The sequence below is a fragment of the Atractosteus spatula genome, chromosome 13, assembly GCF_055471065.1.
Source record: "Atractosteus spatula isolate fAtrSpa1 chromosome 13, fAtrSpa1.hap1, whole genome shotgun sequence".
In the NCBI taxonomy this organism is placed as follows: domain Eukaryota; kingdom Metazoa; phylum Chordata; class Actinopteri; order Semionotiformes; family Lepisosteidae; genus Atractosteus; species Atractosteus spatula.
Window position 1 is genome coordinate 2,450,018 of NC_142718.1, and position 140,665 is coordinate 2,590,682.

The following is a 140,665-nucleotide window of genomic DNA, read 5'->3' on the forward strand; positions in this document are numbered from 1 at the left end:
ACTCGGAGCCACTTCAGGAGCATTAAGACGAAGGACGGAGGTAGGCAGCCTCTGCAGTTCCCGCGGCCCCTCTTCAGAATCAGAGTCCTCCACCGCGAACTCCATATTAGAGCCCGATTGGCAGTCTGCACAGAAGAGCACGCAGCAGCAGTCAGGTGCTGGGAACGTGGGAAGAGCACTCCAGCCAACAGCCCCCCGGCGGAGGTGAGAGGCTCCTTTGTGTTGCAGTGCACCGAGGAGAGGCGGGTAGAAGCCATGACAGAGGAAGAAAAGGCAGAGGGCGATTGTTGGTAAAAAGCTTTAAGGGCTCATCCCAGACTGGGACCCTGGCTGTGATCTCCGGGCTGTAGGGGCTCATCCTGGACTGGGACCCTGGCTGTGATCTCCAGGCTGTAGGGGCCCATCCTGGACTGGGACCCTGGCTGTGATCTCCAGGCTGTAGGGGCCCATCCTGGACTGGGACCCTGGCTGTGATCTCCAGGCTGTAGGGGCTCATCCTGGACTGGGACCCTGGCTGTGATCTCCGGGCTGTAGGGGCTCATTCTGGACTGGGACCCTGGCTGTGATCTCCGGGCTGTAGGGGCTCATCCTGGACTGGGACCCTGGCTGTGATCTCCGGGCTGTAGGGGCTCATCCTGGACTGGGACCCTGGCTATGATCTCCGGGCTGTAGGGGCTCATCCTGGACTGGGACCCTGGCTGTGATCTCCAGGCTGTAGGGGCTCATCCTGGACTGGGACCCTGGCTGTGATCTCCGGGCTGTAGGGGCTCATCCTGGACTGGGACCCTGGCTGTGATCGGGCTGTAGGGGCTCATCCTGGACTGGGACCCTGGCTGTGATCTCTGGGCTGTAGGGGCTCATCCTGGATCAAAAACCCAGGAACTTTGATTTTTCAGGCATTAAGAACCCAGATTTCAGCACACAAACTGCACTTTTTATATGAGATCATTCTTAAAACAAATCTCCGCCTACAGTAGCAGGAAGTCTCCTCCTGGCGTTTGATTCATTTCAAGCTTTACCATCTGTGGGTGACTCTTGCGAGTACGTCAGTGTCAGTTGCTGGAGATTTATGCTTCTGATCTAATGTTTGATTGCATCTGCATAGAGAGGTGTGAGAGATAAAGAACCGAGTCTGTCTGTTTACGTTTCTACTTAGTTGATCGAATCCGAGAACCCAAAAGCCTGCAGTTCATAAAAAAAAACCCTAAAAAGTTCCTAAAAAAAACTGCCGCTGGGGGGCGACCACGTGGGGGGCGGCCCTGGCGCGGACGTTCAAAGAGTGGTGGGGGTGGGGCTGTGTAGGAGCTGGAGGTTCAGGGTTCGATGATGTTTAGAAATGCATTCCTGTACCCCAGTGCTTGCTGCTTCCACAGAGTGTTTGTAAACACAGTGTACGGTCCCAGTTCTGGCCACCACATTCCCATTCAGGGCGGCACATCCCCCTGGCCGGAGACTCCGGCTGCGTCCCAGGGAATCGGACCCCGTGACTCAGCAGCGGCTGGAGCCCAGCGCCCGATCGCCGCGCCGCGGGCTGGAGGAGAGTTGAAAGGCAGGCGGATGGGGGGGGGCTCTTTGAAGGTGGGGGTCAGGGGGTTTTGAAGTCTCCGTCTCGCGGCTGGAGAGACGCTCCTGTCTGCCCGGCGGTGTGTCTCCTGGCTGAGGCGGAGGCAGGGGCGGTGTTTCTCCCACATGCCCCCAGGGAACGAGCAGCAGCCCGGAGGCTCCTATTTCATTATCTGCCCTGCCAGCTGGGTCTGCAGGCCATCTCGGTCTCAGCCAGTCAACCAACCAGTCAATTCACCAATCGATCCAATTAGCTTAGCTGACTTACAGACCATTTGCATGAAGTGTTGAGGTCAAGGAATGAGGTAGAAGTAAAAGGTGGTTCAAGCAGGGAGCTGCCTCGGGCTGCAAAGGAACAAGTTAAGGTTTATTCCAGGCTGGAAAGAGAAGAAAAGAAACGCGTTTGGGCTGCGTAGCCTTCTTCGGGCGTGAGGGCGAGAGGAAAGTCAGCAGCTGCTTAAGCACGAGAGAGCCAAAGCTGGGAGTGGAGAGGAGGCAGGGGCAGGAGAGAAGCAGAGTGGGCACTCAGGTGGGCACTCGGGTCATTAAAAGGTGCAACAGGTAAATTAATGACACAGTGAGACTAATGGGAGCAGTGAACTGACCGTGGATACAGGGCAGTAATGCACAAGCTCTGTAGACTTGCATGTGGTGTTTAGAGTGAGTCAGTGCCAGCACGTCGCCGGGAACAGGTTACAGATACCAGGGGTTTACACTTTTTGAATGAAATAGCAAACAGTAGTCTACTATGTGGAAGAACCTTTAAAAGGTTTCAAAGCAAACATTACTGTACACAAAGGGTGGTAGGGGTTTGGAACAAGCTGCCCAGTCATGTTGTTGGAGCCGCTACCCTGTCATCTTTCAGGACACAGCTGGAGGAGATCCTCCGGTCAGGACAGGAGGCGCTTCTTAACCCAAAGAGTGGTGGGAGTGTGGAACAAGCTGCCCGGCCATGTTGCTGGAGCCGATACCCTGGCTTCTTTCAAGACACATTTGGAGGAGATCCTCAGAGGAGCACAGCAACAAGGTGCTAAATACTAAATGAGCTGGGCGGGCTCCTCTTGCCTGTAAACCTGCTGTATGTTCTGGGTCTTTTAAAAACAATCTGACGTTGGCAGCCACAGGGGTTAACACGAAAGCAAGCAATATCGTAGTGATTAATTGTTAAAGCGCCAGTCTTCCCCGCTTAAGAATAATTAAGACACCTGCCACTGTCAGAAGGCGTCTCATCAGAGAAATCCAGCAGCGTTCCCACGAGTATCCTACTTGACTCCAGGAATCCTCTCCTGTTTCTACAGGCTCTTCACTGTGACTCTCTGGAGCTTTTGACAGGAACTAGTCGGCGATCCCTGTGATTTTTCAGGAGTACCATGTTGGTGTGTGGCTGTTTAATGTTTTTAAATTATTTTGTATTGTAGGCAAAACAGACATGAGGAACAGCAGAATGTGTGGCTTGCTTCACAACAGGATCCCCCTCCCTTTCAAGGGCAGCGGGCAGTCATGACCTCCCTTAGATCCCAGTTTAGCGAAGGGTATTCCTTTCTCTCTGGGGGGTTCCATGTTTTTCCATGAGTCATTATAGTGTGCAGTTTTGTCGTTGTGATTATTGTGCTATATACAGTACATATTACACCCATGTCTATGTCCTAGGGAAAGGCGTGTTGTTGAGTCAAAATAAATGACAACAACTATACATGGACTGGGGCTCCAGAGAACCAGGGTGGGGGACCCCCAATTTAGGGTGACCTGTAAGAATAACTGGACTGGGGCTCCACAGGAACAAAGTTGGAGACTCCTGATATAGGGTGACGTATAAGACTAACTGGTTTGAGGCTCCTTAGGACCGAGGTTGGGGACCCCCTGAGTTAGGGAGACCTGTTAGACTGGCTGGACTGGGGCTCCCCAGGACCAGGGTCAGAGATCCCTGGGGTACATGATATCTTGTAGCTACAGTACAGCTCACTGCTCTGGAGAGCCCCTGACTTTTCACTCCTGTTGAGCTCCAGGTGCCCGAACTCTCCTCAAGAACCTCTCCCACTTAAAGTAGGTGCTGAAGTTTCCTATAAAGCCTAAATGTAATTAAATCTGCCAGTGACAAAGTCTAACACACTTCATACCTGTTACACACACACCTGGACCCTGGGACCCTCATTTCATGGTCCCTGATCGCTATCCGTTTAGATCCGCTAACCCTTGTAAGAACGTACCCAAAGAAACTCCGAGTGGATGTGAGCCGAGGCAGGAAACGAAACGTATAAAGAGTAAGTTTTATTGCGATTTAAAATGCGTAGACACACTGTGCATCTCTCGCCAAATAGCATCTTAACCAGATATGATCTTGAAACAATGCTTCAGTACATTAACGACTTTACAGTAAATTCTCTTGTACAGCCTTATAATACAAATGGATCAGTACACACCAGTCTGATAATTACTCAGTGTTAGGCTTAGTGGGTTACAGTCCAAGGGCTATGCGGACTGTACATTAACAGTACGATACTGGCTCATGTCAAGAAGACACCGTTTCCTTGTTCTCTAGCTACTTACTACTAGTTATTAGTAAATGTTTAAATAAATTGAATTTTTATACACTAATTTGTTTTTTTTTAGGAAAAGTAGACAGATAATGAGAAAGGTAACTGCAGTGGAGAAGAGAGAGCAGACTCCCGGAGAGGTGGTGGGCTTGGTCCTCACAGGGGGGCTCCACGTGCCTGGTGGGGGGGGGGAGAAAGAAGGCTGACTCGCAGACACCGCCCCCTACTGGGTGGCTGACTGTCCCCAAGCCAGAAACAACATCCCTTGCTTTTCAGGTGGTGAGGCGACACAGCTTGTTTCCTCTCCTCACACAACGTTTATGGGGGTGAAGGGCCCCCCTCCCCCCTTTATATAGGGCAAGTGGTCTATTTTTGTAACGTATTCGTACTGGCTATGTCCAGGACAGGCCTTAAATCCAGTGCATTCCCTGCCTCTTGATTACCCCGGCAGCAGGCTGAGCTCCAGCCCTGTCGGAGATAATTAGTTTCCTTATCGACATTCTCCGCAGGCGTCGGCAGAATGTGGTGGCTGAGGTTCATTAAAACGGGCCTCAGAATGTAACCCACCTCGGTGATGGGTTTTTGTAGCCGATTTTTTTAAAAGAAAATGAATTGGTCATTAGTCCCCCCCCCCCCATCTAAGCGTTTTTCCTCTTTTCAGTCAGAGTTACAAAATTCCTGTCACTTCCCTCCTGTCGCTCTCTCAGCGGCACACAGCTGGTCCCTCTCTTTCGGCCTCTTGTCTGTGCCTCCTCCTCCTCCTCCTCCCGCGGTCTCGCCCTCTTCCAGGCTCCCCCTCTTTCTTTCTCCTCCTCTCTCCTCATCTGTCTCTCCCATCGCTCTCCCCCTGTCTCTCTCCATCTTTCTCCTCTCCCCCTGTCTCTCTCGTTCTTGTTTTCCCCGTCTCTCTCTCTCTCTCCGCTCCCCCACTCCTCCGGACTTTCACCTCTCTCATCTCTCTCCTCTCCCCCCATTTTTCTTCTCCTCTTGTCTCTCCTCTCTTCTTCCCCATCTCTCTCCTCTCTCTCCTTCCCCCGTCTATCTCTTCTCCCCCTGTCTCTCCTCTCTCTCTCTCCTTTCCCCGTCTATCTCCTCTCACCTGTCTCTCTCATTTCTCTTCTTCTCCCCCTGTCTCTCTCCTCTCTCCTTTCCCCCTCATCTCTCTCCTCTCTCCTTTCCCCCTCATCTCTCTCCTCTCTCCTTTCCCCCTCATCTCTCTCCTCTCTCTCCTCTCCCCCTCGTCTCTCTTCTCTCTCTCCTCTCCCCCTCGTCTCTCTCCTCTCTCTCCTCTCCCCCTCATCTCTCTCCTCTCTCCTCTCCCCCTCATCTCTCTCCTCTCTCCTCTCCCCCTCATCTCTCTCCTCTCTCTCCTCTCCCCCTCATCTCTCTCCTCTCTCCTTTCCCCCTCATCTCTCTCCTCTCTCCTCTCCCCCTCGTCTCTCTCCTCTCTCCTCTCCCCCTCGTCTCTCTCCTCTCTCTCCTCTCCCCCTCGTCTCTCTCCTCTCTCCTCTCCCCCTCGTCTCTCTCCTCTCTCCTCTCCCCCTCGTCTCTCTCCTCTCTCTCCTCTCCCCCTCGTCTCTCTCCTCTCTCCTCTCCCCCTCGTCTCTCTCCTCTCTCTCCTCTCCCCCTCGTCTCTCTCCTCTCTCCTCTCCCCCTCGTCTCTCTCCTCTCCCCCTCGTCTCTCTCCTCTCCCCCTTGTCTCTCTCCTCTCTCCTCTCCCCCTCATCTCTCTCGTCTCTCTCCTCTCTCCTCTCCCCCTCGTCTCTCTCCTCTCTCTCCTCTCCCCCTCGTCTCTCTCCTCTCTCCTCTCCCCCTCATCTCTCTCGTCTCTCTCCTCTCCCCCTCGTCTCTCTCCTCTCCCCCTCGTCTCTCTCCTCTCTCCTCTCCCCCTCGTCTCTCTCCTCTCTCTCCTCTCCCCCTCGTCTCTCTCCTCTCCCCTTCGTCTCTCTCCTCTCCCCCTCGTCTCTCGTCTCTCTCCTCTCCCCCTCGTCTCTCTCGTCTCTCTCCTCTCCCCCTCGTCTCTCTCCTCTCTCTCCTCTCCCCCTCGTCTCTCTCGTCTCTCTCCTCTCCCCCTCGTCTCTCTCCTCTCCCCCTCGTCTCTCTCCTCTCTCCTCTCCCCCTCGTCTCTCTCCTCTCTCCTCTCCCCCTCGTCTCTCCTCTCTCCCCCTCGTCTCTCTCCTCTCTCCTCTCCCCCTCGTCTCTCTCCTCTCCCCCTCGTCTCTCCTCTCTCCCCCTCGTCTCTCTCCTCTCTCCTCTCCCCCTCGTCTCTCTCCTCTCCCCCTCGTCTCTCTCCTCTCTCTCCTCTCCCCCTCGTCTCTCTCCTCTCTCCTCTCCCCCTCGTCTCTCTCCTCTCTCCTTTCCCCCTCGTCTCTCTCCTCTCTCCTCTCCCCCTCGTCTCTCTCCTCTCTCCTCTCCCCCTCGTCTCTCTCCTCTCCCCCTCGTCTCTCTCCTCTCTCCTCTCCCCCTCGTCTCTCTCCTCTCCCCCTCGTCTCTCTCCTCTCCCCCTTGTCTCTCTCCTCTCTCCTCCCCCTCATCTCTCTCGTCTCTCTCCTCTCTCCTCTCCCCCTCATCTCTCTCCTCTCTCCTCTCCCCCCTCCCCCTCGTCTCTCTCCTCTCTCCTCTCCCCCTCGTCTCTCTCCTCTCTCTCCTCTCCCCCTCGTCTCTCTCCTCTCTCCTCTCCCCCTCGTCTCTCTCCTCTCTCTCCTCTCCCCCTCGTCTCTCCCCCCTCCCCCTCGTCTCTCTCCTCTCTCCTCTCCCCCTCGTCTCTCTCCTCTCTCCTCTCCCCCTCGTCTCTCTCCTCTCTCTCCTCTCCCCCTCGTCTCTCTCCTCTCCCCCTCGTCTCTCTCCTCTCTCCCTCGTCTCTCTCCTCTCTCTCCTCTCCCCCTGTCTCTCTCCTCTCTCCTCTCCCCCTCGTCTCTCTCTTCTCTCCTCTCCCCCTCGTCTCTCTCCTCTCTCTCCTCTCCCCCTCGTCTCTCTCCTCTCTCTCCTCTCCCCCTCGTCTCTCTCCTCTCCCCCTGTCTCTCTCCTCTCTCCTCTCCCCCTCGTCTCTCTCCTCTCTCCTCTCCCCCTTGTCTCTCTCCTCTCTCTCCTCTCCCCCTCATCTCTCTCCTCTCTCCTCTCCCCCTCATCTCTCTCCTCTCTCCTCTCCCCCCTCCCCCTCGTCTCTCTCCTCTCCCCCCTCCCCCTCGTCTCTCTCCTCTCCCCCCTCCCCCTCGTCTCTCTCCTCTCTCCTCTCCCCCTCGTCTCTCTCCTCTCTCCTCTCCCCCTCGTCTCTCTCCTCTCTCTCCTCTCCCCCTCGTCTCTCTCCTCTCTCCTCTCCCCCTCGTCTCTCTCGTCTCTCTCCTCTCCCCCTCGTCTCTCTCCTCTCTCCTCTCCCCCTCGTCTCTCTCCTCTCCCCCTCGTCTCTCTCCTCTCTCCTCTCCCCCTCGTCTCTCTCTCCTCTCTCCTCTCCCCCTCGTCTCTCTCCTCTCTCTCCTCTCCCCCTCGTCTCTCTCCTCTCTCCTCTCCCCCTCGTCTCTCTCGTCTCTCCTCTCCCCCTCGTCTCTCTCCTCTCTCTCCTCTCCCCCTCATCTCTCTCCTCTCTCTCCTCTCTCTCCTCTCCCCTCTCTCTCCTCTCCCCCTCGTCTCTCTCTCCTCTCTCCTCTCCCCCTCGTCTCTCTCCTCTCTCTCCTCTCCCCCTCGTCTCTCCTCTCTCTCCTCTCCCCCTCGTCTCTCTCCTCTCTCCTCTCCCCCTCGTCTCTCCTCTCTCCTCTCCCCCTCGTCTCTCTCTCCTCTCTCCTCTCCCCCTCGTCTCTCTCCTCTCTCTCCTCTCCCCCTCGTCTCTCTCCTCTCTCTCCTCTCCCCCTCGTCTCTCTCCTCTCTCTCCTCTCCCCCTCTCTGGCCTGCTGCCCCTGGTCCCTCTTACCTTCAGAGCAGCATGCAGCCCCGTTTCTTGACCTTGGCGGGCTGGGGGCAGAGGACGGCCCGGATGGCCTCGTCGAACACGGTCTTCAGCCCTCGCTGCGTCAGGGCAGAACACTCGAGGTACTTCACCGCATCTGTGGGGCACAACAGCGTCACCGTCCAGCGCCTCCTGCTCACAGGACTGTTCCCTGCTCCGCTGGACTTGGTCTGACGTTCTTCTGCTTATAGGGCTCTCTCGGAATAGGATCACCACCCTCCCACCCCTCTAGCATCTGAAAGCCCCTTCTTCCTGACTGAGGGCCTGGACAGAGGAGACTCCCAGGGGACCTGATCCGAGTCTTCCGGATCTCCAAGGGCTGCCGTCAGCCCTGCCGACTTCTCCAGCAAGAATGAGGAAACACCCACCAAAAAGACACTAAAGGCCAGAACGACAGGAAGGTGCATTCAAAACCGAGGACGGTAGGACAGCTGTTGCACAAAGGGTGGTGGGAGTGGGGAACAAGCTGTGCGGCCATGTTGTCGAAGCCGGCGCCCCCAGCCTCTTTCAAGGGACAGCTGGACGAGATGAGTTTAGAGACATCGGTCAGTCTTTGGGGTTCGAAAGTGCAAGCCCAGCAGAACCCCCTGTGGCTGTAGGAAGAACGTGTAAACTCCACCCAGAAGGTGCCCCCGGCCAGACTTGAACCTAGGACCCCAAGAGCTCACGTGCCAGTGTCATGTGCTTTTGAGCATAAGAAAGTAAAAATGGAGAAAAAAATGATTTTTAAAACTATCTTCAAAACGCAAATACTGTGGCTCGCAATTGGTGGCTAGACATCTGTTCGTAATGCTGTAAAATTGATCAATTTAGGAGCTGGTTTCTAAAAAAATTGTTTATACAACATCCCTCAAGCCTGAGCATTAACTGGAAAATTAGAAATTAGTCACCACGCAGGTTTCAGCATCGGCCAATCAGTAAAGTTGCTGGTTCAGAGCTCAGATCAACTGTTATCTAATTAAATAAATCAAATTAGTATCAGTCTGTTTGCTGTAATGTCTAAACTATGAAAAGGCAATCGCTCTCTGCTGAGGGAAAAGCTTTTTTTTAAGATTTAGCCTGTCAGGGCTATTTACCTACGTGCAGACTTCCCAAACCGAGGTGCCACTCGCAGCCGCGGCGCCATCTGGTGGCGACACGAGTCATACACCGAGAGGCATGAAGAAAGATGGCGTCTTTAAAGCCCCTGTGTCAGCCACAGACTCAGGCAGTCCAGTGAATCCTACTCTCTCAGGTCCGTGAGAAAACCTGTGATCTTTCTGCGGGCCACATACACTCACTGAACAGGCCCCTGAAAGGGTTAAGACAGCACTGGTCCAAGTCTGAGTCCTGCTGGAGGTCAGGGGGTGAGAGTGATCGGTGAAGCAGCGGCACGAAACTCTGGGGGTGGGAGGGCAGTGGCGCCGCACCTCTGGGTACCACTAGGGGGCGACAGAACCCAAGGACAGGGCGTGAACGGAGCGGGCCAGTCGATCCTGAGCTGTATCCTGAGCGGCTCCGGCTAGCCGTCTTGCCCCAGGGCCCCCCTGTGGCCTCCCAGCCTCGCGGGAGCCCTGCAGCGTGACCGGGGCACTGCCCGGCGGGCGCGGTGGACCCCCTGTGTCTGACAGGCCCTGCCATTGCTCTGCAGCACAGTGCTTCCCAACGGAACCCCCCAGCTTCCCACAGTACTTCCCCATCCCAGCGGATCCTGAACGGAATCCCATCAAACTAGGCAGCGGAGGACAAGGTGCCTGATTTCACAGCTATGCGAGCCCCACGTCGCCCCCTCCTGGTCGCCCGACGCACCCACGGGAAGATGCCCACCTATCTCCTTGGCCAGGGCCAGGCCCTGGGGGTACGTGATGGGCGCCAGCTTCTTCTCCTTCAGCTTCTCGATAGTGTCCTTCTCATCCCTCAGATCCAGCTTGGTGCCCACCAGGATGATGGGGGTGGAAGGGCAGTGGTGCCGCACCTCCGGGTACCACTAGATGGCGACAGAACCCAAGGACAGGGTGTGAATGGAGCGGGCCAGTCGATCCTGAGCTGTGCCCTCGGCTCTCTCCCAGCCCCGGCTCTCAGAATTGGCCCCTTGTTATCGAACTCCCCATAAACCCCCCGCTGTTTCTTCTCACGCACGTCTGAGAGCAGAAGAAAGAAAAAATCGTTTAATTCCTCTTGGCCGTGCTGTTTCTGACTAGATTTGCAATTGTATGTTTTACAGCCTCTTTCAGTCAACTGGACATGGACGCGTCGTCCTGGAGATAAAGGAAAAAAGGACCGATCGAAGTGACTCTCTCAAAGCACCGAGCCGAGTCTTGTAATTTTCCATTGTACTGGTCTCTGTGACATGAATTGGCGATGCAATCTGTGCATTAGTAATTATCTGTGCAGGAAGGAAAGCTTTTTCTGGTATTGATGTACAATCTACTTGGCCAAGACCCCCATTTATGGCATCCCAAATTGCTGGTTGAAATGCCTCCAAAACAACTTGGGTCAAATGTATTTTCTCCCTATATTTCTCCCTGCTATATTATCTTTGCTGACTGCCCTATCTTTCTTACACCCGAAGAAGGCTCCACAGCTGAAACGTTGTGTTTTCTCTTTTCTCTTTTCAGTGTGGAATAAACCTATTACTTGTTCCTTTGCAGCCTACGCACGCTGACGCAGCTCCCCACCTGGACTACTAGAAATAATCATAATTCCTTACACTTATGGAGTGCTTTTCTGCCACAGTAATCTCTGCCATTACAGACTTTGAACCTTCCAACAAGTGCTGAATTGGTCCTTATAATTCCTTAATGAACCCAGGAGCTACTTTGATAATCAACCACAGGCCAGGAACCAGGCTCGGACCCACGATGCGCGTTTATTACAGCCCAGCCTGCACTGGGGTGAGCTCCATCAGCTGATGAGCTCCCGCTAGTTAAGTTAGTTAGTTAGTTAGTTAGTTAGGCACTATGGCAACCGGCAGAGGGGAAGTTACAAGAAAACGTCTTGTTTTTTAGTTAAAGCACCACGAGGAGACAAAAATGCCCTAATGCCAACAGTAATATGGCACAATTTTCCTATCCTATATTTAGCTCCCATTGTTTGAAATTTCAGCACCTAGCGATTCTCCCCTCAGAGCCTCATCTCATTAACGAGGGGCTGCACTGTCCCCAGCAGCACCGCGGCACACTTTCTGACAAACAGAGTGTCATCTATCCAGCCTTTTCTTCCCCCTATCAGCTCTTTCCCTTTGTCAGCGAGTTTAGCAAAGAAAGATTCTTTTATGCAAGGGGGGGGGGAAGCTGTCGGTGAAGTTCAGAAAACAGTTTTTTTCCCTCTAAATGCTGCAAGTGAGTCACTACACACACACACAGTCGGCTCGAGCAAGCTGGAGAAAACGTCTTACTTGTTTTTTGGGCCAAGGACCAAAATGCAAAGAAGGTCGATAGGTTGTGAGGGAGGGGGGAGGAGGGGGGGGGTAGTAATTAAGCTGTCAAGCTGTTAGACAAGAACCACAAACCCGAGTAGAGCAGGGCATGGAACAGACAACTGATGCTGTTGGACCAGAGGAGTGGTGCTGTTAGACCAGAGGAGTGGTGCTGTTGGACCAGAGGAGTGAAGCTGTTGGACCAGAGGAGTGGTGCTGTTAGAATAGAGGAATGATGCTGTTGGACCAGAGGAATGATGCTGTTGGACCAGAGGAGTGGAGCTGTTAGAATAGAGGAATGATGCTGTTGGACCAGAGGAGTGGTGCTGTTAGAATAGAGGAATGATGCTGTTGGACCAGAGGAGTGGAGCTGTTAGAATAGAGGAATGATGCTGTTGGACCAGAGGAGTGGTGCTGTTAGAATAGAGGAATGATGCTGTTGGACCAGAGGAATGATGCTGTTGGACCAGAGGAATGATGCTGTTGGACCAGAGGAGTGGTGCTGTTGGACCAGAGGAACAAAGCTCTGAGAACAGAGTAATGAAGCAGCTACAGCAGAGCAATGATCTAGTCTGTCACGAAGCTGCTGTTTCTGTTTTTGCAGAATGAAGTAATTTAGCGAAGACAGCGCTGCTGTTTGTCAGCTCTGTTGCTCTTGCAGAGGCTGAAACCAATGGCAACCGCGGCTCTGTTTGGCCACAAGTGCATCTCAACGCGCGATTTCTTTTTCACAACAAAACACGTCTCTGTCCTTTCTTAGCACATGCTGAGGAGGAAGGCCAACGTCAGTCAGAACAAAGACCGGACAGCCTTGAGGACGGACGGACCTTGGGCTCGCCACGGAGCCTTCACACGCACGCACGCACGCACGCTCGCTCACTCACACTACGCCCCGTACCGCTGCGCTGCTCCCGTCTTGATCATCGCTGACCTTCACAAATGCCCGTTTCTTTACAAGAAAAAGCCACACTGCCTGGAGGGCCAATTCAGTTTGACTCTCAGTCTTTCTTCCCGCGTTGATGTACGCATTCCCGGGAGCACGCTGAGCTCTTGCGGCCTCTTGAGAAAACTGAAGCTTGATTGTTTGTTCTGCCAGGCTTGCCCGAGCCGATTTAAATCCTGATGAGGAGGAGCAGCAGCAGCAGAAAAAAAAGGCATCCAATTTAGACTTTAATGAGGGCCCCTGTTGCTGTTTTAAACAAACATCCGGGAAACCTCCTCTTCTGTTGCCAGCTGTGTCAAAACAATAATACTACTAGCATCAAATGCAGGATGGCCACAATCTTTAAGCACGACCAGGGGGTGTTTTGTAATTAGCCACTTGTTGATATCTATATTAATTACTCTTAAGACTGGAGAGCCATAATTAACATCTGAAGGTTTCGTGAGTTTGCCCCCGGTTACTGCGGGCGTGGCAAGCCTGGGCACCCGGAATCTCTGCCATTGCAGGACTTTGAACCTGAATTGGTCCTTAATTGCTTAACGAACCCAGGTGCTACTTTGACGCACTCTGATACTTAAGGACTGGTTGGAGAGAAGACTTTCAATGGCCTATAAGCCAGGTGTCAAGGATGACCACTCGGGTCGTGCGTGTTGTTCAGTTTTGCCCCATAAGGGCAGAGCACTGCAGGCAAAAGACAAAGCACAAATAAGGAGCAAAGCAACCCACAATGCTTTAGCGATACTCTGTGTGGATGATAAGTAATTACATGGGCAAGGGTCTCCTCTCTCTGATGGTGATTATCAGACTAAACACCATCATCACTCATCGCTACTACTGATTAAAAGTGGATGAAACCACCGATATCGACAGCTGTTTCAGCACGGCCTGCTTTTTCCACGAAGCTCCGCGTCTTCGGAGGTATAACCATCAGGAAAGGTTACCATGGATACTCCGTTTCCATCTCCGCACGTCTGACGCGACGGAATTTGTTTTAAAAATGGAAAAGGCTACTTGCGGTTTTATCTGGGGGACGGAAAGGGGATGACGTCGCACGAGGGCAGCAGCTATCGTTTGGACTTTGAAAACTTCTTTTTTTTTTTCTCTCTGCTCTCGGGGGCCGTGGCTGTGAAAAACTGGGCCGGACTGATTTGCGTGGCTGAAGTTGTAGAGACGGGACTGGATCCTCTGGCTCAGCATGGGTGCAGTTCTGTCTGTCAGGTACTGTTAGCAGGCCTGCGAGCTGCGGGGTACCTCTCAGCCTGTTGGACGGGCTGAAGACCTTGAGAGACGAACCGAATGGTCTCCTTTTCTAACAACTGACTGGCCTTTTGTCGGCGAGAGTTTGTTTGTAACTAGGTGCGTCCTGGATTAACTTCTTTTTCCCCCATTCATCGGTTCAGAATGAACAGTGACACATAAACTACTGGGCAAAGGGGGGACACTAAGTGGGAGCGCATTTAAATAGAGGACAACCCAGCTTTACATCAAGAGTGGTGGGAGCGTGGAACGAGCTGCTCAGCTATGTTGAGGACACAATTCTCTGGATTTCATGTACGAAACGGATGAAATTCTCCAACTGGGTCGGGAGGTGCTTCCTTACACAAAGGGTGGTGGGGGTGTGGAACAAGCTAACCCTGGCTTCTTTCAAGAAGCAGCTGGTTGAGAGCCTCGCATCAATTAGCTACTGACTCACAAACAGGGGTAAATAAGTCTAGAATGACCTCCTCTCATTTATAAGCTAGTTTTAATGTTCTGCTTATTAGATTTGTGCTGTCTGTTCTGTCCAAGGCCCAGACTAAAGTGAAGCTTTGATCCGTGAATCCAGTGGACAGAAATCCCTTCAGGCTGTTCAACACAGAGTACTGGGGTCTGGGTTCTCTGCAGATATGCTACTATCAGACCTCCGGTTTGAAAACGGCCGCATGTTTACTGCAGTTCAAGTTCAGCAGCCCTTGCTAGCTGCGCTCAGATAGCGCCTCATCCTCGGGTGGCGAATTGCGGGGGGGGGGGGAGTGACACACACACGCACACCTGTAGACGAAGCGTTCGATCTTTCTGTCCTCTAACGCCCTGGCGGCAACAACGTTCTGGTCTCAACTCGCCTCCCTCCTTCAATGACACAGAACGGAAATGCTGGTCTAATTGGACCTGGGCAGTTATCAAGAGATTTTAGCCAAAGGAGCGAGCACATCTAATTTAAAAATTAATCTCGCAGCATCGTGTGTGCGGGAGGTGAAGAGTTGCACGGCGCTCGCAGGCACTGGATACCCGGGTGGCCTGACGCCGCTCGGGTCACGCAACGGCACAGCGAGCGTCAGCCGGGGAGATCTAACCAGCGGTAGTGTGAAATTGTCACGTCGCTCCGGGGCGGTTCGTCTTCTAGGGGGAGCACAGGGGTTAGGTCTCGTTTCCCCCTTCCGAGAGAGGGAGCGAGAGCTTTGCAATCCACTTGTTCTGCGCGCTGCGCATCCCATCGGAGCCGAAAACGTGCTCCGCCGTGTCCACCGCGAATCAGCGAACTGGCGTCTTCAATTCACGCGTCGAGCGATTGTGCCGGCCGCACCGGTATCCGCATTCACTTGTATTTAAAGGGTTTAGGTTGTTTTTTTTATTTACACCACGTCCCGCGCCCTCAGGCTCAGTCCCGGGCGGCCAGGAGCTGGTCGCGGTGGCACGAGAGGAGCGCTTCACGCCGCGGACACGCGTGGTGTCGAGGGGGCTGGTTGAAGTCGGTCACACCAGTAAAAAAAGAGGGGTGCCCCTCGCTCCTTAACCCAGCCTCCTAGCTGAGAGGGTTGGTGGTATTTACTCTTTCGAGTAAAACTCTGCTCCGGGATGTTTACGTGCAAAGGATATAGAAAGTCTGCCCACCTTTATGGAAATGGCAGGTTTATGTGATGTAAAGCCAGAAAGCAAGATGAATAATGTCTGGCTTTACATCACAAAAACCTGCCATTTCCATAAGGGTGGGCAGACTTCTCATGTCCACTGTAGATCCGCGTTTCCGGAGTGACACGTGTATTACAGTACTGGAGTCTGGTTCAGGAAACGCTAAACCGTAAACAAGTGTTTATTGCGCATTTACTAGCTCTTGATAAATTGTTCTCAGGTAAACTATTTTTTTTTTCATGTAGACGTTATTCCAAGGATCAAGTAAAGGTTTATTCCCTGCTGAAAAAGAGAAGAAAAGTAACACAACGTTTCGGCTGTGGAGCCTTCTTCGGGTGTCAAACTTAACAAAGGCCAGTCGGGTGCCTTCTTGGGGCCCCGAAGAAGGCTCCACAGCCGAAACGTTTCGTTTATTTTCTTCTTTTCAGCGCGGAATAAACCTGTACTGGTCCCTTCGCGGCCTGACGCAGCTCCCTACTTGAACGACTTTGGTCTTAAGTTGTGGTTTGTGAAACGTCTGTTAGTTGCGCGACTTTTCCCAGCAGAGTTCGATTCCACACGTCACCCAGCCACTGCGTCGCTCAAGTCAGTCGGTTTGTCGGGCCCTTCAGCCCGTCGCCGTGTCGACCGGTGATCTAGGCAGTGTTTGCGTGCCTGCTCACGGAGCGCACTGCACACTCCTCACCGCGGACCAAGGCGTAGCTAATCGTCAGTAGTTGGAGTGTGCACACACTGCCACCTAGTGTCTAGCACAAGTACTACCAAATATTTCCACCTGTTCCACACCAGTGACAAACTCGGGAAGCGCACTGCACCAGGGACTCTTCCACTCCAGACACAACAGGGCATATTTACTTGAAGGCAATTTTGAGTCTAAAAGTCTGCCTTCGTTTGCCCTCTCCTGTGAGGCAATAGAACTATCAGAATTCAGGCTGCCGATATGATCGGTTGTGTGATAAAGATGTTGTGATTAAAGCCTATAATGCATTAATAAGACGACCTGGTATAAAATATTGTGTACACATTTGATCATGTGACAGAAAGGCTATGGCTGCACTAGAATCCGTCCAGAGAGGAGCAACTGGAAACTGTACATTTCAGGGCTCTTGGGAATGAACTACACTGATAGGCTGGAGGAACTGAGCCTTTTTAGTCTGAAGGGAGTGTCCCACACTGCCAGACTGGAGGAACTGAGCCTCTTTAGTCCGAAGGGAGTGTCCCACACTGACAGGCTGGAGGAACTGAATCTCTTTAGTCTGAAGGGAGTGTCCCACACTGACAGGCTGGAGGAACTGAGTCTCCTTAGTCTAATAGGAGTGTCGTATGCTTCTGGGCTGAAGGAACTGAGTCTCTTTAGTCTTGAAGAGAGAAGGGACCTGATGCCTATATTCATAATACTCCAAGGTGCTCACAGAGTCAAGACCCTCTTCAGATTGAACAGTGGCACAGGAACTGGCAGAAGCATGGAACCAGCTGCCCAGCTGTGCTGCTGAAGCTCTTCGCCGGCCTCACGAGACCGTCCGGTCAGTCAGCTACTGGTCCGCCAGGGGGATCTCCGTGCGACAACGGGGAGAAGCTCCAGCACACAGGGCTGGGTGGAGGACGGACCCGTGGAGAGGAAGAGGAGGAGGAGGAGATGCAGCCGCTGCCGAGGGGACACCGGTCACTCACCTTGGCCCGGACGTTCTCGTAGGAGGCCGGGCTCACCAGGGAGAAGCAGATGAGGAACACGTCCTGAGGGAGAGAAGGAAAGAAGACTCAGGCACCAGGGGGCGCCGCCGCGCTGGAGCCGTGGAGCTGATCAGCAGGTAACGCGGAGTGACTGGGATTCTGCTTTTTCCAATCTGACCCGGACCTCGGGCTTCTCAATAAGTTGGGCAGCGATAGCTTTGGCGCCCTCTATGGGAAGCAGGAAAAATTACGGGTGGTGATCGCTGCACTGTCATATAAAACAGTACAGACCTTCTCTACGTGAAATGGCAGCTCACCCAGGCTGACAACACACAGACATGGGGAATCCCTGGAAATGGAATTGGGCATTGGGAGCACAGTATATAAATCCTATAGGAACAGCAGGGTAGAAAGGGAATTGGGCATTGGGAGCACAGTATATAAATCCTACAGGAACAGCAGGGTAGAGAGGGAATTGGGCATTGGGAGCACAGTATATAAATCCTATAGGAACAGCAGGGTAGAGAGGGAATTGGGCATTGGGAGCACAGTGTATAAATCCTATAGGAACAGCAGGGTAGAGAGGGAACTGGGAGCTAGGCTGTAGCGATCTTGGCTCCAGGGTGGAGCACGTCCAGTAAGGGATATGGAACCAAGGTGATACAGACTGCAGTGCGGTAGGGTCAGTGGTGTATTACAGGACTGGGGCAGAGGGGACGGGGACACGGGGGAGCTGTGGGTCCAGATGTGGCCGGGGCGTGTGCGAGTCAGTGTGCTGTGCTGCACGGGGAGCCCGCGGGCCCTACCGTCTGCGGGTAGGAGAGGGGCCTCAGTCGGTCGTAGTCCTCCTGTCCGGCCGTATCCCACAGCCCCAGGTTCACCGGCTTGCTGTCCACCATCACGTTGGCGGAGTAGTTATCAAACCTGCAGGGAGGAAGCCTCAGTCAGCCACGCCTCCCGGGGGTCGTGACCTCTCGGAGGTGACGCTCTCCCCTCCTGCGTGTCCTTGAGCAGAGCCGCTAAACACGTCCCAGCCACTAGCTCCCGAGTGAAAAGGTGTCTTCTTTCAAGCTGGAGTTACCCAGTACACGCTAGGCTTTTCCCCGGAGTAACCCGTGACCTGCTGCTTTAAAAAAAACAGTCTTCAATCTGCACTTTCATGCGTCACGATGAGACACCAGATCCTCCTGCCTGGGAGACTCTACAAGACAAATCACTCCTCATTTCCCTTGCGAAATGCCCCGGCTTTTCTTTCTTGTCTACGCCAGCTGATCCTGTTTGGCCAGCGACCCTGGTACACGTCAGGCCTCTCTGACCCCGAGGCCACATTCCTGCCTGCTGATGAGGCCGCGCAGAAGCGGGCAGGACTTCAGCTGTTCTAGGATCAGTCCCTGATTCCTGCCCTGCCCAGACTCCTGCCCCCCGCCTGCTCTTATACACCCCCCATGAGGTCAAGACAGTGGCCAAATCCACTCAGACTCATTAGATCTGCTCCTCTTCCTGAGTGCAGAATCTCACTCCCTCTGGATGCCAATCATCCAATTAGAACAGAGGGCGTCCCGTTTGAGCCCGGCTGTCTTCCCGGCAAAGCCAGCCCCTCGCCCCCCTCAAGGACAGACTTCCTGTATTCGGCCGGGGGAGATGTTGAAAGCCGTCTTTGCCCACCACCACCCCCTGCAGAGTTGTGCTCTCAGTCAGAGCGAGCGACGCCGAGGTCTGGGCCCGGGCTGTCGGCAGCGATCGGATGTCCAGGCCCCTCTGGAAGGCTGCGGGTTCAAATCCCAGGGGAGGGACCTGCTGCCGTGCCCCCGAGCAGATCACTGCACGCGTCAGACTGGTCCCTCCAGCCAGAGGGCCGGCTGTTAAACGTGACTTGTCTCGGATGAAAGCTTCAGCCAAATCAAAACTGAATGATCGGGGGTCAGATACTCACACAGTGGGGATGTACTCTCCGGGGAAGGCATTTGTAGTGTAGCTGATGAGAAGACAAGTTTTCCCCACAGCTCTGAAAGGGAAAAAGAAAAGGACACAGTCTTTTACTATTGGTACAGCCCCCGGCTACTGGCTTTGAGCTCTGGACTCTGCGTCTGAGGTTTAAATTAAAACCCTTAGTTTGAGTCGCGTCTGTATAGGGAGTCCCCGGTAACCGGAAGGCTGCCTTTTATGTACCGGAAGCTTCGTTATCGATCGCTTAAAAGCCACTTTTCGGCGTGTTAAGAAGTCGGGGGGAAAGCACGCCCATCCAACGTCTGTAAGCGAGAGACAGGACAGCCGCCCTCAGGACACAGCTCTGCTGGAATGCTGAAATTCAAGAGGACGTCCTGAAAGTGAGTGTCACAGATTTATACCAGCGGCGCTTGCAGGGCTTGCTCGGGGCGAGAAAGACCACTGCGGACATTATAGACTTGGAACGGGAAGACGTGGTTCGGTTTTGGTTCGGCTCGGCTTTAACGTTCTACGGCGGACCCGACGGACCGAGAACGTCCGGCCCGGAGTCGCAAAGAGTCCAGGAGCTGTGAATGTGGGCACCCTGGTCAGTTCGTCTCCCGCAGAGCAGGCGTGGACTGTGAGCCATTATAAACGCCGAATCTCGGCCGCATTCACGCTGCTAAGTTCTCCCTTGAGCGAATGAAAGAAGAAAGCTTTTTGCAGCCTCTCCACACCTAAATGTGTTTTTTTTCCGTCTGACTCGAGTCGTTGTTTCTAGCTGTATCGTCTGTGAATGCATCTCGCTTATCATCCTTGCAAAACGTAAAAAAACCCGATAATTTTAGCAATCTGGGAAAACTATTTGCACACCTTGATTAAAACATTCCTTTGACCACCTGTTATCACAATATTCAACACGAATGCAGAACTTCTAACTTCTCGTAATTGTCGTTTCATTGAGAAACTCTTTAGTAACAAAAACAGAACTTCGGCCTCTGAAGGGTTAAACCCGGACACCAGAAATAGGAAGATGGCGATGGGGGAGCAGGGACTTCCCGTTACCTGTTGCAACTCTCTCCTGTTCGTGGGGAGGCCTCCCCGCCGCCCCCGCGGGTCAAGAGACCGGCCGGCCTGCGCGGACACGCCGCGGCGGAATGCGGCGCCTCGGGACGCATTCCTGCCGGGTCGCGTCGAGCTCGTGACGCGAGAGGAATTTCGCCTTGCGGAACATCAGGTGCCGTGCGCGAGAGGTAGAGGGTTCCCCCGCCCCCCGTGTTCACTTCCTGCAGCTGCGAGCTGTTGTGTCTCTCTCTCTCCCCCCCGCGTTCACCGTGCCTTCACAGCGCTCTGTTATTCATGTGGCGTTGTGAGCGCGCCCAGCCCCCCCTCTGCTACACACCTGTGAATGGCTGGGGGCAACAAGCCCGCAGCTCTGCTGCCCTACTGCCCCTGGGACTGGCACCACTGCCTCCTACCTTCTACCGACTCATACTCGCACACTGGAACAAGTACAGGTTTAAAGTAATGCTTAAAGGAGAAGAAGCTCAACGTTTCAGCTGTGGAGCCTTCTTCAGGTGTGAACCCTTTACTTGTGCCTTTGCAGCCTGACGCAGCTCCCTGCTTGAGCATATTTACATATTGATGATGGTGTGTGTGTGTGTGTGATGACCTGTTGACATTGTGTGGTGTCGTCGGCTGTACTGTGTGTGTGTGATGACATTGTGTGGTGTTGTCGGCTGCACTGTGTGTGATGACCTGTTGACATTGTGTGGTGTTGTCCGCTGTACTGTGTGTGTGTGTGTGATGACATTGTGTGGTGTTGTCGGCTGTACTGTGTGTGTGTGTGTGATGACATTGTGTGGTGTTGTCGGCTGTACTGTGTGTGTGTGATGACATTGTGTGGTGTCGTCGGCTGTACTGTGTGTGTGTGTGTGTGTGTCCCCAGAGATCGGAGCGAGTCAGACCGCTCACCAGTCAGGCAGCTCACTGGACGCCCACAGCCTTGCCGTACTGGGAGCGAGAGAGACAGCACTGGCTGTCCCGGGTGGCACCACCGAGCTCAGGGGCTCCGACGGGTGGGCACGTGTGGCGTGTGCGTGCGTGCGTGCCCACATGCCCGTCTTCGTTGTGCCCCAGGTTGGCACGCATGCCAGCGACAGAATTCCCAGAGGGGGTGGTTATATAAGGGCGTGGCGCGGGGTGTTTTTCTTAACCCACAAAAAAAACAAAAAAGCAGAACCGGCGCAGAGGAGCCGGTGAGCTAAATCTGGGCCTGAGGCGGTTCCGCTTTGCCGTGGGTCGGCGCTGGACCGGCGCCGGAAGCACAGGCGCTGCCGGTCGGCCTCCCGCTCTCTCTCGGCCACCCCCGGCCGCCAAGGTAACCATGGCAACAGGCGGGCCCACGTGACTTGCAGGAAGCCAGGCTGGGGGTTTTGCATTTCCTCTTCAAAAAAGAAAAAACCAAACCGAGACGCAGGCGAGAAGAGGTGTCAGAGCAGACAGATGACAGGGCGTGACGGCGACCTCCTCGCGCGGAGCTCGCAGGCCAGGCAGACGCCGTGGCGATTCAGGCCCGTCTGTTGTCAGAAAGGGTGGCACAGTGGTTAGCATTGCAGGGGTTTTGGGAGCTGTCTGTGTGGAGCTTGCATGTTCTCCCCGGGTTTGTGTGGGCTCCCTCTAGGTGCTCTGGTTTCCCCACACAACAGAGCTAGGGACTTAAAGATGACAGAAGATTGATCACTAACTAGAGCAGCTGAGCTTTCCTGCTTGACCTTCAGTGGGGACTGCAGATAACGCTCACATTGTGTTCTGGAAAGTGTGAAAGGCACCTTCAGTTCCCTTGGCAAAAGCACTTGCTTGTGCTGCTCGCTGTGTTTAAACTAGGCAAGCACTCGAGCTCGTTTTCAAAACCGAATCTCTGAGTGTCATTATCGTGGCGTTCAGCAGCCAGGAAGCCACACAACCATATCCGTTACCAGAGCAGGAGTGTCACGCCAGCCCACACTCCTGCTAAGCTACAGGGAAGCAGTACAACATTTGCCTAAAGGGCTGCTTGCCGTTTCCATCTGTACAAGGCCCTGAGCTCCCTGCATGACGAGTGGAAGCAGATTGGTTTCCCTGGGGACAGGGAAGGTAAGAGACAGAGTTACAGGTCACTTACAGATGGGAGGCAGACATTAAGCCCATAGCTGGGTAGCTTGTTCCACACCCCCGCCACTCTTTGCATAAAGAAGTATCTGCTGTCCTGATTGGAGGATCTCCTCCTGCTGTTTCTTGAAGGAAACTGGGGTACTGGCCTCAACAACAACATAGCTGGGCAGCTTGTTCCACACTCCTACAAACCTTTGTGTAAAGGAGTATCCACTGTTCTGACTAGAGGATCTCTGCCAGCTGTTCCCTGAAAGAAGCCAGAGTTTTGGCCACCACCACAATGGCACATTTTCCCTGGTGATCACTTATTGGCCCACCTGATCGGTGGGGGTCGGTGGTCCCAGGACCCTTGGGGCGGTCCTGTGAGACGGCCTGAGGGGATCCCCGAAATGAAGGAGAACCAGTTCACTTGCTTCCCAGCTGTGCGGGAGTTCGACACTGTGACACACAGGGGACCCCCTGATCTCCTGCTCTCGGCTAAATTCCTCATCTCTTCCCACCAGCCTTGTTGGTCCTGACCGTGGACTTTGGCTTCATTTCCAGTTTAATCGGGGATTTCTTATTCCGAGGGACTTTGGCGAAAGGGGATCCCCCAGCAGTGGCAGTGGCTCTGCCCAGCCTCTGAGGAGAGTCCCTGCCCTGGGAGAGGAACCAGCTCTGCCTTGAGCCAGGGATTGTGGGGCCCTCTGTTCCACACCTCCACCACCCTTTGTGTACAGAAGTGCCTCCCGTCCTGACTGGGGGATCTCATCTAGCTGTTCCCTGAAAGAAGCTCGTTCCAGGCTCCCACCACTCTTTGCGTAAAGAAGTATTTGCTGCCCTGATTGGAGGATGTCATCCAATCTTGAGGGATTTCTTGTTTCTTGAGGGCGCCCTTCCCGGCGTGGACTCTCAGGACACTGCCCAAGTTCTTCCGATGCTTCCAAGAAGAAGGGAACCGCTCTCCTCTTTTCTTCTGGGAAAAGTGTCCATATAGAGGAGCTCGGGAAGAGTTTAACATTAGGAGGAAACATCGTGTCACTGTGTGGTTCCGCAACGTGGGAACTCCCCACACTGTGTAGTTAATAATAAACCTTTTCCACTCGTCTGCGTCCGATAATACCTGCTGGTAAAGATCTGGCCAGTCAAGTGAGAAAAAAGCAGAACCTGTCTCACGTCCGCGGTAAATAGGCTTCACCTTTAACTTCCATCCATTCTCAGTTTCACAGAACGAAATGCAAAAATGCCATTCTCAGGACCACTAGGAGCTTCTAAGTCCAACATAAGCCCCTACAGCCTGGAGATCACAGCCAGGGTCCCAGTCCAGGATAAGCCCCTACAGCCAGGGTCCCAGTCCAGGATGAGCCCCTACAGCCTGGAGATCACAGCCAGGGTCCCAGTCCAGGATGAGCCCCTACAGCCTGGAGATCACAGCCAGGGTCCCAGTCCAGGATGAGCCCCTACAGCCCGGAGATCACAGCCAGGGTCCCAGTCCAGGATGGGCCCCTACAGCCCGATCACAGCCAGGGTCCCAGTCCAGGCAGTGCACAGCAACCAACTGACAGTGTATAAACATGGGTCTGAGACTTGGCTCTCCCCGCCTCCCTCCTGGCTAGTCCTCTGTGGAACCCAGCCTTGCCACGATTAATCACACATCCACTCTTTCTCTAATTAATAGCTTCGTGACTCTTGTGCAAATCATGAGACACTCCCAGCCTCCTACACTAACACGTTGGCCATGTTCGTGTTCTCACTGCTTCCGAGTTGCAGTGAATCATAAAACCCCCACCACCCCTCTCCTGGACAGGTCTGCTGGTCCGCTTTGTGCACACACTGTCCCCTCCCCCCCCCCCTGGGAGAGGAGGAGGGCGCGCAGGCCGGCGCAGGCGCGCAGAAGCTGCTGCCGAAACGCAGAAGGGGAACTTGCCGAGCCCCGAGAGCTAGCAGAGGGTGAAGAGGAAGTGTAACTGAAGAGTTTCGCAAACGCGTGTTGAAAAAAACAGGAAGCGCTTTTCAAAACGATCTAGCTCACCGCCGCCCCCTCCTCGCTCTGTCTCCATCTCAGGCACGCAGATAAGATCGCGGGCTGTCGCCCTGTTGTGCGCGATAAGGCGCCATCTCGTGTCTTCTGTCCCGTTTCTGGCCTGTCCCCTGCAGCTGTCGTGCTTCAGTCTGATTTCTGTAAGCCGGTGGCACTGGTGTGCCCTTGATGAACCAGCCTCCCGCCCGGCTCCGGGTCCGTCTCCAGGACTCCCAGCGCGACCTGGCCGGCCCTGGTTCTGAGTTCTGAGTCGGGCCGCCCCCTCTCTCTGGGGCAGCGGTTTCCCTCTCGCCAGCGCTGCCTGCCCCTGTTGCAGACGCCTTGTTCTGCAGAGGGCTGCTGTGCTTCTGGACACGCGGGTGGGCGAGAGGAGCTCCATGCCACTAATGTCAAATTGCTCAACGCCTCTCGGATGCCGCTCGCCTCTGGAGCCTAGTGCCTGTTTCTCACGCTCTCGGGAAGCATTCGAATGTGATGCACGAGTCCCTGGGTGTGTGTGCGCAGCGGAGCAGCGATCCAGGCCTGGCACCGGGCTAACTGGGTATGGCCCGCGCTGACGAGGCACAGCAGAGAGAGCAGGAAGGCTTTCCTGCCACTGAGCTCCGGGGTCAGAACCGGGCCATGTCTGGGCCGGGACCAGGGCTGAACAGATCCAGTTCAGCAGAACCACGACCCATCGGTTTGAGCAGTTAAGTGTGGGCGAGAGGATCTTCCTTGCCAGTCTTGCCTGCTTTCCTAAAGCCACAGGCCACCTCCATCATGTCACCTCACTCACTTTCTACCCTGGAAACTTCATCCCTGCAAACCCCTGACAGACACTTCCTGAGGTCCCATCGCCAGAAGCACCGTATTTAGCAAGACGTTTAGCAACAGCTGGGTGGATGAAACGTGGTCATTTCCTTGCTTCACAAGCAACATCCCTGAACCTTCCTCGGTGTAAGTGTGCACAGTGGCTGTGTAAACCTTACACTATTTCCAGTTCACAAGACGCTGCCAGGCGACGATGGGCTGGTGAAACAGGAGCAATAAGGTGGCAGGAGGTGATGTTCTCTCCTGGCCCTGTAGGGGGCGCCATGTCTTCCGGCCTTCACTCCACCCTGGACTCTTAATGACTTGATTTGGATTGGCTGTTCACCTCACCAGTCCTTATTCCCACTGCTTCCAGGTTTTTACACTCTCATCGAGGACTTTAAGCTACCTAAGACTGACTGGGACTGCAGTCCTCCCGGATCATATCCGCTGATATCACTGTGTGTCAGTGCCACTCCTGCTTATGCCTTTATGCCTTGCTCTCTGCCTTGCAAAATGCAATCACCCGAACTGTACGTCATACTCTAGTTTCAGGAGCCCAGGTCTCTGCTCTGCTGCAGGAGAGCCGTCTTGTCACCATGCACCTCACCGGACACGGTTACCCCACCTCTCATTGATGTTTTGCTTCATTGTGTAACTGTAGAGAATAGGCTGAATATTGCATCTGACCTTTTTCTTAGAGCAACGTGCATAACAGTGCACTAAATAAATTCTCTGCAGCACTGCACTACCCTCATGATAAATTAATGTAATAAAATACGAGTCACCTTAGATAAAGGGCAGGTGAATTATGACTGTCGAGGATGCGAGCAATTGAACTGGGCACTGGAAGATGAGTGGAACGTGGACAGGCAGGTGCATTGAGGAGAGGGATCAGCTGGACACTCTTTGCACAGAGAGTTGTGGGTGTCTGGAACAGACATCCCCAGCCATGCCGCTGCGGCTGAGTTGCTGGGATTCTACAAGAAGTGGACCGTGACAGAGCTACCGGGGCGGGCCAGGTGTTCTGAATGACCTCTCTCATCTGGACCCTTTTCTCTTATGTCCTTGTCTGGCCAGAGAAGATTGTGTGAGGGGACCTGATTAAACTATTCACGGTTCTCAAAAGGCACAATTACCAGTGAAACACGAACCAGAGAGCACCAGTAGGAACTAGGGGGAAATGCATTTAAAACTGAGGACAGGAGGCACTTGCTACCCAGAGGACGGTGGGGGTGTGGGACAAGCTGCCCAGCCATGTTGTTGAAGCCGATACCCTGGCTTCTTTAAAGGCACAGCTGGATGAGACCCTCAAGTCAGAACAGGAGGCACTGCTTTGCACAAAGAGTGGTGGGAGTATGGAGCTGGGTTGTTGAAGCCAATACCTTGCTTTCTCTCAGGCCAGCTGGGTGAGCTACTAGCGACCAGACAGGTGGATGGGCCAAGTAACCTTTATGATTCGCTTGTGGAGCCAGTCAAAGCAAGAAAGAAATGGAGTGAATGCACTGTTACAGATTAGCTCCAGCAGCGCTTTCTGGGTCTGAAAGGCCTGTGGTGATGTCCGGATGCACAGCCAGATCTGTGTTCTCCTCGATCGTTCGCTACTCGTTTAAAAGAGCATTTCAGCAAGACACGCTTACCTGCCGGGCCTCGTAGAACCCAAGAGCCAGGACACTACCGAAATCGCCAATTCACTCCTCCTTCGACCACGATAGAGAATACAGCACTGGCGCAAGGGAACACGCTTCTGAACACTCAGGTTCTGTGCCGTTTGAGTTTTAAAAACAGGGCTTTCTCAGGGTATATGATATATCCGTTCCGTTGCTATCAGGAAGTAAATACGTGACGAAAAACTGAGCAAGCAACTGTACTGACAATGTCACTCTGAGACAGACGCATGAATTAACTCGCGCCGGCACTCTCGGCACAAATATTGACCGTCCCCCGATAAACATTCGCGTTTTAAAGGTTTGACTTGATGCTGTATCTGATCTAGACCGCTTGCCTTTCGATCTATCGATCGGGCTAATAGAGTCTGTTTCTGAGCCGGAGGAGTCCAGCTGCACAGGACTAGTAGGCTTCGTGTTCCTCTGCGGGACCTGCTACTGTATCTGTGCCCCTCTTCGACAGCACGCGTGTGCAGGTCGCTGCGCGCCGCGCTCTTTCCCTCGTTTCGCGTGGATTTCAAAGTTTGTTTTGTTTAATCACCGGCTTTGAAAGCGAGCGCTAAAAAAAAGTTATTACAACCGATACCCCCTCTCCTCCTCCTCCACCTTTCCTCCGGCGAAAAGTAACTTCTGTACTCAGAAACCAGCGCAGTTTAAAAGGGAAGGCCGTCTTCCACTCTTGGGGTGCGCTACACGTTTTACAGCAGGGCAGCGAGCTCGGTCCGCAATACAAAAAAAAAAAAAAATCGCGTCACTGTTCTTCAAAACCGAATTTTGCCCGGTGCGCCAATGCGTACAGCTCGCTTGGCTCCGTCCTCTCTCGCTATGAGCACCGCTTTATTGTAAAGGACGTCTGCGCTTTTCACAGGAAGCTACAGTAGGTCGACTGTCCTGGGTGAACTTCACACACTACCGTGTAGCCCGCGGCGCCGACTTCACCACGTTTTGACCGGTGTCTTTCAGCGCCGGGCTGGGCGCCGCATCACCCGCGAACCGAAGGGAGGGGCGCTTTTTCCAATGAGGGATGAAAAGTTTTCGAAGGAGTTGCCGTCTCTGAATTGATCCGCATCGTCCCGGCACGGCACGGCACGGCACGGGAGTCTCAGCGATCAACGCCACCAACGAGATTGAAAAGCCACTTACCCATCGCCTACTACGACGCATTTGATCGCCTGCATCTCGCTGTCTCAATTTCGCTTTCTCGGGCTTTTCACAAACCTCCAGGTCCGAGGCGAATGCAGAAAGGCAGCGAGCGAGCTGAGCTCAAGATACAGGAAATAAGTTAACAGTTTTTTTCTCGTGCGGGGTGGCGTTTTTCTCTCTCTCTCTCGCTCTCACTCGCTCTCTCTCTCTCTCTCGCTCTCTCTCTCTCCTCTCCACTTCTGTTCTCGGTCTCGGTCTCGAATTGCATCAACTCCACCTTTTTTCAGGAGCAAACGTGTCAGGGTTTGTTAATAACCACAGGTAATTAGAATGAATTACACCTCCCGAGGGATCACAAAGAAACAGACATACAGTATAGGAGGGAACTGCACCAGTAACCCCACCTGGGAGACGCACAATGATCATTCTGCACCAGCAGCCCCACCTGGGAGACACACTGGTCATTCTGCACCAGCAGCCCCTCCTGGGCGACACACAGTGATCATTCTGCACCAGCCGCCCCACTGCACAGCACAGCAGGCGGACTGGTGAACTGGTCAGCCTTTGGAATAAGAGGGGACTTCAGGGAGCTCAGACAGTTCAAACCCAGAGCCGCGGAATTTAGCCAGAACAGCAGGGTATACGGGTGTACACACCCCTGCTGTTACTGCCAGGACCTCCCCGCCTCCCGCCTGTGTGCTGGGCACTAGAGAGACATAAAGCATGAGGAGACGATTCTGAAAGGCGAGAGACGGCAAGGACACTAGCAGCGTCTACGGCTGGACGCGCACAGTGCGTGTCCGGGTGAGCAGGCGGGTAGATGTGTTCCTGTTCGGGTCTCGGTACCGATTCCAATACTGTGCGCTGAGCACGCGAGGGGCTGCGGCACAAACACAGAATAGTAGTTCAGGTGGGGGAGCTGCGTCAGCATGCGTTGGCTGCAAAGGAACAAGTAACAGGTTTATTCCATGCTGAAAAAAAGAAGAGAGAGAACACAACGTTTCGGCCGTGGGGCCTTCTTCAGGTGTGAGAAAGACAAGGCAGTAGGCAAATATTGTATATAAGCAGTATATAGTATATAAAATACTAAATACTATACTTTACCTTTGCCTACTGCCCTGTCTCTCTCACACCTGAAGAAGGCCCCACGGCCGAAACGTTGTGTTCTCTTTCTTCTTTTTTTCAGCATGGAATAAACCTGTTACTTGTTCCTTTGCAAACACAGAATAGCCACACGAGGGCGACAGAGCCCATGCAAAACAAGGGGGGTGACGTCGGATGGAGGTGTTAAAATGGTCTGATATTTTAACGGGGAGGCACGGTGGCGCAGGGGCCAGCAATGTTCAATTCCAGACCTGGAGTACTGTGTGCGGGGAGTTTGCATGTTCTCCCGAGGTTTGCATGGGTTTCCTCCCACAGTCCAAAAAGCATTCTGGTAGGTTATTTGGCTTCTGGGAAAACTGGTCCAGGTGTGAGTGTGTGTATCTGTGCGTGCCCTGCAATGGACTGGCATCCCACCCAGAGAGTATCCCACCTTGTTTGCCAGGATAGACTCCGACTCTTCCATGATCCAGTGTTGGATAAAGTGGTTAGAAAATGAATTGGATTGCTGGATATTTCAATAGTGCGGTTATATGCGTCATAAAGTCAATCCAGTGTATGTTTTAAGTCACCTCGTCTTGTGTGCAATCGTCCTTGCGAGCTTATATACTTCAGTCCTAATAAAGACACATATTGGTGCTACAGCCCTTTAACCTGGTAAGCGCTGAAATTAAAAAGTACAAGTTTTGTAACACTCACGTGAAAACTGTAAGGCAGCGATGCTGAGTTTGACGGTACAGTGCACTGCACAGTCTGAGCACTGAACATGCTTAATTACAGCAGGTGTGAGCCTGGCCAGTACCTGGAGAGGAGACTCCTGGGAAAAACTGAGGCTGCTGCTGGGAGAGGTGTTAGTGGGGCCAGCAGGGGGCGCTCACCCTGCGGCCGGTTTGGGTCCCAATGCCCCAGTATAGTGACGGGGACACTACACTGTAAAAAGGCACCGTCCTTCGGATGAGATGTAAAACTGAGGTCCTGACTCTCTGTGGTCGTTAAAAATCCCAGGGTGTTTCTAAAAAAGAATAGGGGTGTAACCCCAGTGTCCTGGCCAAATCTCCCCCTGGCCTTTACCAGTCATGGCCTCCTAATAACCCCCCTCTCTGAACTGGCTCCATCACTCTGCTCTCCTCCCCACTGAGAGCTGGTGTGTGGGGGGAGCGGACTGGAGCATCATCCAGGTGGGGGTACAGACTGGTGGGGGTGGAGGGGATCCCCATGACCTGTCCAGCGCTGTGAGTGGGGTGTCCAGAAAAAGCGCTATACTGTATAAGTGTCGGGACTTAATTATGATGACACCCCTCTTTCCAAATCGCCCCGGTTGAGTTCAGTCTCGGGTTAAGTGGGAGCGAGCGCGCGTTGAGTACTTTGCTCAGGTGCTGCGCCTGCTTTTACATGCAAAAGAAGACGCCGTTTGTTTCCGACAACAAAGGGTAAGACTGTGTCGGTTCTCCTCCGGTCTTGCCAGGTGTGGTCCTCATGGAGCCGGGACCGACACCCCCCGCAGACGCGCAGTCTTGAAAACCACCGTTTCGGCGACCGGGTCCCGAAAATTAAAAGCGAGGCAGCGAGCGAAGGACGTGTTAACATTTCTAGCTCGCTCGGTTTGGGGAAGTGCGGCTGCTTCTGCTTTTAGCGCAGTAACTCAAGGTAACTTGGAGGCACAGGAGCCCAATGCGAGAGAGGGGGCGGGCGCTCGCGGGGCGCTGTGACAGAGCGCTTCGTCCTGTGAAGAGACAGAGCGGTGACGATTATTTGTACTTTTATTTCCTAATTCACCGGACACGCGATAAAATCGCTGCAGGAACGCGCGTAAATGACGGAATTCTGCCTCCCGGGTAAGTTGTCTTTCTGTTTAGATACATGTACAGGCGTATCTCTGGAGTCTCTTTGCATTGTATATTTTGTTTTGGGGGGACGGGGTAGAAGAATATTCTCTGCGGTCCTCCATGCTGAGTTCCCCCCGCCGCCCTCCCCTCCAGTGATCTTTTTATTGCCCTCCGCGAGTACAAGACCCTGGGTTTGTCAGGAAAAAAAACAAACAAACCAAGTTTGGTAGCGGTTGTAATGAACTGACTGGGGGGTGATTTGACATTTATTTCTAGCTTTGTTCCTGCTGCCTTCGCGCTCGGCGAGATAAGAGCACCCTGCTCTCTGAAAACGACGTTGTTCACGCAGGGTCTGCCGCTGACTAAGTCACGTTAGATACCGATTTGAGGGCGTCACCTCTCCGGGTGGCCCGTTGGGTCCGCGGTGCTCCTGGGTCGCTTGGGCGTTTTAGCACTTGAGCAGTTGGGAAAAAGCTGTTCCAAATCTGCCGGTAACGGTCCGATCTGGGTCTTTAACACCTGCCTGTAACACCTGTAGAGACTCACCTGAAGGCTCCTGCGGGACCCCTATCGTACAGTATCCCGGACATCAGTCCTGGCTGCTCACGACCTTAAAACTAACCCTGGACCGGTCACTAGTTACTTCATGACCGTAACAAATAAACACGTCAAGTCTGCGAAGTGATATCGCTGATTTTTAATTCTTTGTGTGTGCGTGTGTGTCATTCAAAGCTTCCAGCGGTCAGATGGTCTGAGGCGCGGATCGGCGTTACTGGCGTCTTCGGAAGAGGCAGGATGGACGACCCGACAGAGGCGCAAGGCGAGCTTCACGATACGGGTAACCGTGAAATGAGCGCGATTGAATAAGACCGGGCGCGAATGCGAGATATTCGAGGCGCTGTGACCTTCTGTTCCACACAGCAGCCCCGTAGGTGTGTGTCAACGCCGCGTACTGACAAGAGAGGCGAAATCTTCCGTTTAGCAAGCGACGAGGTGTCTGTCATCGCTGGGGCCAGCTCACTCACACATTCCTCCGTGCTCAAATCCTGCCGAGAGTCGAGAGGAAGGAGTCGGTGAGGTGGCCGAACCGTACCCCTCCTCTTTCCTCACCTCGCCCTTGTGTTCTGTGGGTTTCCTCGGTCCGTCCGTCTGCGCTTCTCTTTTTTTTTTGCTTGTCGGGACGGTTTCGATCGAGGTCCACGGTCTCGGGTTCGGGTCTCTCGGTCCTTCGGCAAGCTCGCCTGAGCCGCTGGGAAGCGGAGTGTTTCTCATGCGCTGCGCTGGAGAGGTCTGGAGTAACCGGGCCAGAGCAGTGCTGTTTGCAAGAAGGACGCAATCCTCCGGAGAGCCTAGACGCCTTCAGGACAGTTTCTTGAATGGTTAGCTGGGGAGGCAGAGTTGTAGCCAGGAGTTGTTATTACTACTGAAGTAGTAATAACACTTCAGTGTTATTACACCGACACGAGAGAGACTGGCCTTCAGGCACCTTCTGTCTAAGAACCCCAACACAGGTTTTTCAGAGAATAAGACAGGGAACAAGAGCTCGTGTACTTGTGTACAATATGTACAGAAATAATAATAATTCCTGGTACTTTATACTGTATATGCTTTTCTGGAAACTCCATTCAAAGAGCTTCACCAGTAATGGGGACTCCCCTCCACCACCACCAGCCAGAGTGCGCCAGACCTCTCCCCACACACCAGCTCTCAGTGGGGAGGAGAGCAGAGTGATGAAGCAGTTCAGAGAGGGGGGTTATTAGTTCAAGTTCATGTTTATTTGTCACTCCAGCCATATACAAGTATACAGTGGAAGGAAATATCGTTCCTCCTCGTCCACGGTGCAGATACACGCAGGACAGGCAGGACACTGACATAGACATTGTAGACAGGATACACTATGGATGCACAAAAGGGCAGATAGTGCAAATTACAAGGCAAATACATAATACAATATACACAACACACTGGGGGAGGGAACACAATTAGGAGGCCATGACTGGTAAAGGCCAGGGGGAGATTTGGCCAGGACACACCCCTACTCTTTTTGAGAAACACCCTGGGATTTTTAATGACCACAGAGAGTCAGGAGCTCGGTTTTAAGTCTCATCCGAAGGACGGCGCCTTTTTTTACAGTGTAGTGTCCCCCATCTCTATAATGGGGCATTGGGACCCACACAGACCGCAGGGTGAGCGCCCCCTGCTGGCCCCACTAACACCTCTCCCAGCAGCAGCCTCAGTTGTTCCCAGGAGTCTCCCCTCCAGGTACTGGCCAGGCTCACACCTGCTGGGCTCCAGTGGGGCTGCCAGCTGGGAGCTGCAGGTGATAGAGCAGGATGAAAGAGGTACACACAGAGAGGTCAGTTGAAGTGATGCACTAGCTTAAGTGATTTGACTATTCTTCCCCATGGCTGTCTGGATACGGTAGTGGAGTGTAGGCGTCCAGCTCTTTGCTGAACTGGGGCAGCGCGGGTGTGTTGAGTTCTCAGTGAGCCAGACTTTCAGAATTACGCCGAGCGGATGATAGTGTTTGAAGTTGCCTGCATGTGTTAGACTTGAGTTTCAATTGGCCCTCCATAGAACTTATCTGATGTGATCTATACAGCACATTGGCTAGCCTGGGCTTCTGCAATGTGCGGCGCAGACAGACTTTGAACTGAACTGTTACTGACGAGCTCGCCTGCATTTATTTCGGTACTCTGCTCTGTAGGCTTGTAGGTGCTAAAGATGACCTTGTGCTCTTTTGGGAGGAGGGGTTTTAAACACAAAGTTAGTGCTTGAGTTCAGAAGCTGTGGCCTGTGACGTTCAAACTAGACCCCGAACTGGAACTGCCTGCAATATTTCTGTTGCAGGCATGGCTTGAATGCACGTGCTGAAATTTTTACCCCTTGGGTGCATCAGGTCCTGCTGATGCAAAATGTCCAAGGCTACTACCTAATACCCTGTACAAGCATGTTTCAGTGTGCTCTCTAATGAGCTTGGTGTTTCGTCTCGTATGCATTATCTTTGTGCCAAAGCTGAGATATGAAACCTCTATTTTTTGCATGATCATTGCCAAAAAAAAAAAAAGGTGTTGCCTCACTGGAAAGAGCTCAGCAGGGTGAAAACGGATACATTCTCAATGTGCGTCAGTCTATATCTGTACTCCAGCCAGTAAAGGGAATGTGACCTCTTAACCAGTTATAGGAGAGACTTGTGGGAGTTTTGACTCAGATCTTAAAAGTCCTGAAAAGAGCTACCTCAAGCTCAGCACGTCAAACTTGTGCCATACTAGATGGCACAGATGTCAAATGCTTGCTGCAGGAACTTCCTGTGTTAAAAGCACAAGAAGGACCCGCCTCCAACCTCCCGTCTCTTCTAGAGACAAGGACAACGGGGTGTCCAGTCATCAGAGCAATCACTGCTGGAACCCAAAGTCAAGAGTGTTTCCTCTAAGACAAAATCAGCCACGCAGAAAATAAAAACCCCTTTCCTTAAAGGAAAAGCGTCAGGGAAAGAAGGGCTGCCACACACATCGCTCATGTGGAGCGCTGACCGAGGGGTGAGATGAGTGTGACACAACACCGTGCACAAAATGGAGCACACACCAACACAGCTGGATCTAGGGTAACCTGTTCCTTGTTCTGCGAGAAGCATGGCCAGATGCTCGTGCAGAAGGGTGTTTAACACGTACCGTAGGGAAAGCATGACTGTAATGTGGGACTTAAGCGTGCGGAGCGCTTATCGCATTGCCCCTGTACCCCAGATTGAGCTAATTTTGCAGAATGGGGATGTCCCCTGAAATTGCAGAAGTTCTCCTGTCCTGGATGAAAAAATAAATCAATCCGTCATCGTCCTGTCATCCCATGAGTCACGGTGTTGCGTGCGAGGCAGGATCTGCTCACGTTTTTAGCTGACTTTGGTTTCCTGTTTTGCAACATGTGTGACTGCGGCGAGGATAAAAAAAGAGGGTCCAGTTCTTTGATCGAGGGGTGCAAAGGAGAACCAACTCAATGCACAGAGAACATCCATCCATCTTCTAAGCAACTCAACCATTTGGGGTCACCTATCCCACCAAGTAATGGGCACAATGCACACTCTGGACAGGACACCTGTCCATCAGAGGGCAGACACAGATGCACACACTCACACACCCTGGACAGGACACCTGTCCATCAGAGGGCAGACACAGACGCACACACTCACACACCCTGGACAAGACACCTGTCCATCAGAGGGCAGACACAGACGCACACACACACACACCCTGGACAGGACACCTGTCCATCAGAGGGCAGACACAGACACACACACACACACACACACACACCCTGGACAGGACACCTGTCCATCAGAGGGCAGACACAGACACACACACACTCACACACCCTGGACAGGACACCTGTCCATCAGAGGGCAGACACAGATGCACACACTCCCTGGACGGGACACCTGTCCATCAGAGACAGACACAGATGCACACAGTCACACACCCTGGACAGCACACCAGTCCATCAGAGGGCAGACACAGACGCACACACTCACACACCCTGGACAGGACACCTGTCCATCAGAGGGCAGACACAGATGCACACACTCACACACCCTGGACAGGACAGCTGTCCATCAGAGAGCAGACACAGACCCACACACTCCCTGGAAAGGACACCTGTCCATCAGAGGGCAGACACAGACACACACTCACACCAGGGACAAGATACCCATGAATCCAAAGCATCTCTTTGGACTGTGGGAGGAAACTGGAGCCACCTTCCCCCAAGCACTTTCTAATCCAGCCTCCAAGCCTTCTTCTTCAGAAGGGCTTTTATTTAATTGGTTCTGTGGTTTCAATCTGCCCCCTGGCACTTCTTCTGCTTTCTAAGCCTAATGGGCTAATTTTGTTACCTCTCGGTTCCCTTTTTTCCCCACTTACTGTAAAGCACTTTGAGAAGTTACTTTTAAAGGCGCTATATAAAATGAAGATGATGAAACCAAGCCCCCCCGGGGCCCTGCAGGGCTGAGACCCCCCCCCACACACACACAGGTGCAGGAGAAGAGAATTGCGGCAGCCATGCCTTGCATTTCCTGCACCACTGATGCAGCGTGGACTGGGTCCCAGTGTCAGCTCCTCACCTCCCTGCAGTTGCGGCACACAGCATTGCCAGGCTGCAGGAGGTCAGAGAGCGAGGGCTGGAGACGATCTGTATCTGGTACCGCCATGTGGGGCCCTGCGAAGCGAAGAGGAAGTAGCTGTCGTCTTTGCCTGGAGCTCGGTGGTGCAATTCTAGCTGTGCAGCGCCTGCCTGTGAGGGCTTACACAGCAATGGAGAAGTGCGCTTATTTGCAGCTCGGTGCAGCTGACCAGCGCGATTCCAGTTTTTAGCTACAGCGCGTAGAAGCGGGGACTGTGGTGGAGGCTTTGCTCACTTCTGGGTAATCATTCTTAGGCCCGTGGTGCGAGTGCGTCTTCCTGTAAATTGTCATCGCTCACTGGAAAGTCTGACCTGCTGAGGTCAGAGGGAGAGTGAAGAGAATCCCGTAGGAGGGTGATATCGAGAACAGAAACTCTTGAATAACGCATTCAGGGTGATTCTGCCTGGCATAGCCGGAAAATCTGCATTTTGAATCTTGGCTTCTGGTTTTTGTTCCACGATGGTGGACATGACACTTGAAACACTGCACCCAGATGCTTTGGTCATTTTGTTTCTTTACAGGGCAATTGAAAGCTAGGAGGTGGGAGTAGAGATTAAATATTGCTTCTCTGCTTTACTAGTCTGTTGCACTGTAGCAGCCGATTAGCTCTTGGGTGCTAGGTTCTATACAAGACTGGAGTACCTTATGGGTGGAGTTTGCATGTTCCCCCCTAATGTCTGGGTTTTCACCCCAGTGCTTTCCTCCCGCCTCCCAAAGGCCCACTGGCTGGGTTCATCTAAATTGTCCCTGACAGACTGGCCTGCAGCCGAAGGTGTAGGCCCCACCTCGTGTCCAGTGCTCCTGGAATAGGGTCCAAGGTGTCATGCACTAGCTCAGCCTGGTTCACTGTCGTGCACTGTGCTCTGCTAATCGACAGCTGAAACCCACTCTGAGCCAGAGACGGGGGCCGCAACGACCGCGACCCGCTTGCAGGTGGAGGCAAGAAAAGAGAGGGAACGGACCCGCAGCGAAACAGGGCCGACAGGCCAGATGCGGCTCGGGGCAGATCCGAGAGGGGGATGGGTTAGTGTCATGTGAGCTGGCCAAGGGAAACAGATGAGCTGCTGCGAAGCTCGTCTCTCTTTACTGTGAAACCCACAAGCGCTGCCTATAAATTTCAGAGGGGTGTGGGGGTGGGGGGGGGGGGGGCCGCGCTCTGCAGCTCTTAAGAGGCAGGAGGGCGATAGACCGTGAGACAGGTTGCGAGAGAGGGGAACAGGGCAGGCAGGATGTGGAAGGATATTAATAACATTGCTTTACACCCGTACCTATAGAATTACCCCCCAAAGTCTTTCGATAGCTGCTTGTTGATTATTTTGAGATGCAGTACGCAGCAGAGGAGACCTATAGGAACAGTGGATTGCATGCTGGAGTCCTCAGAAGCACTACAGTTGAACACAGATGGAGGCTCCTCAGCCTGCTGTGTGATTTGGAAGACAACTGGTTACACAAGAGCTCATTTGCAAGTGCTGTTACTAAGGAGGGGGGGGGGAGCACGCTTATCCAACCCATTTATTTAGATTTTTATTTAAAAAAAAACATTTCCAAATGTTTGAGCGTTTGTCTGTGGCTTGGAGGAGGTTGCGTCTTACCACGCGTAAAGGTAAAACCAGTTCAGATTTAATGTGTCTTGATTTCAGGCTGTTAGGCCACAGAATGCGTTACTCTAGAAAGGGGGTGCAGACGTTCCTGTAGGCACCCTCGTCTGGAGCTGCTGTGGATCGCAACGCCACAGGGGGTCCACGAGGCGTCTCCCCTGAACAGAACCCCGCTCTGCTCTAGAGCTGCAAACTGGAGAGCAGCCGATGGAGAGACGCTCCGTGCCCCTATCTCCTGACCCAGTAACAGGACAAAACACTCAGCGCTACAAGTGCGAAGGACTGATTTAAGTGCACCAGAGGTCACAAAGCCCGTGCTATACATACTCAAGCAGAAGAGAGAACAGAACTATCCCTCAGTGCTACCTGGGATTTCATTTAAATGAACAGTAATGACCTGTTTCAGGATCTGAAAGACACACATACTGTACGTTGATGTCAGATACAGAACACTTGCATTTATAGTATTTTTGATCTTGTCTATTCTAAACAACACAAACCTTAATTTAACGGTTTAAACTAAACGTGCACATACTGCCCGGGCTCTAATCTAGACGTGTAAAAGAATAGAGTCTACACGAGTGCTCGCTCGGGGTCCGTAATGGCTGTGGCCCAGCTCTGGTTTTGCCGACGCTGGCTTCCGTGCCACATCCCAGCCCAGCCAAAGGTGCCAGTCTCCTGCCGCAGGAGAATCTACTCCTCCAGGTCCTCAGTGGGTAACGTCGCCCTCAGCAACAGGGCTGGGGGTTCGGCTCCAGCGCTTCTTTGCTGAATGAGGCCCTTGGTGTCTCACATTGTGTCCGGTCAGACGCGGGGTATCGTCTGTGTTTTTCCAACTGCATCTGCAGTGATAAAGAGAACTGAAGCCAAGCCATTTTCTCCAGCAGGGGTGGCCAGTGTCTATGTTTTGCCGAGCCAAGCTCGAGTTTGTTGCAGATTGCGGACGACTGAAGACAGGACGTCAGTATCACAGCTTGATTGTGAATTTGCCCTTTCTGTAATTTCCAACTTTTAATTATTCCCCCCCCGACTCCCCGCTGCAAGTTTTGGAACAGGCAATTAAGTTAATTAATTAGTAAACGGAGTGGAAACTAGGACAACACGAGTGCGCTGTTGGCATGCTGGAGAGCCCCACTGTACCAGCGGCTTGGCTGAAGTAATAATTAATAATAATGATTGCTTACACTTATATAGCGCTTTTCTGGACACTCCACTCAAAGCGCTTTACAGGTAATGGGGATCCCCTCCACCACCACCACTGTGCAGCCCCACCTGGATGATGCGACGGCAGCCACAGTGCGCCAGAACGCTCACCACACACCAGCTCTCAGTGGGGAGGAGAGCAGAGTAATGAAGCCAATTCATAGAGGGGGATTATTAGGAGGCCATGATTGATAAGGGCCGATGGGAAATTTGGCCAGGACGGCGGGGTTACACCCCTACTCTTTTCGAGAAATGCCCTGGGATTTTTTAATGACCACAGAGAGGACCTCGGTTTTACATCTCATCCGAAGGATGGCGCCTGTTTAGAGTATAGTGTCCCTGTCACTATACTGGGGCATTAGGACCCACATGGACCGCAGGGTGAGCGCCCCCTGCTGGCCCCACTAACACCTCTTCCAGCAGCAACCTTAGTTTTTCCCAGGAGGTCTCCCATCCAGGTACTGACCAGGCTCACACCTGCTGAGCTTCAGTGGGTTGCCAGTTGTGAGTTGCAGGGTGGTATCTGTCAGAGGACTGCTGCAGCCCTCACCGAGCACTGCTGCGGGCGCTCATAGCGCTAATGAATCCCAAAACCAGTGCTACTTGTGCACCAGTAACCAGCTGCAAACTATAGAGCTCAACTAGTGCTCTGTGTTGTACCGATTGAGCTCCTCAGTCGTACCTGTGTTTCTTTTAATTCATTCCTTTGGTTTTGTTATCGGATCTCTTGCAGTTCCCCTGACACTGACGGCAGATGAGAGGTCGGAGATAGAAAACATCAAGATGCACAAACATGACCTGTTGGAGGACATCCAGGTAACATACAGATCCCGCTGTGCAACTGCAAGGGCTGCTGGGAGCTAGTAGCGTGCTTGTGCGCAGGGATGGACTGCGAGCAGTTATTACCAGTTCCACATTGGTCTCGTTGAGGAGAGGGCAACAATGAGTCAACCCCATAGACCCCATAACCTAGATCCCCGTTCACAGATCCTCTCCGTTTTCAGGGTGATATTCATATCTTACACTCTCGTTTCCTTCCTGTCATACTTATGCACTTCCCCGCTTAACGTGTAATTTGCCACATGTTCACCTTTCTAGTTTAGTATTCTCTGCAAGTCAGGACAAGGGACGAAGTAAGTTCAGGGTGTCCCATCCTGCTCCTGGCAGGCCAGTGTTTCTGCAGCTTTTCACTGCAGCCCTGAGAGGAGGACCTCAGACTGATCCTTGGGGTACCCCCATTAATAACCCATGCTCACTTCCTTTACCCATCCATCCATTTTCTAAGTGCTCCCTCCAGTTCAGGGCCGTGGGGGAGCCGGAGCCTATCACTGCAAGCACGGACATAGGGCAGGGCACACCCTGGATGGGACGCCAGTCCACCGCAGGGCCAACACAGACACACACTCACCCCAGGGCCAATGAACCCACCAGCATGTCTTTGGACTGTGGGAGGAAAACCATGCAAACACGGGTAGAGCATACCAACTGCACGCGCTGCACTCCCGGGTCTGGAATTGAACCAAGGGCCCCAGCTCCGCTAGGAAGGAATGCTGACCCCTGCGCACACGAGCGATAAAGGGGTCCCCAGCTCTGGGGGAAAAAGTGCTCCGATCCCCACTCTGCTGGGCAGGTTGTGGGGAGATGTTTTTTCACTTGGGATGGACAGTGTGGACTGGAGGCTTCTTGGTATTCATGTCGCACAGCGAGACATCTGGTCCCCAGAGTAAAGTATGCTGACAGCCCGAAATCTTTAGAAAAAGAGAAGCAGCCAGGCTTAAATGGGCAGAGATTCGCTTCTTTTTCTGCCTGCCAAAGCCACAGTCCCCGAGTCACGTCATACTCTGGCCAGCACCGGGGCTTCGTGGGCAGGAGGGGCTGACTCATCCAGCGTATGGCCTCCACCTGACCTTCCGAAATTTGGCTGTGTCTCCGCGGTGTGAAGGTCGGGGTGCTTCTGCTCTGGGGCTGTGGTTGTGTTGGGATAGAGGGGTGAGGAGCTGGCGGGAGGGGGGGGCTGACATTGACAATGGCTGACATTAATGTCCCTGCCTCCCATCTGTTTGCAGAAGCTGAAGATGGAGATCGCCAACGTCATCGCAGAGATCGAGGGCTTTGAGCAGGAGGAGGAGAAGTGAGTAGGGTGTCGTAAGGGACCGAATTAAGAAGTGAGCTCATCTAGGTGCAGACCAAGCGGGACTTCCTGTTCCTGCCGCTCAGATGCTTAGCGTGACCCTGCCCCCTGCAGAACCGAGATCCGTCCCTGGCTGACAAGTGCATCCTGAGACATTCACAGCACTCCCAGCACGGAGGTCAGGCAATCCGCTCCTGATTTATGTGGTAAAATGTCATCTAAAACCAGATATGGAGTTACATATCAAATTGACATTAACTGCTGCATTATGACTTTTGAAACAACAAATGACAAAATCTGTGAGATGGCACGGCCGGTAGAAAAAATAATTCAGGAAGTAATCCAAGCGCCCTTACTGTATTTCCTATACATCTGTGTCAGGCTGGGTGAACAGTAAGTACTTGAAGGGGACATTACACCACATAAAGCATTAAAAGCATTTTAAATGGCTGGAAATTGTGATCAGGAAGACAGTGCCCAGGCGGTTCAAGTTACATTTGTTTTATGCACGAATTTCAAGGTGGTTTGATGTGAATTTAACTTGCGTGGTGCAGGACTCCTCAATTTTGCAAAATTTGAAAAGAACAGCGAAATGGGGCTCACAGCCCCAGCCCTGCGGTCAGGAGGCTGGGTCATTGGAGACGATGACCTCCTGAACATGACTTCCCAGAATGCTCTAGGAGGGCCTGTGTTGAGCGTCATGTATCGGCTCCTTAGCAGGAGATGTGCAAGGCTTTTGAAATACATCCTGATGATGTAGTAAGATTTTTTTCTCCCTATCTGCATTGCTATCAAGAGGCTAATTCCAATAGACAGTGCTGAGGAACTGGTGTAGATCAGTGTGTAAGACTGAAACATAGATGCACTAACCCAGCAGTCATGCTATCTCTGAGAAATGTCCGTGACCACTGCAGTTCTTTAAATAGGTGATGGAAACTGCCAGTAAGATCTCTTGTTATTTTTACCGAGTCTTCCCAGTGTGTCACAATCAGGCAGAGAAAGAGGAATAGGCGCAGCTGTCTGGACTCAGGCTTCAGATTCAGGGCTTGTTTGCGGGGAAGACTCAGTCTCGAGTCTTCGCATTTGTGCTGGAAGTGACTGAACATGTGCCGGTTTTCAAAGAGAAAACTTTCTGTGATTTCACAAAGGCACAATTTGTAATGATAACTCTTCTGGTTGGCTGTTATGATAACACTACCAAGTGGAAGGCAGTGGTGCCAGCTATCTAGTTTCAAGCTGATGTGGATGGAGTTCTTCTAGCCTTAGTCTGAAGTTCTGGAACAGATGATGAGGCTGTGATTGATGCATTTGTTGAGTAAAAGTTGTGAATGGTTATTCTTTTTTGTGAAAATATGGGTTGTGAACTAATGTGATGTGATATACTTGTTTGAAATCATAGAATAATAAATTTAACCCACCCATCCATGCGACTGCAGTATCTACCCCTCCGTACACCTGTCTACCCATCTACTGTATACAGTATATCTACAGTCTACTCATCTACAGTATACACCCACCCACTCCTCTACTGTATATACCTACAATCTACTCCTCTTTACACTTTCCCACTCATCTGTACACCTGTCTACCCCTCCCTACACCTGCCCGCTGGTCTGTACACCTGTCTACCCCTCCCTACACCTGCCCGCTGGTCTGTACACCTGTCTACCCCTCCCTACACCTGCCCACTCCTCCACATACCTGTCTATACCTCCCTACACCTGCCCGCTGGTCTGTACACCTGTCTACCCCTCCCTACACCTGCCCGCTGGTCTGTACACCTGTCTACCCCTCCCTACACCTGCCCGCTGGTCTGTACACCTGTCTACCCCTCCCTACACCTGCCCGCTGGTCTGTACACCTGTCTACCCCTCCCTACACCTGCCCACCCTTCCGTTCACTTGCTCACCTGCTTCTCTTTGTTTCCAGCAAAACGATCGAGAGGGAGAAGCAAGTGGCAATCGGAAAGAAAAAGTTCAACATGGACCCGAAGAAGGTCAGCTCACGTTGCGACCGTGCTCCCTTTCCGCGCTTGTGCTTTCCGAGTCCCGCACTTTTCCTCCGACTTCCAGAAACCCCCGGGCTGAGCGGACGGCCTGTCCGGTTAGCTCTTGTCCCGGTGGCAGGGTGCTAGCACCAAGACCTTTACGTGACCTATCTGTGTGGACGTGGGTGTGTGTGTGAGGTGGGGGAGGGTGAGTGCAATGGGCTGCATCTTCGAGCTAAACGAGCCTCTCGCTGTACCGCTGTCAGCAGACGGCAGGCGAGGACTTCACCTGCTTTGTCAGCGCCGAGCCACATCCTTCCTGCTCAGAGCGAGCGGAAGCTGCGCCCCAGCAGAGGGGAGGGCGAGCCCAGTAGCCACGTTTGTAGCGTCTGTCTGCCCTTCCAGTTCCCCTGCCAGACACCTGTCCACTCGTGTGTCGGGCGAGCCGCCCATCTCCCCCGCCCGTTTCCGCCTTTATCGATAAACCGCTGGGGGGGAGGCCGGCCCCAGCTTCTTCCACACGGCCGTCTGGCCTCGCCCCGCTTCCTCGGTCTTCTCTCCTGCTGTTTCCGCCTTCCTCCCCTGAGGTTCGGTCCCACAGTTCCTCCTGGTCGGGAGGGGCCGGTTTGTCCTGCAGTGGGAGCGGGAGTATTCCCTGTCCTTTCGTTACGCCTGCTCTTATTTCCGTCCGGAGGGATGCACGTCTTCCCACGATGCTCCGGGCTCAGGTCAGGCGGTCCTGGGAAGAGAGACGTTCCTAAAACGCAATTTCCCTTTTTTTCGGTCATTTCCAACCTTCCAAAAGCCCAGAGGTTTTATTTCTGAATGTTATTTGTGAGATCTGTTAGTTGTGTGTCATCTCGTCATGAACGCCAAGCGAAGCTTCTGCCGAGTGCTTCATATTTGGTTTGATAAGCGGGTTTTACGTGCTGTCGTCTTGCTCTTGGGTGGCAGGGTGCCGCAGGGCTTGGTGTGTGTGTGTGTTCTGCGCATTGATGCCGCCGCAGGGTGAAGGGCCGTGCAGCGGCGCCCTGTGCCCCGGTTTCTCTCGGCCGCGGCTCTCTGACGGAGCTCGAGCTGTCTGCCCCTGCGCGGTGTCTTTCCTAAGAAGAAAGGAAGACGCACATCGCCCCCCGGTCTGCGAGGCGCTGTGGTTTCGTCGGCAGGACAGCAGGCACGCCAACCACTTGTTATTTCAGAAACAGAGAACGGCCTGCTCAGCGCCACTTCCTGGCACTGTGCATTGTGGGCTGGTGGTTGACATGACACTCTGCCTCCCCCAGCCACAAAGGCAGAATGTGGGCCGCAGGGGGCGCCAGCCTCCTCTTCGGGTTCTCGGTCCGGCCCGGTTCTCTCTCACTGGGCTGTGTTTTTTTTTCTCTGCCGGGAGACTAAACCGCTTTCCTGCTGCTTCATGCCACAACCCTCAAAGAAGAGATTTCTTTTTCGAGCGTCGCCTGTGAAATCGAAGATCTTCGCCCACGTGGAACGGAGCACTGCCGTGTCTGGAGACTGACACCGTGAAGCCTGAGGATCACGTCTGATCAGTCCTGCTCTGCTGGATAGGAAGTGACTGCTGACTGACACTCGGAAGCGCTCTGACTCAGTGTGGGACTGCGGAGAAGGAACAGAGGCAGATATTCAGCTGCTCACAGGCAGATGCCCTGCGTTTCTAACAGACACGCTGGACAGATGGTAAAACACACGGAGCAGACCTGACGCAGAGCAGGCTTGTGCTTGACAGCAGCGTTACGTAACTGAGGGGTAGCCTGCCCATGCTTCCCACACAGAGATTTCTTCCTTTCTTTTCCCCCCACTGGCTGTGCATTCATTCAGACAGTTTATGGGGAAAACAAAACAAAATCTTTTTTTTCCACGCCGGGCTCGTATTTCATTTGTTTGACGTGTTGTTGCCAGTGAATCTGCCTTCTCATGAGAGGTGCTGTATTAAGAAGTCATGCACCCTGTGGAAGGTGTGTCTCCTGGCAAGAGAAATGTTATCAGGCAGGTTCAGAGTCCAGGGTGAGGATCCATGTGGAGAAGGCCTGATCGTTTACACCCTTCTCCTCCAGTCCTGTGTGTTCTGGCTTTCAGTCCAGTGGAGCTCTCTCAGCTGAGCCCGTCAGGCCCCCGAGCTGCAGTGGTGAGCCAGGCGCTGGGACTCTGCTCACCTCTCTCCCAGGCTGACTGGCTCAGTGATGGGGCTGAACAGCACCAGTGGGGCCCCACAGCACTGAGAGCGTCTGACAGCATGTCTCCCACCTGTGTGTGTGTGTGTGTGTCTGACAGCATGTCTCCCACCTGTGTGTGTGTGTGTGTGTGTGTGTGTGCACTACATTCACTGCTGAACAGGTGGGGCTGTGCTAAGAGCTGTCAAGCTGGGAGCTGCTGTTCACTGCATGGTGGTACTGACAGTCATGGAAGATCCAGTGTCAGACTATGCCCTGAGTCCAGAAAACTGTTAAGCCATTATTTGGTTTAATAAAAGGTTTGTTACACTAAATTAAGAGTTGGAAAACCCAAGGAAACTGGGAATCATTGATTTTAACCAGAGTGATAACTTGCTGAGTTACACTGTGCAGCACAGGTTTGATTTGTCTCAGAGAACATGACTTACGAAATATGTGTCCCCGTCTTCTCTCTTCTCTCTCCCTCTGTCCAGGGCATCCAGTACTTGATCAATAACAAACTCCTGGAGTGGAATCCGCAGACAGTGGCTGACTTCCTGTACAGGGAGGAAGGGCTGAACAAGACAGCCATCGGGGACTTCCTGGGAGAGAGGTAACCATGACAACGTGCTATAGTGCTGGGGCACACCCTAGGTGGCCCACAGGCCAGGGCTCATTGAAACACTTCTCCTCTCGGAAGACCCAGCTGGAAATGGAAGCACAGTTTGCAAGGCACATGTTCTGCCCCAGCAGTCCCACTGCGAAGCAGATCAACTGGTGGATTGAGGAAATTACTTCACTAGTTCATTTTAGGAGGAAGTTTAAGTTGGGCACATTGAGTAGGATCCAACTGGACTTTAGTCGAGACACTGGGATTAACACCTTGATGAATTTATGGGTTTTTTATGACCTGTCACCTTACTGTGCAATTGGATTGGAAGCTGTAGCCTAGAGACAAGAGCACCACCTACTGGACCATCAACACCATTAACAGCAGCACCCTAATCTTTTTCTGAGATAATTCATCTTCTCTGCATCTTGTATCCATTTAGTTCACCAGTATTCATTCTTGCATTCCAAATATCCCCGGTATTATTACTAAGGCGTGACAAAAATCATCTCAGGGGACTGCTCCTTGATCAGAAAGGGAATGAAGACCCCAGTGAGGAATTAGAGAACAGGTGCATGTAGCACTATAAATAGGGGGGTTTCCTTGACATCAGCCAGGAGCTTCTGGGAGAACCCATTGCACCATTTTATTGAAGCCGAAACTGGGATCTGATGGCACACAGAGGGATTGAATCTGTGACTCAGCACTAGCTGGGGCTCCTCCCAGCAGGAACCACTCTTATGTTCTCCTTTCTACTTTCTTCACAGGGAGGAAATGCATCTCAAAATCTTACAGGCCTTTGTGGAGCTCCACGAGTTTGCAGACCTCAACTTAGTGCAAGCACTGAGGTGGGTCATCGCGCACATGGCACATGCAAACAGATAAGTCAGAAGAGGTACTTTTACAGAACTAGAAATTCTGTAAGATCACACACACTCTGACAATCAGATACATAATTATCTGACGGATAGTGGTATTTATCCCTGTGGAACTAAGTAGAGCAGTCACAGTATAGTGGTACTGTACAGTGGTACAGGTGGCACTCGTTAGTCATGTCCCTTTTTGTGTTCTTTATTGTATAAGCCCATCCTCCATTAAGGAACAATTTTCAACACCCATTGATCCCTGCGGATTTGGGGGGGTTGCCGACAACCGCACGCACTGTCGTGTTGCACAGTCAGAGCGCTCCCAAAAGTCTTTGCACCGTTTTCAGTTGTGGGGGACGTGACATCACGCCAGCTCTTTTCCCACAATGCCTAGCGTTTCCCTCTCAACCCTCTCGTCTTTGTGAAGAGACATGGCGAGGTTATTCTCAATATTTATCATGCTGAATCTGTATAATCATCCACCGCATAGAACCCGACCCACCCTTATTCTGTTGTTTCTCATGGCACAAAACTCCCCGACAGTTGTTGCAAAGGCACTTAAAGAACTCAAAATCTCGTTAACTCTAATGGGAAATAAGTTCATTATACTGATTTTTCTCTTCTTGTGGCTCTTTCCTGTCAGTCATCCACAAGGAATAATGAGGAGCCCCTGCAGTAGCAGTGCAGGCGGTGGTTTGAGTAATCAGTGTGGCCCCAATGTGTCCCAGGACAAAGGGGAATTGGTGCTGTCATACCTGTCGTATCTGTGTCAGCCTCCAGCTAACCTGCCTGTACGTTTGCTCATTTCAGGCAGTTCCTGTGGAGTTTCCGGCTCCCTGGAGAGGCGCAGAAAATTGACAGGATGATGGAGGCGTTTGCCACACGCTACTGTGAATGCAACTCTGATGTCTTCCAGTCTACAGGTTTGCATGCTAACCTCCGTAACACTAGGGGGCAGTATGGCATACTTTAAAGGGTTTTGTAATAGGCTTTACGGTGATCTATGATTTTGTTGCGCGCTGGAATCGTTTAAGAAGCGGCCTTTTGTTTACAGTGCATAGAAACACATTTTTCACACACCAAACAAAAGCCCAGAGCTCCTTTTGAGTTTCTTGCTAGACTACTTGAATGTCCCTGACTCACCTATTGGACACTTATTACCAACCTGACAGCATTCAGTTACTCTTTGAGACTCTTCAATACTTTGGTCTAGCTCTGAGCCTCCTCAGGTGCACTTCTTCAATGATTCCAGCTCATGGGTGCTCAGCCAGTCTCTGACTTCCTTTCCTCATATCCAGAGATGCATCTGCCCTCTGTCCTCAGGGCAAAATGGTAACTGACTATAGGACCTCTGAGCTTCCTGCCTTTTAAATTGATGCCTGACCAATCGTCTTGCTCCAAGCAGTCAGGTGACAGAGGGCAGCCGCTCAGTCCACACGGGGAATGTGTTCCAGACAAGAATCTCCAACCGATCTGGACTCATTGCCCTCTCAGGGTCTCAAACGTGACTTAATTGATTGACACCGTGCTGCACTAAAAACTTTTCCAAGTCTCCTTAAAGCAGCTGCACCTGCAGAGATGGGAGACGTTGCTAGGATTTGTCTCGTAAAGCCAATTATGTGCTGATTTTTGTCAATCAGAACCGAGCTGGAATAAAAACCTGCAGACACAGGACTGTCCAGGACCAGGATGTAGGTGGTGTGAAGTAGCCTGCCTCTGACCCTCACCAGGTTTTAAATAATCACCTGCCCCCCCATGCCACTTTAAACTAAGGTTTCTCGAGTACAAACTGCCCCAGCTAAGCTTATGCCCCCCTATGATTTCAGACACCTGCTACATCCTGTCTTTCGCCGTCATCATGTTGAACACCAGCCTGCACAACCCCAACGTCAAGGACAAGATGACACTGGAGAGGTTCATCATCATGAACAGGGGCATCAACAACGGAGGGGACCTGCCCGAGGAGCTGCTGTCGGTAAGCCCGGCTCGCCTCCGCCCCCCCCCCGGAGACAGGAAGAGCAGCACCTCGCCCCCATGGACCGCGCTGTGTCCAGAGCTAGCCCCTCGCGGCCGGGAGCCTGGGAGAGCAGGACCACAGCCTTCCTGGGGAATGTGGTCCAGACAAGAATCTCCTTAAGACAGCCTTAGTAAACATGCCCTGGGATCTCCTTAATCCGGCTTGGCGGTATTTGTGCCCTTCCCCGAACAGGCTGATGGGAAAACACAGTTGTTAGGCATGTGGACCTATTTCTGCTTCTCTCCGTGTGTCTGAGCAGAAGCTGTACGAGGGCATCCGGAACGAACCCTTCAAAATCCCAGAGGACGATGGGGATGACGTCACGCACACCTTCTTCAACCCCGACCGCGAGGGCTGGCTGCTGAAACTGGGTGAGACAAGCACTCCCTGCTCCCACTTGCTATCACCACTACCCTCTCCAGTGCTGGGCTGTAAACTGATTGTGCCGAGCAGATTCCCAACTGATCCCGATGTCTAGATCTGAGCAGATCAGAGCTCAGTGGAGTGTTTCAGCCCAAGGATGTGATATATTTGCATAGGAACCTCACTGATCTCCAGCCTGTAGGGGCCCATCTTGGACTGGGACCCTGGCCGTGATCTCCAGCCTGTAGGGGCCCATCCTGGACTGGGACCCTGGCTGTGATCTCCGGGCTGTAGGGGCTCATCCTGGACTGGGACCCTGGCTGTGACCTCCGGGCTGTAGGGGCTTATCCTGTCCTTTGGAGTATTGTATTATATCATTCATTTTGGAAGACACCTACAAAGGAACTTTCTGAATAGATGGCTATTTTTTTATCTGCAAATGTTGAATGGATTACTTGCAATTTTTTAAAGTTCTTTTTTCAGGTTGCTAAGAGTACGTCGGCAATCTAAATGAGTCGTTTTTCTTGATTTCTTGAAGGCGGAAGAGTGAAAACCTGGAAGAGAAGATGGTTTATTTTAACTGACAACTGCCTCTACTACTTTGAATACACCGCAGTGAGTGTTAACTTCTTTCTCTCCATGCGTCCTTCTGTGGGCCTGGTCCTGCGCTGCTGTAATTCCCCAGTCTAATGCACAGTGCAGTTCTGTTCTGACAGCTAAGCTGTAATTCACCTGCAGCTGTCTCTGTCTGTCCCTAGTGCACGGGTCCACACTGCTTCCCTCTCAGTGTCTGCTTAAATTCAGACCCGCACAGGCACCTTGGTTTAGGCGTGTCTCGGGAATGATCTCATGACACACTGTTTTTTTCCCCAGGATAAGGAGCCCAGAGGGATCATTCCACTTGAGAACCTGTGTGTCAGAGAGGTGGCGGAACCCAGGAAGCCGGTATGTTCTGTTCAGGACCGAGGGCATGGTCTCAGGTTGGGCTCTGTAGCCTGTCTTCTCAATAATTCAACAGAGCAAGTCCACCTCCAGTCCAGTCCAGTCCTTAGCACTGTCCCACTGTCTACCAGTCCCTAACAGCTCCAGATCTGGGACAAGAGCTCCTTGCTGGCATTCGGGTCAGGGGAGTGGCCTGGGGAGAGCCTTCCTGTGCTTTTAAATAGCTAATAGGGTAACCAATCAGACTGAAAGGTACTGCCAGAGAAGCTCTGTTTCAGCATTCACTTGTGATCTTTAATAACTGTGTTTTGAACTGAACCTGAAACTGGTGAGCCGGGTCTTGTTGGGGGGGGGGGGGTGTGACCGGGCTGCTCGCCCTGGCCGGTGAGCCGGGTCTTGTTGGGGGGGGGGGGGTGTGACCGGGCTGCTCGCCCTGGCCGGTGAGCCGGGTCTTGTTGGGGGGTGGGTGACCGGGCTGCTCGCCCTGGCCGGAGAGCCGGGTCTTGTTGGGGGGGGGGGTGGACCTGGGCTGCTCGCCTGGCCGGTGAGCCGGGTCTTGTTGGGGGGGTGTGACTGGGCTGCTCGCCCTGGCCGGTGAGCCGGGTCTTGTTGGGGGGGGGGGGTGTGACTGGGCTGCTCGCCCTGGCCGGTGAGCCGGGTCTTGTTGGGGGGGGGGGGTGTGACTGGCTGCTCGCCCTGGCCGGTGAGCCGGGTCTTGTTGGGGGGGGGGGGGGTGTGACTGGGCTGCTCGCCCTGGCCGGTGAGCCGGGTCTTGTTGGGGGGGGTGGGTGACCGGGCTGCTCGCCCTGGCCGGTGAAGCCGGGTCTTGTTGGGGGGGGGGGGGGGGTGTGACTGGGCTGCTCGCCCTGGCCGGTGAGCCGGGGTCTTGTTGGGGGGGGTGTGACTGGGCTGCTCGCCCTGGCCGGTGAGCCGGGTCTTGTTGGGGGGGGGGGTGTGACCGGGCTGCTCGCCCTGGCCGGTGAGCCAGGTCTTGTTGGGGGGGTGTGACCGGGCTGCTCGCCCTGGCCGGTGAGCCGGGTCTTGTTGGGGGGGGGGGGTGTGACCGGGCTGCTCGCCCTGGCCGGTGAGCCAGGTCTTGTTGGGGGGGTGTGACCGGGCCTGCTCGCCCTGGCCGGTGAGCCGGGTCTTGTTGGGGGGGGGTGTGTGACCGGGCTGCTCGCCCTGGCTGGTGAGCCGGGTCTTGTTGGGGGGGGGGTGTGACCGGGTCTCTCGCCCTGGCCGGTGAGCCGGGTCTTGTTGGGGGGGGTGTGACCGGGCTGCTCGCCCTGGCCGGTGAGCCGGGTCTTGTTGGGGGGGGGTGTGTGACCGGGCTGCTCGCCCTGGCCGGTGAGCCGGGTCTTGTTGGGTGGGGGTGTGTGACCGGGCTGCTCGCCCTGGCCGGTGAGCCGGGTCTTGTTGGGGGGGGGGGGTGTGACTGGGCTGCTCGCCCTGGCCGGTGAGCCCGGGTCTTGTTGGGGGGGTGTGACCGGGCTGCTCGCCCTGGCCGGTGAGCCGGGTCTTGTTGGGGGGGGGGGTGTGACCGGGTCTCTCGCCCTGGCCGGTGAGCCAGGTCTTGTTGGGGGGGTGTGACTGGGCTGCTCGCCCTGGCCGGTGAGCTGGGTCTTGTTGGGGGGGGGTGGGTGACCGGGCTGCTCGCCCTGGCCGGTGAGCCGGGTCTTGTTGGGGGGGTGGGTGACCGGGCTGCTCGCCCTGGCCGGTGAGCCGGGTCTTGTTGGGGGGGGTGGGTGACCGGGCTGCTCGCCCTGGCCGGTGAGCCGGGTCTTGTTGGGGGGGTGTGACCGGGCTGCTCGCCCTGGCCGGTGAGCCGGGTCTTGTTGGGGGGGGGGGGGGGTGTGACTGGGCCTGCTCGCCCTGGCCGGTGAGCCGGGTCTTGTTGGGGGGGGGTGGTGACCGGGCTGCTCGCCCTGGCCGTGAGCCGGGTCTTGTTGGGGGGGGGTGTGACTGGGCTGCTCGCCCTGGCCGGTGAGCCGGGTCTTGTTGGGGGGGTGTGACTGGGCTGCTCGCCCTGGCCGGTGAGCCGGTCTTGTTGGGGGGAGGGTGTGACCGGGCTGCTCGCCCTGGCCGGTGAGCCGGGTCTTGTTGGGGGGGTGTGACCGGGCTGCTCGCCCTGGCCGGTGAGCCAGGTCTTGTTGGGGGGTGTGACCGGGCTGCTCGCCCTGGCCGGTGAGCCGGGTCTTGTTGGGGGGTGGTGACCGGGCTGCTCGCCCTGGCCGGTGAGCCGGGTCTTGTTGGGGGGGGGTTGTGTGACCGGGCTGCTCGCCCTGGCTGGTGAGCCGGGTCTTGTTGGGGGGTGTGTGTGACCGGGCTGCTCGCCCTGGCTGGTGAGCCGGGTCTTGTTGGGGGGGTGTGACCGGGCTGCTCGCCCTGGCCGGTGAGCCAGGTCTTGTTGGGGGGGTGTGAACCGGGCTGCTCGCCCTGGCTGGTGAGCCGGTCTTGTTGGGGGGGGTGTGACCGGGCTGCTCGCCCTGGCCGGTGAGCCGGGTCTTGTTGGGGGGGGGTGTGTGGACCGGGCTGCTCGCCCTGGCTGGTGAGCCGGGGTCTTGTTGGGGGGTGTGTGTGACCGGGCTGCTCGCCCTGGCTGGTGAGCCGGGTCTTGTTGGGGGGGGGTGTTGGACCGGGCTGCTCGCCCTGGCCGGTGAGCCGGGTCTTGTTGGGGGGGGGGTGTGACTGGGCTGCTCGCCCTGGCCGGTGAGCCGGGTCTTGTTGGGGGGGGTGTGACCGGGCTGCTCGCCCTGGCCGGTGGGCCGGGTCTTGTTGGGGGGGGGGTGTGACCGGGTCTCTCGCCCTGGCCGGTGAGCCGGGTCTTGTTGGGGGGGTGTGACCCGGGCTGCTCGCCCTGGCCGGTGAGGCCGGGTCTTGTTGGGGGGGGGTGTGTGACCGGGCTGCTCGCCCTGGCTGGTGAGCCGGGTCTTGTTGGGGGGGGGGTGTGGACCGGGTCTCTCGCCCTGGCCGGTGAGCCGGGTCTTGTTGGGGGGGGTGTGACCGGGCTGCTCGCCCTGGCCGGTGAGCCGGGGTCTTGTTGGGGGGGGGTGTGTGACCGGGCTGCTCGCCCTGGCCGGTGAGCCGGGTCTTGTTGGGGGGGGTGTGTGACCGGGCTGCTCGCCCTGGCCGGTGAGCCGGGTCTTGTTGGGGGGGGTGTGTGACCGGGCTGCTCGCCCTGGCCGGTGAGCCGGGTCTTGTTGGGGGGGGGTGTGTGACCGGGCTGCTCGCCCTGGCCGGTGAGCCGGGTCTTGTTGGGGGGGGTGGGTGACCGGGCTGCTCGCCCTGGCCGGTGAGCGGGTCTTGTTGGGGGGGGGGGTGTGACTGGGCTGCTCGCCCTGGCCGGTGAGCCGGGTCTTGTTGGGGGGGTGTGACCGGGCTGCTCGCCCTGGCCGGTGAGCCGGGTCTTGTTGGGGGGGGGGGGTGTGACTGGGCTGCTCGCCCTGGCCGGTGAGCCGGGTCTTGTTGGGGGGGGTGTGACTGGGCTGCTCGCCCTGGCCGGTGAGCTGGGTCTTGTTGGGGGGGGGTGGGTGACCGGGCTGCTCGCCCTGGCCGGTGAGCCGGGTCTTGTTGGGGGGGGGGGTGTGACTGGGCTGCCTCGCCCTGGCCGGTGAGCCGGGTCTTGTTGGGGGGGGTGTGACCGGGCTGCTCGCCCTGCCGGTGAGCCGGGTCTTGTTGGGGGGGGGGGTGTGACCGGGCTGCTCGCCCTGGCCGGTGAGCCGGGTCTTGTTGGGGGGGGTGTGACTGGGCTGCTCGCCCTGGCCGGTGAGCTGGGTCTTGTTGGGGGGGGTGTGACTGGGGCTGCTCGCCCTGGCCGGTGAGCCGGGTCTTGTTGGGGGGGGTGGGTGACCGGGGCTGCTCCCCCTGGCCGGTGAGCCGGGGTCTTGTTGGGGGGGGGGGGTGTGACTGGGCTGCTCGCCCTGGCCGGTGAGCCGGGTCTTGTTGGGGGGGTGTGACTGGGCTGCTCGCCCTGGCCGGTGAGCCGGGTCTTGTTGGGGGGGTGTGACTGGGCTGCTCGCCCTGGCCGGTGAGCCGGGTCTTGTTGGGGGGGGGGGTGTGACCGGGCTGCTCGCCCTGGCCGGTGAGCCGGGGTCTTGTTGGGGGGGGGGTTGTGACCGGGCTGCTCGCCCTGGCCGGTGAGCCGGTCTTGTTGGGGGGGGGTGTGTGACCGGGCTGCTGTCTTGTTGGGGGGGTGTGTGTGACCGGGCTGCTCGCCCCTGGCCGGTGAGCCGGGTCTTGTTGGGGGGGGGGTGTGTGACTGGGCTGCTCGCCCTGGCCGGTGAGCCGGGTCTTGGTTGGGGGGGGGGTGTGACCGGGTCTCTCGCCCTGGCCGGTGAGCCGGGTCTTGTTGGGGGGTGTGACCGGGCTGCTCGCCTGGCCGGTGAGCCGGGTCTTGTTGGGGGGGGGGTGTGACCGGGCTGCTCGCCCCTGGCCGGTGAGCCGGGTCTTGTTGGGGGGGGGGTGTGACCGGGCTGCTCGCCCTGGCCGGTGAGCCGGGTCTTGTTGGGGGGGGTGTGACCGGGCTGCTCGCCCTGGCCCGGGTGAGCCGGGTCTTGTTGGGGGGGGTGTGTGACCGGGCTGCTCGCCCTGGCCGGTGAGCCGGGTCTTGTTGGGGGGGGTGTGTGACCGGGCTGCTCGCCCTGGCCGGTGAGCCGGGCTTCTTGTTGGGGGGGGGTGTGTGACGGGCTGCTCGCCCTGGCCGGTGAGCCGGGTCTTGTTGGGGGGGGGTGTGTGACCGGGCTGCTCGCCCTGGCCGGTGAGCCGGGTCTTGTTGGGGGGGGTGGGTGACCGGGCTGCTCGCCCTGGCCGGTGAGCCGGGTCTTGTTGGGGGGGGGGGTGTGACTGGGCTGCTCGCCCTGGCCGGTGAGCCGGGTCTTGTTGGGGGGGGTGTGACCGGGCTGCTCGCCCTGGCCGGTGAGCCGGGTCTGTTGGGGGGGGGGGTGTGACTGGGCTGCTCGCCCTGGCCGGTGAGCCGGGTCTTGTTGGGGGGGTGTGACTGGGCTGCTCGCCCTGGCCGGTGAGCTGGGTCTTGTTGGGGGGGGTGGGTGACCGGGCTGCTCGCCCTGGCCGGTGAGCCGGGTCTTGTTGGGGGGGGGGGGGTGACTGGGCTGCTCGCCCTGGCCGGTGAGCCGGGTCTTGTTGGGGGGGGTGTGACCGGGCTGCTCGCCCTGGCCGGTGAGCCGGGTCTTGTTGGGGGGGGGGGTGTGACCGGGCTGCTCGCCCTGGCCGGTGAGCCGGGTCTTGTTGGGGGGGGTGTGTGACTGGGCTGCTCGCCCTGGCCGGTGAGCTGGGTCTTGTTGGGGGGGTGTGTGACTGGGCTGCTCGCCCTGGCCGGTGAGCCGGGTCTTGTTGGGGGGGGTGGGTGACCCGGGCTGCTCCCCCTGGCCGGTGAGCCGGGTCTTGTTGGGGGGGGGGGGGTGTGACTGGGCTGCTCGCCCTGGCCGGTGAGCCGGGTCTTGTTGGGGGGGTGTGACTGGGCTGCTCGCCCTGGCCGGTGAGCCGGGTCTTGTTGGGGGGGTGTGACTGGGCTGCTCGCCCTGGCCGGTGAGCCGGGTCTTGTTGGGGGGGGGGGTGTGACCAGGCTGCTCGCCCTGGCCGGTGAGCCGGGTCTTGTTGGGGGGGGGTGTGTGACCGGGCTGCTCGCCCTGGCCGGTGAGCCGGGTCTTGTTGGGGGGGGGTGTGTGACCGGGCTGCTCGCCCTGGCCGGTGAGCCGGGTCTTGTTGGGGGGGGTGTGTGACCGGGTCTCTCGCCCTGGCCGGTGAGCCGGGGTCTTGTTGGGGGGGGGGGTGTGACTGGGCTGCTCGCCCTGGCCGGTGAGCCGGTCTTGTTGGGGGGGGGGGTGTGACTGGGCTGCTCGCCCTGGCCGGTGAGCCGGGGTCTTGTGGGGGGGGGGGTGTGACTGGGCTGCTCGCCCTGGCCGGTGAGCCGGGTCTTGTTGGGGGGGGTGTGACCGGGCTGCTCGCCCTGGCCGGTGAGCTGGGTCTTGTTGGGGGGGGGTGGGTGACCGGGCTGCTCGCCCTGGCCGGTGAGCCGGGTCTTGTTGGGGGGGGGGGGTGTGACTGGGCTGCTCGCCCTGGCCGGTGAGCCGGGTCTTGTTGGGGGGGGGGGTGTGACCGGGCTGCTCGCCCTGGCCGGTGAGCCGGGTCTTGTTGGGGGGGGTGTGACCGGGCTGCTCGCCCTGGCCGGTGAGCCGGGTCTTGTTGGGGGGGGTGTGACCGGGCTGCTCGCCCTGGCCGGTGAGCCGGGTCTTGTTGGGGGGGGTGGGTGACCGGGCTGCTCGCCCTGGCCGGTGAGCCGGGTCTTGTTGGGGGGGGTGGGTGACCGGGCTGCTCGCCCTGGCCGGTGAGCCGGGTCTTGTTGGGGGGGGGGGTGTGACCGGGCTGCTCGCCCTGGCCGGTGAGCCGGGTCTTGTTGGGGGGGGGGGTGTGACCGGGCTGCTCGCCCTGGCCGGTGAGCCGGGTCTTGTTGGGGGGGGGGTGTGACCGGGCTGCTCGCCCTGGCCGGTGAGCCGGGTCTTGTTGGGGGGGGTGGGTGACCGGGCTGCTCGCCCTGGCCGGTGAGCCGGGTCTTGTTGGGGGGGGGTGGGTGACCGGGCTGCTCGCCCTGGCCGGTGAGCCGGGTCTTGTTGGGGGGGGGGTGTGACTGGGCTGCTCGCCCTGGCCGGTGAGCCGGGTCTGAGTGGCTCCTCTGCTCTGTCCGCAGTACTGCCTGGAGCTCTACAACCCCAACAGCAAGGGCCAGAAGATCAAAGCCTGCAAGACGGAGACGGACGGCCGGGTGGTGGAGGGGAAGCACCAGTCCTACAAGATCTCTGCCGCCTCCGCCGAGGAGAGGGACGACTGGATCAAGGCCATCAGGTGAGAGAGAGAGAGAGAGACAGAGAGGTCTCACCGCCAGCGCCGGGACCTCACCCCCTGCTTGCTCACCCCCTGCTTGCTCACCCTGTGCGACTGAGCTTAGAGCCGTTCCGGACCCTTCCCCTCTTCCTCTTCCCCAGACCGCCATCTTCTTCAGCAGTAGCAATGACTCATGGGATACGCAGCTGCTGGCTCTCGCCTTGTCTTGGTGCTGGAAACGGGGCCATCTGCTGAGATCTCGCTCTCGGCTTTGCATAGTTTTCATCAGGCTAGGACGGCTGGCCAGACTCTGTAAGGAGGTGGCGGCGCGATGCTGTTATAGCAGAGAACTGAGCCTCTCGTACGTCTGGAAAATCTCTCTCACCGTCAAACCATAGTCAAAGCCAATATGTACGGGACATAAAAATAAAAGAGAGCCCTTTTTAAAACCAGGACTCAATTCTCTGTTTAAAAGGTTTTGCTTATTTAGACTGTGTGCGCAACACCAACAACTTCCTTTCCTCTTCCAGTCAGGAGTTTGCTCAGCCTCTAAAAAGCCACCCGCCCGTGCTCACCCCCCCCCCTTCACTCTCACCCTCTTTCCAACACGTGACCCTTCCATCTCCTTCCCAGGGCCAGTATTTCCAAGGACCCCTTCTACGACCTGGTGTCGGTCCGCAAGAAGAAAGTGATCAATCAGGTGGCTGGAGACTGACGCGTGCGCGCCTCCCCCCGCCGAGCGCCGCGGGACCCCACTGGGCTGTCTGCATCTCTCTCACACTGTCACCATGCAGGGACTGTCCTCTACAGGACAGAGGAGGGCAGGGGCTGTGCAGCTCCACTGGACTGGCACTGTGGGACTAGACTGGACTCCTGTACAGTGTCTCTCTCTCTCACACTGTCACTGTACAGGACAGAGGAGGACAGGAGCTGTGCAGCTCCACTGGACTGGCACTGTGGGACTAGACTGGACTCCTGTACAGTATGTCTCTCTCTCTCACACTGTCACTGTACAGGACAGAGGAGGACAGGAGCTGTGCAGCTCCACTGGACTGGCACTGTGGGACTAGACTGGACTCCTGTATCTCACACCGTCACTGTACAGAGACTATACTATACAGCACAGAGAGCAGGGGCTGCAAAAAATGTAGCATAACATCTAGACTCTTCCCTCTCATTGTACTGTCTCGCAATTTTGTTTTCTGCTGTTGGGCTTAAGAAACAAAACCTGTCTTGGCTGGAAACTTGCCCAAAGGAATCAGCTCTTGTTCATGGTGCTAAACTGTGAAAACCACTGTTTTACATCATCTCCCTGAGCAATAGAGTCATCTGCTCTGGAGATCACAGCCAGGGTCCCAGTCCAGGATGAGCCCCTACAGCCCGGAGATCACAGCCAGGGTCCCAGTCCAGGATGAGCCCCTACAGCCCGGAGATCACAGCCAGGGTCCCAGTCCAGGATGAGCCCCTACAGCCCGGAGATCACAGCCAGGGTCCCAGTCCAGGATGAGCCCCTACAGCCCGGAGATCACAGCCAGGGTCCCAGTCCAGGATGAGCCCCTACAGCCCGGAGATCACAGCCAGGGTCCCAGTCCAGGATGAGCCCCTACAGCCCGGAGATCACAGCCAGGGTCCCAGTCCAGGATGGGCCCCTACAGCCCGGAGATCACAGCCAGGGTCCCAGTCCAGGATGGGCCCCTACAGCCCGGAGATCACAGCCAGGGTCCCAGTCCAGGATGAGCCCCTACAGCCCGGAGATCACAGCCAGGGTCCCAGTCCAGGATGAGCCCCTACAGCCTGGAGATCACAGCCAGGGTCCCAGTCCAGGATGAGCCCCTACAGCCCGGAGATCACAGCCAGGGTCCCAGTCCAGGATGAGCCCCTACAGCCCAGAGATCACGTTGAGGTTTTACGAAAGAGAGTATTTTGGCCAAACGCTTCTGAAATCGTCCACAGCCAGTGCACACCGGACTGGAAAACACGTTTGAAAAACATTCTTACAAAAAAAAGAAAGCAGGCCCAGTACTCTTTCCTGTCAGGATGAAAACCCTTGTACATGAAGGCCTGACTTTCAGAAGTTTCTAAGCTCTGTTTTTTTTTTCTGTGTAAATAGGCATTAAAGTACAGAAAGATATAATAATTTCCATTGTACATAAAAGTCTTTATCACTATATTTATTTTCAAAATTTATGCAATAGAACAGAGATGGAAACATCAAGCTTACTAGTGGAATTCACTGGATTACACTGTACATGATCTTTCTGCTACAAAACATACAAAAGAATGCGGTTGTTATTCATTCATATTTATGAAAAAATGACTATGGATGAAAGTAAAGAAATGAATGAAAGTTCTTAAATGGATCGGGACATTTATTCTTTCATTTTTCCCCGTTAGTCCATTAAGAACGAAGTGCAAAGGTACCTTGGTTACTGGTGGTTTCTGATGTACTGCGGATATGATCATGTCCCTCAAGACAGGTCCACCCCTCTATCCATTTTCTATCTGCTTCTTCCGAGTCAGGGTGGTCGTGGTGGAAAACAGGAGTCTATCCCAGCAAGCAGCGGGTACAAGGCAGGGTACAACCCGGACGGGACACCAGTCCGCCGCAGGGCAGACAGGCACAAACACCAACTCGCAGCAGGGCCAGTTTTCCCAGAAAGCTAGTTAACCCACAGTACCAGAATGGCTTTGGACTGCAGGAGGAAACCGGAGCACCTGGAGGAACACCCAAAGGGGGGGGGGGAAATGGGAAGACCATGCAAACTCCACACAGACAGCCCCCCAGGTTTGGGAATTGAGCCTGGAGTGCCAGCGCTGCGAGGCAGCAATGCTGATCACTGAGCCACCATGCTGTCCCCCGAGACAGTTAGGATATGCTTTATTAAATTGTGAGATACAGGGCAGTGTCTCTAACACATGGCGAGTGTGTACTCTAGCTGTAGGGTTCTCCAGCTTCGTCAAGCATAAGCAGGAGCAACTTTGCCTTAAAAAAAAAAAAACTTCTAAAGAATTTGCAGTAAGCATCTTGGTACCAAGTGCCCATTCCTCAGTGGCACGTTCGTGCAGAGGGCAGGTGCCTCAGGCTGTCCTCTGCTTTCCCTTCCGTTCAGCACACAGAGGAAGCACGACTGCAGGCTGGGATCGCCCCCACAGAGACCCCTCTGCTTCCCTCGCCCCCTGGCGTCTTCCCTCCTCCCCCTCCCTGCACGCAAGGGGTGCGCGGGGCAGGTCAGGAGAGAGGCGTCCTGGGGCCGCTGGAGGAGCCCAGGGAGAGGTGCCGCGGGCGAGCGGGCAGGAGAACACGCCGCCCCCCAGGCCAGAGGCTTCGTGCTTACCCAGAGGCCTGCTGCCCCACTCTTACAGGTCGCAAAGAATCCGTGAATCGAATCGGGTTTGCCGGGGGGGGGGTACAGGAGTGCTACCAGGGTTAGGGTACAGTACAAAGCCACCAGGGGCCTGCTCACCTGCAGTGTGGATCTCTGCGGTTGAGCCCCTGTGTTCCACAGCCAGACTCATGGGGCACCTTCTGTGTGGAGTCTGCATGGTCGCTGCCCCCCCCATGTTCACTCCCGTTTGATAAAGCCAAGCAACGCACTTCTGACTTGACACCCCCTCCCCCCCCCCCCCACTCTCCTAGAGGATGTGTTCCCTGGTGCCCCTTCGCCCACCTAACTGGGCACAGTGGCGCGCGCTCTCCCTGTCACACTGTAAAAAAAAAAAAAGAAGTCCCAGTTCTCTTTTCCACTGTGTGGTCTATTTTAAAATAGCCTCTGGGTACAAGTTTCACCATATATGTAACTTCTTTTGAAAAAGTTCTAGTTTCCGAAACGATCAGTTTACATGCAGGAAGCGGGGTGCACCAGAAGCCGGGCTCACACCCCCCCCCCAACCGATGACACACGCGCTGGTTTACTCTGTTTCGAGCTCCAAACGCTGCATCAATTTGCCTGACGGTGCAACGTACACTCCGGGCTGGTGTTAACGACCCGCGTCGAGCTAGAAAAGCAGAGTTTACACACACACACACCCATCTCCAAGAGGACACGTTTCTCACAACACGCGGAGGACACGCCTCCCCCACCCCCCCACGAGGAGCCCTCGACTCCGCAGGCTCGGCCCCACGGCGGCAGCCGGTTTCTAACCCTCCTGTCCTCCCGCCGCCGCCGCCAGGGACCTGCTGGACTGCGATCGTCGGAGGTTCCGAAAAAGGAAACCGTCGTTTTTCAACGCGTTTTGGCCTTTCGGCTTTTGTGACCGCGCCGCTATCGTTGCCCACAAGGGGGCGCCATCGCCTCACCTTATTCTCTCAGGTCTTCTAGGACAGCCGAGCAAAATGAATTCTGGGCTTTTGTCTAGTTTCAAGCCCGATCCCCCCCCCCCCAAAAAAAACTCTTTGCAATCAGGTAGGAGGGCTCTTTGCAGGCCTCCTGCCTCGAGGTTAATGCAGCTGGAAGCACTGGCGCGAGAAACCGCGAGCTCCTTCATCCCCGCAGCCCGGACGCACACGCAGGTGCGGCGAAGGGAAACGCATCCGGGTGCGAGTCGGATTCCTCTCTGTACCTGAAATCCAGAGACGTGCGCGATTCTTTGTCTCGAAGCCGCTGCCGCCCGTCGCTGCAGGATGTTTGCGCGCTGGGGGGGGGGCCGGGGGCGCGCCGCCTCCCTCCTTCCGCTCGGCGGTTTCGGCGGCGACACGCGGAAGCTGCAGGTACCTCCCCCCAAGCCCGCGGGCAGGAGCGCAGAGACACAGCCCGAACCTGCTCTGCGACATTCGGGGATTCTCCCTCGTCGGCCGGCTCCTGCAGCGCCTGGGCTCGGTAGCGTCTGTTCCACCCACGTTCTCAGCTGCATCACTGATCGTAATTGGCAATTTAATTAGCTGCATAATTGCGATACTTCTAACCCGTCTCCGAGGTGATTTATGGGCAGCTACGTTTAACATGGTGAATATCTCGTGCAATCAACCGGAAAAAACGCCTTAAGAGAATATACAGTATAAACAGGAAATGTAATTTAGAAATTAGGGTGCTTAATTGACTGCAGCAGTTTAGAATTCACGCCGGAACACACAGGGCCCCCCAGGACCGGCTCAAAATTCATCCAAAACTAGAATTACCCATCTCTTTCTCTGAAGAGGTAGCATAGAGCCGCCCAGCTACAGTCCAGTCTATATAATCCTTTACAGAGCCTGTAGGCGCTGAGCCCTTTCAGGTGCTGGATACTGCCAGGTAACAGGGTCAAGTCCCTGAGCTGGGCAGCTCACCTCCACTGCAGGAAGAGCTCTGGTGCAACATGACCCAGGCGTGTCTGTACACTTCTCCGTCCGCCCACTGCAACGCAAAAGCCTTAGACATTTTGCAACGTCCTACTCTTTTGACTCAGAATTGGTCTTTTTCATGGAAAAAAAAAATCGATTCAATGACCACCACCTCCGTGGAATTTAAGCCATCTTGTTTTCTGCTGACAATTCATCCTGATATCACTGGATTGTTTTGTACAAACCAACACGTACAGTACATGCACCAAAATATGTTTATTTTTTTTCCTGCATCATTCCCCACAAATTAAAGTATTGGTTACAAAACATTCAAAGTGCATGACCATTTTGGAGCATCTAAGTAAAAGATCATTCCATATTACAGCTTTTAATCTCCACCTCTGATCAATACTGAAAATAGTTTAATTGGTATGTTGCATAGATATTTGGGACCAACTCTTATCATGGGCGTGTCCAATACAGGAACCCTCCCACAATGGGTGTGGCAAGCATGGTCCCTCCCACTATGGGCGGGTCCAAACACAGCACCCTTCCCATCACAGTCTGTTTATCACCTATCAATTGTTTAGCTGGACAAGCTGAGGAAAGGTTGAGTGACGTTTGGTGTGCTGAAGTATCCTTTTTGATTCTCAGGGCTGGCCAAAAAAACAAGTTAAAAGTCTGAGCTAACAAGCCAATCAATTAAGCCAATAATTAGCATGGGAGATGTAGAGCTGATCGGGAAGGAAAAGCAGCCGACAGAGTTCCTGCAGGACCTGGGCTGGGAAACACTGCTACACAGCAATCAAGACCCCACACCGCTAACCTGAAAATGGCCAGAGGCAGAGATCCAAGAGGAAAACATGTTGTAGAACTACAACATGACAGTACTGACATGACAGTATAACACCACTTAAATTGTGGTGATGTCAAGGGTGGCCATTTTCACCCAGAATTCCATCAATCCTTTCACAGTTTCTCAGCAGGTGTGTGTCAGGCTACAGTGCAAAGGCAGGAGGAAGCAAGAAAGATCTTGACAATCACATGAGGGCTGATTAGAGGGGTTTACAATGGTCCCTTTCGGATCAGTTTCTGTACATCTTGGAGCTTCTTCAGGTGGAATCCCTTGGGTCACAACTCCCAGTTCTCGCCTAACATCATGCATTTCAGAAAAAAACATTGCACGATGAGATCACTATTCAAGTGGAGGAATTGAGTCTTCCCTGTCTTCTTGGCAGGGAGGAGGGATCATGCATTCGGGAAAATGGCAGAGTCAAGTCATTGTGCCACCTGGTAAGATCATGGGAGACTTCTGTGGGTGCGCTACTGGAGTTTGCCACTGGGCAGGGACTTCGAGGCTAACCCAGGACAACCTGGAGGAACCATACATCTCGGCTGGCCCTGGAGAGTCCGGGAATCATGGAAGATGGGCTGGAATCTACTGCACAAGGAAAAGAGGCTCCTCTGTGTTTGACACTCCACCCCCACATCCCTCCACAGGGAAAGCCGAGGGAAAATGGAGGGATCACACCCAGAGTGCTTCAGCACACCACCGTGCAGGGCGCCTCGTTCAAGGGCCCGGCGACTCTGGGTTCTGATCCACCAGGCCGAACCCCCTCTCCGCACTGCTACCCCGGGACCGGCCCCGCCGGAGTTCTTCTGAGGATTGGCGGCGGACCGCGTGAGGGCGACGGACGCCAGCACAGGACCGCGGAGAGAGGGCAGCAGGTCATCGAGCGCACCGCCAAACCAGCACAACAATGGTGAACCCCTCCAGAAATCAGGAGGGCTCCTCCGCCAGCTGACATCCATCTGGGGCTCAGTCTACCAGCCCCGTAACCCGGGGGGCAGAATCCTCCTGAACAGCAGCACCAGCCTGCTCCGAGGGGACTAGCCTCGTACCGATTGTTCACCTTTGGCATTTGGAGTGTTCCCAATAAGGTTTGGGACACCCCCTTCTCCAGCTGTAGGGATGTTCCCTACAATGTCCGATAGGGAGGCGTGAAAGTTAGGGTTTCTTTCGGCAGCTAAAGCCGACGCAATCGGTCCGTCTGCCAGCACTGCGCTTGGGCAAGGGCCTCTGCTAGGGGAGAAGGGAAATGGGAGCGCAGAGCATCGCTTTGATCATTTTGTTAAAAGACGGTTTTAGGCAAATCAAGGACAGCAATATCTCCCTGAATATTTTCCATAAGGAAATATGGCATGAGTAGATCATTAGTCATCATTGCTTGGCCTTTTCTGTTAAAAGGGAAATTTGAATGTGGCGAAGCCACAGAAACACCGTTCCGAAAGAAACTGTTGTGCAGCACCCTTTCTGAATACTGTTCCATAGCATTTTTCTAAAACAAACACCAGAGCAGTAGTCTATTTGCTCAGCTTGCTCAGCAGCTTCAGCTATCGTTAAGAACTTGCAGCCAGTTGCCTAAAAGGCCTTCATCTGAACCTGCAGCTCTGATACCCTGGGTTCCTTTTAGTGATGTCAGAATGAGATCACAGAACCACTGAAACACCAGCATCTCAACGGCCTCCTTGCAGGCATGACCTCAGGTTCATGTGTTTTTTTAAGTGTGCACACAGAGATAAAGGCTGCTGCAAGAGTCTTTTCATGCACTGAACTTTAACACTTAAGTCACTTCAGAGCTAAGGTGCTTTATGCGAACAGGACCTCATGCACTGACTCAATTCCGATACTATCTGAAACAGGGCTCAAATGGCAAAGAATACCCTCAAAACCCAAATACAGTATCCAGGGCACCAAGTTCTCAATGCAGGAGGAGCGAATACGAGCTCCAAACCACACTGATATTTTTAGGGACCCAGATGTAGACAGCAGCTCATTTATAGTCACGTTGTACCGATCCATAGGGATTCGCGTAGGACACTTCCTTTCCTCTTGAAGTAAAACCTTCATGTAGAAGTGTCCATTGGTAGGTCTTGGGGGATCAGTCCTTTCCCCCTCTGCGTTGACCCTCTCTCAGGACAGGATGCATTCTCTCTTGTTTGAACGGCTGACAGCCTCTTTGGAGCCCTGTATGCCTACAGAGACAAACACAGTGACAAAAGGACAGAATTAAGAGCTGAAGTTCAGAGACAAGGACTGTTTCTGCTGCCTGTAGTCTCTGGAAAGCTCATCTAGGGCTCTAGTGTTTTGGTATTTTTGTTCTCGAGTGGGTGTCGTCAGCCTTGAAGCTGAGCAGAGCAGCACTGGCACTGAGCTGAGTGGATAGTAGTAGGAGCAGGATTTTGTGATGACCCTATTTTGCTCGTACTTCCTGCCTGGGAGAGAAATTCAAATTTTGTTCTCCACCCTCGATTTTCAAAAATGAGCCTGAAAACCCGCACAGAGGGGAGAGAGGACGGCAAACTGCAAGCGAAGCTCGATCGCGCATACGCACCTTCTCCGTTAACGTTGCTGACGGTTCTCAGAGACACGCTCCGCGAGACGTGTTTGGAGCCTCTCTTGTCCTTCCTGTCCGGGGTCGGGAGGGGGGTCTCGGGCTTTATCACGACCTCAAAACTGTCCTCCAGAGCCTGGCTGGAGTTCGAGGGCTGCAGGGGGTGGCGGCCAAGGGCGGGGTTGGTGCCGGCGTTGCCAGGGGGCGTGGCATTCCTCAGGGGCGTGGCGTTGCCGGGGGGCGTGGCGTTGGACCCTGCGACCTCGCTCTGTTTGGCACTTTTTCCCCTCCCGAGGTAGAACCTTATAGAGCTGCGCTGCTTCTTCAGGGACAGCCCGCCGGGCTTTTTGGTACCACTCTTCCCCTCGGCATCCTGGGCCACGGGCCCCGGCAGCGGGGACACGGTGTCCGCTCTTTCACTGCTAGCTTTCTCGCCTTGCAAAAACCGCCGCATGATCCCTGGGGAGCTCCCCCCGTTGCCGGCGAGCTCCTGGCAGGAAGTGGACATGCCCAGGGTGTTCCCCACCACCAGCGAATACTTGGGATTGTGGTACTTGTGCGCCGGGGCCCGGATGTTACCGGGAGGGCCGCCGTGGATGTCCATGGCCTGGAACCGAGAGGTAGCCGGAACGGTCGGCGGCTTGGACTCCGTCTTGACCGGCGCCGGGCTGGGCTTGGAGGGAGCGGGGACGCCCATCTCCTTGTACAGGTCCACGGGCAGCGAGATGGCGTACAGCTCCCGGAAGTCGTGGTCGAAGAAGTCCACCACCTGGCCCGTCATTACCGTGATCAGGTTGCGGTCCATCCTGGACGCGGTCCAGGTGAAGCTGCAAGACAGCACTGCGGTCAGCGGAGCGCCGAGCTTCTCCACCCTCGCCTGTCCGGTGAGCACAGAGTCTCTGGGACCACGCGTCCTCCGATCTAATTTAACATACAGGCCTCGTCCAGCACGCATCAGGATCGTTATGTCGAAAGAATTATAATTACATGCACACCTGCCCGTATTACTGCATACATTACCCTTCTATGAAGCAGCAATTACCGCAACAGAATTGTAGCTGCCATTGGACGTGAAGGGAATCTGTCTTGATAATTACAATTACTGCCAACAGTGGTGCTGCAGTTGTAATTACATGGTAGTGGTAGCAGGCAAATTTCTTAGAAGGGCGCAGGATGAGCAATTTGCTGAGCTTCGCAAAGATGCCGATAAAATCTTGCACTGCTCAGATGACTTTTCACGAGCTCATTTGCAACTTTCTCTAAATTCATCTCACATGGAAGTTATTCAAAACCAAACTGCACGATGATATTTATGAAAGAGGAATATGAGTGTATGACTCTCCAGGCTGCTGCTTCTCAGGCGAAAGTGCAGGTGGGGCAAAAAAAATTAATACCGAAATTAGCACAACCCCTGGATCCCCTACGTCTCTCACCTTTTTTTTTTATAAACTGAATTGCATGTTCAAGTCACATTTGAGAAAAGCAAACCAATAGCAGGGTTTTGACTTCATAGGCACAAGATCTTGCGATATGTCCTCAGCGGTTGTCTCATAAACGTGCGTGGTGATGTGATTCTAATCAGGCCCCTCTGACAAGAAGTCAGATCAGTGCGTCCCGAGGGGATTTCATTAAATACCCATTTCTGCTTCATTCGGACAAGCTTCCTCGCGATGCTTGTGGGGAGGGTCTGATGAAGCAGACATCGCCAGCATTGCATTTTGATTGACTGCTTCCGATTCCAAACCAGCCTTCCCCCCCCCCCATCTAACCAGCCCTTTATTCTTTATTTAATTGCTAATTAGCAAGGTCGATGCAACGCCCCAGGCACTAGTGGCACTGGAGTGCTGCAGAGTGCACGAGACCCGGGCTTTTTTCTCTTTAACCTTTCTCTCATACAAATAAAAGAAAACACACAAACTTCCACAACATGACAATTTTCTCTTTTTTTTTGCAAACTAAACAGTTCTATACACATATAATACCGTTGTGGCTCCGTTACTGATTTTTTTTTCATTTTCATTTTTTTAAGTTAAAAAGGATACAAAAGGCGGGCTCAAGAAAAAGAAAGAGAGAGAATTCCGTCAACCGAACCTCCCCCACACCAACATCATCAGTTTCTTTTTGCCTTTGTATATCTGTTTCAGGTTAGGACAGCAAGAGGTGAGGGGGGGGCTGCCTCTCACCTGTAGGATCCCGACACCACCTTCTCCCCATCCACCAGCATGTATTTGCTGCTCAGGGCTCCGGGGATCTTCCCGAAGGACAGGGCCAGGCCGATGCCCTCCACCGTCCTCACGCGCAGGTTCTGAAACGGGCACAGACAGGGGCAGGCGGGGCAGGGAGCAGGACAGGATCTAAAGGCCGGGACAGCTGGTACAAGCGGAGGAGTCAAGACGAGATACAAGACCGGTCTTACTGACCGTCAGCAGAGTGTGAGCACTGCTAAGATTCTGAGCCGAGCTAAGAGATCTGTGCTAAGAGGTCTGTGCTAAGAGGTCTGTGCTAAGGATCGAAGTGAGCTAAACCTAGAGATTGAAGTGAGCTGAGCTAAGAGATCTGTGCTACAAGGTTGAGCTGAGCTAAGAGATCTGTGCTAAGAGATCTGTGCTAAGAGCTTGAGCGATCTGTGCTAAGAGCTTGAGCGATCTGTGCTAAGAGCTTGAAGTGAGCTAAGCCAAGAGATTGAAGTGAGCTAAGCCAAGAGATTGAAGTGAGCTAAGCCAAGAGATTGAAGTGAGCTAAGCCAAGAGATTGAAGTGAGCTAAGCCAAGAGATTGAAGTGAGCTAAACCAAGAGATTGAAGTGAGCTAAACCAAGAGATTGAAGTGAGCTAAACCAAGAGATTGAAGTGAGCTAAGCCAAGAGATTGAGCTGAGCTGAGCTAAGAGATCTGTGCAACAAGGTTGAGCTGAGCTAAGAGATCTGTGCTGAGAGATCTGTACTGAGATCTGAGCTGAGAGTTGGAGCTAAACTAAGAGTGCGAGTCGTAACGTCCTTCTGCTCTGGACTACTGGAAGGCCTGGGTTTGCTCTGCTGTGGGGTGAGCTATACAGCACATTTCAAGAGCCGTCACCGTAGCGACAGCCAGGCGTTACCTGCAGGTGTTTGCCGTTGATATGCAGGCTGTGGCACATGTCGGTGAACTGGGGGACCCCCGCGGGGTCCAGGACAACGTAGACGGCCACGCCGCGCTTGGCCGAGGCGTCCAGCAAGTCCTGGAAGATCTGGACGTCGGTGAGGGAGTCCATGACAACCGCCAAAACCTGCAACACACGCGGACGCACGGAGCTGGTGGGATGTTCCCTCGAGACACCCAGCCGCCCCCGTCCCGCCAGGTGCACCTGGAGCCAAGATCCCTTCAACCTCCCGTTCACTGAACTACCGAGAAGAACAGGGCCGGTATAGCCGGAAGGGTGTGAGACGCACCACACTCAGGTCGCGAGGCGAGACCGAACCCAAACGCCCACTTCCTGGAAGCGTGCAAAAGCTACAGCAGCATAGTGGCGAGATTCACTAGAAACGAGCGTGCAAACACCAAACTCACTCCCGGAGCGAGAGACGTACCCAGACGACGAATCCATCCTGCCGGGCGGCGCAAACTTTTTTTTTTGCTGCAACCCAAAACATTCGGGGCGCGCGAATCTACGTGCGGCACCGTGACCCCCCCACCCCCGATCCGCGGAGCCCAGGGCGGGGTGAGGGACAGAGACGCGAGGAGCAGGGTCTGCGAGCAGGCTGCGGGCTGCCCCGGCGTGGAGCAGGTAGCCAAACGGACCGCGGCGCTCCGGGATTTCCTGCTTTCCTGCTCCGGGGGAGCTGCCAGCTAAATTCTGGAAAGGGCGCGGCGGAGGAAAACAGAACGGGAAGGAGAATATCTCGGAGAGCGAGCGAGCTGGCCAGACTTCGGCCCCTCCCAGTTAAACACTGACTGTATATCTAGCTGTCCGGGTGACAGCTGGGAGAAGATATATTGTAGGAGTTAAAACAACAGGTGTAGCAACTTGTAGAGAAGGACCACGCTATACTTTGGCTCTTTGTGTGCTCTTGACCACACCTGCTCAACCCAGCAGGCTGGAACTGCTGATAAATGAGAAATTAAACTGCTCAGCGCCATGCTTATTGTTGATGTTGTGGACACTTTCCTAATCCTAGGGCTCTCCATCTCCTCTGCTCGGCCTTTGTCCCTCGTTGGACAGAAACACACAACCTTTGCCATCCGGTTAATCCTGACAGGTCTGTATTTTGTGGTGGAAAAATAGTCTTCCGGCTTTCGGGCCGAGCAGAGAGGAACAACCAATGTTAATGACGAAGATCACCTGACCGCGAGCCAGTAAGGTCTGACTGGTGAACGGGGCGGATCAGCTATAATTCACATGTTCCCTACGGCCTGCTCGTGTGTAGTTCACCTTGAGCGGCTGTGCTCAGGGTTTTAAAGACTTTGATCAGCATAAGTCAAAGACTGTTCAATGACAAGCTTGGTGGCTTCATCCCAACCTGAGCAGTGTCAACAAGGGTCCGATGTTCAATCAGTAAGAAAGGAGGCTTGGAGTAAATTGTTCTTGCAACAACACAAACATATTGTAACTCTTGGGTACATCTCAGATGTTTGCACAGTGGGCAAACTGTGCTGCCCCGCCCGCGCAGTGACTCAGGGGCGCTCAGGGCTGGCACCCGCTCACACACCCCCCAGGTTCTGGAGGGGTCAGTGTGTCTGCAGCAGGGCTGTCCAGTCCTGGTGCTGGAGGGGTCAGTGTGTCTGCAGCAGGGCTGTCCAGTCCTGGTCTCGGAGGGCCAGTCAGTGCGTCTGCAGGTTCCCTCTTCAAAGCAGGAAAGGAAAACCTTACAGACACCCAGGCCCTCCCAGGACCAGAACTGGACGCCCCTGGACAATAACACGTTGCAGCAGTCGTGGACTATGCAGAGATGAGCAATCCTGGTTCAAGCAAGCCAGCGTGTTCGCAGCTCGTTATTGGCCTAATTGAACTCAATAATTGGGGCTGCTGAGGTGCAAGTGCACTGAAAAGACCTAGAGAACCTGCAGTCACACACGCCCTCCAGGAATGCTATGGTGTTTCCTTCCAGGACAAGCCCAGAGCTTTCCAGCTGCCTGTGCACACAGACACACCCCAGTTGCGCTCCACTCCAACACCTGGAAAGGTCAACTTGCCTCTCAGCCACATGCAAACCCTGTGGCTCCACCCTCTGTTATCTGCAAAAGCTCTCTCTCTCAGCTTCTGGCCACAGCCGGGAGAAGGTTTCGTATGAACATGGAAATCCAGCAGGAGGGAGATGCTGGAGATGTGTTGAGGTGCTGTGTTGGGAGCAGAGCAGAGCACTGGCTGTTTGGGATGCTCTGACAGGGGCTTTTCCCAAACTTTGCACACATCTTAAACCATAAAGCTGGGAGCTACACTTTGATAACATGGGATTCTCAAGATGACGGAGCCTTCAGCCCAACTCCAATCATAGATGAAGAGGAAAAGTCTCTGACAACATGGATCCCACACAAAAGGTGTAGCACAAAAAAGGAATTTAAGGAGTAGAGCATTGAAAACAGATGACAGGAGGCACATTGTTACACAAAGGGCGGCAGGAGGCTGGAACTAGACCCTCAGCACTATTGCTGAAGCTGATACCCTAGCATTCGTCCAAGACTAAGCTGGATAAGACCCCCCAGGTCAGCAGTACCAGCAGGTGTGATGAGCTGAATGGCTTTTTATTGAGAATCCTTCTTCTGATCTTGTGACGTGATCTCTCACAAGCATTACTGTATTCAACAACTGTGAGGAGGGGTAAATAGAGTATTTAAGATAAATCTATGCAATTACACCCTGATCCCCCACAAAGCCAAGATGCTTGTAAAAATGTTTGCAGTAAGGAATTGAGAGACAGCGTCCTCTGTGCTCCAAAATGATTACATTTTAAGCCTTTCATTATATGCAGAAGTTTCATCCACATGAGGCCAAACAGCAGATAAGCCGGAGCAATTGCATCACTTAAAATGCACAGAGAGGTTGCTTAGCTCATATTTTTTAAATGACTGGTAGAGCAATCAAAGCACAGCTGGTTTCATGATTAAAACACAGGAGGCAGTATTCAAAAACCACTCATGTCCTGCTCATTTTACCAGCCCTTTTATGAGACAGGCAATTGAAACTTCAAGAGCTCCAAAGTAAAATAAATGACAGTTCAAGGTCTTGCAGGAATTCCAAATTTGATTTCTGCACTGGGACCTGTGGTGCAGCTCACAAGACATGGACTGGATTAAAGTACTCTTCCATATTGGTTGATGGTGGGCCTGTATGTCTGCGGTCTCTGCTTGTCTGGTGTTTAACCTCACAAACACCGGGCTGAAAGACTTCTCCTGTCTCCCTGGTGTGGCTTTCAGGACACTGAACACCACATTTTAACCTGAAACAACCCTTCTTTGCAGGTCAGAGTCTTTCTACTATCCTGAGAGCAGTGGGCTGTTTCTGGAGCGTGGGAGCGACTCGAGAGCCCAGTCAGACCCCACCTTGAGCAGCACAGTGTTCAACAACCCTTGGACATGATCAGAGTTCACCATCACTGAAAACTGGCTTCCAAACCAGGCCAAACTCAGAACAAAACTCAATATTAAAAGGGAGAATTGGTTATAATTTATATACTATATAGTGGTAACATGTTACCACTGAGTCCCGTATAGAATACCCATGAACACGTTGAATTAAGACACATCCCACTGGATATTAGCAGCAGGAATGAGCTTCCCTATCCCAGCTCTCACAGTGAGCCGTCACACTCAGGGGTCGAAGATCACATTTGTCTTTCTGCCACACCTGTGTGGAGAGACCTGGCTGTGTCTGCCTCCTGAGTCAACAGCAGAGCGGATCCGTGTGGATCCAGAGGAGCGCACGGCATTTTAAATAAAGAGCACAGACTCTGTGAGCTAACTTGCTGTGCAAATAATCTTATAACAAATAGCTTAAATTATGCATTCAACAGAAAGGCTTGAGTGGAATTTGATTGGGAGGAATGCACACTCAATAAACCTAGAAATAAAAACCTCTCAGGTTCAGCAAACTGTACTCCAGTTATTAAAGTAATGAATAACCCTTCTTCAGAGAGAGTAATTGAGAATATTCGTCTGACTCTCAATCGCAGAGCGACAGGCGAGAGGGGAACGAGACAGAAAGATCAAAGACCTCTTCCCCGGTTTTGTTGGAAGGGGTGCCAGGTTCTGGTTTTGGAGAACTAGCGTACAACTAGGGATATTTTAAAGTCTTTTTTTGTTTAGTTTGTTTAGTCTTTTTTTTAGCTTAGTTTCATTTTTGTTTAGTTGAATCTGCGCAGTCGAGGGGCCTCAGTCAGGTGGGTTCTCTCGCAGGCTGTCCAAGCTCATGGACGTCTCTGAACTGCCCCCCCTTCATGCACTGCTGTCCCATCCTGCCTCACACCCACTGCCTGCTGGGATAGGCTGAGACTCCCCACGATGCTGCCCTGGGCCAGCACTTATGAAACCAGAAGGCTGGTCTCTAAATCGCTTAATTTCACGAGTTATCTGGGCCTGAGACCCCCTGGGGCTCCTCCAATCCCACTGGGAGTCTGGCTCGTCCTCCCCCCTTTCGCCCACATGGTCAGCTGTTACTATGGAAACTGCTTCGGAAGTCTGTGGAACCCTCCGTAGCCAAGTTCCACGAAGGCTGCTAGACCAGATCGAACGATTTCAATGATCACCGATCAATCGTACCAGGTGTTCGGAAACTGCTGGAGCTGGGCCAGGACTCTGCAGGACCAGAGTGGAGGGCCTCAGTCTTACGGGTCTCAAAATTCTGCAGGGTAGGAAAAGTTGTCAGCTTGCTCCAGTCAGGCCAGTAACAGGCTCAACTGGGCTAAGAGCGGAACTGGGATGAAACCTGGGCTCCGGTTGCGCTGCCCTGGTCTATATAGTCCCCAGCTGCTGCGTCCCTGACCGTAGCCACACGACTCCCAGTCTGGCCCCCTCACACTGGCTGCCAGCACAATACAGGATCGGCCTTACTGTGTAATACCACAGAGATTTTAGCACTGAGGGGAGGCCGTGGTATTAAAGAAAACATCAATAATGTGCCCTTTCGACTAAGAAACCTTTCACTCGCCAGGAGAGTGCCAGTTTCCCAGAGATGCACGCTGGCTGACACCCACCCATTTCGAGGAAATGTTTGCACAAACCAGGAAGTGAAGGAGGCAAATGACCTGCCGTTACCGCGGCAACGGCTGGGGGCCTTGTCCCCATACAGATGACCTCTGAACCCGAGCAGATTATCCCAGCACCAGATTAAACCATAAACAACCTGTAATACCTATTGAAGGGGGGTGTGGGGGTGTATATTTTCCATCTCTCCCCCCCCCATCTTCAGAAGGTCTTAGCCAGGCTGTCTCAGGGCACGATAAATTAACTTCTAGTTTGCATCTGGGCTGCGAGCGACTGGAGACGCCTGTCACTCTCTGCTACCCGAACTATCTCGGCACAAAGTCGAAGACGCCGGTCGGACGGCGTACCGGAAATGCCTCTGCCTCGCGTGCCCCGCCAGTTCCGGCCGTGACAGAATAAAGAAAGTGAAATTAGGCGTCTTCCACAGCTGGGTTGTTTTTACAGTCGCCTGTGCCAGTGAAATACGGGCAGTCATTAAATTATCTAAAAACGAGCTTCTTCGATATCGTCAGTGTTGTTATTATTATTATTAATAATAATGGTCTTCTTGTAAATAATAAAAATGGTATGGGGTTCATAAACTATACAAGGCCTATATGAACGAAAAAAAGTATCTTGAAAACGTCAAACGAGTGACATTCAGACTCGTTGTCAACCTTGAGTTCGGTCCAAACGAGCTGACGGTCTGAAGGGTTCGGGTCCGGGCCGAGGTTGAAGATACGGAACCTTATGAAGGTGTGAGCCGGGAGGGACACCGGAGACCGACGGGCTCCTAGCACCCCAGTCTATTCGCATAACGAAACATGAACTTAAATCGGTCGTCTACAAACCCTTGGTTATAACCCGCATGGTCACACGTGCAGTGAGACATGAAGGATGAATTATACCAAGGTTTAACGCTGCAAAAAAACTACAATCCGTGCGAAACACTACTAGATACTGACCTGTTGACAACCGTCTTGCTTTTAAAATTAGAATCACACACACAGTGTCCCGACACGACCCTGGAGGTATGTTATTGTGCCCAGGACAACAGCCCGACGGGGTAAATTGAAGCGCACATTGTCGTCACAGGGCGCGCCAGCCGGAACTCACCTTCCTGGCCTCCTGGATCAGCCTCCGAACCACCGCCTTGATGTGCGGCCCGTTCTCCTTCGGGGGGTGCGTGTGAACCGTCACCCGGGTGACCCCCTTGTAGAAGCCGGTGTCCGGCCAGCCGATGTCCAGCGGCGGCACCTCCGTGTCCGACATCTTGGGCCAGTAAGTGGAATGCACGCCCGAGTCGGCTTTGGACCCGGCCGCGCCGGCCGGTTCCGAGCCCCACTTGTCCTCGCCGTCCGTCTCGTACTCGCGGAAGGTTTCCCGGATCCTCCTGATCTCCCGGGAGGAGAGGAACTCCTTGATGTCGTCCTGCTTGATGCGCATCCTGAAGGCTCCGTCGCCGTTCTTGAGAAGCTGCTCCACGGCCCCCCGCTGCTCCTCGCTGTAGTAAAACTCGGGTTTGGACTCCGGCACCTTCTCGTTGACGTGGTCGTCGTCCATGCACGCCAGCTGGGAATCGGCCATCGCGGTGCCACTGCGATCCCCTCCACCCTCCCCTGATGAGAAACACTTAAAGCCGACGTCTACCTCCAGAGACAACCGGGAACATCTTCGCTTTCACCTGTGACTAAACTGCAGGTGAGTTGTGTCTGGGCGGGGCCTACTGAATGGGCGTGGCAGGGGGGGGGGGCGTGGTTGGCGACAGCTCCAGCCAATCACGCTTCTCCCCTATCAAGGAATGCGGTACCAGAGGGATCTGGGCGGGGTTCGCAGAGGTAAACGTGTCCTGTTTCCGAAAAGCAGCCGCCCTCGGTTTGATTAACTCCGTCTTGACTCATACAGGAGAAGGGAAAGGTCTAGCCTACTGTAAATCACACGCATGCACGAACGTTTTCAGCCCTTACCTTTATTGATCAACAGTGCTCTATGTGGTATGTATGCAGTCGTCCGGTAATAATGCATGTACTCTAAATGTAAACATTGTGTTACTCGTATCTGCTTTGGCAGCGCTGTAATTTATCGGCCCTGCCAATAAAGTTCCTTGAATTAAATTGAGTTTCCGTCAGTCTCGATGAAAGCCTTGATTAAGACAAGCACAACAAAGGAATGGATAGAGAAATCGATATTAGGAACACCACTCCATTCAATTTTAAGAGCTCGTGTAAGCTTGATAATATAATAGCAAATACCTTCCCTAACATACAGAATCCCCGAATGATTTATCATTTGATTCAGCTGTTTCCCCCGAAAAGTGCATTCTCTCCGTTTGTTGCCCTTATTGATTTTTAAAGACGTCGATCGAGGCTTGTACACGGTTTGTACTTCGGTAAGTGTAACGATCAAGCAGTGGACAGAGACAATATCCTTCCTTCTGTGTAATATTTGGATTGACGTCCTGCGAAAAGCTCAGAAATTAGTTCCGAGCCTGATTTAGAGGAGATTGCTTCATTAAAGACCCCCCCTCCCCAAGATCCCCCCTGCTGGTCTCGACCTTGGCCCTGATGAAAAGATCCCGGACACGGCCCGCCCGGACTGTCCGCCGAATCGTCCAGCCCGGAGAGCCGCTCAGCTGCGGAGTGCCAGACCGGCCCGTCAGAAGCGAACCGACACCGAACCGCAGCAGCAAAAATGAAAATGAAAGACTCATCCCAGATTCGGCGGGGGGGGGGGAGGGCATCTGGATTCCGCGTGGGCCAACGCCCCAGGGGCAAACAGAGAGCCGCGCCCGTCGTGGGCTGCTTCGGAAAACTATTTGGAAAATTTCCTGCAGTTGCCTGTTTCTCAGCCCGGTCGTCATGGCAACGGGGCGGCCGCCCGACTGGTTCTGGTCCCTCTGCCCCATCGCCCGGAGTCTAAGAGCGACGTGACGTCACTCGTTTTCATCTCGGCGCCTCACGCCGTCATGCCCAGTGACAGGGTGCAGCTGGGTCCAGTACAACGCACAAAACACAGCGGGTTCTTTCTGGCCTCACGCTGGTAACACGGATCCCCGTCTCTCGTCATTGCTCTGGAACAGCTGAAGCTGTTAACCGACTCTCGACCTGGTTTGTCAACAAACCGTGAGCTGGTGCCAGCAAGGGGTCGCGCTAACATCGCCAGCTTTTTAGATGTCGCCTCCGTTTCTTCCGAGACCGGGGCCGAAACGTTGTGTTCTCTTTCTTCTTTTTTTCCAGCATGGAATAAACCGTATTAAAATGTACCGTATTAAAATCAGCACATCAGTACAGGAGCCGCTGTACATCAGATAAAAGGCCCAATTCGGGTCGAGCCGGGGCACGAGCCACAGTTAACACCTCCCAGCTGCTCCTGCTGCAAATGCACGTGACTGCGGAGGAGGAGGAGGAGGAGGAACGCGGATTGTTGATCAGCGATTGAAAGGCAGATAAGACGTGGGGGAAAAAAACAAGAAACACCACCGTATGAATGTTTTCAAAGACGATCCTGCTCCTCCTCTGACAGCTGGACTTTCCCCCTGTAGAAAGACTTCCTCGATCACGGGTTCCGCACCGACGCCGGCCGTCTGTGAAAAGACTGCCCTTATTTTCTGTGTGTTTGGGGTGGGGTGGCCTATTGTCCCAGGTGCACGCACAGGCATTTCACAGCAGAGTGCACGTGTTGTGGAAACTGAAAGTGTGCTATTACTCCCCAAATCGAGCGCTGACCTATTTAGGCTCTGGGTGATGTCCACCCTTGCTGACTGTCCACTGCATTCATCGCTCAGCTTAGCCCGTGCTAACTGGACAGTGACGTCCCTGGACCCTCTGTGGAGCCCGTGAGTCCTCCAGGATAGCGCCTCACCAGTCACCTGCAGCAGCCAGGCTCCTGGGTCAGGAAGTGGGAAGACGATTGTTTGACACCAAGTGACCCAGGGAAAAAAAAAAGACACTTTGACGCTCAGTGGAAGCTGGCTCACTGGGGTGCTTTGGCAGCAGCCCGACTAAACACAAGAAATGAACAAGTCCATCCAGTGGACAGCTCCACTCTGACCAGCAGGAACACCTGAGGCCTGAAGCCGACCAGTTAAGAGGGAGAGAGCATTTAGAACCAAACGCAGGAGGGACTCTACACAAAGGGTGGTGGGGGTGTGCTGCTGTCAAAGCTTGGATGCTGAAGCTGCTGGAAGCAAGATGGCCAGATGAGTTTCTTGTGGTTTGTAAGGTGGGCCCCTTGCTCATCTGCTCGAGGTCTTCAAGCCCACTGGAGTCGGCGAGATGTCAAGTGAGCGCCTGGCCAGACTAGTGGCCCTCCCCTTGCCCCTCTCCCCACTCTCCTCGCGCCCCCAGCGCACCTCCAGGTGCCCCGCCGACACCGCTGTCTCTGTACAGCAGGCAAAAAAAAAAAACGGATTGAAAAAGAAGGGGCAGAGGCTGGTTTGGCGACGATATCATTCTCATTTTTTATTGGAACTCGTACGACAAACAACACGGGCAATGGACTCTTGGGACTGCAAGGCACTGGGAAGAAACAGAAGACCGGTTCTGGACTGAGACGGACCGGCGCTGCTGTCCAGCGAGCGGGGATGGCCCACGATGCACTGGGGACGTCTCTCAGATGTGGCCGATCTCCCAGCAGGACTCCGAGAGCCGGCAAGAGGCACAGACTGACCCCTGTTGCTACTGAAGTTCAGCGTGTCCAGAGCCAACAAGGACCATGCTTTGCCCCTTGGAGCACTGGACCCTCATAAACGCGCACGCGCACGCAGACCAGCAGAATCAACGTCTAGCAGGGGAGGGGGCGAGGAGACGCGGGGAGCCGAGAGTCCGGCAGACAGCACGCGTACCCGCATGTCACGCCGGCCGCGATGAGCCGCCACTGCCTGCGAAATCCGCGAGCCGGCGGGGCAGGCCGCACCGTGAAGCCCCTGCAGCTCCGAGAGGTTTGGTCCCGTTGCAAGCACTTTCTTTTTGTAAAAAAAACCCCACACAAACAGAAACGACACCAATCCCGTTTGTTGGGATATGGCCGGGGAAGTTTCCTTGGGTGTGCTCAGGGTTTCGCAGGAGTGCCGGTCATCGCGCTCGGTAAGGAGTATGGACAAAAGGCCGCAGGGGACCGATCTCCGCTGGGATGCTGGAATCGCCTACACAGCCTGGGCTGGCTGGGAGGAAAACTCCACATTAAACACGAGGCTGAAGCAATAATGAGAAACAGTGAATTAGAAACCTGGGGGTGCCCAGCGATTCTCTCTTGAGAAGGCCACCATCCCTGCCAGAGGCTTTCCAAAATCATCTTTTTCTACAACATTAGTATCGCTAACGTGCCCCCACTAACATGGGAGATGGGCCGAGCCATGGACATGTTCTCAGGGAAGCATGCTGTGTTTCAGCGGAATGTTCCACTGCTCCCTGGAAGAGGGGGGTGTTCTCAGAGTGGTACGATGTAGTTAGAGGGGAAGAGGCCCGTTTGCCCACGCAGCCTCCCCCGCCACCAGGAGGGGTCTGAGCGGTCCAGAACCTCGATGATGTCGCCGATGCGGAAGCCGAGTTCGTCGCTCTCTTCCGCCATGAAGTCGTATAGCGCCTTCACCCTGAACACTGAGCTCTGAAACACAGGAGACACACACTGGAGGTCAGAGACAGGAGACGACAACAGACTGCTTCCAAAGACTGTTGCTGTGCGTGACAGATTTGTACTGAACCCTTATGCACTTGTGCCCGCTCTGCCTCTGAGCTCAGCGTTTCGCTGGAGTTTACATGATCCCTGAGAAAGCTGTTCCTTTCAAAGGCAAGATTCCCCGTGCTTTTTATCGTTCACATCCAGACAGGATGGAAACCTAAGAGTTACAGGGCTGTTCTATTTAAGCTCAGCTGGCACTCTGCGTTCAGGCAGCTGCCTGGTGCCTGACGACTGCTGATGCATGACTGTCATATCCGGACCAACAGCAGATGCATCATAAAAGTGAAGTCATTTAATCCAAGCTCACTGGGAGGCACCAGCAGATGCAGCAGGGTCCAGCAGAACGAGGTTAAGGTTTTACACCCCATCCTCAAGGACAAGAGCACGAGAAGGTTCAAAGCCCTGTTAAGTGGCACAGCGGGGGTTTGAACCGGGAACTACCATCCACACCATCACACAAGGCCTCCCACTGCCTCCGGGAGCAGAGGAAGACGATTCTCCTGCAGCCGTGCTCACAGAGAGAGCAGGTGTGCGGACACAAGGGTGTGTTGCTGAGTGCTCTGGCTCGGCTCCCCCTCGTGTCTGTACGCACCTGTACGGGGGGCAGGGCTTCGGACGGGCGTCGAGGCGGGCCGGAGCTTCCGGAGCTGCCCATGCCCGAGTGCGGGGCGTGCACCCGGTCATCCAGGCTGCTCCGCTTTATCTGGACGAGAGAGAGAGAGAGAGAGAGATGGGAGAGAGGCGGGGGGGGGGGGGGGGATGTTTAGGAAACCTCCAGCTCGGTGCGCCTGAGAAAAGCCAAATTCATTGGGAATTTCATTTCCCAGAATCCAGTCACAGTGGGCAGCAGGGGCTCCGGGCTCGGTTCCTCAGTTTTTAGCAACATTAAATGCACCTCTTTGCAAGGGTCTTCAGCAGATGACAGATCAAAGAAGCCCAATAAAATATACAGCCTCCTGCTTTTCCAGGCCTGAGCGCAGTCCTTAACCCCTGCATGCACGCTAAGAGAAGGAGCTACATCAATATTACAGAGAGAGCGACTGCCCCACAGGGGTCTTGGGGCCTCGCTCAGCTCCCTGCAGGCCCCGGCACCGCAGAGGGCTTCAGCTCACAGGCTGTCCCGGGACTGCTCAGGCTGCTTGGTCTCCCTGTCAGGGCTCTCGGTGGGCAGCCGTGAGGTTCGGCTGATTGGACGGGGGACCCGGGTGTCCTTACCTGTTGGGAGGGGATGTCGGAAGGCCTGCGATGGGCTCCTGGATTAGGAAGACCCCCAAAACCAGCTAAGGGGTGGCCTCTCTCCTCGTGACTGCCCCTCTTGGTCTGAGGGAAAGAGAGAAAGAGCAGGGGGGGTGGGGAGTTGAGAAGACTGACTGCCTGGACACTGCAGGAGGTCCAGCATGTCCTCCGGTTTCGCCCCACCCTGGACTCACAGCCGCCTGACTCGATCACTCCACTCTAGTTACCTGCCAAACCCGGTGGCGCCGGAGACCCTGCAGTGAACATCACTGCTGTACCACAGCAGCGCTCTCTCCTGGGCTAGAGAGCGTGTGGAGAGCACGAGGTTGCTAGGGCTTATGGGAATGAATATTAACCACCTCTGGCTGCCGGCTGTTTCAGAATGCTGAGGAGAGGACAGAACCATTTACAGAGGCTTCCAATTATGCTTTTGCATATAAATATTGAGCCATAATTAGCAGCCAAGCACAGCTGTTTCACCCTTATTGGGTCTCCCCACATGACACAGGCAACTCTTGACTGCTGAAACAGACACTAAAAAGGATATGTACCTAACAGGGAACATCTTCAGTTTATAGTATTTCTTAAAAGCATGCATATACTGCATATACTGTATGCACCCTCATATATGAATCTGCCTCACTGTCTGAAGTCAGGCAGGTCAAGATGAGAAGCTGTAATAAGAGCAACACAGGTGGGATCAGAAGCCTGCTTAGACAGTTAGACAGCCCCCTTTTGCACTGGGAAATGGCAGGCGCTAATTAATACTCATCTTCATTCATTTGCAGTACCTAGGGAAATCAACACAGACAGCAGTGCACATTAGGAGATATTCAAGCACAGCTTCCGACCACTAAAAATACCCCAGATCTGCTTCTCATCAGGACCATACAGAAGCGCGCTGGTTTCAGTGGTCGCAGGACAGCCGGACCACGCGGATGAGTCCTAACGAGGGCGAAGCGCTTGCCCGTGGCCGCTGTGGAGCTCAAGGCCGTTCTGCTCGCCAGCCACGGCTATCCCATCATCCCACAGTCATCCCGTCACCCACGGCGGCGCCTCTCCGAACGCGGCAGACGGAGGATTCGTTGAGACCACCCGGGCCTTGGCGCCAGAGTGTCGCGGGATCGGGGGGGGGGTTACCTGCATGTGTGGGGGGAAGGGCGGCTCGTCCCGGGACCCGTCCCGCAGGAAGATCTGCTTCTGCTTGGAGATGGAGTTGGTCTTGTAGTACTCCACCAGCTTGTTGAGGGAGGGGAACTTCTCCGACCAGAGGAAGTAGCTGCCCTTCCCGTCCTTCATCACCTTGAAGTGCTGCACGTCCGTCTCGTGCCTGCAGGGGGGGGGGGACACAGGGCTGGCGTCAGGCGGGCAGGCGGGTGGGACTCTTCCTCTTCAGTCCCGCATTTGCGTTTTCCGGCCACCAGCGGGACTGAATTCACACCCACACTGCAAGCCACTGCAACTCTTGGAAGGCTGTCGGCTTCTATCTGCGATTTACACCGGATGTCCGAAGTCTACACACCAGTTTTGTCTTTATTTTTCCTGAAAATGATCCATTTGTTTTTCCACTTCAATATAGGGCGGAGCGGTGGCTCTGTGGCTAAGGATCTGCGCCTGTGACTGGAAGGTTGCCGGTTCAAATCCCGTGGCCGGCAGAGGAATCCTACTCCGTTGGGCCCCTGAGCAAGGCCCTTAACCCCAACTGCTCCAGGGGCGCCGTATAAATGGCTGACCCTGCGCTCTGACCCCCAGCTTCTCTCCCTGTCTGTGTCTGCATGGAGAAAAGCTGGGGTATGCAAAAAGACGAATTCCTAATGCAAGAAATTGTATAGGGCTAATAAAGAAACATTATTATTATATCTGATGTGATCGGTCTTGATTTCAGCCTCTACATCAGCGAAAGCTGAACTGTCAGTAAGGGCGTGTGTGGAGACGTCCGATACCCACTGTACTTAAAACACTGCGCCCTGGGGTACGATTTGAAAGGGAAATTGGAAAAATAGTAAAACTGACAAAATTCAAAGATATTTGTCTCCCATGCCAAAAAAAAAAACAGGCAGAAATCCAATGACCGGTTTTCAAAATTTAAAGGGTATAATTAAAAAAAGATAAAACCTAACTTTCTGCTTTTGAAATCAAATGCCCTGTTGAACTGCACACCAAAGCCTGCTCCTCAAGCAGAGAGGTTTCCTACACGGGCGCTGGCCTCCAGACCTGCAGTGAGGTGTGTCTTCCCGGGAAGCAGACCCCCCCCGGAGCTCCCACCTGACGGAGATGGAGAAATCCCCCGGAGAGCTCTGGCTGCCGCGGATCAGGAAGGTGCCCACCTCCCGGGACATCAGGGTCTCCTCCGCAGACAGGCGGCGGGCGTCCTCCTGGTACCAGCTGGGAGAGGGAGAGCACAGGGACAGGGGCGTCAGGGAGCAGGGGGGGTGGGCGTGAGAAGACCAGCAGCACGCCCCGGGGAACCGCGAGCTCCGGCTTTCCCGGGAACCTGAAGGGAACCTTTCCCGGGTGAAGCGCCGGAGCTCCACAGGGAAAACGATCCGTGGGGAAAAGCCCGCCACTTTTTTTAGGAATTCAAGGCACGACAGAAGATATCGGGGAAGCGAGGTTTCGTTAATAGAAGGCTCAGGAGGTAGAGGCTGTGACACAGGCCCCGCTCTGGAATCACTCTTCTGTGTCATGACCTGCGCAGAAAGTCGAGCGTGTTGTGATGTATAAATGAGCAGATTAAATCGCGACGTCTGCGCTTCCATTATGTCACATAAAAGGCCATTTCTGAAAGTCTGAAACAAGATATTACATTTCTTTTAACCAAGGTTCACAACTGAGAAAATGTTCCACTGCCCAACACTTTAAAGAGAGAAAGGCAACGGTGACCCCTAGTGGCCAGGTGTGGCATAACACACTCACCATTCCACAAGATAGCCGAACCTCTTTCCTAGCAAATGGTAACCCCGTTTTTTAGAAAAGGGGGGACAGATATTGAAAGGGCAGTCAGAAGCAGACAGAATAGTTTGATCTGATTATGTCTTGAAAACAGCTAGAACCAATGCACACAGGGAAATGCCAGCGAGACTCCCTGCCAGCTGAGAAATGTCACTTTCCGTAGAAAACTCGCTGCTCGCTGCTGTCAGTGCTGTGTAGGCCAGGAAGTGAATCAGGCTTCAGGAACACCAAGTGTCCAGTCTTCCCCTGGTGTGCCTTCACTGCACACTGGTCTCCTCTTCTCACACCAGACTGGACACTTTGCTCAGGGTCAGGTGAACTGGGTTCAGAATCACAGCTGGACACCAGGCTGTCCTCTCTCTACCTCACACACTGCGTCTCACCTGGGCACTCGTCTCTCTATGTAGTTTCTGGGCACAAAGCCTTCATGACCGTGAAGCTCGGCTTTGAACCAGTCATCTTGAGTCGCTAAGATCTGAAAGAGAAAGAGAGAGGGGTTCACACAGACACACTGACTGGGCACTCCAGTACATGAACACTGCACTGAGAGAGAGAGGGGTTCATACAGACACACTGACTGGACACTCCAGTACATGAACACTGCACTGAGAGAGAGAGGGGTTCATACAGACACACTGACTGGACACTCCAGTACATTAACACTGCACTGAGAGAGAGAGGGGTTAATACAGACACACTGACTGGACACTCCAGTACATTAACACTGCACTGAGAGAGAGAGGGGTTCACACAGACACACTGACTGGACACTCCAGTACATGAACACTGCACTGAGAGAGAGAGGGGTTCATACAGACACACTGACTGGACACTCCAGTACATGAACACTGCACTGAGAGAGAGAGGGGTTCATACAGACACACTGACTGGACACTCCAGTACATTAACACTGCACTGAGAGAGAGAGGGGTTCATACAGACACACTGACTGGACACTCCAGTACACTAACACTGCACTGAGAGAGAGAGGGGTTAATACAGACACACTGACTGACTGGACACTCCAGTACATGAACACTGCACTGAGAGAGAGAGGGGTTCATACAGACACACTGACTGACTGGACACTCCAGTACATTAACACTGCACTGAGAGAGAGAGGGGTTAATACAGACACACTGACTGACTGGACACTCCAGTACATTAACACTGCACTGAGAGAGACCATCACCAGTGTGTAGCCCCCATCTAGATGATGCGACAGGAGCCAGAGTGATCCAGTACACTCACCACACACCAGCTACCAGTGGGGAGGAGAACAGAGCGATAAAGCCAGTTCAGAGAGGGGGGTTATTAGGAGGCCATGATTGGTAACAGCCAATCTCTATAGTTATCGCTTTAGTCTTGACCTTTGACTACAAGGAGACTTGATTCAGTTATTAAAAATCCTCAAAAGTGCTGACAAAACTGACCCAAAGGAACTCTTAAGAGCCAGCAGTGAAAGACCGTAAAATGAGTGGGAACACATTTAAGAACTCTTTACCCAAAGAGTAGTGGGAGTGTGGAACAAGCGGCCCAGCCATATTGTTTCAGTTAACTCTGGCTGCTTCCAAAATCAGATGGAAGATATCCTTGGGTCAACTAGCTACTTGCTACCAGATGAGCTCAAGGCGCTGAACAGCTGCTTTCTTGTCACTTTTCCTGAGTGACTTCAGCTGGTGGCACCAACAACGGGTGAAATGACTGGAGAGAGACTGACCAGGAGAAGCTGGAGTTTCAGAGAAGATGCCAGCTGAATCTTAAATGTACCAAGGTGTCGTATACAGCTCTGAGCCACAGCGTCCCTGTAACTGAAAAGTACTGGACAAACCGGGCTCCTGTGGAAATACTTCCAATACATTTCTGTTCGCCTTTAACACTCGAGCTGCCTCCTGAAATCTGCTTCCATTTACAGGCAGGAAGTGCAAAACCACAGGCAAACATTTTATTGTTTGACAAAGACGAAAGAAACATGGGATTTTAATGCCAGATAATCACAGCATTTTACAGCGGCTGCACTTCCTCTTAACGAGGATTAATTCGGCATTAAAGCGCCGTGCTCTCACTTGTGCGGAGCCCCTGAATTCCACAGTGAAATAAAAGAGGCAAGCTGAGCTGGTTTTATGAGCCAGTGCTGCTGGGCTGGAGCAGAACGCGCTAAATGAGCTCCGTTATCGCTTCTGTTAATGTATTGTCTCGGCTGTAACCAAACTGCGCTGCGGCCTTAAAGAGACCATGACAAAATTCCCCAAACAGGAGAGACCACGAACCTCATCCCAGCCTCACCGATTCCCAGGTGAGCGCTGAACAGCCAGGGCCACCTGAGACAGGTGAGCAGAGAGACTGTGTGGAAGCTAGAACTGCACAATCAGACAGTAAATACTAGGCCACTCGAATGCCATCGGTACAGAAGCCATTCTTCCTTAAAGAACCGGAGAATCTCCCAAGAGTCAGAGAAAAATCTGGAGCAGTCTGGGGGCGCAGGAATGAGCACTCCGCCGCCCCCCTTCCCACAGAATACATGGCTGCTCTCAGGAGAGGCCCCCCCCAGTTGTGAAAAGGCAACAGAATTTAAATGAAGGCCCCCCCTCCCCCCCACCCCAAAATCAAGTATTTTGTGACATGTCGTTACTGACGGAGGAGGGCATGTTCATTAATTCTTGGGGGTGCAGAACAAGTCATAACAGGGCACCTCGTCTCCAGTGGGGGTTGGATTATTACTGGGGTACACCCTCTCTTTTGTCTTGGGGTGCCACGGGGGACACATTCACAGATGAAGGCGGGGGGGGGGCAGGGGGGAATGAACTCAGCGGCCCCTGCTGGCTCCCCTCTTCCCCAGACGAAGTTTTGCAAAATCAGTTCTCGGAGTCCGCGCCGTCGTTTCCGACTGCTCCTCAACGGGCGAAGAGGGAGTGCAAATGTCGGAGCATCAGCCTCCTGTTCAACAGCTAGTTCCACATGCAGCCCTTGTCTTTCGCCACTCCGCTGGTCAGAACTGCCCACGTCACCGCGGTCACGGTCTCTGGTATTTCTTTTTTAGAAATGCTCTTTTGCCAACAAAAAGAGTGAGGTCAGCTCGAGCGGTTTACTGCACGATCTCGGCACTTCTCCATTCGAGATCTATTAATACAGCCGGATGCGCTGGGTTATCGCTGAGCAGACTGCGCCTCTGGTGACTGGTGACCGAGGAGAGCTCGTGAGAATCACTCTTCACCTCTCTGTTCAAATCTTGCCTGTCTGACAGCGACCTGGGCCCCAGCAGCAGGGCCAGGGAAAGAGGTGGAGGTGAACTCCATGAGTGCTGCTGCTCTGCCGGTCTGTTAATTAGCGGGAGGGACCTTGCTCCGAGCGTGCAGCGCGTTCCCTGCCTCACGACTCGAAAACTCAGCCCGGGGTACAACACCGTTTCCCGCGCGCTCCTGAAAGCGTTCAGGCGGCTGCGCCTTCGCTCGCGCTGGTCCTGAGCAACGTCCCCGTCTCTGAAGGTCAAAGGTCAGGATGCGGGCTCAAGAGCTCGGCACAGCCGACTGAAGCAAGGGTTCCAATTTGAAACCACGGCAACCGTGTGGGTGCTTCCGCTGGGAACAGTCCTGCGTGCCAGGGGGTCTTCTCCTCCAAGTATATACCCACCCAAAGACCAAAGACCCGTCTGCGCGTCTGTGCATCGGTCCAAATTAGCAGGTACCGCAATGAGGGTAAGTCGGTTAAAGAGCTCAAGGTCCTCCTGGGGAGACGGGGAGACGTGCATGCTGGGAGGTCCCTGCCAACGCTGCCCGAGAGCCTAGGCCGTGCCCTCCTCCCGATTCTGCAGGAGCAAGAGCTGGAGACGCAGCGTTTTTTCGGCTTTCCTGTAGCTGTGCGGTTGCATGCTGTACCATGTGGCTGGACAGACGCCAGGGCTGCTGAACTTCCTCCCTCCACCCCCCGTGTGCGTTTCTCTCTCTCTCTCTCGGACGAGCGGCGCAGCGGATGTGAAACACTGATGAGTGCTTTAGTGCGGGCGTAGGAGCGAAAGAGGAAGAGAGAGCTTCTGTCTTGTCTACCTCTCCACCCCCAGCTCCGTCGTGATGGACTGATACTGCACTTGCACTTGGCCAGCGCTGCAGACGTACAGTACAGGAGCCCGTACTGGTACAGTGCACAGGGCTCATGTACAATTATTGTTAAGATGATCAGTTTGGGATCTCCCAAAAGTTCAGCTGGTAGAGGTGTCTGTGAGAGTGCTGGCTGACCCACGCAATCACGATTCGGACCCTGGGTGACGTCACTACAGTAGCTGACAGGTTATATTAGTCTTTGAAGTATGAAATCTAATTATTGTAGCCCTTGATAGTTAGTAAACTGCACAAGCAATCCCCAGCTCCATTGTGTAGAAACGCACAAAGGATCAGGCCCACTGGTACTGCTCATCTACTCCCAACTCCGAACTTAACAAGGACGGACAAATCGATGGCATTTCCACAGTCTCCCAGACTCCCCTCCGCCAGGGCTGACGTCACACGGGTCCAGACTGACGTAAACAGTAGAAACGCCCCGGTTGACTGAATCCAACGGGCTTGGCGCAACAGACCATCTCGGGAGAACTGAGCAAGCCATCTGGCGGCTGTATCTTACAATACGTACCGTGCAAATACGTACTGATCCTTCCTCGGATCTGTTCTAACTTTGACCCTGATCTGCTGCTTTGGCAGATGCTCTGATCCGGACCGCACTGACCCGACCCGACGGGAAAGATCCAGGAAGCTCTGGTCGGAGCAGCACAGGGGTGAGGCGAGGGCAGCTGTGCCCACAGGTGCATCTGCCCAGCAGGGCCCGATCGCTGCTACAGGCTGCTGGGACTGATTCAGGGACACGGGGGAGAGAGACCCCTTTAGTCTGGGACTCTGCTCCTTGCCCTCCGAACTTCCCTTAGCCCCTGGCCCCACACAAAAACATTCCACTTGGAAACTGCCTCTAGAGCTCGTGACTGCAACACCAATCAAGCAAAAGTTTCGGGGGCGGCTGCAGGAGGAATGGGGTGTGAGATCCCCCCTGCTTTCCCTCCAAGCTCAACCCTTTCTCCTTCTCGTGAGGAGAACATAAAAGTCAGAACCCCGGTTTGCGGGGAACAGGGTTGTGAATCCGAATGACGACCAGGTCAGCCTCTGCGTTTCTCATCTGTGAGCGAGCAGCCCCGATGAACAGGCCCTCCAAAATGAAGCCTGGTGGGGAAGAGAAACTACCGGCTGCTTTTTATCTCCTCCATCGGTATAAACCTGTGCAGCGGGCCATGCCAAATAAGGGCCGCCGTGTAGATGAGCTGGGAAGGGATACACGTGTCTGAAGGTTCATTGCATCTGCACTCATCCTTGCAAAGCAACTGCAGGTACAGCAACCTCAAGCGGATGCTCAGAGGCGCCGGTTCCCATGATGCAAGTGAGAAGCTAAAAAACGCTCAGGGTTGTTGCGATGTGCAGCGATCTGCTCCAGAGCCGGCCAAGCAGACACACTCTCTCACACACACTCTCTCACACTCGACGTGTCTTCCCGCCACCTGACGGTAGTGCAAGCCTGCCCTGCCTGGCGACCTGCATCAGGCCCTGCACGACACGCCCAAGGACGAGGTATCCCACAGATACCCTGCGTTTAAGCGAGCAATGCCAAGCTGCGATCTGACAAGCTCAACGCAGCAGGCTTCTTCAAAGTCAGCGGTGAAGCACGAAGCGCGGGTTACAGGTGGAAACGGAGGGAAAGCACATTTAAAACCAAGAAAGGGAGGCGCGTCTTTAGCCAAAGGGTGGTGGGAGCATGGCACAAGCTGCCCCAGCAGTGATGATGTAGCCGATACCCTGGTTTCTTTCAGGAAACAGCCGGCAACTAACTGCCTGAGTGGCAGCACGTCCTGAAGGGGCAAACCTCTGGTTTGTAACCTGTCTTGTGTTGGGTCCAAAATGAATCATCTGTGCTCCCATTAATATTGCAGAGCCCAGACAGAGCACAAAGGACTACGTGAAAGGAGGAATCTACCAGCTGCACAGAAGTGACACATTCAGATGAAAACTTTGAGAAATTCTTGGCAGCTTATGACATGCTTTACATGCCTTTTTGAGCACCCAGGCAGACTAATACCTGATGCAGCCTTATTCTGGGATCGAGTCAGTTTCCGCCCCGTGACAGGCACGCGCTAACGTTGCGGGGCAAACTCAGGGGCCCCTGCTGCCCCTGCCCTTACCTTGAGGATGTCTCCCTTGCGGAAGCTCAGCTCGTCCTCCGCCGTGGCGTTGAAATCGAACTTCCCTGTGGCTTCCATCTTGGGCACGGTGAGGTCAGGGGTCAGGGGTCAGGGGTCACAGAGCCAGGGCAGGGAAGAGACTTGTTTGGGCAGGCTGTGGAGAGGAGACAGGGGGGAGAGTTAGGCGCACACACACTTGCAGTCTTCGTCTTAACACCCCCCCCCCCCCCCCACCCCTGCGAGGCCCTGCCCCACAATTTCGTTTTCAATGAAAAGGTACGTTAAATTGCAGCACTAAGACGAAAGGGAAGTGCCGAACATGAACTCTACTAGCTCTGCGGCTTCACACTCCGGTCCACGCCTCACACAGAAATCACTCCCATGATGCTCTTTCCTCCCAGGGTATTTCCACCATCTCAGGATTTTCTTTAGTTTTGCGTTTTGCTCTCTAACAGTTTTTAATTTATTTTTATAAAACGAGAATGTTGGCCAAAAAAAACCCAAAACAAAACAAACAGACACAGAAGATAAATCCCCAGGTTTCTAGTCTTTAACACTCATTTAATTTAACTTGCCTTCCTTGTACAAGACCCGTACAAAAACACCAAACCTACTGGCCGTCCTCCAGCACTCCGCAGGGAGAGCACAAGGACCGCCCGCACCACGTCCACCTGCAGGTCCTACCCCAGGAGGTGCCCCGGGTTCAAGGGCCCCCGTCTGCCTCTCTGGGGTTCACCTCCGGTCTGCAGTGCACACGCTGTGCTTAAGCCAGCACTGCTCGACGTGTTTAATCTTCTTACACATGGCCTTCGGAGCAGACTTTGCTCAGCAAGAGAGGAACCATTGCGTGCCTGGCAGAGGCCATAAATCCTGCGTCCGTAGAGCCTGTTTGACTGTGGGGGAGCTGACAGGAAGTGCTAAGGAGGGAGCCGAGCACGACCGCGGCACCAGGTTCACGATGCCAAGTTTGAGGTGCAAGAGGGGCGTGGGGACTCTGGGGGGCCCCTTTCACCCTTCGGGCCTGCTCTGACAGAGGCATGCGAGTGTGGATAGCGGGGTGTGGGGTCTGGGGGAGACGGAGAGACAGCCAGACGGGGCAGGAGCGCGAGACCCAGGCTCTGCAGGAGGCCCGTGTGCTCTCGGTGTGCTCAGCCATCCTGCTGCCATTGCAAAACACCAGAATCAGAATTATTTCTCCTTATGTTGCTAACATCAAGACAACGTTATTGATGATGATGATGATGAAGAAGAGATCTGGCACTGGAAATCCAATGGTGGAAAACAAAAGGACATGGTGTGATCGCTTTATAATTCCAGTCACGTTATCAGTCACGCTGAAATTCCCAGCTTAGTATTATCAAGTTACAGGAACGTACAGGGCACAGAAAACATGGCCACTTGGTTATGACAAACAAGACAGCGGAACTGGGGGTATCGAAATGCGAGGCTAGAGCTCAGAGGGGGACCTCAGCCCACTTCTTTTAGCAATCGTGATCACCACTGGCGCTCTGGACCTGGCTGGGCTCTCCGGCTTGGCTCCGGGGCCGAGAGGAAACTCGGGAGTGAAAAATCACCAGACGGCTCACAGGGGCCAACGCCAACACTCGCACAAGGGGGAGACTGCTCTGGGAAAGCACCGTGTCGGTGTGCTGGGTCTCTCAGGTCCCCGACGCACCCCGACAGAGTTCCAGAAGATGAAAGCACCGGCCCTCTGCGCTGCAACATCTTTGCACAACACAGCAGGTAAATAAACGATCCGTTACATGATGTTTCTTTTCTGGATATTTCCACACTGTACAAAGAGTCTACCTGCCTGAATGCGTGCTGCTTGGCACGGATTCAGAACTGCATGGCACTGGGCTTTCCGATCGTGATCTAAGGTTTGCTTCCTGGCAGAACGAGGAAGGGAAAACAAAAAAATATCCCTCTGGCAGCGACTGGACTGAAAGAAATACCACAGCTGACCCACACCTGAATTCACCAGCACATACAAACACCTGACTGGACTGGAGACACTGCTAGAGACACTGCTGTCCCTCTCCTCTCACACTGCCCCTGAATTCACACACTGACACACCCCTGACTGGACTGGAGACACTGCTGTCCCTCTCCTCTCACACTGCCCCTGAATTCACACACTGACACACTCCTGACTGGACTGGAGACACTGCTAGAGACACTGCTGTCCCTCTCCTCTCACACTGCCCCTGAATTCACACACTGACACACCCCTGACTGGACTGGAGACACTGCTGTCCCTCTCCTCTCACACTCCCCCTGAATTCACACACTGACACACTCCTGACTGGACTGGGGACACTGCTAGAGACACTGCTGTCCCTCTCCTCTCACACTGCCCCTGAATTCACACACTGACACACTCCTGACAGGACTGGGGACACTGCTAGAGACACTGCTGTCCCTCTCCTCTCACACTCCCCCTGAATTCACACACTGACACACTCCTGACTGGACTGGAGAGGAGTTAAAACGTGTTACTATCTACAAAGACCCAAGCAGTAATCCTTTAACTTGGCCAAAACAAAACACACACATCCAGTGAAAGCCAAAGATGTGAAGTCATAAGCACTTTTGGAAGTTATTATTCTAAATCCTAAACATTTCTCAACACTCTAAAATCCCTACAAAAACTGTAGGGATAACCCCCTTTTTTCATTGCAGTAACAGCCCCTTGTCCTGCACAGACAGCATCCCGACTGCTGCAGATCCTGCTCTACCTCCACTCGTCCATCTCCTCCGCCGAGGCCCCCCCCACAGCAGCTCGGCAGCTCGGAGACGGGGAAGGCCCATGCACGTTTCTTCCCAGCCCCGACGACAAGCACGCTCCCGAGCCCTTCCTCACCTGCGCCCCCGTGCCCAGCCTTTCCGGCTGCTCCGCGGAGGGAAGGGGCCCAGGTGAAAGGGGAACTGGGCGTGCCGGCCAGGCTGGGCTGCGTCACATTTTCCACCCTCTCCGTCTTTTCCTCTTTGCTTTTCACGCCTCGCGCGTTAATTGGTGACTTATTATCTTCCCCCGGTCAGGGGCCAGCACACCGCAGCAGCGCAGGCACAGGCCTGCGTTCAGCAGCGCAGACCGAAGTCACGGTGCTTCTCCCACCGCCTCTCACCTCTGACGACTTTAAAGGGTCACCTGCCTGGCCATCAGCTGTCCTGAACTGCCTCCCGGGTAATTCCGTTACCCGCAGGAACTCCTGGCTCTGAAACCCTACTGCGAGAGCCTGATGGTTTCGCGGAGACTTGAGTGGCGCACCTCCAAGATGACAGCAGGGCAAGCTCACCAGCGCCTCCAGCAGGTCGGGGCGGGGAGTGTGTGTGTGTGGGGGGTCCTTCATGGGTAGAACATGCAAACTCCACACAGACAGCACCCAGGGCCCCAGCACTGCAAGGCCATGCTAACCACAGCTCCTCCCACAGACTGAAAATCCATTGGCGGGGAAAAAAAAAAAGACAAATTCAGGAATTCCCTAGTAGAGACAGGGACTGCGGCACACCTCCCTGCCCTAAACCGGTGGATTCTGTTCTCCTTCACTCTCACCCCCGCTGTAAGATCAGATCACTTTATCGTCCAGATACAATTTCTTGCATTAGGAATGTGTCTTTTCGCAGACCCCAGCTTGCTCTCCATGAGACACCCAGACAGGGAGAGAAGCTGGGGGTCAGAGCGCAGGGTCGGCCATTGTACAGCGCCCCTGGAGCAGCTGGGGTGAAGGGCCTCGCTCAGGGGCCCAACGGAGTAGGATTCCTCTGCCAGCCGTGGGATTTGAACCGGCAACCTTCCAGCCACAGGCGCAGATCCTGGGCCACAGAGCCACCGCACCGCCCCGTATTAGTTTTGACTTTTGTTATTTTTATTTTAAAACAAGAAGGAGGCAGAGAGAGAGATAACATCCTTTATCTCCAGCTCTTTTTTACAACTGGCCAGCAGCTGACGGCCTGGAGAGTCCCCTGTCTCCTCCAGGGAGAGGGGACAGATTGTGGGATGCTGCCCGCGGGCCTCATGCTGCCCTTTCTTGACTTCTAAACGCCATTCGCTCCTTGGCCTGCTGTCTCCTGCCTCGAGGGCGCCCACAGATACAGGCCCCGTGATCACGGAGAAGATTACAAATTAATTCCAGGAAAAGGGATCATGCACTTCCTGGAACTTCCTCTCTGTATCTGGACGGGATCACAAGACGTTTAGTAGAAAGTCGGCGAGCACCAGTCCTCCACCCCTCTCGTGAACCGTTTCTCGCGCGCTGCTCTCCACAATCTGCCTGGCCAACTGCGCTGTCACAAAGCTGCAGGAACTCCTACCGCCACGTCACTGGAGCAACACGCCTGAGCCAAGCCATCCAGGGTCTGCGCTGCGATTTAACCCGACCCTGCTTTCAAGAACTGAGGAGAGCGTTTGCTGTTAAAAACAGAGCCGAGCCTTTGAACTGCTGTACAGTTCGTCTCGGAGTATCGAAGAGCTCCGTTTCCAGAAGACACTGCCGTCACTGCTCCAGGAGGGGCACTCCTGTCTTTCACCTCCTGCTGCCCAACTCTTTGAGACCAACCTACCCTGACTTGTCCCTAATCCAGAAAGTCCAATGTCCACTCCATGGGTACAACCCACTCTGACACCAACCCACCCTGACTTGTCCCTAATCCAGAAAGTCCAATGTCCACTCCATGGGCACAGTCCTCTCTGACACCAACCCACCCTGACTTGTCCCTAATCCAGAAAGTCCAATGTCCACTCCATGGGCACAACCCTCTCTGACACCAACCCACCTTGACTTGTCCCTTATCCAGAAAGTCCAATGTCCACTCCATGGGCACAACCCTCTCTGACACCAACCCACCTTGACTTGTCCCTAATCCAGAAAGTCCAACGTCCACTCCATGGGCACAGTCCTCCAGCAGGTTCTGTAGGTCCCCTTAGAACATCGGCGGCTTCACACCTGTTCAGGAGAGTTCAAGTGGTCCAATTAAACCTCAATCAAGATCATGCAACCAGGTCTTCAATGACATTTATAAAGCTCTACAACACAGGCTGGACCGTTGCCCTTGACAGATGTACTTTCAGAGTCATGCTCTGAAGCCAGTGTTCAGAACCACCTAAAGGACAGTGTCTGTCTTCTGTTTCACATCAACCCTGCACCTCAGATCCAATATAACAAGATGGATGTGCCCCTGAAAGCCCACTTCAGCAGCTCAAATCAAATCCCAACTCATGACCATCGAATCCAGTGGTTCCCTGTCCTGGTGACCAGGACACACCCGCTGGTTTTCATTCCATCCAACTGAAGTTGTTTCAATTGAATATGGCGTTTCTTGTCACAAGTCTGGAATTTTCTTTTACTTATGAAACAGAAGAGTCAATGCTCCAGCAAAGAGCAACAAGGAACAAGAAGGTTTAACGTCTGGGAACAAACAGCTCACGTCAGTTTTATTAGTAAGTCAATGAAGGGTGTGACCGTGTCACTGAGGGCTCAGCTGGAACCAGCAGGTGTGAGTGGGTGACCAGGACTAGGACTGGGAACCACTGATTTAGTCAAATAAAACAGAGCACTGTTGTGTCAGTGGTGCCTGCCCTTCACACAGATGGAGACCAATGGAGAACCAATCTGAGCAAAGTGGCTGGTTAATCCATACATTTGTACCAGCAAAAAAGGTAAAACACGCAGCAGCTGAACCATAACTGTTAGTGCACAGCTAAACCCCGACCCTCGATCCCAACCCAAACCAGGACCAGAACACCCCCACCAACACCGTGACACCACACCTCACTCATTTACCACCTCCTGCACCCCGTTCACCGCAATAAACCAGGGTAACTCAATTTACTCAGCTCCGGGCTGTATCACGAGGCCGAGACACACCACACGATACCATGCAGCGAACTGCGATCGCTGGCAGTGTAAGAGAGGAGTTGCCAGGGTCCGGCACAGTTCGCTGGCAATCATCGCTGGTTTACCAGGCTAGTGCCGAAGCACAGCGACAGACTGTTTATCAGCTCCAAGCCAAGAAACCTCTCCGCCAGCCACACAGCACAAAGTCGACGATGCGCCCCCGAACGAGGCCTCATCAGGAAACGGGTCCTGCAGAAACGCCAGCGTTAAGGCCTGCTCCCGAGTGCGCTAAGGGCAGCGTACCCGACCTGACCACGCACAGAGTGGTCCCTGGGATCTGCTGCCCCCCTACAGAGTGCCTTGAGATCCACTGCCCCCCTCAGCACTGTTTCCTGGGATCTGGCGCCCTCCCCAGGAGAGCTCCTGGGGATCTGCCACCCCCTACAGAGTGCCTTGAGATCCACTGCCCCCCCAGGAGTGTTGCCTGGGAGATCCGCCGCCCCGAACCGGACCGCTGGGCGTCTGCCGGAGCACCTTCATTTCGAGGCTGCGCGCCGCGAGAGCCCGGGAGGACGTGACCCTCTCTTCCGGCCACGTGCACGGCGGCCGGGGGCCACGCCCACAGCATCCCAGAGGGGCCGCTCGGGGCCGCTCGGGGCCACGCTCACACCAGCTCACCTGGCACCCAGAGGGACCGAGGAGCAGCAGGAAGGAACACCAGCGTCCGTGTCGGACGCCCGGTGCCCAGACCTCCCCACTTGGGCTGTACGGAGAGCTCCGGGCTCAATACGAGAGAGGCTACCCCTGGGGCTCACTAGACCCCCCCAGAGCGGGCCAGCTCTCTCCCTCAAGGGGATCCTGGCCTGCTATACCGCCCCAGGCTGATGACGGACACTGGCCCACCAGCCGCTGGCCAAGGGAGCAGGGCTGTTGGAAATGGCCCGCAAAAACCTCCGAGGGAGTTGTTGGTTTTTTTTTTGCCTCGCTCGTTAATTTTTAAGGTCCTTTCTTTTTTAAAAATAAACCAAACGTCACAAGCGCCTAACAGGTGTAAGAGGCCGTTAACAAGTTACTACATTAATCTCCCGGCCGAGGGAGAAAGCTCGGAGCAGCGTGCGTCCCATTGGGTCTTTAACGCATGTTCTCGCATGTTGTCGCTCACAATAACAAACAGCCACGACATTTTCTTCCTTTTTTTTTCGTCAGTCTCGGAGGTGTCGACGAGAGGCGCCGAGCTATAAAAACGGAGAGCACCGTTATTACTGCATGTCGTCGGCACCGTTAGCGAGCAAAGGCTTGTACTGCGCCTGCCCGCCCAACCCCGTCTTTCACTTCTAACTTTTAACGGGTTTTGTTTTATATGCCAAGATCGCAGCGCAGCGCAGCGCCGCGCCGCCGGCTGGGCTCTCGGCGCGACGCGGAAGACCTCCGGGCTGCGACCCCTCCGGCACAGCGCCACCGAGCCGGCGGCCCCGGGTGCGAATTTCCCCGTGCGAGGTGCGAGGGCGAGGTGGGAGATGGGTGGGTTGGTCTGGGGACGGGGGGGGCACGCACACACACACGCACACGATCGATATATACTCACCAGCCGCGTCCCCCCCCACCACCACCTCCAGGCACGCGCAGCAGCTTCCTCGTCCCTCCTCGAGGCGAAACGCAAACCAACTTCCCTTCCGAAGCACACAGAGGAGAGGAGTCCGGAGAAGACCCGACGAAAAAAAAAAAAGAGATTCAAACACACTCCGGTTTCTTTCGGGAAGCAGCGAAGGGGAGGAATTCAGAGCGGGTTAAAAACCAGCGAGCGAAGAGAGTGAACGCACTGCAAAACCCGCGAAAGATAGAAATAACGAGCGAGCCGGTGGCTTGGCCCCCTCCTCCCTAGCTGCGCTTCTCGCAGGCTCTGCGCTTCTGTAAGTTTAGAAAGGGCTTCTTCAGGTTTTTTTTTTTGCACGTCGCACCTCCTCCTCCTCCTCCTCCTCCTCCTCCGGCCCGCCCCTCGAGCCTCACGAGCCGCCCCCGCGGACCTGCAGCTGTAATAAAAAGAAAAGGGTCGAGGTTCGATTTCGGGTCGAAGAAAACAAGCCCGAAACAACAACAACAACAACAAAAAAAGAGCTACATTTTTTAAAAAAAGGAACCCGCATGCGATTCGGCCCTGACGGCTTCCTCCTTACAGGTGTGCGCAGAGGCGCCTCCCCCTGGCCGGGACCCTCATTACCTGCCCCACACTTCACACGGAGCCCCGGACAGCTCCGAGACGCGCACCCCCCGTTGGCTTTCCCGTTATTTTAATATTATTTTGTTGTCGTTAAAAAAAAAGAAACATTTCCAGCGCGGAATGTCACCTCTGCGCTCGGTTCTTTCCGCAGCTCGCACGCCCGACGCCTCTCCCCACTCCGACGTGTTAAACTGTAGCCCAGAACGCACGACGACGCTGACGAGAGTTTCTTCACAGCCAGAGCGGACACCGGCGGGTCGCTAAGTTGCTCTTGAAACGATTTTTGGAATAAAGCTGTTCTGTGTTTCAGCAGCACTGCTCTGTGCAGTGATGCCCCCCCCCCAGCGAGGGCTGGTGTCGCCGGCCGAGCGGGGCTCGGCTCCCGGGCTTCACGGACGACGACACACGCGTGGGGTTTAGTCCCCCTGAGGTCCGGGCTGAGTGACACCTGTTCCGCAGGTGCCCGTTGGAAAGAAAATGTCATTGGGGGAGAAAACAAATAAACACACCGGGTTCGGAATCAACAACTACTGCGTTTCACTTCAGACCGGGCCCGCCCGTCTCTCAATAGAACGGGCTCATTTCGGGGTACAGGGGGAAAAAAAACTTGACGAAAGAAAAACACCTTACAGCTAAATAGACAACCCAGGTCCGCCTACTACTAAGGGAGCACCAATCAGGATTGCAAGAGTCTGTGCGCAGGGTCAGCCATTTATACGGCGCCCCTGGAGCAGTTGGGGTGAAGGGCCTTGCTCAGGGACCCAACGGAGTAGGATTCCTCTGTCGGCCGCGGGATATGAACCGGCAGCCTCCCAGCCACAGGCGCAGATCCTGAGCCACAGAGCCACCACACCGCCCCCCTGTTCTGTAACTACTGTACCAAAGTACAGCCCAGGCCCCCCCGAGCTCCCATCTTCAGATCCACGGGTGACAGCTGGCACATGGCGGCCCCTGCTCGAGCTCCGCCACGCCAGGTCTTCACCTCCGCGGGGGGGGGGGGGGGCGAGGAAGGCCCTCCTCCTGCCGGGCGTCGAGGTGAAGGACGGGCTGCGAGAGGGCCGGAGAGCCCCTCGCCGGCGGCGGCGCCAGACTTGGCAGCGTCCCCTGACCGTCATGCCTGCGATCATTAACGCAGCTGCTTTTTTGTTTTGTTCCCAGGCCACACGCGCTACAGTTTAAGCACGACGCTCCCACACACGACAATAACAACAGCAGCCGAGGAGAGCGGACTGGTGCAGCCCAGTGACGCAATGCCGTCCGCAGGGGTGTGTGAGCAGCCGGAGGCGCTCGCCGGAGGAGTACCGACTCGTGTTTAGCGGAAGAGGACTTGGTAGCCAAAAAAAAAAATAAAGCCTGCAGGTCCGAAATGTCCGTTAAGTGAAGTAAATGGAAGGAAAAGCTGCCGGCAGGAAAGCCCACAAACGCACTGAATTCTTTGTCACACGGAGAATATTTTGTCGAAATCGGGATATATTATAGAAGTTATACTAATACAGAAGATAATATGCGTTATAGAAAATATGCTGTTGGGCTGGAATCTCCAGAGAGGAGCACCAGGGCTTTAAAGTAATGCCCCCATATCCCCAGTACTCAAAATCCTCAAAGGCACCACATCCTTCAGGTGGGTCTTTAGAAAATGCCCCTCTGTCTCTGCCACTGGGGGGGGGGGGGGGGGGGCTAGAAGTCAGTCTGATGGCTCTATGCTGCCAAGGAAAAGTTCAGAAAGTAATCGCCAAAAATATACCAACGGTAAAAAAACCCAGCCTTAGGACAGTTAACACAGAGGCCTCATTTCAGACCGTCGGATTCAACGAAGATGCGACTCCTACGCCAGTTGCGACAGGCTTGTACAAAAACAGTTTGAGGTTAATTTTGGAACACAGGAAATTTGCAGCTGCGATTGAAGTACCTGATGTGCTGCGAGTATTTCCCGACGACAGGCGACACGGGGAAGTACCGATGGGAAGCCATCTTTAAAAGGCTCAGATACATCACCTCCCTGCCCGGACAACAGGAGTGCGACTGCTTCTGGCTCAGTCAACAGGTTTAAGATGTTTGCCTCCAGATGCTGCATGTTGAGAGACAGAACATTAAAGAACGTCATGAACTTTGATTGCCATGAAACTGCAGCGTTAAAAAAAGCCAGCTTTCAGAAATGACTGTGAAAGTGAAGATTATAATTGAAGCTGGTGTTAATTAGTTAATTAGTACATCATTAAGCGTGCTTTATTTTAAAGTCTATATTTCTGTGTAAAAATGTTACATGTATAGTGAAATGTACTACTTTTGATGAATTAAAAGTTGCATAAAGGTTCAATACCTCTTCAACACTTATGCTTACAGTGGGCCTGGTTTACAGATGAGCCTGAAGAAGACTCCACAGCAGAAACATGTCTGTTTTTTCAGGAATAAATCTTCACCTGTTCCTTTGCAGCAAACGCATGCCGACGCAGCTCCCTACTTGAACGTCTTCAGGCCGTGTTCTCATGCACACTTGCTGGTTGACGTCTAGTGATCAGTAGCCTCAATTTGCCTGTAAACTGACAGGTGTCAGTGTGAACAGGGGTGTGCAGGAGGTGATCAGTAGTCTGTAGATCTCCAGGTGTCAGTGTGAACAGGGGTGTGCAGGAGGTGATCAGTAGTCTGTAGATCTCCAGGTGTCAGTGTGAACAGGGGTGTGCAGGAGGTGATCAGTAGTCTGTAGATCTCCAGGTGTCAGTGTGAACAGGGGTGTGCAGGAAGTGATCAGCAGTCTGTAGAAGTCCAGGTGTCAGTGTGAACAGGGGTGTGCAGGAAGTGATCAGTAGTCTATAGATCTCCAGGTGTCACTGTGAACAGGAGTGTGCAGGAGGTGATCAGTAGTCTGTAGATCTCCAGGTGTCACTGTGAACAGGAGTGTGCAGGAGGTGATCAGTAGTCTGTAGATCTCCAGGTGTCAGTGTGAACAGGAGTGTGCAGGAGGTGGTCAGTAGTCTGTAAATGTCCAGGTGTCAGTGTGAACAGGAGTGTGGAGTAGGTGATCAACACAAACCTCAGATGTAGGACAGTCCAATCATTTTTTCAATACCCCTATTTTTTAGTAAGGGTGCAATGAAGACTTGCAAAGTTAACGTCATGTCTGCAGTTATTTTTTCCTTCCTTGTAGATCACTTGTGCAAGAGCTGCAATTCATAATACATGGAATGGTTTTGACTGCTGTGAAATAGGATGTTAACTTTCCAGAAACTGAAATGCTTTATGAGCAGTACAAACTACTGTATCTTTTGTCATCTTTTTTGGTAGTCTCGAAAGAGGTATAGCTCCAGTGCAGTTTTGGGAAGTACATGCAGTGAAACATTTTAAATCAGATGAGCAGGTGCTGATTCTGTTGGAGTGAAAACCTGGACCACACATCGTCCCCCCGGGCCCGGAGCCGAGAGCCACTCGTTAAAACATGCTGTCTCACCCAAGGCAGAATTAAGTGTGGCGCAGAACATAAAAATAAACTAAAAACAATACTCTGCTGTAAACCCCCACCGCTAAACTATGCAGAAGGCTGCCGAGAGGCTCTGCAAACCGTTTCACAAGACCGAACAGCTGGGGAGACAGAAACTGAAGTTTCTCAAGTGCAATTTTCGAGCGGGGCATCTGGGTTACAGGAAGCCGAGAAGCAGCTGGTGCAGAAAGCAGCAGTGCTGCAGGCTGCTGCGGTTTGTCTCTCCCCCTCCCTCCGCAACTCGCGGAGCTTCGCTTATCGCGCCCGAGATCTCCTGCGACCCAGTCGCCGCCCGAGTGCGTGCGCCGCAGCGAGAGAGATCGAGAGCACGTGGGTCAGGGTACGAGAAACAACTCCAGCGTGTCGGAGATCAGGAGATCAGGACATCAGGAGATCATGAGATCAGGAGATCAGGCGCAGCCCTGAAGACGCTCCTCGGGCTCCTGATTCAGGTGTCTCGTCCTCTAAACTCTGCGCCACGCAGAAGCACAGCCTCTCCGTCCTTGAGAGGGGTGCTCAGTGGGGCCCCAGCTCGGGCCCCAGCCTGTGACAGGAGCCACGGGCCCTGCTGACAGGTAAAGGAACACAACCGGGGGCACACGAGGAAGACTGCGAGGAAACCCTGCTACTCAATCTGGATAGTCCTGACACTTCTCCAGCGCTTTTCTGGACACCCCACTCACAGCGCTGGACAGGTACTGGGGATCCCCTCCAGCACCACCAGTGTGCAGCCCCACCTGGATGATGCTCCAGTCCTCTCCCCACACACCAGCTCTCAGTGGGGAGGAGAGCAGAGTGATGGAGCCAGTTCACAGAGGGGGGTTATTAGGAGGCCATGATGGGTAGAGGATAGGAGGACATTTGGCCAGGACACTGGGGTTAACCCCTTTTAATAATAATAATATCCGAAATATTATCCGAAATACAGCCATTGTCCTATTCAGCACAGTGAATGGTTTTGACTGGGCCAAACTATCTGTTATCTCTAGATGTATCCATGGAACAAAGACTGCAGAATGAGGGAAGAACCAAGGATGACTGGGTCATTCAGAAATACCTTCAAGCACTCGTCCTAGCAAGCAGGAGGCAAGACGCGCTGCTGACCTGACCGATTGCAGAGACACAGTGCCGGTACTCGACGTCCGAAGACGTGCGAAATTTCCGAGAAGCCGCAGGGCCTTCGGGGAAGGTAAGCCTTTGGGACAGGTGCCAATCAGATAGGTAACCGTGTTCGAAACCTGGCCAGACACGGTGCCTGATGTCTGAGCAAGTCGTCTCTTTCACTCTCTCTCTCTCAAAAAGAAAAGCTGAAGCGCGTTTCTAGAAAAAAAAACGTGTCAGAAAATGCAAACGCACGAGGGTTACTGGCTGTCACCAAGAGAGGGTTTCATTTCGCAACATGCTACTTTTTCTCATAAGTTAGGTGAGCTGTGTGATTACCCCAAAAATGACCTCAAACAACAGAACGCCCCTCTTCGTCAGTAGATTCCGAACAGGCGCATACTGATGGGGTAAACCAAAACTATTTTCTCTTTCACCCCTCTCTCATGAGAAAGAAAAGAAAACACACAAACGTCGGCAACACGACAATGTTCTCTATTTTTGCAAACTAAATTATTGTTGTATAAATGAGTTATGATGATCAGGTTCTTAAAACAGGACTCAAGGGCAGGCTTGAGTAAAAAGAAAGAGAAAGACCTCTGCCAACCTAACCGAACCCCGAGATGGTTCTCATGATGCACTGATGCAACACATTCTCCTCAGGGCGAGGCCCGCAGACTGCCAGTCCACGCCATACAGTACAAACACAGTTCTCTTTGCATGTCCCAACCCTTTCCCAGGTGATGCACGTACAATATAGGTCTGCTGCCGTCTTGTCCCAGTGTTAAAAGCACACGTCACCCCCCCCCCCCCCCCAACACCACACACACACGCAGCGCTGCAGCCATGGCAACCGGAACATCCTTCTTTGTGGTGAGAGCTGTCGGGCCTCGCGCCTCGAACAGGATACCCCCAGCCCCAGCCCGGGCCTGAAGCGGCTACGGGTGAGAGGGGGGCGAAGACTGGCAGTGGGAACTGCAGGCGAGCCCGCCTGGTCGTTACTGGAGCTCACAGTCACAGAGCCCAACTCTGGTGGGTAGGCAATGGCAAATTAAAGTCACAACAACTTTTCTGTTTTTTTGCAGCATCAGGTATAACTGTGAGAAAAAAACAGCAAAAGACAAGGCTTCAAATCTGCAACAGCACAACAGAGCAACTGGCTGTTTGAGTATAACCCACATGGACCAGAAACAGGCACAGCAGGGATGGGTCCTTCTAGACTTCTAGAAATGCTATTGACTCCACTAGTCATGTTTTGCGCATTTTTAATGCCTTTCTGTATAGATCAGGCTGACGTGCTGTCTCACACTGTGTTCACAATGACACTTCACAGTCATTTCGTAGCCTGTCTGTAGTATTAAGAAACTCTTTTGCTGCTTCCTTTCAGGTTTCCAGCTGCAGTTAAAGAAGCACGGACAGCTTCTGAGAAGGATTCTTCAAAGGACAGAAGGGTTTTTTAGAGGAAGCGTGTCGACTTCTCAAACCAGAAAGCTAAATTCAATGCAGAAAAAAAAGGATCTTCAGAAAAGGGAAAAAAATCTGACTTCCTAAAATTGAAAGAGGAACAGAAAAGGGGATGGATTGAGCACATTGCGCTAGACTAACAAGCCGAAGCTCTGAACCAGCCCATCGACTTTGAGCAACACCAGTTTATATCCCCCACTCCCACCCTTCCTGATGACCGGTGCGAAGAAGACCATTTCAGATAGAAATGGCCGCCAGTTACAGCTACCACGCGAGCGCCCGTCTGTCCTGGACATACAGGATCTACAAATACAGCGAGCGAACGAGGTTCTGGCACCCCGCTGCCGAGACGCAGCCGGTCACGGAGCAGAACGGAACCTCAAGCCCGGAGAAGTGTTCCCCCGACGTCCTCCTGGAGCAACGCGGCCGACTGCAGCTCTTACGGGAATGACATACGAGCACGTTCGGGGAAAACCTTCCAAAACGCCAGCAGGAGCGCTGTATTACACGGCGGCGACAGGCAGGGCATAGCTGGCGTGGAAACCCCGCATGGAAGGTAGCGAGAATACCTGCGCCCCATTCCGCGGGGCGGACATCCAACTGAGCTTCGGGCAAATGTCAACATGGGGCACTGCAACTGCCAGGACACCGGCCCTTTCCTGACCGGAGGCTCCCCCTCGCTTTCAGACCCACCGAGCTGTCCGCCTGACACAGTTGCTCCACCCGAGGGACCGTTTCTGCTGAGCAAGGCACCCGCGGCTGCGAGCGGCACGCCGAGGACGAGGCTCTCCAGATCGGCACGTTGTCGCCGCTCCTGTCTGACCGAGCTGGGTGACTGCCCGGCCAGCCCCACCACTTCCTGACAACCTGGAGGCGACTGCTCTTTCAGCTGCGGCCTGAAAGCCTGTGGCCAGGAAATAAAAGCAGGAAGGTGTGCTACTGAAAATATCACTTGTAGCATCTGGGGTGGGGTGAAGCACGGCAGTATATTTTTAGGGAAAGAGATGCTGTCAGTCGTATACTGCCGCAAAGGAAGGCCGTACAAGCCCGTGATCGAACCTGAACTCATGACACAGAACAGAATATTTTTATTCTTGAACTTTACAGGGAATACCGTGAGGAGTATTCAAAATCCTCAAGGACATGGCTGCAGAATCAACCCAGTGCGCTTTTCTGGGATCAGCATGGAAACGCCGACGAGAGGACACAAGTGCAACCTCAGGGCATGTTCATCCGAGACCAAGAACAGGAGGCACCCTTTACACAAAGAGTGGTGGGGGTGTGGAACAAGCTGCCCGGCCATGCTGCTGAAGCCGATACCCTGGCCTCTCTCAAGTCACACCTGGATGAAATCCTGCAGTCAGGGCAGGAGACACTTCATCACACAAAGAGTGGTGGAGGTGTGGAACAAGCTGCCCAGCCATGCTGTTGAAGCCGATACCCTGGCCTGGATGACATCCTTACATCAACTAGCTAGACACTAGCTGATAAATAAGCTAGGCGGACCACACGTCCCTCCTCTCGTCCATAATCCATTTTGATTAAGGGGTTTTGTAGTTGATTAGGATCAATAAAACCAAACCTGAAAGCACTGAGATTTTACCAGACATGCAAGAGAACTTTGGTGGTGCTCCAAGCAGCCTTTATATGTTATATATATATAACCTTGTATACACAACCTTGCAATGAGCTTGCCAGCATCTGAGATGAATGTTTGCAAATCGTCCCATGTGTCTTGTAATAAATGGTGTGACCACCCCTAGCTGCCACTGCCCCCGAGTGGATGCTGAATGTCATGTGGACTCAGCCACGAGCCCCACAGGAGCACGGAAGAGCTTTGCTGCACGCCGGTGACGGCGAGACGCTGCAGGACACACCCGTGGAGGAAGTCACCAGTGCAGATGCGGTTATATTGCAAGTTTCTCTGCTGCTGCAAAGGCAGTGTGCTCTGCAGGTTTATCGCCTCTAGATGCAAAAGCCCCACGATGTCGAAATCTACACCCCAAAAAAGACCGGATTGACCTGATTTTTTGTATCATCTACTGCCCCTGTTGTGCCGATGTTAAGAACTACAGTACGACAGTAAGCTTAACATTTAAGACTAAGAACTGACCTGTTTTTTTTTTTAAGTACAGGTCACAAGCAAAGGATTCTCACAGTGCTTGCTGAACTTTAAAGACCCCAGTAGAAAAACAGATAATACTTCCTTTACCTAAAATTGCTCATTTCAGATCTACATGACCTACGTGGGCAAGATGATAAATCCTGTTGATCTGGAATGCACCTCTGTAATGACTTGCTTGCTGGTAATTCCGCTAACACACTTGGCATGCAATACAGGCAAAATTAAGAATTTAATTACAACTGACACATGGTCGCATTACTCCTGTGTCTGCCTCCCCGTACTGGTTACCTGTGACTGTTAGAACAGTCTCATTGACCTTCACCTGGACTCTTCAAGTCATGAGAGTCAGCAGTCCAACAGCTTTTGTAAGTCTTTTTAAAGGATGAAATGGGTCTAATTAAGCCTTAACTGGTTTCTGACTTAAGGAGACCTGGAAAACTCACCACTAAATAATGATCACACTTCACCGGAGGGGAAACACGCACAATGACTCTCTTATGTCTTGCTTATTAAGTCATGAATGTTCTTAACAACAGCACATTCATGGCGCCGTCAGCGTTGTAACTTCAAAAAACAAAAATACATTTGAGCCAATGACCATGATTCTACTTTAACGAGGACATTTTGAGACTGAGGTAATGATTATGCCGAATTACTTTAACTCGTAAATCAAGCATCTTCAGTAAACAAGTCTCTCTTTTTGCACGGATCAATTTTTCAATTAAAAAAAAAAACCTTTTAATTTATACTGCAGGAGGAAGCAAATGAACAGCCAAGCATTAACGAGCTTTTTCTTTCTGCCAGGGGCCAAGGCTCATTAACCTACACAATTAAGAGAAGGACCTGAGAAAAATGATTACAGCCCAGGGCGACACGGACAGTTTCGAACTTCTCCAAGGAGCCGTGATGCCGTTTTATGCTCTGCAATTTAACACCAGATCCGGATCGGTGGATTCTGGGCTGGCCCAACATGTGTCTGTACACATACGTTCGGAGATAAGCGTTTCGAGAATGAGTCACGCATGTCACCTCGGTGTAGACAATCTCTCATGATGAGCGCATCCAGTCAAAAAGAAGGCAAACAGCAGATGATCGCAAGAGATTAGAAGTCCAGAATCAACCCCCCCCCCCCCACCACCACCTCCCCACCAATATGATTTCACCTCATTTTCCGGCAGTTTTGCAGATCTTGAAGATAAGTTTCTGACTCGGGCTGTCTGATGTCAGCGGGGGGGAGAGAGCCGAGCTAAACGAAACCCCCTTTCCGCTCCGCGCAAGGTGAGCGCGCGGCTGTCGAGAAAGAGCAACGCCCCCACACCGCCGGGGCCTCGTAAAGGTCACCGACGACAACCAGAGAGAAAAATGTGACTTTCCACCTCTTTTCTCTTTTCCTCGGCAGGGCTTTTTTGCCTTTTTTGCGTTCCGCAGAAAGAATCCGGTATCCGACAATAAGGTCAGCGGTTCTCGCAGGGGAATGCGATAACAGTCCCAGTCGACAGCGCACTGATCCTCTTCAGGTTTCCCGGATGATCCATACTGAGGCAACAGAGCACATTCGGCATTACTGTGACGGAGGGCTACTGCTCTCCATCGTAATGGACATGAATGTGTTCTGGAAGGACGTCAGATGTATTTAAAATATTCATAGGAACAGCATGTAAATTATAATCTGTGCATTCAATGCTGTTATTTTTAATTTTGGATCCATGATGTCGTTACAGGAACGAAAATCACATGAATATCAAAGGCTCGGACGTCGGGGATACATATGAGGGTCGGGGCTCTGACACAGGGGCCACAGGTGAGGATCGGGACTCCGACACTGGGGCCACAGGTTAGGATCGGGGCTCCGACACCGGGGCCACAGGCGAGGATCGGGGCTCTAACACCGGGGCCACAGGTGAGGATCAGGGCTCCAAAACTGGGGCCACAGGCGAGGATCGGGGCTCTGACACCGGTGCCACAGGCAAGGATCGGGGCTCTAACACCGGGGCCAAAAGGGAGGATCAGGGCTCCGAAACCGGGGCCACAGGTGAGGATCGGGGCTCTAACACCGGGGCCAAAAGGGAGGATCAGGGCTCCGAAACCGGGGCCACAGGCGAGGATCAGGGCTCCGACACCGGGGCCACAAAACGGGCCATCCTATCAGGAAGATGACTAGCTAGGCTTGCACTCCGGCTCCATATCCCTCCGAGCTGTCCAGACAGGACGCGAGCTTTGAAACGTGCTTTCCTTTTCAACGGAACTGGCGGGAGGGACCCAGCACTGAAACGCTCCAGCCGAACATAGAGAAAGTGGGTCATTTAAAAAAAAATTCTGACACGCCGGTGTTTTCCGAAAAGACTCTCAACGCGGCGTTATTTCCCTTTGCTGTTGCTTTGCAGCCGAAGGAATCTTTCTTCTTCTGAAGCTACAGCGAACCTCAGTCCCCGTCAGGACTGTCCCTGGAGATCCTCCAGTTCGCATTTCTGGTCTTCCACGGCCGTCTAGCAAAGAGGGGCCCGCTTCACTGCCTTCCCTGGAGTCAAGCCGAGACAGGACTAGTGGCCGTTAACACCGATGTGAACTGAACGCAAACACGCGCACTGGTTTGGCATTTCCCGGGAGAAACGTTTGGGTTTTTGAGCTGATAAGATGCGATGTGCATATGCCACCGATCTCTGGGCTGATGAACCTGAGCTGCTTTGGGGGTGTTCAGGGGGGTTCAGCCATCACAGTGGAATAAGCGACTACACCAGCCTGTCCAGGCCTCGAGCCTCAAGCACTCCGGCTTGCTGCCACACAGAACTCTCTCCTGATCCACATTCGTTAGGACGGGAAACCTCTTTAAAACAACCGCCTCAGTGCAACGAACTGGAATTCAAGCAGGAGCCCAGCTGCCTGCTGCTCCGAAGGACATTTTAGAAGGAAGGACATTCTATGCTATTAACTATATCCTAACATTGTTTTCCTTTTCAAGTACTTCCCCGTGTTGCAAATCATGTCAGTATAAACACCCAAGTTCTTAGTTTTTCAGATTTTGCTTTTAAAGTTCATGCTTCTGCATCCACATTAACTGGCCTGGTGCTCACGACAGGCGCAGAGATGGAGGGTTCTCAGGGGGACAATGCACACAAGGACTGCAAAACCTCTACTGAGCGCAGTGAGAAAGCACCTGCTCACGAATCACACAACACTGGGGCTCCCATTCCTGGGACCCCGTTCCTCTTCTCAAGTCTTGGGCTGATGAGGGATCCACGACACGCCCCCCCTTCCCCCTGCAAGGTGTCTCATCCCGGAGCTCAGAGGCGCAGCCGAGATCACGACTGCTGCCTTCCGCTCCGGCTGGCACTCAGAGCAGGTGCTCTACTAACCACGTGCCCAGGACTGAGCAGAGAGAGAGAGAGGTTCAGGCAAAGAGAGACACAAGTAGAGAGATAGACGGAGAGGAAGTCAGGTAGAGAGAAAGACAGGTAGAGAGTGAGATGGGTTTGAGAGAGACGGGCAGAGAAAGAGACACACTGGTAGACACGTGGAGAGAGAAAGGAAGACAGAAGGGCAGAGACGAACACAGTACTGGGGACAGGCCCTGGCGCACACATACATTCGGTAATCCTGTTCGGAGCCACTGGCGGCCCCAAGACGCTGCCGCACCTTATAAGCTTGCAAATGTGCACTTAATTCTGAGGAACCGCAGTCAAACAGGCTGCGAGCAAGAGAGGACTGCCAGCTCAAAACAGTAAGGTCTGCTGCAGCTGACACGAGGGAGCGAACGTGAGAGAGATTCAGGGCAGCTAGGGGTGTGAGCTGGGAGTTCAGAGCTCAAGGGCTTAACTGTGGGTAAGATCTGTGGCGTTACAAGGGTGTTCAGACTTTCAGGTGCTCTGTCAACGTTGCAGATGTAAATGCCCTCAAATTGAAAACGAGGTCACAAAACCCACTTTTGTTTGCATTTGATCCGACAGGAATATAGCAACATTTGTGTAAAAAGGTTGAACTACGATTTTGTATTGGATGGCTGCTTCACCTTCAAGTTACAGTTACTGCAGTATGTTTGCAGACCAACAGAGATGCTGCTTCTGCACGAAACATGATAAACGCCCTGGGGAAATGGCTGGTTTCACAACAACCTGCAAGACAGGGACGAAACACGAATAATATATTGACTAGCAAATTGTCCTGTTGTCACATTTTTAATTTGTTGCACATCTTCATCTCAGTGCATAGAAATCTACAGCTCTCAGAAGCCCCTGATCAATGAGATATGTTTTTCGTTCCATTTGCCTTTACCCATCATGGCCTCCTAATAATCCCCATCTCTGAACTGGCTTCATGTGTGTGGGGTGTGTGGGGATCCCCGTCACCTGTACAGCGCTGTGAGTGGGGTGTCCAGAAAGGTGTTATATAAGCGTCAGGAGTTATTATAATTGCTTCACCTTCCAGTTAAAAATAGATTTGTCATTACATCATCTGCAGAAGACAAACTGCTAGCAGTTCCGTCATAGCAATCTTCAGTGGTTAGAAATGCAAATGTTTAACCCATAGACAAGTTTGAGAAAAGGTTAATGATTCACCCGGGCCTGGAATATTCACACATTAGGATCCCTGCCTCTGTGAATATCTACTTCATCATATCACACTTGTGCGCTTGTGCACTTGTTCCTGTGGTTGGCCTGCAGGGCTCTGTTCCAGTGAAAGAAAGGAAAGACAGAACAGATCTTAAAAAGGATGCACCTGTCAAGCAGCCTGTAACCATAAGCAATGGTTTGATGTACTTGAAAGGGAACAGATTTCACATTAACCTGCTCAGAGACGCTTGTGGGAGCGAAACTAGCTTCACCCATCAAGCTTTAGCAGTCTTTACACAGCACTTGAGCTCCCTCTGTGGATTAAAAGGCAATATCTGTTCAGGGCGCGAGATCTGAGCTTCAGCCCTTCCCCCTCCACACCTGCAGTCCAGCCAGGCTCAAACTGACTGGGACAGAACTGGCCGTGACCTCACCTTCTTGGTCAGGAGGGATCTTCTGTCAGCTGAGCAATGGGCTCTGTCCGGAGGTCAGAGGTCACCGTCTCCAGCACAGGCATGGCATAATATCTGTGACCCGACTTCACAGCTTCCAGCTTAATCATCACTTAAAAAGCAACACCAGCAGCTCCTTAGGGGTGGGGGAGGAAAAAAACTATTCTCATTAATTATTTATCGTATAATTATTGTAATTCAATTAATTATTGTATAACTGTTTGCGTTTTCTGGCAAGGCAGTTGTGTGTCCTTCCCTTCCAGCAAGTTCATGCTGAGGGACACGGAGAGACCCTGTCACATCACATCGAGCAGCCCTGAGTAAGCGAGAACGCATCCCGACCGGCCAGCACCAATACAAACGCCCAACCGAGCAGGCACAAACACATCGGAACTCGGCACGACTTGGCCTCTTGGACCATGCAGGGCCCGACACAGACTCCCACCCAGAAGACTGGAACTTGTGCCATAATAATAATGATTAAAAAAAAGAAAATTCCTGACACTTCTCCAGCGCTTTTCTGGACACTCCACTCACAGCGCTGTACAGGTCCTAGGTTCTCACTGCCCCCCCCCCGCCAGCAGTAGAGTTGAGATAGAGATCTGATCCCGGGGCAGGACAGAAGCCGGGCCGGGCCGGGGTCAAGCTGAGCGATGAGCACGGTGCTGACCAGGCCTCAACTGCTCACAGTTCTGCAGCCATGAAGTGGCTTCTTCTCAGGCAGTTCAAACCGCAACTACACTGCAGCATGAAGGCAGATACCCACTGGCGCTGAACTGGTGTACAGAGATCCCCGGCCCCTGAGGTTCTTGATGGGGCAGAAATGTCACGTCAGGGGAAAGTCATGCAACGGCCTTTAGATGGGCCTGTTTACAATACAGAGCAGCCTCTGTGCCAAGACGGCAAGCCCACAGTCAGCGGTGCAGTTCGTGGACGGCGCTTTTACAAGAGGCTTGCTGGACAGTTTACTCACATTACAAACACGCGCTTATTACAGAACCTCAGAGAAAAAAAACCATGATCATTTATACAGAGAGCCAATAAGCACAGCCTCCCGTGAACTAACAGGACTTTAAGTTACGGGCATCCAGGTCATCCAGGCTATTGCTACATATCTACAAACTCTGAATGTGTTATATTTTATAGCAAAACCTTTAATGGAAGCACCTCAAATGCCACCTTACTATCTGCCTTCTTGCCTGTAAATATTTCTCTCAGGAATGACAACGTGTGCTCATGCACACTACCGTGCAGAAATCCAGACATTTCAGACAACCAGGAGTTGTGATATGTATGTGAAGTGGATCAACAATTGACCCAAAGCCTCCACATTTTTTTCAGCTATTCTAACAGCTCTGATCTTCATGCGGATTAGTAAGGGTAAGAAGAGGTCAAGCTCGTCGTTTAGTCCAACAGCTCAAGGTAAACTAGAGAGCGCAGCCAATGTTAAGTGCTGTAGAAGCTAATCTATCCCGTATACCAATCAAACCTAATTGACTCGTTATCAGGAGATCCTCACCATTAACATCTTCCACATCCGTAAAACGAAAAGGTCACATTCTGTGCTGCAATGTACAGATCTAACGGGATTAGCTGTTAGCTAGCGGCTAACGAGGCTGCTGCTAAAACTTCAGGAGGACAGCAGAACAGGATTGCATTTCTGCATAAAAAAAGGAAAATACTGAGAAGGAGTAGAACAGTGTTAGCTAGATGTTGAGGACTTTTGCTCCGCAATGCTTAGTTACGCAAACAATAAATTGATGTAGTGGATTTATGCGTAAACAAATATTACATACATAATTAAAACATCCCTGTTCTTTAAAAAAAAAAGTGTTAAAAATTAGGCTCTGACACATTGACAGCATACCGTGGGAGTCCCATTAAGATATAAACTGTGCTGAGGGGTCTTTCACTTTACAACTTTAATCGTATTGACCAGGAGCGACAAATGTCTGCCAAAGCCTGCAAATGAACCGCCTCTCTCACCCAGCACTTGTTTTTTAATCCATATAAAACATGTATCGATTTTTTTTTTCTGCTCTGCTCGAAAACAAAACTGCTGACTTCAGTCAGGAGTAGCTCTTGATTTATTAAACATGACTGGATGTTATTTCTTTGGGGCTGTCTGTTCAGTGCGTGCATTTTAATATGTGTGTGTCTGTGAGATGGGCAGCAGGCTGGCATATGGCTCTCTGCTACGCTCTGGGCTTCTTCATTAATTTAGTTTAAGTGCTAAAAATTAATAAAACATGACTGGAAGAAAAAAGGGAACGAGACCAACATCTATTTTCCAGCAACATCACGGGACCCGTTTTTCAAGTACGCAGGGAACACACAGCAACCCCTCAGTCTGTGGCACCAGCTCCACACTCAGGAAAGCACTGCTGGGAGTTTGTCGAGGGCACTTCTTCCTTTAACGTCTTTAAGAGCAAATACCAGGGACCCAAAAAAACAAACAAAACATAAGTTTCTCCTAGCACCGCTGCAGGTGTTCAATCAACATACCTTTATCCACGACAGTGATGTGCCTTCTCAGTGAGAAACGGGAGTGTCATCTCACTCCGTCTTCAAGGGCTGTTCAATCAGCTTGGCCTGCCCCCTTTGCTGTGACCTTTGACCTCGTTGCCAAGACAAACAGGAAGAGTAACACCACACAGGGGGGTTTGTCTTTTCTCACCCATGTGACATCACTAAGATGGTTACAGTAGTTCTATGAAGGGCCACCAATTTGCAAAATCAAGCTCTCCGATTTAAGATCTCACCTCGACGACTTGATCACGGTTATCGACTCATCATCTGATCCTGACGTTCAGCCATATTGCTCTCACTTCCAGAGCTTTCAGAGACATATTTATTCGCAAGCAGCAAACTTCCAAAACACAACTGAAATCGGAAGCTTTCTTCAAGCCAATTAACCAACCAGAACCCGTGTCACCTCCACCTAGCACCTCCTCAGCAAACAGTGTCAATCTCTCGCCTAGACCGACGTTAATCACGGAAGGGGAGCAAAACGATTCCTCTTCTCAATAGACTACATAACGTTCAGTTTTTTTTCTTGTTAAAAGAGGGTGGGTAATTTATTATTATTTTCTAATGCATGATGTGTAAAACTGTGTATATATAGCGCAATTTATCATTTTTCACGTAAATATGGGTGGCATTGTGCTTCAAAATATGTCATTTGTTATTTAACGGAAACGGTTTGGTGTCATACAGACGCTCTTTTACGGTCATTTGGATTTAAAGGACATTCCACAACATCGGACACCCCCCTCCCCCCAATACTGTACATTACATGGCCATCAAAATACAAATCCACAGAGTGCAACACAATGATCTCTCTCATTACTTTGCTCTCCCAACCCCTCCTTACCCTAGATAAATGCGTTTCTGGTCACGCCAACTCTACCTACAGAGAGCATCTTGGGGGCTTGTGTGAATTAGCGTGCAGGGGTGGCGTTTTATCTGCTCTTTCTCTCCTGTGCGCAAAAGTTGGAGCTTTTCGAAGGCCCCCAGGCCGCAGCCACGCTTCACCGGGCTGCTCTGCAAGCTGGTGCCTCTTCCTGAGCCCTGCCATTTCGAAACAAACAGGCTCGACACAAAGATGAAAATGGAGTAGATTTACGCACAGAGCTCGGCTCTGCACGCCACAAGTCAGCCAGGGCCTCACGCAGAAGATCAACCTCAAGCTTTACAGAGGTGGTGGTGGTGGGGTAAGGTCATGTTTCCAGGGTGCCTCAGTCATGTAACAAGACTCTAAGAATATCCATCACAAGCGCAAGACCATAAAGAACATTCATTTCTCACACAGCCCTTGTCCTGGAGCAACAGTGTCTCCTGGTTTAATTGCAAATGATCTCTTGCTTATCCAGTTTATGAAAGTTGTCAACAGCCTCTGTAGACATCGCACAATACTAGAAGAGGTTTGCTTGACTGCCTGCTGTGGGTTATGACTGAAAATGGCATCTGTTAGCTTTTTTGTTTTGGTTTGTTTAGTCCAAAACTGCCTGGAAGACTCACCGCATCCTAGGTGGGAATTCTGGGAAGAATATCAAAATTCATTATGAGCTTAAACTTTTTTGGACTAGGCACGAAGGGCTTAAAAGCATTCTTGCCACTTCAGTGCGTCACTCTAATCCCTCTGCTATTAAAAAAAAAAAGAGGGTGAAAAATCAAAGATGATAATTGAATTGGCAAAAGACACAAGGCGAGGGCTCAGAACGGTGATGAATGTTTGTGTACAAAAGACAGCAAGACCTACGATGCTCGCCAGAATTCCTTCGGGTAAATCTACATAATCATTAACGACAACAGCAGTAAAAAGCCGTTCTTTCCTCAGCGATCAGCGGCAAAGCCTATTAAAGTCGTCAGGGTGATAAGAATCCATCACCAAGACAGCGCCGCGCGGAACAGCGCCGCGGATTTTCGCAATAATTAGAGGAGACCGGCGAACGGCAGCACGCCGGTCTCGCCGGCTCGAGCGGCGCTTCCTGCGGATGCCCTCGGGATTTCGGGAACTGATGTTTTTTTTTTAAGGGGGGGGGGGGGGGGGGGCTTTGGATATCTCCGTACCGGCTGGCTCTGCCAGGCTGTGAGGACGTGCAGGGGAGGAGCAGGAGGAGGACGAGGTGGTAAGGGGCTGGCAGCTGGTTTACTGGGGCTCTTCAAGAAGCTTCATCTACTGGACTTCTGCGCAGAACTGACGGTCCTGTCCTGTCTCCATGGACACGGACTCGGATTGAAAACGCCAAGGCGTGGTACTTGGTGCTGCGGCCTTGCTTTCCTCCTAGTCTGACTGGCTGTACCGAGTCGCCCCACCTGAGGATTAAGCCCCACGAACCGCGGGCGGCTGGGCTGGGCTCCTCACCCCGTTACCCAACCGCCTGCAGACCAGGTCCAGCTGAAAGGAATTTGCGCACTGACACCTGCCTCGCTGCTGCCACACGCAGACGGGACAGTAAAGTTATTACAATAACTCCACAGCGAAGACATTTATCCAGAGCAACCTGCCTTTCTAAGCATTTAAACAACTGGATATCTTACTGGTGCAATCCCAGCAAAGATGCTCAAGGGGTCAACGGCAGCGTCCCACCTTGAATTAGAACCCACAGCCTTCCTCTCACAGGGCCGGAGACACTAACCACTCCTCCGTACCCCAGAGGAGCTGCTGGAGCCACCTAATGGACTGTCTCTCATTTGCAAGGTTGCGTGTAGTTTTTCATGTTTTCATTTGCACTTAAACCACAGCGCACGCAATGCATTCTAGCTTGTGCAGTGTAAAGAAGGCAGTGCAAACCGATGCCTTTATTCACTTTCAAAGAATGTTTGGCAAGGGGTCATTTACCACTAGCTGTCTGAAATTTTAATTTTTAATTCATGACTCCCCCCCCCCCTCCCTATATTGAAATTATGCTCCAACCCCATCAGTTAGAAATCTGTTGGATCAGGGGCGGTATTAATTAGGCTATCAATCAGCGGTACAGCCCTGGGGTGCACAGCAGGTGTCTGGCCTGACACGAGCGTGTCCCGCATGAACAAATTACCCCATACTGCAGGTACAAATCGGCCCAGCTGACAGCTGACATTCAAAACCAAACAGTTTCAGGAGCTGCTCGCCCAGGACATCGACGCTGTACACAGAAGGGGAGGGAGCGCAGGCAGCCATCGGGGAGCTCGGGCACGGTCTCCATCGAGATGCTCGACGGATGCTGGGGGCTCCAGCGCAAGAACACAGGGGCGCACTTCGACCCTTGACCTCAACGGTGGGGGCGATTCCTCAACAAGCCGTTACAAAGCCCACCAGGGCGACCTCACGCCTGCTGGTCTGACAGAGTGCCGAGAGACAAAGGTTGTTTTCTTATTTAAAATCTAGAAGCGCCGATTATTGTCGTTATATCCAGCCCATTCTGAATCTCCAGTTGCTTGCTTTTTACTTTTTGCACTACAAAACCCAGCCGTTACACACTGGGCAGAGGGGCGGGCGAGGAAATGTAAACGGATCTCTCTGGCATGCCCGCCTTCCTGTTACTTGTCTCTCAACACGTCCCGGGGGACAGGGCCCCAGTGCAGGACAGGACTGGATAGCGCCCGCTGGGAGCAGAGGCATGCCCCTCCAACACAGGCGTGGAAGCGCTCAAGAGCCTTCTGGGATACCTGCATCACTGAGAACCAATGAAATCCCAGCCAGTTCCTCCCTACCCTCCACCATGCCCGGCCACGTGCACCGCCACTTGGGGAATCCTGGTCACAGTCGGCTAGTAACCTGAGCCAGGCTCAGGTCGTCCATCTGTGACCGGTGAACGGGAAGGATCGGGATAAAATTGGAAGAGCCTCAACACCCCGCCCTCCGAGAGACAGAGAGGGAGGAGGGGGGGAAACAAACCCCTCAGATCATGTCATAATCCTCTTGTCAGGGTGATAATTTCGAAAAGCGTTAAAATGCCTCGGCGGGAGATTGTGCCTGTTGTGCCCTCGAAACCTACTTGGCAGTCGGCCCGCTTCTCCCCAGACTAATGTGTTATTCCGGGCGAGGACTGCTTGTCATTGGAGGAAAAGACATATTGATCCTCCCCAGATTAAACACCAAGGGCTTGTGTGCTGCACTCAACTCCAAGGAGGCTCTCCGGCAGCGCTCGATTTATTCATTGTCCGTGCGCGGTGGGGAGGCGCACCGCTGGCGCCAGAATGTCTGGGATCCATCTCCCAGGTCTTCATCCCAGCGGGGAGCCTCCGCTGCCGTCCCCTCCTCTGGGGGGAGTGCGGCAGGCGGGGCTCACGACCCAGGCACCCGGCTCGCCAAGGGGGATGGAGACACGCGGACCCCTCCCAGCGGCGTCTCCAGCCCGCAGGCACCGCGGTCCACTCAGGGCTTTGCCGCTCCACCTTTTCACCCACAGGAGCGGCAGTCACACACACCAACACACCCGAGACGGATGGGCGGAGGGGTGCAGCACCCCCTCGACAAGCCTGGACCGAACTGAGGGGACCGCCACTCGTCACGAGCCGGAGGGTTCAATAGAGGAGTGTAACAGCACCGTTCTGCCTCAGAAACGGGCAATCCGCCTCCAGCACAGACTTTTATCATCGAGGGGGAGAGGGGGAAGGATGACGTGGGGGGAAGCTGCTCGGTAATGCATATACACCCACCGGCCAAAATATTAGGAACCCCCCCTTGAAAAAAGGCGGGCTTCAGTAGGCAGCAGGGATATTTTGGATCGCTGGCATGGCACTCCGCAAGGTTTTGAAAGACTTGCAGGCCTGTCTTTCCCCGCGGCCGCAGACGTAATTGTGATGAGGCACATGGCACTCCTCCAGATTGAGATGTGGCCGGGGAGGGCGAGAGACATCTGTCTCCTGCTCACCCAAGTCAAACACGCGGCCTGCTGCTGAGGAACCGGCTCGGGGTGGGCGACATCGTGACTGGAGGGTGTAAATCACATCGCTCCCCCGGCGCGCGTTTCAGTGTTGGCAAGCGAACTCCATCCATAAAAAAAAGGGGACAGGCTGAACGCCGAGCTCCATGCACCTGCCTGAGCACGTGCATTCCCAAGAACGAACACAGGGCTGACGCGTCGAGTCCACACCGCTGGCTCACCTGAAGCAGATAACTGTACCGTGCCATGGATGTCCTCGGCTTCAACTCGTGCAGTTTTTTTGTCACAGATTTTCAGTAATTCGAGTACAAGGCAAAAGGAACTGAAAATATGAGGTGCTGCTCCAGCTGGCTGCACAAATGAACAGATTCCCTGTATTGCTGGGTGTAAGAAATGACACTGTTATCACAGCCTCAGTGACACCGCATTTAAAGGTCAACTTTATATAGCCTTTGCCTAAAGCGCGCAGACTGGAACAAAGCTAGCTGTACAGTACAATATTTGACCATTTTGAATCCTGCATTTAGATTACAGTCATCAATAAAAGAGCTCCTTAAAATTGGGCATAAAGAGAAATTGGTCTTTTTTTTTAACAAAGAGGCCACAGCCATGAGCGAATAAGCTGGATTATAACCTTATAAGACATTTCCGACATGCTGCTTGATCAAACAACCTGTTTTTCTTCACCGAAGGAAAAACCGCTTATGCAGACTTAGTGCTGAGCCAAATGCCAAATGAATCCTTTTCCACGCAGGCATAATTTAAAGGGTGGCTTTGCACGTACGAACTCTAAAGACTTTCACTTTAGTGGTTTAATTATGACTCGGGTTTTACTGGAAAACCGCCGGTAATTATACACAGCACACACATTTATTATATAGTCACTTTTTTTTAATCAGCATTGTTGCCAGTGATGTGCAGAGAACCTTGGCTGTCCTTTCTGCAGGGGCAGTGAGCGCGTGACAGAAATTTTGAAGAAGCCGAGCAGATTTATCTGAGCGCCCTGTTGCTACAGTAGTTTTGATTTACTGCACACAGGCAATCAAGCCTCGATCACTGAAAATCCCTTGGAAAGTTGCAGGGAGTGGGCGGGGGAACAATTATCGATCACCATCTAATTCGAATTGAATTGGCGATACGTGCAATTAGTTGAAAATAAATGTAAACACTTGGTGGCAGATGACAGCAGACTCTGTAGAAGATACTGTAGCTGCCTTCTGTAGATGGAACCTTAAATCAATGGAAACAGCGTTGGGCTACAGCAACAAGCTGCCCCCAGGTGCACTGTCACACCTACTGACTCGGCGCACTCCTCTTCTGAATCAGCGAAAACACCTCTACAAAGAGGAAGAGCTCACGTGCGCGGTAAAAGAAAACAGGCCTGCGTGTCACCGGCCCCGTCGACGACATTTCTACGAGCGGCCCAGATGAATCCGCGCGCTGAGGGCCGGCGCTAAGGGGGCAGGACCCTGGCGGATCGAGAGCAGGGCAGCGGTCGAGCTGGGCAGAGCTCCGGGAGGGGCGGGGCCTGTCGGAATGCCAGCACTCTCAAGGAGACGCCCCCCCGAGCTCTCCGTGCTCCCGGAGCCACTGTGCCCGATCCCCTCCCCCCAGCACGCCACCGCGTCGGGGAGAGCGAGGGCCCGGCGATTCGGAACGTGCACGCCGATAAGACGCCTCTGACGCCGCCGTCTAAGCGCCGGGTGCCGGCTGAGCGGGAAGGAATTCTCCAGCAGCCTCTTTAATCCCGAGGAAGTGCCGAGAGGAAATGCTCTATCGACCGCTGCTTTTTAAACCGCAAATCAATTGGGCCTCGGGGGGGGCTTTCAGTACATAAAAAGACCGCCACTGCCGTTACTGTCACAGCTGGGATTCCCCGCCACAAGCCTTTGTCTTTAACTCGAACCCTCTCACCTGCTTTACGAGAAGGACTCCCCAGTGGGGGGAGAGGGCCTGGGTCTCCACAGGGACGGGCCAGGGGGGTCACGCAACACATCTCGTCAGACAGGCACATCACACACGCCGTCATCTTGGGTCCGACACTGTGTACAAACCCTGGGGAGGTAACACTTTGTACAGGCTGTAAAGAGACTCCTGAAACCTATAAAGTCCCGTAAAGATCGGCTGCCATTGACAAACCCTGTAGAGGATACTGTGAGTATGTACAAGCCCTGTGGAGACACCTTAAAGTGAACATACAAACCCTAGGAATCCATGACACTGGCACACAAGACCTGTAGAGATTTCTGAAGCCATATATACTGTATTTAAGAACTACAGGCAGCACTGGCACTGTATCCAGACTCTGTAGACTCCTGACTCTATTTACAAGAACGGTGATACTGTTGACAAGGTCTGTAAAGACCACACACATTTGCCCACTAGTGAGAGAGAAACACAAAAAAGCTGCATTCCTGAACTGAAGGTACTGCGCCACGTCGCCACCAGGGGGCACTGTGGTGCCAGCATCAGGATCACCTCAAAGGGAAACCAAAAGCTAGAGGCGCAGAATGAAGCTACGCTACAGCGAGAACCGCGGCAACAACAAGAGCCAGAGTAAGGCATCGGGGGGGGGGGGGTCGAAAATAATATCATATTATTTGAAGGAAGCAAACGATAGAGATGGATGGCACCTCTCAGCTTCCTCCCTCTCTTTTAAAGTGAAGGTCACGAGCCGGGGAGACGGCACACAGATTATGGATTACCGCGCGCCATTTATCAAGTCCCTTCAGAAGAGGTAACGCTCTTTCAAAGTGTCTCCAGATTAATGGCCAGGGATGTCCCCAGCCCCCCCCCTCCTCCCCTCTCTTCGCCTTCGCGCCCAGAGAACACAAATCAGTCGAGCGTAGGTTCCCGATCCCTGTGCGCGGGGGGGTGGGGGTGGGGGGGTTGAGCGTCGGGGCCTGCGCTCGGGTGGCGGGAACTTAAAAGCCCGCCTGCAGACTCGCGTGCTTTCAAAGGACGGCAGGGGCTGGCTGGTGGGGCCGTTCAGATCACAGGATCGCCGTCTCACCAGCTCCTCTCTGGGCTGCAACAGGGGGGGCTTTTCATCTTCCGGTTGCTCTCTAAACCCCCTGCTCCTGCCTCCCCCCCACCGCCGACTTGCTTCAGAGCTCGTGTGTAATGGCAGGGGTCTCGAAGGGGCTCAGCATACATAGTCAGTGCTCTCAAAGGGCATACCCGCCTCCGTCGGGGCTGCCCGAAGTCTACTAGTGCTTTTTGCACGAAGTATTCTGCGTGCTCTTGTGAGCTCGCAGAAGAAGACATTTCACTGCCAGCAACTACTACTGCACGTCGTATTGTTGTGCATTTGATAAATAAACTTTGATTTGATTTGATTTGAGTGCAGGATCACTAGTTTGAGACAGACTGGCTGATGTGCATTAAGGGTACGCATATTAATTAGTTCATCATCCAATCACCAGGCTGCAGGAGAAGGAACCATCTTCACAGACAGACACATGGCTGGACTGGTGCATGGATGACAGAGGGTATGCACGCACCAAAGCTCCTCTCTGTACTGTTCTCTCTTTTTACAGAGTAATGCAACAAACGTGCGAACCAGCGGACAGGGGTGGGACACTTTTTATGCCCTGCTCAGTCTTCGCAGCGGCAGCAATGACAGCGATCATAATCCTGAGCCACCGCCACCAGCTCCCGCACACAGAGCGACTTTCCTCCAGCAGAGCATCTGCACTGGCGTCGCCTAAAGGCTCTTCCGCAGCAAGAAGACGCAGGGCGGCGGAAATAGCTCGCGCTCTCCCACATGTTGCTACAGCTGTTTCAGCAGCACACTTGTGGATCTGCTTCCTGCTAGTGGCACCCCGAAACGGCTCATGTTTTTTTTTTCCAAGTGTTCCAATTGCATGGTCTCGTGCACTGCGTCTTTGGCTGGGACGTGCTCTCACGCCTTTCCACGGTGTTTTCCTTTGATTGGCACTGCCCACATCTGGACCGGAGACGCAGCCACAGCGAACCGTGACATCACACGCCACCTGCCTCACCCCCCCCCCCCCCAATCTAGAGCCAGGAGTTCGCCCCAGGATTGATCCCAGTTGTCTTGTAGCCCCCGTTGGCACGTGTGCCTATTCTGGGATGTTAGGGAGTCCTTCAGACTCCAGGCGAGAGAAGACCCCATTAGAGAGACGTCTTAACCTTGTTTTAACTTATGCTGTTGATCTCGGCTGAGTCCTGACTCGCCCTTTAATGCAAATACACTGGGAGGAACTGGACTGGAACATATTCTTGGCTGTGTGCTTACTGCATCGCGTACCTTCGGCCGTGAAGCAGAAGCCCTGCTGCTGGGCTCTCCGGCCTGTCGGATGCAATCTGCTCCGCGCGGTAAACCTGCCCCCTGTCCTGCCGCGGAGGGGCGGGCACATTCCTCCGCTCGCCGCGTCCTGCCTCTGCCTGCCTCTCCGCGTTCGCGCCAGATGGCTTCTCCGCGGGCCCTCCGGCCTCTCCGTCTTCTACAGCCTGTGCTTCGGCACCTTTCCTCTTGGACAAAAAATAATCCTTTTGTGCTGTGCTTGCGAGCTTTTGTCATCTCTCGCCCCTCGCGCCAACGCCTATCGGCAACGCTTCGCCGGAGTGTGGCGCCGTGCCTTCAGAAACGCATCCAACGGCGCCGCTCGGCCTTTAACAAAGCCCCCTTCCAGGACGGGCAGCTTCAGCTCGGCGATCAAAGCTTGGGAGCACCATCATAACGCGACGGTATAAGGTAACAGGAGGGAGGCTCCAGCTCCATAGCAGTTCGATCCATTCCGTGCTTTCAAAGCTGCGGGCTCTCAGGTAGACTAGGAGTGGAAACCCACTACTGCAAACCATGCACCAATCCAGCACCTGCTGCAGCTTTCTGTCAGACAGGGCTCTGCAGCGGGAGTCTTACCATCAGCCTGGAGATAAAGCTGATACCATGTTGTCTGGAGGGCAGGGGATCTCACAAGCCTGTGTCTAACCTTCCCTCGCCATCTCGCAATGCACAGCGTCACTGTGCAGGAGCCACGACTGCAGGAAAACCGGTTTGAAACTTCTCTCCCTTTTACATTCCATACCTTTCTGCACAACACATCAGTGCCTCCAGCCAGATCCCGCTGACGCTGGCTGGAATTGCACTCTTGGCCCCAATTTTCCTGAAATTTCCTGCAAAATTGCCTGATTTGCATCCGCTGACTAAAGATGCGCAGTTTTGGGCGGAAAGCGGGGGGCGGGTGACTTCGGATTTTTTTCTTGTTAGAAGAACAGGTGCCGAAGCTCCAGAGGGGCTGGGACAGCAGACAAGATGGAAGAGAGCCGGGAGCACGCGAGACAGAAGAGCCCCCCCCCGAGAGCCCAGGCGGACCCCGGACGGGCAGCGGAGGCGAGGACACGTCTGCCGTGGCGCACCGGACGCCAGCGACTGCGCCGCAGCTCTCGCGTTGGATTCTGTGTCACGCAGCTCCGCGCCGGACACCCGACTGCAGCAGGAAACAGCATCGCGGCCACAGCCGACAGGGCGGAGGAATGACGGGAGGCCCAGTACCTGCTGCCTCCCGAGTGCGGCTTCCACAGCGATGACAACAGTACCCGATAGGTTAAATAGTGCTTCTCATGCCGAAAGATCCCAAAGCACGGAAAGGGACCCACTTCACCCCCTCTGAAAGCACGGAAAGGGACCCACTTTTTCCCCCCTCTTCACCCTCCTCTTATTTCCACCTCCCCCTTCCTCTGAAAAGCGTCACCCATTTGAATCACGGGAGGCGAGAGGACACGAGAGCTCCCGATGGCAGCTCACACGACCCCCAGGTAGAGCCTGCCAACTCCACACAGACCACAGTCCCACCCCCCAGAACGGGTTCGAACCCAGAACCCCCCCAGAGCTGGGAGACAGCGGCGATCGGCATCGCGCCATCTGCAGGATGAGTAAGCTTGAAGAACCTGGATCATCCAGGTGCGCCTCTCGGCTTTGTGTGCAAGAACAAGCCTTGAACTGATAAAGAAAAAGAAAGAGAATGACAGAAGGGGAGAGGAATCTGTCCTGCAGCCCTGAGAAAGGGGGTGTATTAGAGTGGGTTTATGGGACTGGACAGGAACAATGCTGTCTAAAAGCACAGGAGGTCAAGCTCTTGTCAGTGTACAGCAGAGTGCTGTGGACGTATCTGGGGAGGGGAGGGCAGAGAGAAGACAGAGCTGTACAGCCGTGTCCTGAGCTTGCTCTGTCTCCATAGTAACGCCAGCAGCCGCCCCCCCCCCCATGTGCTAGAGAAGGCCAGACCTGTCACTGCAGTATCACAGCCTGGCAGGCTTGCAGAGCCAGAGGGGGTCTGGGAGAGGTGTGCCAGTGCACCTGTCTGCCAGGTGAAAGCCCAAGACCTCTTCGTGTTCATGTGGGTGATTGACAAGTTTTTTTTTGCAAAGACATGCTAGCTGGGAGAAGGAAACTGGCATCTCTAAACTGCGTTTTTGTTTGCACCCTGAGACGGACTGGGACAGGCTCCAGTAGGGGTCGCTGTGGTGTCAGGCCTGTCCCTAGAAATACTAGGCCAAAGCTACAGCTGGAGGTCACTGATCACCGTCGGCTCGCAACACAACCCACTGACGTTTTGAGTACCTAACTCGCTGTATTTGAACCCATACTCAAGCCTAGTGGCTCATTAGACTGGAATTTACCCCAGTACACCACGGAACACAGAGAAGGCCATTTGCCCATATAACCCATTGGGCAGTGAGTAGATGATAACCCAAGAATCTCATCCTTCTGTTTCTTGAAAAGTCAGGGTCATCTGCTTCAGCGACATGGGCAGGTAGCCTGTTCCACACTCCCACCACCCTTTGTGCCTCCTGCTCTCAGATTTACCATGCAATCGCGTGCAGAATCCGCTTGTGTGCCCTGCTTCGTGCCGGAAGCCTCTGCCGGGAGGAGAGAGTGAAATCAGGCAGGCCTGGCACCAAGAAGTAGGGAAGGAGAAGCCCCAGAGGAGCAGGTTCCAGCTGCTTTCTGATGTCGAGAAGGAGCGCACACCGAAATCAGATCGGCAGCAGGAGACGTGCGGAGGGTGTGTGTGTGTGTGTGTGTGTGTGTGTGTGTGTGTGTGTGTGTGTGTGTGTGTGTGTGTGTGTGTGTGTGTGTGTGTGAGTGATGCTGGCATTCGTCAGACGCGGAGAACTGATTCAACGCTCAGCGATGTAATTACCTGGATAAATGGTTTGCAGTAAAAAAAAATAAATTACAGGCAAGACTGGGCACAAAAGGGTCGTCACATATTGAGTCTGGGGCTGAGGCAAGAGATTTTTGCAAACGCTTCTTTCTATTAATACACTGCCAGGCGCGTCGGAAACAAGCCGAGAGGCGAGCGTTGCAGCGTTTCCTCAGATGGAGTGGAGCTACGATGACAAGATCGGGGAAGGGGGGTACCCACAGCGGCCAGGAAAAGAAGATGTTTCTTTTTTCCCCGCAGCCGATGCATTTCGATATTTTTCGGGTTCTTTCCAGCGAGCCGAGCGGCCGTCACAGGGGCGGAAGATGTCTGCTGTCAGCTGCAAGAGCGTGCCATTTGCTCCAGCAAGGCTTTGAGACCGCTGTGCCCAATGGAGAACAATAATTCCCGACACTTATATAGCGCCTTTCTGGACACCTCACTCATAATAGAGCTGTACAGGTCACGGGGATCCCCTCCACCACCACCAGTGTGTTATCAACATACGCCATCTGAAAACAATAAAACCAATAACCTGGCCCAGGCCTGGAACGAATCCGTCCAATTTTACTCACAGCATGCAGGTGTTGTAATTTTTTAGCAATTCTGAAACCCCGCAAGTTCATATCAATACCACATGGCCTCTCAGAAGAGCCGAGGGATCCACAGTATCACAAAACCTAAGCCTTGATCAATCTACAAAGATGGCCGCACAAGAGGGATTTGTCTAGAGCGATCTAAAGACATTTTAACGCTGTGGTTACACAACCAATGCCCAGCCCTGCATTAAGAACTGCAGAAGATTAACTAATGCTTTTGAACATTTTTACCATGATCTCTGAAGGGCAAAGCAATTTGGATGGAGGTCTGGAGCAGTTTAGATCTTTCAAAGGTCACCCCTCTGCCAAGAGATGGAACACGGGCAGCCTTTCAGGCTGCTGGGATTCCAGTGCTTGTAAAAGACTGAATAACTGGGTCAGCAAGGATGAGCAGCAAGTCCCATAAAAAAAACAACTGTTCGATACCCATCGTGCCGAGAGGTCAGCCTCAGAAAGCCTAGCCAGCACTTCTGGTTCAGTCACAGGCTGGATGGAGGAACTGGGGGGACTCTGGACTCAGCACTATTGTTTCAGTATCGACCTGCGAACAGCACCGCTTGCATTAATGAACGCGGTCCCTCAATGGATTAACGATTTCTTTTTATGTCGCACCAGCGCTTTCGCCAGCAAATCCTGACTGGTAAATGAGAAGCTAATGCTTTGTTCTCCGCATCTTTTACCGACTTTTTCAAAACTACTTCTTCAAGACATTTGAAAGTTTATGGCTGTAATGGCTCATTGTACCGCTTCTAAAGGCCTGTGTGTACTTATTTCCAATTCATCCGAAACTGGTTTCTTGGAGGCCTTATCAGGCGGCCGTTGCTTAATTAAAATTGACAGCACAGGGATAAACGGAAGGTGTTTCTGAATTTGAACTCTGCACCTTAAAAGTGATGCACACTTGCCTACCACTCTGCTGAAAGGGGACTTGTGATGGATTCAGCCACAGAACTTCTGCTTCAGCTCATTAAAATTCCTGAAACTTCCTTTAGATAACATCTCTTTCAAGCCGCCTCTACCCACTGCTCTGAAACAATCATCCCCGAGATCTTTATAAAACTCAGCCGTCTGGTACGGTGCAGGAGTGGTGTCAAGCGTGGTTAAACGCGAGTCAAGTCGGGCCCGGCTGGCTGTTGAATTCTGCCAGAAGACCCGAACAGGGATACCCAAACATTTTTTTCTATCAAGGAAAACCTTGATCAAAACCAGATCCTCCAAAAGGATGACATGAGGAGGGTGTTCGTTTACCTGAGGGTTAAAAACGACCTAATTTTATGTAGCGATTTCTAATCGCTTTACAGGAAAAGTAGAAAAAAAAACCAGGTAAAGCAAATGAAAACAATAACCGTGAGAGGAGATAAGAAAATGAGCACAAAGACAAGGGATTAGAGATGTAGTGCTAGGAGCTGACACAAACACAGATGACATAAACCCTTCTGAGGAAGAAGCTGTTGAGTCTGGATTTGAAAGAGCTCAAGCAAGGTGACTCTCCCATGTCCTTGGGGGACACAATTCCAGGGTTTTTGGGGCGCAGGAGAAGAAACGAGGAGTAAAAAGTGAGGAACGTTACGAACTTCCACTTCATCACTCAGCATCTCCACACCAGACGGCGCAAGTCTGCCGCCTGCTCTTGCTCTGCCCGGACGACAACAAACCGACTGCACAACAGCTCCTCTTTCCGAGCACGCGGAAGCCAGGCTCTCTGAGGTTCGTCCTCGCTCTTCGTCTAATTAACGAACTCTGTAAAAGGGCTTTAAAGGGGCCACTGTACGTGCAAATCTGAATCCGTCCTGGCTTTGCCAGCCTATTCTTTTAAAACCCGGGGTAACTGCGGAGGCCTGTGTTTCGACCCTGAGTATTAACCTCGGGTGCAGGGAGAGCGGGATGCGCGTTTGTCTGCTACTCATCACACGAACGTGGGAAAGTGGCTTCTTCCCAAAAAAACGTTCCCATCTTCCAACGCGACTCTTCAGCACCCCCCCCCCCCTCCACCCCAACTCCTCCAGCGACTCACGGCTGACGCGGTTTCCACAAAAGCCTTGAGCTTTCGCCAAGGATACGAGGAGATGACATCGGCTGGGAGTTTGGAGGGCAGGTAACTCTGCTAACCTTCTTTCTTCAGCGACGGATTCACTGGACGGAGAAGGAAGGAATTCTCCACGTGTCACATCTTCGCTGGCTCTGGTGCAACCCTACCCCACCTAACCGAGCCGTGGAATCCAGCGGCTCGACAGCGCCTCTCACACCCCAGCCTGTTTGGAGAGTACTGCCACCTTTTACTATGTTGCGGATGGCATTAAGCTTCCCCCCGATCTCCCCACCACTGCGTGTCATTAACAACCCCACACCGTCCCCCTCCTCAGTCGCGCTGACTGTCCCATATTCCAGGCGCAGTAAAATCCATCACCCACCCCTCCTTTCTACCTGCGTGTAATATCAACAGCAGCCTGTGGAGCTCAGAGCAATGTCTGTTGGCTCATGTGTCACCACGTATCCCAGGGTGGGAGTTGGCAATCTCAAGGCAGAGCTCGTTAGATCAAGGCATTTCTACAGCACGTCTATGCCACAGGTCAGGGCTGCGAGTCTCTGGTGCAGAGAGCCCAGCCTGCCTTCTGACTGGCCATCTTTACTGGCTGAGCCGCTGCCCATCTGCGACTTCATTGCTGTCTGCAGTCCTTTGCTCGATGACTGTTAGACACCTGCTAAAACGCTAACAAACGACTGCGAGCTCTCGAGCATGACAGTAAGAGAGCAGGCGATAAACCACCCCCGTTAAACTGTCGTCCGCCCGGCCGCTCAGAATCAGCTGGAAGCTGGCAATCATGCAAAGATGACTTCATTGCTGTAAAAGATGTGTGTGTCTTGCAAGTGATGGGGCAAAAATTTATTCCAAGCTATTCCCGTGCTGGTCAGGAGGTAAAATGAAGTGATTCCAAGATGAATTAGTGAGGTATACACTTATTCAGATGTACTGTCTGAAACAACACTTTGACTGCACTGATTAAGGCCCAGGACTGTTGGCAGCTCAGTTTATTGGAGCAATATCTCCCCCTGTACTGGGAAGCGAGAGGCAGTCCTTCTTGTGGAAGGTGGCGATGCAGTTTGACCAGGATGCAGGCTACTCAATTTTGGACACCTAGACCCCCCCCCCCCACCTCCCCAGACACGGACAGAGATCAGAGCATGACTAGGGCACAGGGAGGGCGGCTCTTACATGCGCCTCGCCACCTCTCCTCCATTCGCCCTCATTTCACGCTCCCCGTCTGCAGGAATTGACCGTGCCGTGGCCAGGATCGATTTTCGCTTCATTGAGCTCCAGATTTCTATTTCTTTCCACAAACGCTTCTAACCTCTCTCTCCCAGACACAATATTAACAAGGCAAAGCTCTGGAGACTGCAGTAGTACTTCTACTGGTCAAACAGTGCCGGATTGGGAGTCTATATACCGTTGCAATGAACCGTAAATCACTGACACACTGCTTCTTTTCTAAAAGTAAGATACCAGCACAGTGGAAATCATGTTTTCCGCCCTTGCACCTACAATGCCTCACACTGATCAGCCCTCCCATTCTCTCACTCAGCCTTAATTTTCTCATCGCCCCTCAGCTCTAACCTTCAGCACAATGTGACCCTGACTGTACCTCATTTCTATCGCTCTCCCCCTTAACCTCACAGATCGAAAACACTTTGCTGCTGGAAACCACAACTCCTGCATCATCACTGAACCGCTGTCACAGTCCCCCCCCGCTTCCAAATTTGCTCACAATAAAGGGCCCTGCCCTCCATCAGCCAGGATGCAAATGAAGTCTTCAGCAGCGTCTCCACGGCAACCAAACTTCTGTAGCCAGTGGCAACCAAGCGAGGTAGCCTGGACCCCCAGGTCACCTCTTGCTGATGAGAGACGCCCCACTTGCTTTAAGCCTCCATCAGGCTGGTGCTTGTAAAGCAGGGTGGGATGGATCCCTCTAAATTAAGGCAACTGTCGTGCAAGCAGTAGTCCCATGTGTTCGTCTCCAGGGACGCTCTCTTTCCTGGGTGGCGGCTCAGAACGATTCGGAGAAAGTCCGAGGCCACGGACCTGGGAGCACCCTGCCCTCTCCGGAAACTCCGTTCTGGAAATCACACTGCATCGATCGAACAGGCGAGCTCTGGGTGAGCGTGCAGGGGACCACAACCGTGGAGCGCCCTCCCTTAGCTACCAGGAGAGAAGCAGCTCCTCCGGAACCTCCACATCTACACCGCAGAGCCGGTCCCATTTCCTCCCCTTCTGGCACGTGCTCCAGCGCCTCTCTTCTTCTTTAAGCACCGTGCAGCTCGCATGAGCGAGGGATGGGCACAGCTGGCAGGTGTCCGACAAAATAAAATCGAACGGTGATCACACGTCTCATCACCGTTAAGGGCTCTTAACGGACCGTTAAGGGCTCTCCTCTCCGTCAGACTGGCCCTGCCGTGTTAGGGCCGGCTCCTCCACGTGCTCGGCGTCGTGTGGCTGGACGTTTCTAGCCATGGGGCGGACCCTTCACACTTGAGACGAGCAAGACTCCCTAGACGCGCACAAATCAATAAATTTGCCGGGACAAATAAATACTGTATATTTATAAATGAAGTAAGTAAAAGCCCAAAATAAATTGCTCAGGGAAGGGAGAGCAACTGAGGCCGTGAAGCTTTATTGGAGAGGCGCCCTGGGGACAGTTTGAAGTGAGGAGCATCAACAGCACGGCGAGGAGAGGAGGCAGTGGGGGGGAGAAGAAACTAAATAAAAACAAGTCAGGATTTAATCGGTATCTGCTCAATCTAGATAACTCAGGGGCAGGTCCGGACCCTGAAGGCTGCGTTGGGGCCAGCACAGCCCGGAGGAAGCTGCCATTGAGCCTGCGTCCTCGCCAGTCAGAGGCCACGCCCCTCTCCCGCGCGGCCGTGCCACAGGGGGGCGCTCCGTCTGGGGGTGCTGGTCCAGATGGACGCCAGCGGATCTCGTTTCTCCACAACGCACGCCCGTTGTGGGTGGCCCGAGGGTAAACGAAGGCATGCACACAGCAGGCGCTGCTCCGAGTCTTCTACGGATCTTTCTCTCCTCCAACTCCAATACAAGAGTTTTTACCATTCCCGATGGGTTTTCCAGACCCAGTATGGCAAAGCCCACAGGCCAAATCCCAGGTTTCAGCAAGGAGACCCTCTGCGCAGGGCGGTTTCCTCACGGAGTGTTGCCAGGAGCCGTAGCGCATCAGTCTCGCTGCGCCTCCTGTAGGACCAGCCCCTTCAGAGGAAGAGCACTGGAAAAAGGCAGGGATTCCCAGAATCCTCCCCTTACCACACTCCACTGACTTACCCTCCTGCAAGGAAACAGATCAAGGCCTGCGCCGTCGCTAACAAGCGTTAGCGGATCAGATGGCCTTCGGTCCTCCCGTCTCTAACTAGGTAAGAAACAAAGCCCTTAGGAAGCTTCCCGAAACATCTGCGGCCCTGCAATCAGTTCAGAGAAGAGTGATGGGATCAATCCCTTATGGGACCGTCATCTTGGAGTTTTCAGGAATTAGATGTCTTTATCCTTGAAAGAAGCAAACGGTTACAAGCATTCAATATAGTGCGGGCTCTCATGAAACGAAGAGCCAAGGACACAGGTGAAAATTCAAAGCTTGGTGGTAAAAGACTGAGTAAAGGAAGGCAGATCTTTACACAAATGGTTGTGGAGGTCTGGAACAAGATGTTCACATTGCTGAAGCACACTCCCTGGAATCCCTCAAGAAAAGACTGGTCCTCTTATATATCTAAGCTATGATCAACTGGACATAATGCCCTCAACCCAAGCTGTCCACTCCTGTGCTCAGAGTCTTTACTGGGTGGTGCTCACAGACCCAGTGCAACCTCAGCTCAAAGCACACTGGAGCCCCCTGGAGAGCGGTCACTTTATCAGACAGCCATGTCAGGTCTCGGTCTAGTGTAAGATCTGTGCTGTATGCGTGTTGCCTTCATCTCTCCAAGACCTGTATGCTAACTGGTGGCTAAAGGAAAAAGAAATTCAGGATTCACATCTTAAAAAACCCAGGACTTGATTAAAATAAGGGAGTACGAGGCTGCTTTAATTTTTCAGGCGTCGCTTTTGGCAAAAGTATGTGATCACTTGTGAACCTTAACCTTTGACCCCTGACCCCCCATAGTAAACAGTAGCTTTGATAATTAAGGGTCATTTGCAAGGACTTGCACCCTGAAGAGTAGTGAGACCTTCCCCTGGTATTCTTCTTTGGATCATTTTCATCCGACAGCTTTTTTTCCTTTTCCTTCATGCCTTCTTTCACTGCTGAGCCTGAAGCCATTTCTTGTGGTGGCAAAGTAAACAGGAACTTCCAAACAAGACCCTGCCAATGTGCTGTACAATTGTGCCATTAATGCACTGGATCAAGATTAGGAAACATAAAAAGACAAAAAAAAAACAAACAAGGGACAGCAGAAGATTAAAACCGAATAACCGAGAGAAAATAATCATTTCCATTTCAAATATGCGGTCCAGTGCATTTTTCTCACCCAAACAATATGGCAGGAAAAGCTTTTAAAAAAGCAATTTGACTTCCCTTCCAGTCTCATCATCTCCCAAAAAAAAAAGGTGAAGTGAATTGTTTTTCTTAAACCGAAACGCGTCTCGCTTTCTTCATTAAATTAAGGAAGAACCAGTGTCCACCTCCCGCGACCTCCACGCTGTTTTGTTTGGCGAGTAATCAAAACAGCGCCGCGGGGTCGCGGAGGGGGCGCCGGTGATCGGCGGTAATCAGCGCTCAATTAACATTTAATTGCAGCTGGCAGCTCCACTGCTAACGGCAGCAGGGAGGTTCTAGCACCGCTCTGCGTTAATGACCAGAGCCTCTTTCGCCTGACATGAGCACCCCTCGCGGGCCAGGCCGCCATTCAATTACACTTTAACCCCCATTAGCAGAGGGGACGTTTGCATTTTGTCAGCTGGGGGCGCGTTCTAATCCCACAGCACCAGGAGACACTCCCCTCGCGCCTCTGCTTTCCATCGAGTGACCGAGAAAAAAAAAGTGAGGTCCCCCCCCCCGCGTCGGTCTCGTTCCCCTCCTCGGCTCGAAAAGGGTCCGGCTCTCCTGGCCAATCAGGATTCACCCGCCATCTGGTTCCCCGTGAACCTGCACGCACGGGTCCAGCTGGTACACACCTGTTTAACATCAGCCTGAATTATTTCGGGGAGACTGCTCCCCCGCCCTCTGGCCCTCGACAGAAGTAGAGACGGAAGACGTAGCAGCCGGTCAGCTCCCCTGTCTAACCCTTTTATCCTTTTTTTCCTCACCTTGTATAGCAATGGAAAGTATGCGGTACACAGTACGGAAATATTAAAAAGGCATTTTATACCAGCGTCAAAAGCCATTGCAAATACCCCTCCCCACCCACGACATTCTCAAAACAGCTAGGGGGCTGCAGGTCATCAGGTTGGACACTGCGAGTGTATTCCAAAGCTAGGGCCGGCTGGAGTCATCAGCGGCTCGTGGGGCCAGAGCTCATCCGGGTTTCTGTAGAGCTACGGTAACTAGGGAAAAATTGCCGTTTCCCTGGATGGGACACCTGTCCATCGCAGGGATTACCCCCCACCGCATGCAAGCATAATCACATCTACCCACCCATCTTCTAATCGCCTTTTCCACTTCAGAGTCGTGGGGGAGCCGGAGCCTATCCCAGCAGGAAACGGGCAAATGCAGGGTACACGCTGGACAGGATGCCTCCATCTCGGGCACACCAGGGACAATTTCCCCAAAAGCCAATTAGCCTACCAGCAGGTCTTTGGACTGTGGGAGGAAACCAGAGCACCTGGAGGAAATCCACACAAACACAGGGAGAACAAACTCCACACAGATAGTAGCAGCCCAGGAGCTCAGCCCTGAGCCACAGCACTGCAAGGCAGCAATGCTAACCACTGCTCCACCGGGCCTCCACTACATAATCACAAACTTCAGGAAAATGCTTTCTCCCACCCCGAGATGTACACATCAGAACGCCACTGCCAAAGCCTGGTAACATGACAAGGGGCATCTGCTCTAGCTACAACTACTGCCCTCCCACATGAGCACCTGTCAGGCTCCAAAGGCCACACTTAGCCAGACGCCACCGTGTTTGTGTCTGCTCCATGTTGTCCTCGGCGTTGTGTGCTGTCTGAGCCCAGGTCGCTAGGTCTGACGCAGCAAAGCTCTTCGACAAAGCGAGTTACTGATAAAACTCAACCCACCCACTCATGGTAATACCGTTTGACTTGATTAATGGAAACTAAGCTCTCATCTCATTGGATGGAAAAATGAACCCAATTCCTTTTTTTTCCTTGGTTTTATCCGGTTACAATTCCCACGTGAGGTGTGCTGCTTATCAATCGGGATTACAGCGGCTGGCTGATGATTCCAGAGAAACTCGGCCACCTCAATCGCCATCATGCTTGTAAAACAAAACAAATCCCGGAAGCTGGGATGGGGAGAATGTTGACATCAAGGGATATGGTTGTAAAAAGGCGGATGATGTCTTGAGGAGGAATGGCGGATCTCCGTGGGCCAGGTGTCTTCTCTCAGAGCCCGGGCAGCGTCTCGGTTCAGAGAGAACCTCTCTCGATCCCTACATCGGAGCACAGGCCAAACACAACACCCGCAAACCGGTGGATTATCAGTAGAGGAACGCAGCCTTGCACGACCGAGATGGCAGCATACTGGCTTTTAATCCGAACGGTACCTGTGGTGCAGGCCTAAGGTGAACCAGGCATTGCGCCGCGCTCCTATTCCACTCTCTCTTCCTGCGACCTCCTCCAGCCACTGCCTGTTTAAGAAGCTCTCTCTGGAAGAGTCACTATGAGAGGAGTACAGCTCATTGCTGCAGATCCCCCTCTTCCTTCCTCGTCTTCAGATCCGTGCCCCAGCGGAGTTCTTCATCACGAAACTCAACCATTTTCAGTTCTTCTGCTCCAGGCTTCCGAAAACAAAAATCTGCTTTCAGCTCTTTGAAAGGTCAGATGGGATTTGGAACGGGCGTCGTGCCCTGTACTCAGTTCCGAGCTGGAGAGCTGCCCTCGCTCAGGTGCACCAGCCTCAAATATAATGAACTGAACCTCCGCAGAGGGAAAAGGCAGATCTCTTTCCGGGAGTGTCTGGCACCCTGTCACTTCCACTTGTGCCGATCTTCCTACAGAGATCACCTAGTAAGCGGTTTTACTTAAGAGTGTTAACTGCATAATTTTACCCCTTACTGAATGCAATAAAGTTCTTGATTTCCAGGGGGTGACATGCGGGTTTCACACTTACCGGAAAATTATTTGCATTTGAATTAATGTTGAACCTCATTGCAGGGCACAAACTGATGCTGCAGTAGTCGTTCATGACTACGAGACAAGTACCTATGCAGCAACACACAGGTGTAATGTTTTTGACACACGTGTTTTTCACACAAAAAGGTAAGGAGAAACGCAGTCTGTGACATTACCCCCCCAAATATCTTCACATCTTCCCAGAACCGACAGGAAACACGAGCACGTTGCAATATATAAAATCGTAATGATGAAATACCTTTACAAATCAGCCATGATACAACACGAACAATGAACTTTACCAACGTAGTAGCGTCCTACCTTCGTCATTACAGTACAGGCGCGACAAACGCGTCTGCCATCCGCTCACGATTTTACTTCCGGTGTAGGCGCGCGCGGCGCTCTCTATTCGGCCATTTCCTGTAACTGGGAACGCGACTTCCGGCGGGTAACACGTGAGCTGCGAGTAACGCCGGACTTACTCATGTGAGCCAGGTTTCGTCGTACTGTAGCTAAAAAAAAAAGAAAACTAGTCAAAACTCTTGGATGTCAAGGTTTGTTTCACTTTCGCCAAATGCGTGTAATGTATTTACTAAGGGTAGGACTAGAAGTGGTTCGAATTTCTCTCCCATTGTAAGGACCTGTGAAAAAACGTAGTTTGTGGCTGTGAAGAGACCTTTCTGTAAAAGGTCGAATACGTTTCTCTAGATCCTGAGGGTTTATCTAGGTTAGTTTACACCTCACTTGTCTTGGAAGTACAGTACAGACTTCAGTTATTAGGAAGATTAACAGGAAAGGCTTTAAGGTTATTTGGAGGAATGAAGCCCATTAACCTTAAAAAAAGATTATTTGTCAAACAGACAGAAGGGGAGCGTTCTAAAATGAATTAGAATTACTTAAACAACAAGAAATGTATGTGGTATACATTCCCTAATTTAATATTTCAAGAAGTAAGGGGCAGAGAGTTTTTACTTAAATGTAATATGTATGTTGTGAAAATCCCCTTGAAACATGTCAGCTTCCATAAACAGCTACTCCTTACACCGTATGGTCTCTTACGTAGAAACATAATTTTTTCCCCCATAGATATACCATCTGGAATAACAGAGACACCGAACGTAGAAATAAAACTTTTATCTTTGAAGTTTGGGGGTTAAATGGTATGATCTGGATAAAACAACTCATTGATAGTGGGGGTGAAATGTGTAATTACACAGACTGCATGGATAAATATACTGCAATGTTTCTGTTATGTCTGATCAATAGTTATAGATGCAATAATAAGTAAGATCCCTTTTGCAAACTGACAATATCCTGTCAATTAATTTGGAACATCTCTTTTGGGGGACAAGCCGGCTGGAATAATGTTTAGTGGCAGTGCCAACCACTGTGCCACTGTGTCGAGCCATGTCAGATCATTATAAATAGATCATTCTAGTATATTAAGGAAGTGGATGGTCCTGTAAGTACTATCAGAACATATCCAGTGTTGGAGGTTTTACAGTACACATCCATGGTGTGACTTGGGGAAAAAAGTGTCCCTGTTAGTTACCCTATACAGTGTCTAGAGTTTCCAAATCTCTCTGCTCGAAAAAACAAAATACTGTACACTGTAGTGTACAAAACAGATCTTTCCTCTGACTGGGCTTGCATCCAAAAGCAAAAAAAAAAACACATTCAAATATGTGATTTAAAAAAAATAAATAAATGAAGGAACAAACAGTGAGTTATGCACAAAGCAAAGCAATTTGAGTAAAACAAAGGCAAGAACAGCGTTGATAAGACAGTAATAACATTCATCGCCTCTGTTACATGCTGCTGTGCACACGCCAGTGGCAGATTAATTGAGAAAAATTAAAATATTCATTGTGGGCGATACCTGTAATGTGATACCTTGTGATTATGTTTCACACACAAAATACTAATGATATAAAAAAAAACATCTGCTTGTAATCTCATAAGGAAGAAATTAATCACAAATTCCCAACCTACTATCTTACCCCTTTCTCTTCTTTGTCGTAATTAATTGTGAATAGAAAAAAAAATCAGGCTTACAGGGATACTGCTGTCTTAACCTAGATGTGGCATCAAATTAATTGAGTCAATTCTGAGCAGGAGCGCCCCAATTACTGCGATTTGCTCTGGGTAATTAAAAATACGATGGCTTCTTTTGTTGATTTGCATTTTGATACCACTATTAATTCATCAGCTGGTATTGAAAACGTTACGGTTTAGCTGTTTGGGGGTGGGGTGGGGGGGTGCAGAGACAGTGCAGCGGCTTTATTTATTTCTATACTTGACGAGGGACAATGACGATTTCCCGAACGGCACTGTCAGGCTCAGCCCAGTGAAACGCGTTACTCTCGGCAGTCAAGCGAGATGAGAGCAGCACTCTCAAAACCCACCTCTGACATTCTAAAATCGCAGATTCGCGCGGCAGGGTGGCTCAGTGGTTAGCTGTGCTAACTTGGAGTGCTGGGGACCTGGGTTCAATTCCTGGGGTGCTATCTGCATTCACAAGTTGTCCCTGTGTTCACATGGGTTTCCTCCGGTAACTCCAGTTTCCTCCCACAGTCCAAAGACCCTGGAAAACTGGCCCTGGTGTGAGTGTGACAGACTGGCGTCCTGCTCAGGTGGTGTCCTGTCTTGCACCTTTTGCTTGCCAGGATGGGATCCAGCAGCTCCCCCATTCCCCCTGAATTGCATAAAGCGGTTAGAAAATGGATGGATTGTCAACCATGGTGAACGCAGGATAGCTCCTGTAATGTGTGCCTGTATGGTTTACTGTATCTCGTGTGCTACAGACCCTGCGGCCCAGCTTGACTGCTGAAGTCGACGGCCCAGGATCCCTCAAGGCGCAGGTGAAAGGAATCCTGGGACTGATGGGTTAAGACACCAAACCAGCAAGGTGAGCCAAAAAACCTATCACAACTGTACACTTCACACAAGCCAGGAGAGAAACCACTCTAGGGACCATGCTTTTCATAAATATTTTTTCTCCAATTTTATTTAATACAATACATTTTACACTGAAGTCAACACCAGGTACTTGCCATATAGGTACCAGGGCAGAACGGAAAGGAAACGCAATCATTCATTGTTTCTTTTTCTTTAAAATACCCCTTTAAAACATTTTATCTTTGTCTAAATCTATTTGGAAGTCACTATTTCTTATTGCCAGTTGGCTGTATTTACAATAAATTACAGTCGTTTTCATTATTGCACAAATCTAGTTTGGTTTTACAGAACAAAAGCAGTTAGTAAATAAATAAATGTAGACAGAGTATTGTACAAAGGAAAAAAAATAATATATATTATGTATATATGTATATATATTTATATACTCTTCAAATATAAACATCTTTCATTTTAGTAGTTTTGTCTTTTTATTTGGACAGAAGTGTAGAGTGATTCCCCAAGAGTCAGGAAATTTCGAGACACTGGGATCAGTGTATGGGATCTGGGTGAGATTTACTGGGATCAGTGAGCAGCTGGGCAACCAAATCCCGGGAAAAGACAAACCAGATGCACCCCCCCTTTTCCGATCTGCTATATTCCCCACGCTCCCCGGTCAGCCGTGCCCACAGGCCGCGTTTCCCCACGTGCTCTCCGATGGCGACTGCTCGGGCAAAACCCGCCTGAGAGAGCAGGGCAAGAGACAGACAGGCAGGCCTGTCCCTCCCTTTCCCCGTACAGCATCTACACCAGCACAGGCTGCAGCTTCCCCCACCCCTCGCCCCTGCTCAGCCTCCCCCTCCGTCAGCTCGGAGAGCCCGGCAGCCCTTCTCACACGCATGCCAGGTGAGCCCCAGCAGGGTCTCTTCACTCGGCCTTACACATTGAGCTGCAGGGCACTGGGGGACTCCACTCCCTCGCGCAAGGCGGAGGGCGCACAGTGCATAAAAAGGCCGCCTATCAGGACCAATCCTGGAGTTTCGACTTGGAGTTTCAGACCGACGAAGAAGAACAAGGAGAAAGCGTGGCGTCTTGCTGAAAGAGCACCAGGTCACACGGAAGGAGTGCGCGCTGGGCTGGCGTTTTCCGCTGGGCGGCGCTCGCTTCCACAATCACACACCCCGGGCGTCCGGCCTCCACCGAAACGGCGTGGGATAAACTTTGCACGCAGGGTGAAAAAGGAGAGAGGGGCCGCCGCCAATTGAGGATGGGGACCATGCCAGCTCCCGTCGCTGCCAGTGAGCGGTTGAAAGACCGGAAGAATGCCAGCTGAGGACAGCTCTGGGGGACGGGGGCTTGACTCCTCATGGTTTGTGGAGCCCTGGATGAAGGGGAGAGAATCGTTTGGCTCAGATGAGGGGGGGATGAGACACTTCGGGCCAGTTTAATTTGTCCGCGAACCCACACTTGACAGGGAAAAGGCCTTTGATTTGTGTAAAAGTGCTCATTAATGCATATTAATGAAGCACGACAAGCTACAGCTTTTAAGAGATCAAGGGGAAAGGCCGTGAATAATGCGGAGAGGAATGAAATACCGAACACTGCAGCAGAGATGGAGTGGGAAATTACTCTGCTACTGGGGAGCCGACATTCCCAAAACAAACAACCTGCTGAGGTACTGTAACAACAGGCTGGGGACTCCGACCCCAAACTGCTTGTGTTAGACTCTTTTCCTGAGGGTGAAGGGGAACAGTGCTCTTTACTGGATTCTGTTTCAACCTCTGTAACCAATGAAACGAATCACCTACAGTAATTCTTAGGGATTTTAAGGAAACAGCTAATCCTAAGGTCTTTTACAGCCTGTGAAAATTAAGTGTTCTCTGGGCACTGTCACTTTTTCTTCACTCTTGGTTCCATGGACTACTGTCCAGTCCAGCAGGCCTTGTAAGCATGAAGCTTTGGAAATTGAAATGACTATCTCTCCTATCTGTGCATAATACAGAGCAGCAGCACTTATCTCCAGTCCTGGAGGGCAGCAGTGTCTGCGGGTGCTTGTTCCTCCTCTGCCAGACTGGCCAAATTGAGCTGATCGTTAGCTAAACTGGACCACTTCCACACATTTTGAAGGTCTTCAGCTCTTGATCATTTAAAGAGACCCGGAAAACCTGGGTGCTGGCCTTTGTGGTTGGGAACTGTGCACTTACGATAAAAACCCTGCAATATTCACTCCTGATCCTGGACGACCACAGCCCACCAGTTACCTGGTTATAGTTACCTTAAAATAACCAATGAAGTGAACAACTGATTCAAGTCAAGTTACCAAGACTCCAGGGTGGAAAGCAAAGCAAAGCAAAGCAGAAAACGTGGTGAGCCTCCAGGACCGGGATTCAATATCCATGACATAAAGAGTCTGTGTACAGAGAGAGAATTTGAGTTCTGCGTGCCTTGACAAGCTTGCTGAATGGGCAGAAAGAAATCTGCTGAAGTCGTCTTCTGCTTCATAAAGAAGCAAAGAACTCGCTGGAGGGGAACGTTTAACAGAGGCTTTTCAATTAGCAACCGATCAAGCCTAAAACAAACAAGCAGTCTGACTTCTTACCCAAGTAATTCCTTCGGTAAATCAAGTACAAAAGCTGGGAAGTACAGTTAAAAGCCAGAGGACAGAGGAGTGTGTGGATTTCTCTGTTCTGCTAGACACACGGTGAATGTGATCTTCTGTGTCGGTGATTTCCCTTGCCTTCTGCGTCCTAAATAAAACTGCTCGGTGAGTTTTGTCCAGTGA

At 53.2% G+C, this 140,665-nt stretch overlaps 4 protein-coding genes across 5 annotated transcripts; 1 reads left to right on the plus strand and 3 right to left on the minus strand.

The window, feature by feature from the left end:
• Positions 1-3,816: 3,816 nt before the first annotated feature.
• Positions 3,817-27,782, minus strand: rac2 (Rac family small GTPase 2). Of its 2 annotated transcripts, none has more exons than XM_088930165.1 (7): positions 27,636-27,782; positions 18,871-18,942; positions 17,744-17,861; positions 16,938-17,000; positions 9,844-10,003; positions 8,002-8,134; positions 3,817-4,274 (listed from the first exon to the last, which is right to left on the minus strand). In XM_088930165.1, exons 1-6 carry the CDS (start codon positions 27,668-27,670, stop codon positions 8,004-8,006), a joined length of 579 nt encoding a protein of 192 aa, XP_088786291.1. In that variant the 5' UTR covers positions 27,671-27,782; the 3' UTR covers positions 3,817-4,274; positions 8,002-8,003. The 2 variants fall into 2 exon arrangements, with proteins under 2 accessions (XP_088786291.1, XP_088786290.1); XM_088930164.1 differs by lacking the exon at positions 27,636-27,782 and adding an exon at positions 19,929-20,086.
• Positions 27,783-30,474: 2,692 nt separating this feature from the next.
• LOC148821628 (cytohesin-3-like) lies at positions 30,475-58,805 on the plus strand. Its single transcript, XM_088930163.1, has 14 exons — positions 30,475-30,571; positions 31,295-31,400; positions 39,267-39,349; positions 40,600-40,664; positions 42,594-42,660; positions 45,314-45,432; positions 46,197-46,277; positions 47,106-47,218; positions 48,122-48,270; positions 48,572-48,683; positions 49,214-49,290; positions 49,549-49,620; positions 56,321-56,475; positions 57,088-58,805. Exons 2-14 carry the CDS (start codon positions 31,358-31,360, stop codon positions 57,167-57,169), a joined length of 1,218 nt encoding a protein of 405 aa, XP_088786289.1. The 5' UTR covers positions 30,475-30,571; positions 31,295-31,357; the 3' UTR covers positions 57,170-58,805.
• Positions 58,806-61,972: 3,167 nt separating this feature from the next.
• On the minus strand, positions 61,973-74,936 carry LOC148821629 (scaffolding CK1 anchoring protein F-like). Its single transcript, XM_088930796.1, has 5 exons — positions 74,375-74,936; positions 68,202-68,369; positions 67,290-67,411; positions 65,107-65,933; positions 61,973-64,747 (listed from the first exon to the last, which is right to left on the minus strand). Exons 1-5 carry the CDS (start codon positions 74,843-74,845, stop codon positions 64,686-64,688), a joined length of 1,650 nt encoding a protein of 549 aa, XP_088786922.1. The 5' UTR covers positions 74,846-74,936; the 3' UTR covers positions 61,973-64,685.
• A 2,756-nt stretch (positions 74,937-77,692) lies between these two features.
• LOC148821630 (GRB2-related adaptor protein 2-like) lies at positions 77,693-97,085 on the minus strand. Its single transcript, XM_088930980.1, has 9 exons — positions 96,759-97,085; positions 94,184-94,282; positions 89,337-89,490; positions 83,509-83,600; positions 82,439-82,558; positions 81,314-81,503; positions 80,153-80,257; positions 79,530-79,640; positions 77,693-78,862 (listed from the first exon to the last, which is right to left on the minus strand). Exons 3-9 carry the CDS (start codon positions 89,412-89,414, stop codon positions 78,686-78,688), a joined length of 873 nt encoding a protein of 290 aa, XP_088787106.1. The 5' UTR covers positions 89,415-89,490; positions 94,184-94,282; positions 96,759-97,085; the 3' UTR covers positions 77,693-78,685.
• Positions 97,086-140,665: the final 43,580 nt, after the last annotated feature.

Excerpts from the sequence above, each read along its gene's own strand:
- rac2 (XM_088930164.1), bottom strand. The coding sequence starts at position 20,041 with ATGCGTCCCGAGGCGCCGCATTCCGCCGCGGCGTGTCCGCGCAGGCCG. Across the intron at positions 17,001-17,743 it reads CCCTCTCCTACCCGCAGACG|GACGTGTTCCTCATCTGCTT; the intron begins GTAGGGCCCGCG and ends TCTCTCCCTCAG. Across the intron at positions 10,004-16,937 it reads ACGAGAACGTCCGGGCCAAG|TGGTACCCGGAGGTGCGGCA; the intron begins GTGAGTGACCGG and ends GTCGCCATCTAG.
- LOC148821628 (XM_088930163.1), top strand. The coding sequence starts at position 31,358 with ATGGACGACCCGACAGAGGCGCAAGGCGAGCTTCACGATACGG. Across the intron at positions 42,661-45,313 it reads TCAACATGGACCCGAAGAAG|GGCATCCAGTACTTGATCAA; the intron begins GTCAGCTCACGT and ends CCCTCTGTCCAG. Across the intron at positions 47,219-48,121 it reads TGATGTCTTCCAGTCTACAG|ACACCTGCTACATCCTGTCT; the intron begins GTTTGCATGCTA and ends CTATGATTTCAG.
- LOC148821629 (XM_088930796.1), bottom strand. The coding sequence starts at position 74,845 with ATGGCCGATTCCCAGCTGGCGTGCATGGACGACGACCACGTCAACGAG. Across the intron at positions 67,412-68,201 it reads TCAACGGCAAACACCTGCAG|AACCTGCGCGTGAGGACGGT; the intron begins GTAACGCCTGGC and ends TGCCCGTTTCAG. Across the intron at positions 65,934-67,289 it reads GTGGTGTCGGGATCCTACAG|CTTCACCTGGACCGCGTCCA; the intron begins GTGAGAGGCAGC and ends GCTGTCTTGCAG.
- LOC148821630 (XM_088930980.1), bottom strand. The coding sequence starts at position 89,414 with ATGGAAGCCACAGGGAAGTTCGATTTCAACGCCACGGCGGAGGACGAG. Across the intron at positions 81,504-82,438 it reads GATTTCTCCATCTCCGTCAG|GCACGAGACGGACGTGCAGC; the intron begins GTGGGAGCTCCG and ends CCCCCCCTGCAG. Across the intron at positions 78,863-79,529 it reads AAGCCCTGCCCCCCGTACAG|AGCTCAGTGTTCAGGGTGAA; the intron begins GTGCGTACAGAC and ends CCTGTGTTTCAG.